The sequence below is a fragment of the Streptopelia decaocto genome (genome assembly GCF_964273445.1).
Source record: "Streptopelia decaocto genome assembly, chromosome: 5".
Lineage (NCBI taxonomy): Eukaryota > Metazoa > Chordata > Aves > Columbiformes > Columbidae > Streptopelia > Streptopelia decaocto.
In genome coordinates, this window is record NC_138659.1 from 25,491,337 (window position 1) to 25,635,515 (window position 144,179).

General features: G+C 44.6%; 3 protein-coding genes and 1 long non-coding RNA gene across 8 annotated transcripts in view; all 4 read right to left on the bottom strand.

Annotated features, from left to right (window-relative positions):
• Positions 1 to 11,795: 11,795 nt before the first annotated feature.
• On the bottom strand, positions 11,796 to 65,767 carry LRRC8D (leucine rich repeat containing 8 VRAC subunit D). Of its 3 annotated transcripts, XM_082053314.1 has the most exons (3): positions 65,523 to 65,767; positions 54,003 to 54,142; positions 11,796 to 15,180 (listed from the first exon to the last, which is right to left on the bottom strand). In XM_082053314.1, the coding sequence occupies exon 3, from the start codon at positions 15,176 to 15,178 to the stop codon at positions 12,608 to 12,610; it is 2,571 nt and encodes an 856-aa protein (XP_081909440.1). In that variant the 5' UTR covers positions 15,179 to 15,180; positions 54,003 to 54,142; positions 65,523 to 65,767; the 3' UTR covers positions 11,796 to 12,607. The 3 variants fall into 3 exon arrangements, with proteins under 3 accessions (XP_081909440.1, XP_081909441.1, XP_081909442.1); XM_082053315.1 differs by lacking the exons at positions 54,003 to 54,142; positions 65,523 to 65,767 and adding an exon at positions 32,029 to 32,160; XM_082053316.1 differs by lacking the exons at positions 54,003 to 54,142; positions 65,523 to 65,767 and adding an exon at positions 31,140 to 31,159.
• A 1,618-nt stretch (positions 65,768 to 67,385) lies between these two features.
• On the bottom strand, positions 67,386 to 76,187 carry LOC309439895. Its single transcript, XR_014184080.1, has 4 exons — positions 75,846 to 76,187; positions 70,914 to 70,973; positions 69,326 to 69,510; positions 67,386 to 67,622 (listed from the first exon to the last, which is right to left on the bottom strand). It is a non-coding gene; the product is annotated as an uncharacterized lncRNA (long non-coding RNA).
• A 24,253-nt stretch (positions 76,188 to 100,440) lies between these two features.
• On the bottom strand, positions 100,441 to 123,577 carry LRRC8C (leucine rich repeat containing 8 VRAC subunit C). The gene is made up of 3 exons (XM_082052639.1): positions 123,483 to 123,577; positions 108,734 to 108,875; positions 100,441 to 106,542 (listed from the first exon to the last, which is right to left on the bottom strand). Exons 2-3 carry the CDS (start codon positions 108,869 to 108,871, stop codon positions 104,272 to 104,274), a joined length of 2,409 nt encoding a protein of 802 aa, XP_081908765.1. The 5' UTR covers positions 108,872 to 108,875; positions 123,483 to 123,577; the 3' UTR covers positions 100,441 to 104,271.
• A 16,426-nt stretch (positions 123,578 to 140,003) lies between these two features.
• The window catches only part of LRRC8B (leucine rich repeat containing 8 VRAC subunit B), a 24,627-nt gene continuing 20,451 nt past the window's right edge, over positions 140,004 to 144,179 (bottom strand). For 2 of the 3 annotated variants that reach the window (XM_082053277.1, XM_082053278.1), the window contains exons 4-5: positions 144,079 to 144,179; positions 140,004 to 143,027 (exon numbers count right to left, since the gene is read on the bottom strand). The exon at positions 144,079 to 144,179 is cut by the window's right edge and continues 2,061 nt beyond it. In XM_082053277.1, the coding sequence (XP_081909403.1) occupies positions 142,755 to 143,027; positions 144,079 to 144,179 (374 nt within the window). In that variant the 3' untranslated portion in view covers positions 140,004 to 142,754. The remainder of the gene's footprint in view (positions 143,028 to 144,078) is intronic. The other variant, XR_014184102.1, reaches the window with a different exon arrangement.

The following is a 144,179-nucleotide window of genomic DNA, read 5'->3' on the forward strand; positions in this document are numbered from 1 at the left end:
GCATTAAGTCTCAAGTAAAACAGAGCTATATATCAGCATGGATATGGCTTTGTCAATTCTAGCTCTCAGATTAAATCGATACTCCCACCATCTAACTGATGCATAGGAAATGAAAATTAATCAGTGGTCTTGGATCTTTTCCCAGGAGGCCAGTGTCCACTTGTCAACATGACCAGGACAAATAGCACTGGCTGGCTCCCTTCTTGAGGCTTCAGCAGAACACAGAGAGCAGATACAAGGAGTGACTTCTCAGCCTAATGCCCGCGTCCTGGCGAGTTCTGGATCCAGGCATCAGGGCAGGGCTGACCGGCCCAGCACTTGCTGCTGTTTCCCTGGCTGAACCAGATCGGCAAAGACAGTGACAACAAAGTTTGGAAATGTTTCAGCTACAAGCACATTTCTTTGCTTGTTACTCGTGTCCATGTGAACATTTGTCCCCCAATGGCATTTGAAGATCTGCATTCTATACCATATCTGCTCTTGGCATGCCTCAGACAGTGAAAATCAATAGAGGCAGTTTCGCTTGCAGGAGTTTAAAGCTGTGGTATTTGCCCTATAAGCATCCCATACACACAGTCCTTCATCGCCAAAGAGAACTGCACTGAAGTAAAAATATCACAAGTACTTCTGATCTTAGGGCTTGTAAAAGGATATTCTTACAGAAGCTGAAGGGCTGGATTGTGCAGCCCTTACAGCACTGAGCGCTTACCTGCACAACCAGCCCATTGAGAAAGTCTGGCACAGAAATGTTCCCCGCAAGTCTGTGGTTTCAGTAAACCAGCAAATTAGTTAATGAAGGACAGCAGCATCTCCAAAATGGCTGAGGTCTCAGACCTGAATTTTAGAGGGTGCCTTTTTCTGACAAATTTAACATAAATGTCCAGTAAAATCCTTTCGGGAAGAAAAGGTCCCATTACTGTTTAGTGCTGGGCCGGTGGCTAAAAAGCAAAGAGCCACTCTTTCCTGCCCTTCCTTCTCCAAGGGGAAGGAAGGGAAAAGGAGGAAAGACTAACAGGTTGAAATGGAAACAGATTTAATTGAATAATAATCTTAAAAGAGTGATACAAAGCAATACTTAGCTACTGGAACACATGCTCCCAGCAATGAAGGCCAGAGGGTGGACACTGTGAGCACAGCGACTCCAGCAAAACAGAGATCACAGTGGGCACAGCGGTCACGGATCAGGCACTGGGAGCAGCAGCAGGACCCCTCATGGATGGCGGCCATCAGAGAAAAGCAGTCCCCAGCAGCTTCCTGCTCATATATGGACCGTGAACGTCATGGTATGGAATAGTTCACTGATCAACCTGCATGACAGTCTAAGGTGCTCTCTTGTTATGGTCCCTCCCAGAGGTTGTCTCGCACCTGCAAAGACAGTTGAAAAGTCCTTCATCCCCTGGCAACAGTGCAGATATCAGTGAGCTCTTACATTCTTTTTGTACCAAATGTCAAACACTAGAAAGTTACTGGAAGAAAACATTAACTTTACCCCCAGGTTCTATCTTATTATTCTCAAACTAAATCCAAATAAAAAACTAGCTACTAAGAGCAAAAGTTTCTAAATGCATGAAGAAAATTAATTTCAGCCAAACCGGCACATCCCCAGATACTGATAGGGTGCTGTGGTAGAACGATTCCTCCAAACCAGTAGAAGTTTTGCATCAGATTTTACTAGGGAGGAAGAATTTAACCAGACTTTTTACTCTTTCAAATTGGCAGCAAAAAAAAGAAGAAAAAAAAGTTCACCTGAGTGATTCATTTCAGCAGCTCCGGGACAGCCTCTGGTTTCTTATAGGGAAATAATTGTGATTCAGAAACATATAAAAGACCACTCCAAATGCCATATGTCCTTTAGTCCAATAATGCTGTTATAGGCCCCTGTCAACCTGACTATGAAAAAAAAATCTACCAGGAAAAAAAAGCTCAAAACCCAAACAAAAGCCAAGCCACAGGGAAGAGAAAATAAAGACTGCAGAGATTGTTGTCAGACTTTTAGCTGGAATCTGAGCTGCCATGCACAATGGCTCAAGTGTGCAGTTTTCAAAAGAGGCATCTGGAAGAAACAAGCTTAGAATTGTTTTGGATGTGAAGCCAAAGGAATTGAGAATACACATTTTGGGAACAGAAAGAAGTCCTTTAAGAGGGGGCAGGGCAGAAAGAGTTCACCTCTGTCCCAGCTAATGTTCAAGCTCTGAGAAGCATCCCAGGTTTCTTGGAGGATGGTTTCATTGGAGCTCACTTAACCCTACCCTTTATATGACAGAGCTTGGGATGCTGAGCAGCGCAGAGGCAGAACAGCCCTGCGAACAGTCAACATGCTGAACTCCAGGATTTCTTTGCTTCTTGTCATGTGTTAGGAACAGTTCCAAACTTCTTGTAATCGTCATATTAATCACACAAGCTGTGCCTGACTTCAACCCTGCAACGTTAGAAACAGGAGATTTTCCCCAGCCTGGCCTTTGACAGCCATTTAGCCACTGCCTTTGTCTGAGAACTTGTAGAGGTAACCAAGAGCTGTGTCTCCAAACACCACAACTGCTCCAGGAGAGCAGTCTCAGGCTGGAAGCACATTTGCATCTAAATGTCAGCTCCAAAGAGCTCGGTTTTCTCTGCCCGAAAATGCAGCACACCCCCAGCAACCCCCAGCATGCAGGCCAGGTGGAGGAGCCCCTTGTGGGTCCTTTTGTCCACAGTGCCCTGGAGAGACACAAAACCAGCAAAAACCAAGCACCATCCATTTGTCCCTTCCTGTCCTCTGTGTGTCGGAGCAGGGCGTGCCCCTGTCCTTGGCACAGATAAGGGAGGACGGGGGATACCTGGCAGTCCCTCGTCCTGCTGCGTGAGCACGTGTGGGACTCAAGTATCCTCTGCCAGCAGTGCCTGATACTCCTTCCCTGCCTCTGGCCCAGGACCCCATGCTGCGGGCCAGCTTCTGGGGGGCTGTACAAGCTCAGACTGCTCAGGAACTAGCAACAACGGGGCATCTTGCACAGGGCAGGAGGGAGAGGGGCTGCTGCCGGCAAAGAGTCCCCCAGGCAGCTGGGGCACGTACCGCGGTCTGGGCCTGTCAGTGTGACACAACCAAGAAAGTATCTATCAAAGGCTGTAGCTTACACCAAGGAGTAATGCGTCTTCCTTCAAGAAAGTGGTGTCTTTGCACCCAGACACCACCACAGCCTGGTCTGGAAAAAGCAAAAAGGGTATTTGCTGTGGATGATGGACAAAAGCGAGGCAGAGAAGGACAGATAAATTAGTTTTTTCTATTAGAGAAAGTTATCCCAAGCAGCCTGTAATAAAGTTGTCACGATGGAGGAATCGAAGCTGTGCCCATGGCTAGCAGCCGCACTGCTGTGCTCCAGGGCATGAGCAGATGCTGTAGCCATGGTGCGCTGGGAGGGGAGGAAGTGGGCTCACACAGCACACAGTGGCTGTTTGCTCTCCACCAGGGCGTTTTCTCAGAGAGCCTCCCCTTCTGACAGCAGCCAAAGGAGGTGTTGCAGATAAAAGGAAAATCGGGGCAAAAGCCAGGGCTGTGCCACAACAGAGGTGGCTTCCATGTATTCACTAATTCTCCCTGGGGTTCTCTCCCATGAACTTCCTTTGCATCCTCTTGAGACTACAAAAAATTATAGCACATCCCAGCACAGGGAGTCCCTCCCGGCTGCCCCAGCCCACTCCAGTCTCATACACCAAGGAGCACCAGCTGGCGCTGAGGCCAGATAGCCACTAAGCACTGGAAGTGCTGTGGGCAGCAGGATAACAAGTGGAGAAACAGCACCTACACACCTTTTTCCACATCCCATAGCACTGCCATAGTTTTATAATGCACAGTCCCTAGGTCCAGTCTGCATCTGTCTGTTCATCCTTTAAGCTTCTTTGAACTTAAGTCTTGCACAGAGCTTAACACACTGCCAACATTTTGCTAAGAATAGCAGCAGCCCCTCAGGCTTTCAGGAGCACTGATTGCAGCCTAACAAAACTGCAGCAATGCTGGATCTCTGAGGTCTCCTCCAAGCCCCTTCTTAGCTGGTGAGGTGAAAGCAGCAGACTGCAAGGCCAAAACGCTCATTTTGGGACCCACTGAGCGGTCCCACCCAGGCTGTTCACTGGTGTTTCACACTCCACACTTCACACTCCACACTGCTGCTGAGCTCCTCTGGAGGGAGTAAGTAATTAGCAGCACCATAATGAACGGTTAAAGCATGTAATTAAACGAATATATTCAGAGTTAAACATGTTGCTAAGGCTGATCAACACAAGCATAAAGATAAACAAAGCCCCACGGGCACAAGAACCTTGTCTATATGGGATGGTAACCTGGAATGCCTTCCTCTGAAGATGCACTTACCTTTTGTTATGGATGAACTTCTGTGGGGTGACCCCTGCAGAGACACCCCAGCTGGCAGTGTACCTGCTCTGCTGGGGAAGAGGTGGCCAAGCTTAGCTTGGCCGCCTGGTAGGGAGGAGAAAGGCAAGTTTCAAACCATGATGCAGCACTGCTGTCTGCATGATCGTTTTGCAGTCTTTTAATTAATTCAGAAAAATGGTTTAATTAAGGCCTCTTCTGTACATTTCTAGTTCAAAACTACAGCCTGTCAGCTTTACTGGTCCTAAACTGAATGGCCTTTGAGAGAGGATGCACTAAAGGGTTCTTACAGGATGCCTGTGTGGCCTCCTGGAGCTCACCTCTGTCCTGCAGCAATGGCCGGGGAACACTGTGGTTTCAGACCACCAGCACCTGGGGAAAACACCCATGCTCTGTGTGAAGGCTGAAATTTGCGGTGAGAGGGGCACACAGATTCAGCCATCACATCAGCAAAAATAGCTTTGAAGGTGTGAAGAACTTTCCCAAGTACTAAGTGTGTGAATTACTCATCCATACTAGTGCTGGCTTGTAGGGATTGTGCCACCTCACACCCATTTAACACGCTCATTTTTAAAGCAAATTTACTTAACTGAATTTTAGCCCAAAGATGGCCTAGAAACATATCTGATTTTCCTGTGTGAGATCATGTTGGCATTTTGTTAGGTCTCAAATACATGTAAATATCGATACTGACAGGGATCAGTTTACAACCGAGCTGGATTTTGATTTGTGCTAAGCACATTTCCCAGTTTTAATTGGTCCTGTGTGGCATCTGTTTTCCAGCTGTTGTGCATTATAGCCACACAGACCTGGGTCTGTACCCAGAGTCTCCACTTGCATTTTGCATCCATAGCACTATCCTTGCAGCTACAGCATGGGAAGAAGTCTACAATAAAACTCTCATGAAAGAGAAGAGTCTGGAGGGCTTTGAGGCCAACCACCACCTTCAGATATATCCCCTGGACCTCAGAGAAGTCAAACAGCAAACAAGAGCAGCAGTCACTTGCCCCTGAGCAGAGGCGCTCTGAGGCCGCTCTCCCCTGCTCGGCCGTCAGACCAAGTCACCTTGCAGAACTGCACATGAACCCCTTTCCCGTGGAGGACATGGGGACGGCCAGGCTTTCTGCAGGGCCACCTGGCTGGGGGAAAGCAGGCGAGGCAACCCAGGCTCAGTGAGAAGAGTTGCTCCTGGGGAGTTTCTGGCTGGATGTCCCCAGGGCCAAAAGGCCTGTGCTGGGAGGCCTCAGCCCATTACAGGCATCACTAATCTTACCAACTTGACACATGGAGAGAACTGAGGAGAGAGCAACAGGAGATGCAAAACAAACACACTCAAACACCACATGAGGAGAGGATGAAGGAAGAGATTTAACCTAATTCAGAGAAAAGTATGGAAGGGGTGATGAAGCAGCACAGACTGCAGAGGAAGCTGTGACAATCATCAGGTGCTCTCTGCATCCTTTACAAATGGGATAAGAAACACACAACCCTATTTCCAACAAAGACCTGTTAGGACACACAACAGCCAGAGCCATGGGGATGCCTATGGAAATCACAACTTGAAGATGTTAGGAAGCCCTTTCCTTGGAGGGCTGCAGGAAAAGTGCAGTTGCCCAGGGCGGCATGAGAGTTGGCGGTGGAGAGGGTCCCACCAGCCCCAGTGTCAGCCCCTGCAGCGCTGCCACGCAGCAGCCCCGGGGCGGGAGGGAGCATCAGCCTCCCCATGCTGGCAGGGCACTGCTCGCCAGCCTGAGGAGGGAGAATCCTTTCACAGGGTAAGCTGCAGCCCCAAGATTAAGCTCTGTCCCCCAACAGCACTCGGGGTGTCCCCACAGAGTGCAGCCGAACACACAGCAGGGCAGGGGGGTAGCCTGGGTACAGCTGTGCTGGCTGGGATAAGCACTAACCATTCTGCAGGGACGAGCTTATCACAGATGTGTGCACAGGAGTAGGAGTGGGAGCACAGCACCAGCAATTGTGCAGGCACCCTGAGGCCCTGTCTGAGACACACGGTGGACAGAAGCAAAAACAGGGGGGGGAAAAAAAAAGTCCTAGGGTGCCTCAAGGGTTTGAGCTCGGTTCCAGGCAGGAGCAGCTCTTAAGTTGCACTCCAGGTTTTATACCATCTTTCTAAAACTTCTGAAATCTCAGTCTGGGGGTGGAGGCTCTACACCCTCTCAAGACTGTTTATTGCTTTATTTTTTTTCCTTATTCTGCATTTCCTCCTATTATCATGATCCCCATCTTTCAGACATATCGCTTGGCAACAGGTCGCATTCAACAGTGTGCCCTTTATTTTGTAGCTAAGGACACAATCTCATGTGGCATCTTCTATACATGACGCCTCAGAGGAGCAATGTAAATCTGGCTGCCTCGGCAGAGGGAGCCTCTGCAGGGTGCTGGCAGTGGCTACGGCACCCAGACCTTTGCCCACCCCAGCTCTGCTGGGCAGCTCCGGCAGCACCCTCTGGGACCAGCCAGCCCACCCCACCCCAGGCCAGCAACATCGGCTACAGAGACACTGCAGGATGGTGTTAGGGAAAAGATCTTAAAATCTACTTTTACAAACCACCTGAAGCAGCAAAACTACCCAGAACTGGTTAGCAGAACAGCAACATGTTCATGCATTTATTCCTAATGGTCTACACAACCCAATCCCAATTCAAGATTTTGTTGTTTATGGGCACATGGTGTTCATTTTATGGGAACAGACCTGCTCTGGGCTGGAAGACTTCCTGCAAGCGACTGTGGTGGTAATTTAGAAGATGGCATTCTTCCCAAACAGTCATTATTAAACCAATAACCCTACATTACCTCCAGCATCAAGGGGGCAACGTGCTGTTGGAGGCAAGACAGAACAAAGGTCCTTGCTGTAGTAATTGCAAAAGGGCTTCAGGGCTGTTCTCTTCAGGGAAGGGACAGAGATGCAGCCTGGCCAAACTCCAGTGCGTGTGGTTTTAAAGATCCTCACTTGAGCCGTATTGTGTTGATGTGCAGCGTTAAAGAGCTGCCACTTCTGCACCCCTGCCTGGCTGAGTTACAGGCACTATTTTCAGCATCTCCCTGCCAAAAATGACATCTCTCATGACTTTTATCGTGGAATGGGCGTGTGTTTGTAATCAGCTTGAAAAAATCTGTTTCTGAGCTTAATTCTAAAGCCTCATCAGGAACAACTGTACTCAGTCACACAGCTTTCCCTCCCCTCGGCAACATGGGGAATGATTTGCTGTCCTGGGAAACTGGTCACAGCATAAGCCCGCAGCATTTTGCAACATCAATGTTTGATGCCTTTGGTTTAAGTGCTGAACACACTGTACAAGCACAAGTGGACAGCGTGAACTGGGAACTCAGCTGTAGTGCTAAAAGTGCCAGTTATTCAGTTATTGAGGGAGCCCTGTAAGCTAGTCAGTAGTTCATGCAACAATTTTGTCAATTCATAGTGGGAGACAAGGGGTTAATGCCAAGGTTAGACACACTAGAGGGTTCGTCTCAGTTCTTTCAGTTGTAGTAATCTTAAAGATCAGTTTGTGTGTTCCTACAGCAATCATGCTTGAGAAACATTTTATTTAAATGCCTTCACATTTCTGTTCTGTCTTTCTGAACAAACAGGCCACCCAGACTCTGCTCAGCTTTACAAGGGCAAGAATGTCAACCACCAGCCCAAGATGAGGCGGATCAGCCATCAAGGCATTGCACCGTGGTTGCGGATGGCCTTGCTGACATTGGAGAATGCGACTTTTCGCACCACATCTATAACCAAACTGATGCTGGCTGTCCCTCAGGGCTTATTTTCAAGGGAATCCCAAACTTAAGTCATCCCAAGCTGCTTCGGATGCAATGCATCCCCACAGAAGCCTGTCTCTGTCTGTATGTCTGCAAGCAAATATAGAACACACTTCTAATCATTTGGTTTGGTCTAGATGTACCATCAACATCTGCTGTCTGGCTGTCTGTGTTTCTTCAAGGTGGAAAACAATTAAGGGAACAGCTTGCCTAGGGAGGCTGGAATCTCCATCACTGTCTGACCCATTCCTACACCTTGCCAAACATCAGTCAGGAACAAGTTAGGGAACCTTATTTCTGCATGAGGCAGGGTGGCAGGCTTAAAAGCATCTTGAGATACCTTTGAGTCCTGTCTATGACAGTTTGCTGTCTAAATCAAATTGTTCTGGGATCACACATTAAAAACGCATTGCTAGGACTCTGCCAAGGAGCTAATGAGGAGACTGCCTGTGTCTCCTGAATCTCCCTAAACGACCTCATTTCTACAGGATTTGTGTTCTTCACAATCATTCATGTATTTTACCTTCGTTAAAGAACCCTCAATTTATCGACAGGAAATGTAAATTTTTGTTAATCTCCTCTTTCCCGATTGAAGAGAAGGTTGTGCCAAAACCAATAGTAGGTCTCAAGTCATGGGTCTGGCACTCTTTAGGGTTCAGCCTGCCTCCTTGCTTTGGAGCAAAGAGCAGTGCTGTGCTCCGTGTTAGGAGCCAGTTGTTGCACAGGCAATAATCCCACCACAGTGGGGACAGTGGCCCAGAGAAGCTGCCGCTGTGCCCTGTGGCTCTGCCATCAGCACTGGATGCCTCAGCAAATTCAAGGCTTTGGTTCTCATCTTTAGCACCCTCATGGGTTCACATCCCACAGACCCAACAGAAGCCTCATTTTTTCTGTTCACAAGCTGCAGAAGAGCTACATTCGGGGCTGTCAGGTTCCTGCACAGCTCCCTGTCTTGAGAACCAAGAAGTCTGAAAGCAAAAATCTGCTCCTGAAAGAAATCAGGATGATGATCAACACCTCAGCTGCAGCAACACCTTATTTGTTTGATCCGACTTCAAGGGATCACAGTCTAGCCCATTGCCTTCACATAACCACACACCACTAATTTCTGTGCACATCCACGGAAACACAGTATACAGAAAAGCTATTTCTGTAAGATTTTTATTAAAAATATAGGACACAAAATGGATCCACCATAACCAGACATAACTTACAGTGTCCGGGCTTCCCCCTTTGCTACCGGAGAGGGCAGCTCAGGACTGCAAAGCCATTTATTTAGCAGCAAAGAGCCTTTCCCAAGTGTCAGCATCCTCCCTTATGGCTGCTCAGGACAGCCACAGCTCTGGTGGCACCACAAGAAAGCATCTTCCAAAAGGACAACTTATTGGAAAACTAAAGGGTCTTCACAGAAATGTGCTACAGTGGCAGGCACAAACAGAATGGGCAATTTCCTACTTCCTCTCATTTGAATGAACACAGTAATTTTTCTTTGGGGCTATACATATATTCTGCAAAACTCCATTTCATTAGCCAAATAAAACCAGTGGTAGGTCATTTAGATTATGTAAACTGAAAACGAACAACAAAAACACCACCCCCAAACCAAAACAAAACACCACACACAAAACCAAAAGCAACACAGAAACACACAACCAGAATAAAGCTATCATGGAGTCCTGTGTTCTAGTTAGAAGACATACCTACAGGATTTACTGGGACCAGCAACTTATACCTCTTCCTTCTTAGAGTGAAGGCACCACAGGACAAGTTCAGCATAAGGTACGTGGAATCAGATTTTACTATGCAAACACACATTTTTTCCCCATTAAAAAAAAAATAGATTAGAGGAAGATATAAACATCTTATTTATTAAATCAAATAGAAATGCAAAATATATTTCACATGCCTTACATGGAAAAAAGATGAACTTTCAAGACTTTAAAGCAAGACTCTGTCAGCTGACACGCAAGAAATAGGAACATTATACAGAGTCATGAAGAGGAGGGACTGGGGGGAGGTGACATGGGGATGATGAGCAGTTCCTCCCCACTTGGAGAAAGCTCTCCTGAAATCAAGAGTGGAGTCTATGCTGAGCATGTATCACAAGCCTGAAATTAACTTTAACAATACCTACTTCAGAGGAAGTTGTCTAAAGAAGTACAATTGGCTAATAACTAGTCAAAACAGTGGTCTAATTTATGTATACCACACTCATATGAAGTGCACAGGGGTTTATTTTTTTTGAACATCAATAGGGACAGTAGGAGAATCGGGAGCACTAAAAAAAAGCTTTTAAAAGCTGGATCTATCCACGGCCGCATTCTGTACAACTCCACTACTAAAATAAGGAAAAAAAAGAACTAATTTTCTAAATCTTTTAATCACTTTTTCATTCTCCAACTCTTCCTCCTCCTACACACAATTTCTTGGAAGATGAAGTGACACTCAAGAGCAAATATGAAGCATACGCCAATAGTATTTTCCACTGTTTTTCTGAAGAGTCAATAGTCCAGCAATTTTAAAGTGATCTATGTGCTAAAAATAAACACATGAAAGAGTTCCTTAAAAAAAAAAAGAATCCACTGCAACCTTAACTTCTACTTAAAAAAAATACTCTGAGGATTAGTACTAAACTTCCCAGTGGAGGACAGGTCAGTAACTGCAAGTATTCTGCCAAACCTGTGACTTGGTGTTGCAGAACTGTCAACATCCCAAGTCTACTACCTGCTACCAAGGGGAAAACAGACTGTATCCCCAAAAGAAGCGGGAAAACCACAGTTCATAAACTGGTCTTCTGACATACATAAACATACGGTGCAGGTATGTATTCAGAGACTACTACCCACAACTGCGAACAGTCCTCCCAGCATGACTAACAGTAAAAGATTAACAATAAAATGTGCAAGATTTGTAAGAGCAGTATTTGAAATGTTCCCGACTGCTCAATGCCCCCTGGCCCAAACTATCCCCTCATTAATAGTGGTGTAAGTGAGGGCAGCTCTGGTGAAGTTACAGTAGAAATCGCTGTGCATGAGGATTTCTGTGTGAGAACAGTCCCCTGAACTACAGACTAGTTCAGTCCTGACCACACTACAATAGGGAATTGTGTTTAAACCATGAGTAATCGTGTAATCATCTCCCAGCATAGTACTTCTTTTCTGCACACATGGAATGTAAATGGCCAAGATTTACAACTGATGATTTTACAGATTTAATGGATTATATTTCTTTAATAGTTCTGGCAATGCAAACTTGGTTAAAAAACATCACTGAAAAAAAAAAAAAAACACCAAAAAAAAAAATCCCACGCTCACTGCTGTCTGCTTTTTCCTTTATTTGATGACTTATCTGGCACACAGTTTTCTAACAGTGCAGAAGTGTTCAAAAACATCCAGTTACTTGGGTTGGGGTGAGCGAGAAGGTGGTCCTGTGGTTAAAGCCCAGGTGTAGAAGACACACCACAACAGGTAATAAAGCTAAACCACATTTGGGTAAATCGTAACTCTCACGTCTCTGTCATTAGTCTAGAAAACTGAGCAGACACCCCAGTTCCTAAGTAAGGGCTGTGAAACAAAACAATCACCAACTCATAAAACGCCTTGAGTTTCCCAGATGAGAACACCAAAGAGGAACAAAACATGAGCAGTAAAGTCACTTGGTGTTTAATGGCTTTCGAAGTCACCTTGCAAAACAGCTCAAATATCAAAACTATCCCCAACTAGAAAGCCAAGTGGCAGTATTCTCCCTTTTACCACCCACTGCTGCGTGGGACAGAGGAGTGTTGCGGAAGCTGGGCAGGAGACAAGCTGGGGGAACGGGACCAGTCTTTGCTGGTGAGGAGGAGCAGCACACTGGACCACAGAAGAAACCTCACCCAACAGCATGGGGCCTTGAGGATGAAGAATGAAGGCAAACACACTCGGCCGGATGGAAACCACATACCGTGATGCAGGAAAATGGTGGTTCTGGTGCAGTTCAAAGCACAGCCAAACTGGTTTCATTCGCTGAGGATGGCTGAACACTAACAACACACCAACACGTGTGTTAGAACCATACCGCATACAACAGTCATCCTTGTTTTTTTTCCCCCTGTAATGCACTAAAGTAAATCCAGACCTTAAAGAATAACTTGCATAGTAAGAAAAGGTCATCAATTTAATCATTTACTTTAAGCAGGCAAGCAAATTTGTAAACATTCAAAAGCGGCAGCATCCAAGTTACAAACAATTTAAGGAAAAAAGAATTGAGATTATTAAGGGTTTTTTTTATCGTCTCGAATTTTGGAAATAATCTTTTAAAACACTGCAAACATTGAACACTCGGTTACACCTCTTCTAATCCTGCTAATAGTCCTGCTTTCCAAGGAATTCTGCTTTCTAAAAACACATGGTTTCACAGTTGCCATACTTTTGAGCATTTGCCGTTCGGAAGTCAGCTACCGGAGCATTTCACCTCAGCCTAAATCCCGTTAGCAAAGGGAATGCTGGTGTCTTGATTCAACACCTCTTTAACTTCCGAGGGCAAAGCATCAAAGAGGTGATCTTCCACCACGAGCCCGCTTTTCCTGAGAAGCTGGCACTGCCCCAGCGTGGCTGGCAGACGGTCCAAGCAGTTTCCCTTCAGTTCCAGATGAGTCAGCTGCACCAGTTGACTAACTTGATCTGGGATTGAGGTAATGCAATTTTGTCCCAGACTCAAAGTCCTCAATTTAACACATTTAAACAACTGTTTTGGCAAAACATCGACTTTGTTTCCCGTGATGTGAAAATGCTGCAGATTTTGAAGCAAACCTATTTCTACTGGAATCAATGCGATGGAGTTGTAGCTTACGTCTAAACACCTAAGTTTCTGTAAACTGAACACCGCGGCTGGTAAGGATTCGAGTTTGTTATTGGAAAGATAAAGAGACTCCAAATTCTTTATGTGGGTAATGGAGGAAGGAATGTTGACTATTTTATTGTGCCACAGCTTTAAACAAGTCAATCTTTTTAAGTGCTGGAAACTGATGATTTCTTCAATTGTGCGTATGCTATTTGACTTTAAATCCAGTTCCTGTAAGTTAGAGAGGCTGAAGATGGCGTGGGGAATTCTCTCCAGTTCACAGTTCTGCAGTTCCAACTCCGCAACATTAGTCATTTTCTTAAGGCTATTGAGTACCACAAGCTTAGTGCCGTCATTATGAATGACTAGTTTTGTCAGATGTGGTGCCACATCTGTGATATTGGGGGGAATTTTGGTCAAATTGCTCTTCACATGGAGAATTTTAAGGTGTCTCAATTCTCTGAGAGATTCAAGCCCTATCATTTTATTGTTTTCAGAGTTCAAGTTGCCTATCAAGTACAATTCACGGAGGTTTTTGAGCAAATACACCCACGCAGGAATTTCTGCAACATCTGTGAATTTCACATGAAGGCATCTCAAGTGGTCCCGGAGGAAGCTGAAGGCGGTCTGCTCCACCTTCGCAGGGCAGTGGTACAGATGAAGCTCCTGAAGATTGGTCATCTGGGAAATTTTCGGTGGGATTTTCGCTTCAGGAATTAGCTCCAGTTTCAACACATCCAGATCCGTCAGATCGAACACCGCATCGGGGACCCCCGACAGCATGAAGAGATGCAACTCTTGCTTGTCCTGGGCATTGCGGGAAACGTGTTGCCGCAGCTTTTCAAAAGTCCATTCATGGTTTAAACTAATTTCCCGTAGTTTGTTCTCACTTACCTCTGACAAAAAGACACCAAATCGCTTAGAATACAGCTGGTCGTACTGATCTACCATATGCAAGAGAAACGCAAAATCATTTTTGACATCAGGTATATCACTGAAGCTACTCTCTTCTCTGACCTTTTCGAAGGAATACTCTTTCAAAGGTATTCGGAACAGCCAGAAGAGTGTGTAGAGACAGATAAAACCATAGACACAGATGAGGGAAATATAGCTGATAAGCAGCTTCTTCAACATGTAAGCCATGTTGTGTGTACATTCAAACTGTGTGTAGCCGATCAGGTGTTCCACTTTTGGGTTGCAAATGTGTTCGAAACTAATGGTGTTGACAAAGTTTGCAGTATAGCAGAGAATAAATATGAACTTGACAGTCTTGATGACAGTCTGGCCAACATAGAGCTTGTATATCAGATCACTGTCCTCCACATGAGCCCGGAACTTACGGACTTTCTCAAACAGCGCTTTGGCTTGTTCACCATCTTTCTTATCTAAAATAGTGACGCTGGGAACCTCGATCATCGGTTTGTCAGCTGAAAATTTGAAGCCAGACTTTGTTATCATGGGAGTGCTGGCACTCGGGCTTCCTTCGTCACTGCTAGTGGAAACATACTTGGACAGGGACTGGGCGCCAGTTAACCGCTGTTTGTTCTCCTCAGAGTCCTCACATGCCGTTTCAGACAATGCTTTTGTAGTCCAAGGGGACTCAAAGCACTTCCCTAATATAGACACAAAATGCTCAATTTTTGAGCAAGTCTTGGGATACTTGAACCAAAAATTGCTACTGACTATTAAAATGATAGTATGGATGAGAACGAGATAGGGAAAATACTTTGAATACCAAGGAAGAGCCAAATGATAGCACATCTGGTTAATAAACACGTATTGCTGAAAATCCAAATTTGTTTTACGGCCCAAAGAATCTTTCTGCTCCTTCTTCAGCTCCTGGCCCGATTCAGTGGGCTGGTACTGAGAAGAGGTAGCTCCGCTCAGAGGTACGTCAGGTGTTACAGTAGGGGCGCTTCTGAAGGAAACCGTTCTCACTGACGTTTCTTCTCCTTGACCAGTGGTTGTTTCAACAGTGGTGAAGTCAGCCTTCCCTGATGTCCCGGGTTGTGCTTTTGAATTTACAGTAGACTGCAAAACTGGCAAGCAGACCACCTGGTCTTTGGTCAGCTGCATGGTTCCAGCAAAAATAGCAACCATTAGCATGACAACGGCTAGATAATCCATAAATACATCCCACCATGGTTTCAAGATCCGATAAGTTGGCTGGATGTCATTAAGCGATGCAACTTCTGCAAGGGTAAACATTCCTACAAGAGAACAAAGACAAAATCAGTATTGTTGACTCATGAGCAGGTTAACAATCACACCATGATATACAGAACCTCAGAAGGTTCCAGTTTTCACTGTTTTGTTGCCTCTCACACACTGTCCATCACTTCACTCAACACGGTTTTCTCAAAGGATATGTGCTGAAATGGTACATTAGTAACAAACCAGAAGTCTTCTCACTTCAGGCCAAATGGCATTTATGTATAAGCACCAAGGCCTGCTCTGTGCAACTGAAATATCTGAAAGGCAAAGTGCTGTAGCTTGTATGTATTAATAACACGACTAGCAACAACTGATTACACTGCATAAAATCAGATTTTATAAAAATGACTGCTTGAGTCTGAACACCTGAAATCCAGCACTAACATTATTTTGCAGTACCTTGCATTTTTAAATAAAATAGCATCTGTTAAATTCTTTGCACCTTGCTCATGACTTGCATAGCACATTTTATGCCTCTTTTTACATTATGAGCAATGTCTCTTATTTCTTTTCATTTAACACAGTAACAGTCAATGTCTCCCACTCCTTGCTATTGAGCATCCACATTGCTTACCAGATTGATTGGCTTCTTTCCCTTAAGTACCACTGCACATGGGAAAGTCTTGCAGTTACTATGTGAATATTTGGCACAATTGTTTTAATGTGTTCAGATGTTTTACTGTGAAGAAATAGTTCCACCTATTAATTGGACGAAATGGTACTGTATAATTTTTTTTCCCCAATTAATGAAAAAATAATCCTTCCTCAGAAAAATCCAACCCAGCTAACCAAGAAAAAAAACCCATAGCTCTTTCTTAACATAATGGTGAAAGTATTTTTCAGATTGTCATCACAGGAAGCTGGGTGGTCCAGGTAGCACAGGAGCAGCCTGCAAGGCTTAAACTTTAAATTAAATACGTTGCACTGTGAGACAAAGTGGCAAACTGATAGTGCGAGAGTCCAAACCTCTTTGCAGCTTTAAATAGCTTGCTTTGTTTTTTGTTTTGACAAAATCTAGAGGACTCAACTTACCAGTTTTTTAAAAAATAAGCTTCCTGTGCAAGCAGGATGTGGTAAAATCATCATTTTAACTGCTGAACTTCTGACACAAATTTGCCATTTCTGAAGTAAAATACGCAGCTGGTGTGCACACATGGAGCAGGGAACGAGACAGGATGTACACGATCACACAGAGTCCGGCTCCCTTTGGCTGAGAGAAGAACAGCTCAGCAGAGCACAAGTAGATCAAAACGTACAGTATAGAGATGCATCTGATTCATTACCTTTAACTTGTAGCATACCAATTCATACACACCTGCACCTTACAAACCCTAAGGGACAGTGTCACAGGCAATGAATATACAACACAATAATTTGATTATTTCTAGTCCACATTCCCCTGAAGAAAATATCAGACATTTCTATATATGGAACTCAAATATCAGCTACTGCCTATATGGTCAGAGGCCCACATTAGCCCCTCTTCTTCCCTGCACCAGCACGAGCAGCCCCCACGATCTCAGGCTGATGGGAAGGTCAGCAGTCGCAATACAGAGCGTGGAGCTCACGATGAAAGCATCTCCTGCATCACAGGGAGGGATCCGGCCCCTGGCCGCCCACGCTCTCTCCCAGGAGATGGTACCAGTTGTGTGTTCTGAGCCTGGGACGGGGTGCAGACAGCCAGAGAGGACAGGGTTTTATCTCACTGCAGCACTCATCTCCCTCGGTGCTCTTTGCACAGTCAGCAAAATGTAAAAGTTAAGACTCAGTTCCTCAGGGAATAGGAGACGGAACTTCCAGCCTGCTCGCTCTTTATTTTCCTGCGTGCAAATGAATGTCAAATACTCCTCCCTCACCAGTAACACCAGTCGTTGGGTTCTTGCACAAGAGCCTCCTCCCAGCAGCCTGGTCCCTCAGCCCTTGGCCAGGGCTGCAGCTGCCATAGGAAGTGCTGGGGGACACAGACCAGCAACACACCCCACAGCTATCAAACCTGCCAGTGCTGTGCTTGCAGTTAGCCAACAACTCCCATCTGCTTTAACGTCTTCCAGTGCTTACCTAGCCTGAGTCACAGTGCGACTGCTCGCCCTAGAATTGCTACCTTTGACATTTCAACAACAACCGTGCGCAAAAGAAGAGCATTAGTCATTTGTGCAAATGTGAACAGACAGATATAAAAGGACACTCCTAACTCCTAAGGCACAACTGCCACCTGCCCAGGACAGGAGATCCACAAAACAGCAGCAGAGGTTTGTTTTTGTTTTCCCTGCGTGGATTGTTTTTTCCCCTCTTTCTTAGCAGCTGTTTGGAAGGGATGCTCTCATGAATCTCCAGGCTGTTTTCACTGTGAGACACCCACTTTGGCAGCCACAAGAAATTCTCCTCCACTGGGTTACTAGCGCAACAGTTCAAGAGGAGAGCGCGGAGCTGAACGCGTAGCAAGGACCAGCCACGCGTGCTTATTCCAGGGCTGTGCCATATACAGGGCAAAGCGTCAGGCAGGGCGGGAAGGAGGAATGAGATATCAGCTGTAACACACAGGTCACTGCTACTCTTGTTCCCCTGGGGCTGGCCTTTCCCTCAGCTCTGACCTGCCTAATTACGTGGGAAGTTACTTCATCGCAGTTTGCGGCACAACCTGTGGAACTCCCTTCACAAAATGAAGGTGATTTTTTTGCATCTGCCATGAAAACACATGGATTAAGCACTGAAACCCAAGTGCTGCAGACATGGCTGCTCTAAGCAACTGAAACAATGGAAAAGAAAGAGCACAAAGTGGTTCCAGCTAGGGACTTAGAAGAAACAATAAAAAAAAGCTAAAGCTAAAAATCACCTCTCTCAGACACACAAAATGGTTTCAAAAAAGGTTAGGAGACACAACAGAGCCTGTGTAATCCTCTTTGTGAGGCTGTAGACAGCCTGGTGTAACAGGAGCTTTACACCAAGAAGCACTACATTCACTGCTCTGAACATGTCTTTTCTTTCAAGTTACTGATACTCACAGAAGAGCTACTATTTTGGCAGAGATTAGCAGTTATAAAACACAAAAAACCCCTCTGTGGCATTACTGTCTAACACTGTGTCTCCTAAAAGAGAGGCAGACCTTTTCTAGATAGCAAAAGTCAATTCCAGGAGCTGAAAAGAAGTTTCTGTCCTTCCATGTCTAAAATATTTAAATGCTCCGAGTTCTAAAAAACAAAAACTATAAACCTACACACAGTACATGGCACCTTCTGACAAGCTGCAAATAAATTTGATATTTTCTCTCTTAAATCTATCATTATATGCCTTGGTGTTTGAGTTTACTAAACTAATAATCATACAAGTTAAGTTTTACTTTCCTTTTGCAGATGCTAATCAGATGCTAGCCAAACTATTAAGAGGTCTGCTACTGTGCGAAAACATTTTGGGGTCTCCTTCATTCTAAGATCAAACTCCTTAAAGCTTACTCTCCAGAATATTCCTCGGAGCAGACAGTATTTTCATCTCCTTTTCAGGCTGCCAGACTGGATTTCACAACAAACTGCTGTGATGACATGGTAGCAAAAACCCAACAAGAAGAAGAAGTGCGTGCCACAGTCTATGCCCAGCAGGCAGAGCCCGCAGCCCCCACCACACGTCTTCTCCCCTCAAAGCCAGTGCAAGCTCTGTTCACAACCCCATGCAAAACAAGGCTGTAAGTAGGTAGAGCTCAAACTACAGAACAAAGTACTACGCAGCTGAAAGGCCAAAATATCAAATTTCTTATGGTGAAAATGTGCATTTCTTTCAGCCCTTCTCAGGGTTTGCAAGGCATCGAATGGACCTTGAGCGTCAGCAGAACACGGGGTTTTGACACACCACGATCTAGACCCTAACTAGAAAACTGTGGTTCTTGAAGAGAAATAATCTTTAATTTCCAATACGGAATTTCAGGGCACAGTCTCCTTTTTAAAACAGCATATTACAGTCCAGTTTTAATAAGCCTAGATTTTAATTAGAGCTTGCTTACTACAGCCTATTTAGGGCTGCGCAGCTACACAAAATAACAAAGACCTTTAAAGTTCATGAAATAATCCCTTTTTCTCCCAAACCCTTTGTCTCCAGTTATGTAATTCAGATGAGTCTCCAGGATAACATTAACCTCTCCCAGCTCTATCCATTATCTCCAGATACCTACTGGCTGCATTCTCTCTCCTGGAAAAAAAAAAAAAAAAAAAAGGAAATTTTATCCTGCACAAACGCAACAGTTCTAAGCACAACTGTTTCTTGCTATTTCCTAACATTTTAGGTGAAAAACGTAAGAGTTCTGAAAGCAGCATAGTGCTACCTCCCTTTTCATTGCTAATGCGATATGGAGCTCTAGAACTAAAGCCACTTTTCTTTTAAATTTTGCAGTTATATAAGTTGCAGTGAATAAAACCAGAATATAAAAAGAAAAACCCCCTGACAATGACAATACAATTGTTCTAAGCTATAGGCCCACATTAACTCAGCAAGGGTAACGACTGGTTTCATAGATCATACTTCCTACCCAATGATAATCCTTTCATTAGTCTTAAAGGAAAGCTATAATGGAAAGAGATCAGAATGTAATTAACCTGGTGAATTTTTCTGATGTTTCTCAGACTAAATGCTGAAAAACAAAGTGGACATATTTGAGTTATTTCTTAAGAAACTGTTCTAGTTTAAATACAGAAGTTAGAGGAAAAGGAAGCAGCAGATTGGTATGTCACTAATGTTTATTTACATCCTACTTCTTCCTGTACTTACTGATAAAAACTTCATCTGTCTGCCCCTGTAATTCACTGGCCCTCCTGTTTCAAAAGCATATTTAGAGCAAATTCAAAATTAGAACAAACAAATAAAACCAGAACTGTAGCACATGAACCTCTCATTTTACTTTCACGTTCTCAAGACTTTGAACAAGGCCACTTTGTTTCAGAAAACAAAAAGATTCTTGAGTTAGCCTTGTCACTACAACTGGTCAAGAATTAAACAGCAACAACAACAACAAACCCCCACACACAACAAACCAAACAATATTTCTAGTTTGAAAAGAAAAAAGTGCTACCGTGAACAAAATTGTTTTCTCCCTTCCCACAGGAAATTAAGGAGGAGAAGAAAAGATTTCCCATAACGAAAAGGCTTTTCTAGCTTGCTTTTGATCAAGAGATCATAGGTTTACATTTATTTCCACTGTATATTTTACACTCTACCACTTCTACTTCCTTTGTCTTTCTACTTCTGCAATGTCCTATTAAGGCAGGCAATTAGAACTTAATGTGATAAGAAAGGATTGAGATTCCTCTTAGCCAGGAGGCTGTGACTATGGGTTGTTCCACAGATAATTTGCAAAGATCAAAATATGGTAGCATCCTTTTTTTCTTTTTTTTTCCTCCCTGCAGAACCAAGTGTAGGAGCCCCAGAGCCCTTGTAAAATAATGCATAAAGACATCCAGAAAAGAGCCTATGAACGCATTGATGCATTCTGAGTATACAGACACAGTCATCACCTGCATTGGTTATGCAGTTTCTGAGATTAAGAGAAATTTAAAACAAACTGAAGGAGGTTTAAGCAAAACCCCAGTAGGCTTTGCGATCTGCTAACAAAGTGTCCCTGCTACTGGAGCTTGGAATAGTGCAACTGTTCCTAGTGTGGTTTGCAGCTCCTGGTGTGGTGGCCGAGGTGCTGCCCCTGGGCAGCTGCACCAGCCTGTTGGAAAGAGAGGAATTAACTCTCTGCTGCTTCATTCCATAGGGGTTTATTGTGCTTTGCTTTACCTGACCTGACTCAGGTTACAAAACCAGTTTTAGGTACAACTGTGACTACAGCTTCTCCTCTCAAGCATCTCGCAAATCAAACCCCCAAATTCAGCTAAACGTGGATTTGTGCACTGAGTGCCCCTATGGCTTGAAAAGCCCAGGAAACATTCCACAACAAAATATAACATAGGCATTTTTAAATACCTGTTTTTATAGTGCTCCTCTACTACATGAAATGATTTGCTACTTCTTCAGCAATGGAAGGTATTGTAGAACTTAGACCAGAACACAAGGACTACCTTGTGGCTTATGGTATCGAATACACCCTGATTAGTTCTTATGTCTCAGGAAGATCAGAAACAGATTTAACATAAGAACCTGCATGGAAAAGTATTTACATTAATTTTCCACCAAATTAAAATTACAAGCATTCCCACGCACTATTTCTTCTCTAAACATCTGACGGTGACCAAACCTACCAGTTTTAGATCAATCTGCAAGATCTGAGTTGCTTTATTTTTGTTTGCCTACCCCTTGACTGAGCAAATTGTTACTGGGTTGGCCTACTTGATATTCCAGGCTAAGCAAATTTCTATAGGATGCAATATTTACCTGTATGATTTGCCTTTCTTAAAATTAGTTGCATGCCACCCTGAAGATAGTATTTGAGAGATTGTGTACACACAAGATTTCTGTGGCTATAATGGGTGATAACTGACTAAGAGAAAGCAACGAACACAAAGCTAAAGGAGATTTCCTACAGAGAAAAAGCATTCCAACTAAAGAACAAGAGTTCCACAGTAGCTTTTAATTATAACTAAATCTCATAATATAAATATAGATGGAAAAATATGTTGTTATTTGATAACATACTTACGTGACTAAGGAGTATTAATTAGAACGACTCATACATTCATTATTTGGAGGGGGGGGAACAAACACCACAAAAAAACCCCATCAACCAAAAGACCCCACAAGTAACCCATCTCAACTCCCTTGCTTCACTGCCCAAACTGCACAGCTATAATTTTGGACTTTCCCTTAAAGGGAATATATAATCTCTGATACAGACTGTAAATAAATTCCCCAACCAGGGAATCATCATTTTTATGAAGAACATTAACCTGAATGACAGTAATTCAGTAAACAAAGTATCAAAATCTAATTTCTCTCAGACTGCATACAGAATCATTAGGCTTCAGTAAGCTGGAGACAAAGATAAGATTCTTGCTTTCTATAATCAATGTCAAATTAGTATCCATTTACAAAAATTAAATCTATAACAAACTTTTATCTTTTTTTTTTTAAATCTTAAAAATTTATGCCCTTCAAAACTGGTCTTTTCCAGATTGTATAAACACTTTAACCTACTTCTGGATCCTGTTATTTAAGTTTTTACACTGACTCTTCCTTGTTTACCAATTCTTTGAAGGTCTAGTGCTATACACCACTGCTACACAGATGGTTTTGTAATCATCGTGATATTTTAAAAGCATACTAGTGGCCATAACTTCCCTAACAATAAACTCTGGAATCATACCTTATTCTTGCCTTGCTGTAAGTGACCAGAGAGGTCTGGGTAAGGACGATACTCAAGACAGGAGCCCAATGTTGTATTTCTATCGGCTCCCCAAAGCACCCAAAGATTATGAACACAATTAGGTCTGTGTTTGCCATATATGAGTTCTGTGTCCACAGAGCACAGAAAATAAACAACTTGTCCCTTTGGTTCCTGCAGTACTCCCGAGCCAGGCCCTTGGGAGAGGGAGGGCTGCTTTGCCCAAGAGTACATGCTGCAGGTTTTGTTCACATTTATCCCCAGGCTTCAGGGTGCTCAGTATCTCTTAGAAAATGACCTGCAGGTTTTTGACCATGAAAAACTCAGCGAGATCCTGAGCTGAATGTTCAGCATCACTGTGCTCCATCCTCACTTCACACAGATTGGTGGCATCAGAGACCACAAAGGGCTTGACAGAAGAGACAGGAAAAGGAAGCAAGAGTGAAGAGGCGAGTGGTCCTTGAGCATCCCTCTTCGCATGTCTCTGTAGCTGGCAGGGTTTGGTATTACAACTGAGTGTGTTACAGTTCAAGTCTGCTAGCCACAGGTGATTTTACCATTATAACACAAACCATCTAGCAAGGCAGGAGGCAAGAAACCAAGAGTGATGACTAATGAGGCTAGACCCCAGCAGCAGTAAACACTGAACATAGGCTTTTCATATCTGTAAGTAACAGTCTGTGAATGCACAGGCATGTGACAGGCAATTTCTCTTAGGAAGAGCATCAATATTGCAAAGCACAACTGCCCCAGCAGAAATCCTGCAGCAGAGTAACAAAGCCCTTGCAGATGAAGGCAAAGGCCATGCCCCGGTGTACCCCAGCACATGCACTTCAAACCTCCCATCACTGTTACACCTCCTTCTAGCCGAGGCAGCACATTACCAGTCACCGAAGTAGTGGCACCAAGGCTGAGTGACCACACTTCCAACGGCATTTTCTGTTTTACTTAGCCAGACTAGCAAAAATAGCGAGCAAACACTTCGTTATCTCGTTTCACAAAACTCCTAAAACATACCCAAACTGGTAACCCTGAAAAGTCAGCCTAACTTGGTGTGCAAGACCCCCAGTTTAACACTAAGCACTTCTACTCAAGTATAGACGTAGCTGAAAGTTACTGCAGTTGATTTAACCTGTGCTGACATGGACATAAGAATTAAAACACCATCCAAAAAACTCTAAACAGCTGTTTACACTCAGGTGTTAAAACATTTAATCCTTTCGCCATTTCAAAATCTGCTGCTCCCCTGTCCGTTAGCCAGTGATGTTTCTGCAGTGTTTTCACGGCTGCTATCAAAAGTACAGAGCACACAGTAAACATTTGGCCTTTCTACTGACCAGAGCACTTTGGGAATTTATCAAGATACAAAAGCAAACTAGACCAAAATAGAAGCACATCTGGTAACTCTATTCCCTAGAGGCTGCTTTTTATCACTAAAAAACCCCAGTGATACTTTTTTTTAAAAAAAAAGTAATTAAAAGCATGGGAAGATAAAAAGACAAAAAATAACAAAAGTAAATTTCTTTTCCAGTTTAGGAATCTGAAAACAGAACAATGGTTTAGACTCTGAGATGTTATTGAAATTTGCTTTTACACAAATGAGTCCACATGGCTACAAAGCCTGTTATTTGAAATAGCTTGATCTCAGGTAGAGGTGGCACTCAGCAACTCGTGTGATTCCTCAGAAAAACACGCCTTTCTGATCCACAGCCACACACGCCGCCAGTCTCTGTCTCATCTCGTTCTGGATTCACTTGGAACTGGGGCAGCTTCAAAAGCGGTAAGAAATTGAACTTGGCACAGAGCCGCTGGCTTGGTGATTTTAAGCCACAGAATGTAAAGATACAAATCTTATTACAGGATATATTAGTACTTTTAGCTACACGCCCTAAACACACCTAAAGAGTAGAAAGCAGTGCTTTCTAAAGCAAAAGAAGTGTCGCTGAAGTTCACGTTGCTGTAGGTTTAATAGCCCCTCCTAAGGACAAAATGACCTCTCCACCCTAACTCGTGGTACCAAAGTCTAGGTTTACTTAATTTCTAAACTGTATTCCCATCAGAATGGAAGCAGGTTTACTGAGTAACTCAAGTAAGTTATTTTCAGTGAATACTTCTTTTTATTTTTAATGGACAAGCCAGTGACCTTACACTGGAACATTTACAGCATCCTCATGGAGATCTAGAGCCAAGAGCAGACAAAAAGTTCCTTTAACTACAGAACAAGCTCCATTGTTCCCTACCTGAGCTGGCTCATCTCTTCAGACAGAACAGCAAACACAGTGACTCTCACTGGGTTACACATTAAACAGAAATTTCATGTGTAAGATTTGCGCACATATGAGCTACTGTATTTTCAAGTACCTGCAGCAACACTTCCATTATATCCATTAGCTAAAAGCAATCTAGGAAAGGTCATACTTAAATTAAAAACTTAAACCAACAAAAGCAAATTAGACACACACACACAAACCCACCAAAAAGCACCCAGCGATACAAGAATCTACACGTAAACACCAGCCTCCTACTCACAGATCAGAGCTCCCCTATCTGTGCCAAGATCTCTTCCATGGCAAGAGCGGCAGGAAGGTGCATCAAGTACAGCAGAGAATCAGGATATGAAAAAGCACCCTTTAATTCCACCTTCCCTTTTACGCACTGTGCCAACTATCTCCAACTCTTTATGGGACAACAGTCAAACTACGTTCCTACTGAAATGTCATGCAGCTTCTCCTCCCTGGGGAGAAAGGGAGACTGCCTCACTCAAGCCGAGAACCAGCTACAAAGCTGTATCGCAGAAGCTACTCGAGATAACTGTGAAGCAGCCTCCAATACCCCTCCAGCCCCCACGCTGGGGAGACAGACGCCCCACAAGAGCCAACCCCACCTGCTCCTCAGCAAGCAAAGAGATCCCCTGTGCTTCAGACATCCTGCCAGATGGGTAACAATGATGACTTCTCATACGAACTCCAATCGGCAGATAAAGGATGACTTATTAATGTTACCACATTCCTGCCAAGCTTCCAATAGCTGAATCTCCAGCGGTTTCATGCCAGGAAAAATGCCTGCAGCTGAAGCATTTATCCTCAAAGAGATTTAAGTTTACTGTATTAAGTTTACTGTAGTTCTTTTTCCTCTTCCACACTTAAGCTGCTTTCTGTAAGAGGTAAGCTATTTACTTAGCCCATCTAGTCCCATAATTGTTTGGTTCAGGGTGTGTACTTCAATCTCAGTCCTTAAGCACAAAAAGGAATTACGCTACAACATGTATTTCAGAGGCTGTTGTTTTGAAATTTTGCTGATGAGTTCAGATCACCTCCTTCCTTTTTATGCTTTATTTTCTCAACACCCCATTCAAAACGCTGCCTTAAGAACAGAAAGAATGTTCCAAAAGCCTTGCTGTGTTCCCTGAGACTGCAGCATTCCTGCTCTAACCAAGCGAGCTTTCAGCTCTGCAAAAAGGCTCAGTAAGGTTCAATTGTACTGCTTGCTGCCATCCACCAGCACCAAGAGATCCATACTGCCTCCAATTTAAATATTTACTATTGCTAAATTTATATTATTATTTGACCCAAACGCTCCAGCTGGAATTGTAACCTCTGCACTGAGGGCTCTCCAGCAGCGAGCAGGCAGACAACCCTTGCCCCTGAAGGCTTGCAATTTAAAAGTGATTATTTGTTAGGCAATGACAAGCATGTTTGTGGCTGTAAAATTCAAAGCAAGAAAACAAAAACCATCAGGCTTCCAGAAACGACAGAAAAAGTAGGATAGCAGCATGATTAAAAGTATAATCAAACTTAACGCTTTAATGCACTACTATCTTTGAAAAAGCTTAACATTATGGCCAGATAAATCAGTTTACAGTTAAGGCATTCCTATATAGTTAGCTGTACTCTTTCCCACTGGTTTCAGGATGATTCTATCTCAAAAATAATGCACTAAACATAACAGCTCTTGAAACCTACCTTTCCAGTAAAACAGACAATTAGGCTTTTCTTTCCAGTCAAATCTGTTTTAAAACAAACAATGAAGCTTTCTAAGTATGTGCTTCACTTCAACTCAAACAAAAATATAGAAGGATGTTTTATTCAATCTCATCTATGGGCAGATGTCACCCCCACTCCAGCACTTACCACCTTGCCATAATTACTACAGCCTTCCCCACGCACTCACAATAACGTTTTTGGCAGCCACGTCGCAGACATGCAGTCATGTACCATGTCACTGTCTGACTTTTACAGCCAACGTGCCATCTGCCCAGATGGGGAGGTCGGTCCAGAGGCAGCTTTTCTTATTCTGCAGGCAACACTCACCATTTGAACTTGTTTCGGCAAGTTACTCATCGCTTAAAGCGGCACAATAGCCGCTCCCTGGCTGCTATGGAAGTAAAAGGAGAGCTGCCCTCTAAGTGGAGGAAAACAGGTTTTGTTGTTGCCATTGTTTCCACAGAGAGCCAAAGCAGGTGATTTTCACATCCTCTGGCAGGCCCCGGGCAGGTCCCCAGGAGGGTCTGGGCAAAGGTGGGAAAACAGCAAGTTCAGAACGCAGCACTAGCATCATACTGACCAGGGAGAGGGCTCCCTTCCCTCTAAATCTTCTTCTAGCCCAGCATGCCAAGACTTAAAAAAATAAACAGGGGAAATAGAAAGTCTGAGCTTGTGCAAGTACCTCACCACTGATCTCACAGTCCTGGTTCTCATTGCACCTTCCATCAAGCAGAACACAAAGCCTTTAGAAAGAGGTGCAATCCAGCCCTCCTTGCTGCCCTCGTGTCCTGTGTAGAACAAGGCGGAGACAAGGCCTAAGGCAAATTGTTCTTTAAATGCCATTTTCAGCAGTATTTCTATAAGCATGTGTGATGGACACGGCATCACCTATTTACATACACCAAGTAGAACAACGGAGCAAATGTTGCTTTTATCTTGTAACGGCACCAGAAAACACTAAGTCCAGTGCAGTGGTGGTGGTGGGAGGCTGGACAACCAGTGTTCCTTTCCCCAGGCATGCAGAGACATGTTCACTCTCCCGAGGAATCAGGTGGAACAGCCCATGGGCCTGCAGACCCCCCTGTCTGGAACAGCAAAGCCCTGAGCAACCTGCAGCTATCAGGGGACAGCAGGGGTTGGACTCGATGATCTCTGAGGTCTTTTCCAACCCAGTCGATTCTGTGATTCTGTGTGATTCTGTGATTACTCCAGCTCTCAGTTTACATTTCAAGTTGTTGACTCAACACAAAACAAAAACACAAAATGGCCACAAATTGCCCACACGGTGACCCATATCCTGTCACAGCTGAATACGAGTAATCTTCGATACGCCAGATCTATTCATAAGTTTGACTGGCACTATTTTAACAAGGATCTAGGCAAGAACATTAGGACAACCGGCCAACTGCTTTATTTATATGTTCCTGTTATCTCATCTGCACACTTGGACTACTGCCTCTGCCTGTGGGTGTACAGCAATAATATACATATGACTACATTCCCATAAACCATCAGTTAAGAGTTTAGGATTTGTCACAGCTGGACCAAAACATGAATGAAACCATCCATTTCATTTATTGCAAAGCTTTGTAACAGCCTGTCTTTGACCAGGAATTTTGTATGCCAAGTTATGCCTCAAGTACATTTAAGATAAGTGTTATCAAGGTCCAGAACTCTGATAGTTTTTGTTCCCTTTTAAGCTAAACCGCAATTCTAATCTCCATTTCAAGTTTCTCAAAGGCTAAGAATAAAAACCCTTTCTCTTACATACAAAACCACTGAGTGCCTTTGGATTAACAAAATTTAATTAAATTATTCCTTTAAGCCTTCACTGGTTTCAGTTTCCCAAAAATAGACTTGCTTTAGGAAGCCAAAGTGAAGGACCGTTCTCCATCTCCGTCACAAAGCCTGGGATATCCACTTACAGCATCAGTGGACCTTGCGGGACGGACCCAAAATGTCGACCTGAAGAAGGCAGGTGATGTGCTACTACTGTCACCTTCAAGTTCTGGCACATGGACACAGCCACCTCCATGTTGACAGTGAAGCAGCCCTGGATCACAAGGCGTTTGCAGAAATATCAAAGTTGGATCCTTGCTCACCACACGCAAGCAGGCACGATATGGCTGTTATTTTTGGGTTTGAAGCTGAGAAGAGGAAGAGCCAATACAACAGCAGACAGTGTTCTTTAGACTTGATGGGAAGTTGCAGCCTTGTCCCAAAATGGGGCTAAAGGCTTATTGTGCTGCTTGCTCTGTTACGAGTGGCAGAGCTACTGTTGGGTTAAAACAGCCTTTGTGAGACAGACCACAATGGCAATCCTGCTCCTGACTCATTATGGCCATCCTGTCTCTGTCTCATCATGCCATGCATCAGATGCCACTACCTTTCACAATAGTTGCATTGTATGCTCTATATGCTCCTTGTGTAGCACTCAGCTCTTGGGTCTTAGAGTTCCTTCGTATTCAAACAACAAAGTGATTTTTGGACAAAGAGCTAGACTCTGCTAGCACTTTATATTTATATTGCATAAAAGGTTCAATTTCCTACTCTATATCAAAGCCTTACTGCATTATGCATTGTGTAACCCTGTCTCAAAAAGACTACCGCCGAAAAATTCAGTTGAATTGCATCAGATTTCATATTGTACAACACAGCAGAGTGTTTGAGGGAGGCAAAGTTTCAAGCCTGACCAGTTATAAATGGAAGAACTTTTAGGTCTATGCCGTGGGCTAGAAACGGGAATAAATCTCCTTTTATCTTTTACATTAGCAACGCTTCAACCACAGGAAAAGTCACAAAGTAAAGACATCCTAAAAAGTCTGCAAGTATTAGCAGTGTGTTGGAATTATTCCTTAACGTGCCTCTATCCTGAAATGTGATTTAACAAAGATACAATGGAAAGATATAAGTTAGCAGGAACTTTTGTTGTTTCCACGTGGGTGTACAATTCACAAACAAAATTATTTCTCTCCAGTTATCGGAGCTCTTCCTCAGGGAGTGTAGCTGAGGTTTCCACATACACTTACTCTGGGGATAATGCTACTTACTGCTCTGCATAGACTTAAATGCTGAAGCTGGCCATATTCACTGATACTTGCTTTGTCAAGGGAAGTGAGTTTTAGTGAAGCTTTACTTCCACCCCTAAAAGGAGAAGATACAACTGGCTGTATATGTAAAGAAAACAAACCCAAACAAGATGAGTAATCATGAATCGGCTTTAAAACAGAAACAAAACCACCATAAAAAAAAACTAAAGCACTGATGGAGGTAAAGGCCAACAGACTCAGAATGCAATATCTCAAGTTATATAAATAAGAGCATCTCAAGTTACATAAATAAGAGCAATAGTGCCATTATGACTCATTTATTAGGGAATCTTTACTGCCTCCAGTTAGAAAAAAAAATAAAATAAATTGTGTGATGATGGCACACTTGAAATTATCCAGTTACATAAAATGATTTCTTGCTTCTGAGCTGCTGTTTGTGAATAGCAGCAATTTGAACAGACATCTGAACACAGATCCTTCTACCCCCTCACTATAACACAGGCTTAAAATGAAAGTTTATTAACAATGAGCAAAAGCATAAGCAGATTAACACAAAATGTTAAAACTTTCCAAGTTAGACTTGCATTCGTGCTTTTTCATTAGGAGTTCTACACCTCTATAGTCCAAGGCAAAGGTCAGCAAGCAACAGCTGACCAGGTTATATCACCAAAGCCGGCTACTATAGTCTTCTCCAGTCCTCCTTGGAGACAGCTGTCACTGTCAAAGCCACAACAGACCACAGGTCAGATCCTCCACCTCCTAGACAAGGTCCCCCTGCCAACTATAACACCATCTCTCCAATCACAACAGGACAAACTATTTCTTCTTAGTAATTTAAGCCACTGAAAACCCACAGGATATAAAACTATAAATTACCACAGCCATGCCAAAACCCAATATGGCCAAAACATAGCAGCAAAGTGCAGTTATTTATCTAAAGATGAAACCCAAGTGATTTCTCGTGTTTTCTTTCCTCTAACGCACAAAACCAAAATGCCAGCAGCATGGTCCTTGGTAGAAGTCCGAAGACCACTTAAAAGTCTCAATTTTCAAGATGTCTTAGACTACATAACTTATTCCATTACTTTCCCCAATCCCCAAAGTACAAAAGCAGCTTCAGTTTCCTCTATGATCCCCTTTGACTCTTGGAACTCCTGCAGGCAGACAAGGACACCAAGAGCTGTGAATACAGCTCATATTTGGCATTAATGGAACATCTTTAATTTATGATTTACAATTACAAAATGCACATGTACACAAACGTGTCTTACAGATCAAGCCGTCTTTCTACAGTTAGCAAACGATGCAATTTATTCGGTCATCACAGTCCAGATCAGACCAGTGACACTGTAAGACAACACAGAAGCAACACAATGGCATGTGCTGAAGAACTACTGAAAACTAATTTAACAAATAAAATCCATCTCATAAAAAAAACCAAAACAAACCAACCAACCAAACAAACATGGGACTCTTTTGCCTCAGTATATCATCTGTATTTCAGACTCAAGATTCTGAAACATTTAGCTTTTTCTACAAAGACTTCAACTTGTGTTGGAATGACTGCATGCAGGGAAAAACATGGCATTCATACAAAAGCCACAAAATATCATACTTACAAACTGTACTTCTCGATGCAGCTCTTAAGAGCTAATTCACAGCACCTGACTAACATAACTTTTCCTCCGTTCAAAGTTGCAGTATCTGTACCTGATGCTCTGCCAGATCAGTGCTGTATGAAGCTAGACGGATAGCAGAGGGAGGTAGGACAGAGCTGTTACTTTTACCCTTGCACAGAGCTTCAAAGGAAGCCCACTCACTGGTCCCATTTCTGGACCATGAATGGCATGACCCCAACATAACCATTCCCACCTACAGAGACAGTAAAATGTTTGATCTTTTGCATTTGCTGAAGTTGTTTTTAAACTTCCATTGAATTACTACTCCTCTGATATTCTTGTTTTAAGACTTCCCTCCCTCTCTCTGCACTTGAGGATTCTTTTCCACGAAGGCTCTTGGACGTTGCAAAGATGTGGGTCACGAGATACATCCAGGAGCTGACTGGTTGTCTTTGACCATGTATGTGTGCTTCTGTGTGGACACAGAAACAGAAGAGCTCTCTGCTGTCCAAGTAACATCTTGGGAACATACTTAAGTAGACAACAACAAAGCTGAGCAGCTACTCCCAGTACTTGGAGACCATGAAAGGGAAGCAGCAGTGAAACAGCCCTCACACTCATCAAGCCTGTACCTCTACCTCCTCATCAACAATTTCTGGCCATTAGTATCTACTAGATGCAATTGTCACAATAAATAAAGTTGTGGGTGTGCCCCTGTGTGCCTGCGTGTAACCTTGGGAGGGAAAAAAAGGGAAAGAAAAAAAAAAATAAAAAGAAAAAATATGAAGATTGAAACATTTTTAACTCTCAATTTAAGAACAGAGAGAAACTTTCTCCAAAACAAGTATCAGGAGGTAGTTAATAAAGGACATTGGAGACCTTTGCTTACCAAAAAACACACAGCTAGGCCTTCTTCCTTCCACATCTTAAATCTCCTTGCTCTACTCCATTCCTCTCTTCACTTACGAAGACATCAATCCTCAAGTAAAGACTGCATTTTCTCTGCAGATCAATTACATTAAGTACAATGGAGGAACACTGTACAAGTATGATCCCTGAAAAGCTGAATGCTGAAAACCAGTTTGTTACTCTGACCCATGTATATTCTGTTTGTGTATCAGCACGTATGCCCTGCAATCAGAAGCACATTGTAGAGTGCAGGGTGCGTTCTGCCTTTATCAAAACCTCCCCTGCGTACACACACCCTCAGTGTTCCTTCAGCCAGCACCACACTCCTTCTCATATTAAATTTAGAAACAGACCTCTGAATCACCAGTTCCTGTTGTTGAAAGTAGCTAGAAACAGATGTTACAGCAAAAGTTTGCTAGTAAATGATTATAAGATAATCTGCCCACTATATTAGACCCCATTGTCGCAAAATGTTTTCGAACCCTAGAACGAGAGATTTATATGAAACCACACAATTTCATTGCCTGAGGTGACTAACCCTTCCTAAAATCATGTTAATTCTTACCCATAACAGTATCATGCAGCAGCAAGTTCCAGAGGTTAACTGTCCACTATAAAAAGAAAAAAACAACACAACACACATTAAAAAAAAAAACCAAAAAACTACACAAAAAACGTTGCTTATAAACTCATTGCTTGTGAGCCTTCCATTGCACTTATTCCATTCTTGTCATTTCTTCAGATGTGCCTTCAAGAAGAGGAACAGAAAGACCTCAGCTACTACTCTGCAACGTAAGAGCAGCACAGAGTCCAAAACTAGTTATATGCAGGAATATATCCAGAGAGAGGAAAGAGTTCAGACAGCGCTACACACAAGCTAATCCACCCTGCAGAGAAGGATTACTTCCTAGCATAAGAGTGGCAATGTACCCATGTTTCCCAGTTTGAGTCCATGGGGAACTCTACTGCAAGGTTAAGAAACTTCGCAACCACTTGTGGTCTCCAATTCCTTCTGTTGCTCTCAAAATATATAACAGAGGAACTACATATCTCATGCCAAGAGGCACCATCCACATATATGCCTCACGTGTACATATGTACGTATATGTGTATACATATCTAATACATACTTTCGGACAGAAAGTCCAGCTGCTGCTTACTTATTCAGCATATGAAGAATGTTTCGCAGGTTTATAAAGTTCCATTTATGAATTAATGAAGCCAGAGAGACACCACAGACCACTATACTCAATTATTCCTGTATTTAGCCCAGAGGACTATATGTCATTGTAAGCCAAACCTTTGTTTGCCTAATATAATGCTTCCAGAAAATCTTTCAGCCCTGGGAACATTTTGGGTGGAAGCCACCACTTTCCTTTGTCATTTATTTGTTCCAGCACTTATGCTTTCTCACTATTACAAATGCATGCCTTATTTCTAATTATCTGATTTCAGCTCCCAGCCATCAGTTCTGTTACACCTGTTTCTATTGGCCTTTTAGCCTCCACCGTGCTCTCCCCTCAGAAGGTGCTTCCCACCAATTCTCAAATCACCCCATTTATCTATCAAGAAATAACAGATCCAGCAACAGAACGAGCTTTTTCAGGCTCTCCTTGTGGTACCTGAACACCACTCAGTCTTCAAATCTCTCCTCTGACTCTTGTTTGCACTCAAATTTTCAGCCAGCTGCTTGGGACCCCAGAACCACACACAATTCACCTTCTTTTGCCCACCGCCCCTCCTACTTACACCCTCAAACTTATCCAGCTTTGCTGCCCCGCGAAAGCTGTCGTGTCCAGTTGGTTACTCACTGTACCCCCAAGCAGTCTTCTCCTCAAGCTCCTGTTCTGTTGCTATGTTGAAATACAACACCTGCAGGCCCCGTGATCTTGTATCAGACTACATGAAATGCAGTTGTGATTGATGCAGCTCCCCAGGATACCCAGATTTCTCCATAGAAGCTGCCTTGTCCTTGCCTACCGCACTGTCTAGCATGACATGGCCTGCCAGCTCTACCAATACAGATCCTGCCCCTGTCTCCAGGTACTTGATGAAAACGTTCAATGGAATCTGGCCTCACCTCAATCCTTAAAACACATTTCTAGAAGCATTCTCATTTGATAATGATTCACCATCAATGACTAACTTCTAAACATCAGTTAGTCAGTCCTTAATTGGTTTACTTTTGCAATACCACATATCACTAACATGTCAGGACAGGAGTCCCACAGGGGTATTCCAAGTCCTGACCAGCTACCTCTGCTGTTGCCAAGAAAGGGAGCTACAGGTGGCACCTGGAAGGAGCCCAGGAGCAGCAGAGGACCACACGGCTGGGCTGCCTCCCTGCCCTTGCATCAGGTGCCTTCTGAAGACAATTTTACTACATCTCATGCAGGTCCCCTCTCAAGTAAAGCTTCAGTATCCAGCACATCACCATGTTTGCTAAGACACGTTTCCCTTGAAGCCAACAGATATTAGTCTGTCTAATGTTCTATCAATTGAATGTTGCATTAGCTTTTCCAACATTTTGATGAGGATTAATGTCAAGATAGCTGGAATGTGGTTAAATCGGTCACCTACCCTTTCCTTGTCTACTCCATCAAACTCCATTTTAAGACAACTGTTTAACCAACAGTTAGAAAAAATTGTCTGCAGACCTTTCAGCAAACTCTTTACAACAATTGGGTCATAGTGCCGCTAATTCACATATGTCTATCCCTAGAAGGTAATAAGTCCTGTTCATTAAGATGGATTTAATTCTCTGTTGGAACGGCATTCATGGTATCACATTCTGCACCTTCCCAAATACGGAACAGTATTAAAAAATATTTCTACTTTTCTTGCATAAGCTATTTTATTATCTCCATTAAGTAACTGGAATTATTTGTTTCCTAACACACTTCAGCAGTAGGAAATATGCAGAGTCAATTCTCTAACTTACTTTCTAACTTCTAGTGTGTGCTAATTCTCACGTATCCATTGTCCCCTTAAATACTGTATTTTGCTTTGAAATTTCTATATGTGTCCTGAAGCCAGAGAGCTATTAGTGTCTTTTTTGTTTAAAAGCAGAATTTCAGATTTTGGGCTATTTAGCATCTTCTTACAGAGATCTGTTTTCCATTCACATTTTTCTTCCTACAATAACATAAAGTTCTCTGTGATGTCAAATACAGTCTTTTGAAGCATTAAATATGATTTATTTGGGGCTGCTCTGTTTGTCCATCCTTATGTAACTGGATCACACTTGATGGTCCCATGGCAACCACCATCTTCCAGTTGTGTGATGTCAAAGTCCACAGTAGCTGTCTCAGCCGAAGAGCTGAAACACAAGCTGACCTGCAATGGGCTGAACACATTCCCACGATCCCAACAGGATGTCCAGCACCTCAGGAGCAACAAAACAAAAGAGACAAGGGTGCATAAAGGGAAAAAAAATCGGTATGTTTGCCAATTAACCACTTCAGACATGTACAAAAAGCATTAAAAAAAGAATCTGTATTAATTTCTCCTGTTCCTTGACTGTAAAGATAAGGCTTTTACCAAGTCACCAATTTGGTGAATCAAGCAGAAGGGACAAGGAGCACATTCAGGCTCCTCCTCATCTGCCTGACCCTCACTCAGGTTCACAGCTTCTGCACAGCACCAGCTGTCTGCTGCTTGCTTGTTTGTAGAACACGGCTAAATGAACCAACCTCCATCCTGCCCCAGTGGGGCATAAGCACAGAAACTGCAGCGCTGCTCAGCAGCCTCGACAGAGGAGAAATGCAGCACAAAGCACAGGCACTCTCAGTGTAGATACAACATTCCTTATCTGTAGGTATGACATTCCTTATCTGGAAGCATCTACCTTGATTTGCAAATGCAGTCAATTAAACTTTATTACAGAATCACTCCTTAGCCTCTAGCACCAACTCTTTCACAAGGCAATAAAACTTAATGTGTTCAGCAAGAAAACCACAACATTTGGTTTTGTAACTGCCACAATTGTAGGAAAAACATTCAGAACCTTCCAGTTTCACAAGCTTATTTCAATAAATATGCTAACTATTCATAAACAGTGGTCTTTTAAGTATCCTAGAAGCATGGGGTAGCAGCCTGCAGATGTAATTCTGCAGTTCAACATCATAGACTTTTGCACATAATCAGGAGTCCAGCATGGCTTCTGAAGCACATATTTGCATGCATTTAGTTGGAGTAGAAATTCCTTAAGATGTTTAACAAGAGTTTAAATTCAGTAGCCAAAAAGGAAGTAACCTGAGTTCCTGCTGCACATCAGCCACTGCAACTTATTTTGCACAACTGAAAATGACTAAGGAAAAATACGTACAGTAGTTCAGTCTTTCTTCCTCTTATCAAAACAGCAAAACGGCAAGGAAGGTGAAAGAGCAGGGCAAAAAAAGACTGTAGCAGTACATTAAAAAGCAAAATTGAGAGCCCTACCCATACCTTCCACAACAAATTTCCCCTGAATTAGGCAGCAGATATTCCAAACCACTAGTCTGCACAGACAGTTCTGTCTCCAGCGTACACTCCCTGTGCTGGATTCCTGTCCCCTCCCCTCAGGTCTGTGGTAAACAGAACTATGCAGGTTGCCCAAAGCCTCAAATACTGAAACATTCATCCTTTTCCTACTACCCAGATTTTGCCAAAGTTCTCTGCTTCACACACATACCTAATAAAAAGCTTTGTTTGGGATTAGGGGGAGGGGGGGGGAATAAAAATCTTATTTTGGGTTGGAAGCCCGGGATTTGCTGAGAGGGCTCATACTCCTTTTCAGCTTCCTTCATCCTCCTCCCCACCAGCTTAGAAAATCTCACAAGAAATCAGCAGCTTTACCGACCTTAGAAGTCCGTTCCGTTCATTCATTATAGAAGATTAAATATGTGAACTAGAAGTTTCTACTGAAACACTCAGTCATCACACAGTTAATCACAACTTGGAGACACCATAACAGCGTTTCAAAGATCTATCCCAAAGAATAAAGTCAGTTCAGATTCCTCTCATAATTTCTGCTTAAGGTTCGCAGAGTCTGAAGGAGTTGCTTGAGTATTAAATTCATGTAAAAGTACAGAGTGACTTTAAAATACAAGTGCTATTCCTGGCTAGTAATATATCTGCGTCCACATAAACCCTCCCAAATCCTTAAGAACAGCCTGCCTAAATAACATAATCCAGTTTGAGGCTTTGTCTGCATAAGGCTCTTTGGATTACTTAAGAGACAAAAATCATACAAATTAAAAAATTGATTAAACTGCTGGACACCTTCTTCAGATGCTCTTTTCCAGCATCAGAGTGACTATTATTCTGCATCAGAGATGTAGAGCAGTTGAAGCAATTAACTTCAAAGTCACACCTTCAGCTGACTCAAATAATTTCTCAATGGCATGTGAAGACAAGACCTTAACTCCAGAACCACACACACAGGATTTATTCGGGAATAACTGTGCAAAATGCCTCCCTTGGGAGACAGGCCCAGACAACACAACACATCGGGATGCTGGTTCAGCACCAAACCATTCCAAGAAGAATGCAAGAAACCACTCAATCAGAACAGCTTGAATTCTGGTAAATAAACTGTTTGTGTATTTCTATGGTTTGTTTTATAGCAGCATTTCCAAGGGGCACCTAGCCTTAGTTTGAAAAGCCTCTTATTCTGACACAATTTTCCAAGAATCCCCTCCACCCCCATCCCTTCCCTTTCTCTGCAAGCTGCATCCCCCAGCTGCTCTTCCCACATCCCAGCCTGCTGCCCCGGCGGCTGTCACACAGGGCACAATGCAACACAACGTGACAGCCCCATGCTGTAAGATTCCAACCATCACCTGAGCATAAGTGACTTCAAATGCTCCCCCCACCCCCAGCTAGGTTGTCATAATTTTTTCCTGGGGATACATTTTCAGATCAGAGCTATGGCCTGTTGCAGATACAGATCAGCTTTGCTCATCCCACAGTTCTCTGTCACTGCCAAAAAATAGCTCTGGAGGGAGAAGAGGAGGTTTTCAGCTGTGTTCTTCACCAGTCCTCTCTGGCTGTTTCCTCTTCGTCCTCTCCTTTTATACCTTCCTATAAGAGAGAAGCCATTTTCTCATGTTCATGGCTTGATGTCAGAGTAACTATTTTTTTAAATTTTATTTTATGCTATGGAGCCAGTAAATCCCCAGATCTGCCTTTAAAACAAATTTAATAGCAGTCACAATGTTCTAGCAGCACCCTCAACAACACGATCGCTGGGGTTTTCCTGGAAGAGCTGAAAGAAGCTGGCATCTCACTTGTTTCCTTACAGAAGGCAGCCCAGAGAAACAGCTGGAGCCAAACAGGAGTGGTCCAGATAGATGCTTCTAACTAAGCACCACTGATACTCTACAGGCTTCAAAAGAACCACAGGAGAAGGACATTTTCCTAGACAGGATCAAAAATAGATGGCTTTAAGATGGCTGGAAAGCATGTAATATATTATTCTTCGATTTTCTCATAAACAGTAACTTTATTCTTCCTGAAACATTGATTGTCATTTGATCCTGTTATGAACAATTCTGAGGCCTCCCCCACAGAGCATCTAAGCTGCATCACATTAAAGCTGTTCCTTTCTCCTTGCCTCGAGCATATTCCTGACATGTAAACAACTCCGCTGTGCACACAAGCAGAGGCACAGCTAGCTGGTGAAAGCTGCAGTACTAAGCGCACCATAGGAACCCATGCAATCCTAATAACCCATTATTTTCACAGGGCACTGTATTTATTAACTAGTAGCCAACTGCTATTACTGCAAAGTACAGGTGAAAAATTATCCCATTAGAAGAGCCGAAAGAACATTACAGAGCGTTACTTTTCATGGATAGTCATGTTACACAGGCTTTGCTCCCCGCGTAACCCGAACATACAAGAGAAGTCAATCTGAATGACGGAAGAACTGTCACAAGACTAGGATAAAGGCAAGTGTCAGAAAATCCAAGCAGGCTTTTTGTCTGAGGATTTCTCAGTTGATGTGACTACAGGGACTACTTCCAGTTCAGTTTAAAAACAAAACAAAAACCTCACAAACAAACCAATCTCACCTACTCAACAGTGAAGTAATTAGCAGGAGATACACTGTTACAAAGGTTACTAAAGTTTAATGCACCAGCAGTGTGTATGTTAACTCTTTGTTTTACAGGCTCTGGACCAAGAGCAGGAGGCTAGCGGCCCTGGGGAGCCCAGCTCCTTGGGGCAATTTTCAACAGCTAGATCCACCCATTCTGCCACGGAATCCCCTTACGGCACCATTGCTCAACCCACAGATCTCCCTCTGCAGGCATGTCTGCAAGCTGGAAGAATGAAGGTCTGGAGGAAACACGGGTCATCTCTGACCGCTATCTCATCCGTGCAGAGGTTCTGCAGTGATCCCACAGGAAAAGCAAATGTAGCTTCAGCTACTTCTGTCTAGGGTCTTCTCTGCATTAGGAGGTTTCCAATGGCAGGAGTCCAGAGCGCAGCAGCACTGGGGTTGTGAACTGAATACAACTGCGCTGCCAGGCTTGAAATACCAGGACCTAGAGCAGGCCAGGGTGCTTTGAGACATTTCCTTCTGACCCAGGCAGTTGCACAATTTTTTGCCTCTTAGGTTAAAACAGAGCCCAGCAATTTCTTGCCGTCCTTCTGTCCACACCTACTCTACAAACTGGAGCAAATCAGTCATGTCCCAACACCCACCAGCTTCCTTTGGCTTGCTTCACACATTCAAAAATGTCAGACCACGAATTCCAGACCCTGCTGCTTCCTTCCATGATGCAAAGTATCACCCCAGTCACATGTATCCTTCTCCCCCACCACTTCTTGTCAAATTCCCCTGCCCGTACTGCCACCAAACCAGTTTTATCTCCTTGAAGCCATGACCTCATCCACTTCTCCCCTGCACCCCTCAAGAGCAAACTGTTTCCCCATCCTCCGCTCCCTGCAACCCAGCAGGTGAACACCCACTCAATCCTGCACATGGTTTTACCAAGGAGGTTTTACAGAAGCAAAACAAGCATTCAAGGGGGTCTGGTTCTATAAATAAAATTTCATATCCTTCCCTGCAGCTAAAATTTCCTCATCAACCCCACATTTCCTATTTTCAATCTTTTTAACACCAACTAAAGGGAAAAAAAACCTCCCCCTTCAACATTTTATGCCAAAGCAAATAGTTTTTTTATTACAAAGGTCAAACAACCCCTTTTTACAAAACTATCTGGAGCCTAACTCCAGTGCTATCCTTGCAAAGCCGTCCTGCACGCTCTCATTTTCCACTCTAAAACCACTACCCACAGTAACTCTGCACCACACGATAAACGTTATAAAGAATTTATGCAGCAGTGCAACTAAATCTTAACTTCTGAAAGTTCATGGTTAAAGTAGGCCAAAGTGTATCATCATCTGCAAGCTGGAAAACTTAGACAACTCCTCACAGACTCAGGCCTTGAGAAGCACAAGGTTCAGCTGCAGCACCCTACACATCTGACAAAACGCAATGTCACAAACACAAACACCACAACGCTGTAGCTACATCTCAGTAAGAAATATCTGACAACCATCTCCTTTTAGGAGGAGCCTGAACAGAATACTACAAACTAGCCATTATTCAGGATTTAATGACTATGGGGACCATTGAACTAAAAATCTGAAGTATTTCAGGTTTAAATTATGAACGAAAGCAACAGCCCAGGCTAAAAATATTACTAATATTCATTCACCCTTCATGCTTATAAATAAATAAAAACAAAAGTACGGTTGGAGAGTGGCTTTTTGTACACAGTCAGCAAACAAATGCCTTGACCTATATTCACCATGCAATAAACATTCAAGATTCAGTACCAAAAATGCACAGGACTGCACATCACATGGTTTTAATCAATAAAAAGCCAAAGCCCAATTTATTACTTCTTATAGGATCAGAACCACAAGACCTACCTTGTATCAAAGATCTGCCTTGGACAGGAGCACTCGGAGGGTATGAATTGACATCTTAGACGATTTCAAAAGGTTGCTGAAGCTTACATGCCTTTCATGAATTGGTTTTGATTGACCCCTGTCTCTGGCCTTCTACAGTTGAAAAACTCCTCAAATGGAGATTATTTATGCTAACTTAACTGAATTCAAGGGCCAGTTTTGAGTTATCCCTTCAGGGTCACACTACAGTCTGCAGCGTTCTCCACTTTTACTGCTGCACCAGCAAAAAGGCACAACAGCCCTAGAGTTGCCTATTAGACATCCAGTTCAAACACAAACTTGTAGAAATATATGGATTGACTGACAAACGTCTATTGAGGAAAAGCAAAAGCACCTGTATGCAAGAGCATACAAACACTAGAAAACTGGCATACATTTACCCATGAAGCACCTGGTGTACCAGTGCAACTCAAAAAGGTTATGAGGCAAGTATAATTAACCCTACCACACCAAAATAATGGGAACATTTGGCTCTTTCAAAGTGCTATAACCTCCTCAAAAGACTCCAACCAAATTTGACATTTATGTCTCTATAAATAATGTGTAAACAAAAGCAAAGAAAAAGCAATATTTGCAATTCAGGGAAAGACATCAAAACAAACATGTTCATAGTACCCAAACGCTAAACTACACATGGGAATCTGATGATCTTTCGAACGGCTGAAAGCTGGGACCAAAAGGAAAAAGCTTATTGTTTTAAACTTAATTATAAATCAATCTTTTCAGCCATCAAATCCTTGCAATGACTCATCCACTTTCTTTACCAAAGTCTAAATTGTTATGAGAAGGCTGCAATGCCCCTGGAACACGACCCTCCTGAGTGGAACGTGTAACCCTGCACAGGAGAAAGGATTTCAGTAGGTTCACTCTTCTCTCCCACAAAAAGGTTATGTTCTCATTGAATCTGAGAAAAACCACCAAAAAACCCACCCCCCCCCCCCCAAAAAAAAAACCCCCAACCAAATAAAAAACATAAGGCAAAACAATATTTAGAATTTTTACACTACGAGAAATGAGAGAATATAAAGTCCACCTCAGTTATCCATAGCAAAGCCAACATTCTTCTGGTGATGGTATGCGCTGCAAGCCAACAGGAGAATTCACATCATAAGAAATCGTCACTAATCATGCCATTAAACAATCCAATTCTCTTGCACTCAGACAGTTTCTACTGTCCATAAAGGAATTTAGTTTTATGGAAGCATAGCTTGATAGGAGCTGTTTTTTAAGCTCACAAAATTAAGAACTTGATCCTATACCTCACAGCCATGTACACCTCTTTTCAGAGTTAACGGGTCTTTTAAATAAACTAAGCTGCAAGACTGGAGCTTAGTTGGCGATACCTACGTATAGAGCTTGCTCTTTTCCTGCACTAAAATTATAGCAGAACATTACAACACATTTGCATATCTCCCACACATGAGACTTCTTGCCAGCAGTAACAAGGCGATCACATCAAGGCTTGGAAAACATACCAGACAGAGATAGAAGGGGAGGGGAGAGTTTCCTGCAGGAACACCCAGGCTGAAGTCCAGCAGCTCCCAGGAAAGGTGCTGCTCTCCACCAGCCCCATACCTGTGCCTTCTATCGCGTGCCCACTTATCAGCATCAAATGTGAAACTCCATCCAGGAAACAAAAAGCTTCCTATTGTTCCTCCCCTCTCCACAGCCTCCTGGCTGCTCTCATGAAAAGTGGTATCACTCCACCCTTCCATGAGAATGGTTCCCATTTTTCCCTTTTACTACATTCAGCCTTGGACCTACAGTGGAACAGAAAGAAAATCTCTGCTGGGTTCTCTCTCCCCTATGGTTTTCCTGGGAATATTTCTAGTGGCAGCCCACACTGCTGTCCTTGATTTTAATCACACCGAAGTAACACGAAATTCACATGACTCTTGTCAGTTTTCCAGCCATACAAGTTTTGCAAAAACATCAGTTATAACAACCAGACCTTCCAACTTTAACCTAACAAAGTTATAGAAGAATTACAGGTAGCAGACCCACTGGAAGAGTTTGATTTACACATTGGTGCACAGTTATTATCAAAAATTACAACAGTGCTGAAGATTCCTGGCATCTTACCTCCTCCTAAACTGCCAGAAAAGAAAAAGCAAACAAACAAGGAACAACAAAAAAACACACACAAACCACAAACCTAAATGAATTCATCCAAATAAAGCAATAAAAAATTACTATCACAGGGCAATACCTGACCTGCCATCAATAAAGTGCTACTAAGGTGCGAGAGTAAGTTTAAGTGATTTTGAAAGTCAATAGTGGAATCCAGTGCCATAATTCCGTAATTCAAGGTGTGCTACATACTAGAACATGCACCTTGAATGCTCTAGTTCTACCGAGCCATGGCCTTTCCTCTGATTCCAGCAGCCCACTTTCCCCAGTCCCACCCTGCCACAGCATCCCAATAGCAAAGCTGTTAAAATACAAGTAGAACAAGTTAATTAATCTGAAGCTCACGGAAGTCTGAAATATTGTGTGGGAAAAAATGAAAATGAGCACATACAAGTGAGACAGTGTAACAGACTAAATACAGCACCCCACCAAATGATAAATAATTGTTTATTAATGATCATATTAAACAGCTGCATGGAAAGTGCCTCTGTACCATAAGTTGATGAAGACCCTACTAGAAAGAAAGGAAACAGTCAAACCTTACATTTGCTACTAGCAAATCAGGCCGAGCACCCACCAAGCACATGGGGATAAGATACCACTCCCGGAAGCAGCCTTTCTGACACCAGCAGACTCAAGATTAAATTGCCATGGACTAGAGAACGGAACAATGCAGAACCACATGAAAGGAAGGCAAACCCTGCTTACAAAATAGCAGTGAGTCAGCTCCTGAGAACTGGTCTGTGACTGCTCTGAAAACAAGACGCACATTCCTTATGTGCCCTCCGGTTGTACAGAATGAAAACAAGTCCATCCCATAAATATACTCTTAATATGGTAGATGATATTCCAAAAAAGGTGTCAAGAAACATCAGTGAGACTGCTTAACCCATTCATACTTCAGAAAACATTTTCAACCAGTGCTGATCCACATAGCCTTTTAACCCTATACACATCTATCCATGTTTGGTGCGTTTAATAAGCTAGAAACAGTCATGTATCTGGCCTCAGATCAATCAGAAACAGCTTATCTTGGGGATACCTCAAACTCTGAAAGGTCACAGAGTTATTTTTAAGATAATCTCTTTCTAAAATGCCATGACCCTTTAACCTGCCTAGTTCTATCATCTGTGATCAGACTATCCAGAAAACCATGAATAAGCTCCAAGGCCTTGTGTGACAAGCTGTGAAACAGCCATTTAATATTACAAGGAACACTAAGTAACATGGACTCCAAGCATTTATTTGGAGAACACAACTACATTTGTCCTCGTTCAAAAATCAAAGAGAGCTGTTGGGTTTTGATAACCTGTCTCCTGCTTAGCAAATGCCCTTGGCTGCAAGCAGCTCTCTCCTTGACCACACTACAGCTCATTTTGTTGTTGTTTAGGACTATCTGGGGGCTTCCTGGTCTTCTCTTTTTGGTTGTTTTCAGGTCTTATTGGTGACTAGGGATTTTCCTGGTATATTGACTATTTCTGAAAGAAAAAATAGATATACTCAAAGAACTACTATAGCACACATGCAAGGTAAAAAAGTAGGTCAAATAAATCAGTTCTATCAACATTACTTTGCTGACATGTATTAAAACAAGGTGGTGGCCACTGAATATCATGCCAGCATACACTGAATGGAAGGACCCTGTCCAACCCCTCCCAAAACAACATAAACCTTGAAACAGGCTCATTTCAGGGAATGGATTAAAGGTTGTTTTTTCAGGTGTTGTTCTTGCACACCGAATCCCTCTGCCAGACACTGCAGTTTATCGTTGCTAAACACACACACTGCAGAAGTACCTAGAGGTCTCAAGAAGGTCAGGGCCTCAGCACACAAGGTACAGAATATATACATAATACTCAACATCCCTTGCCTCATCATATTTTTCTATTTCAAGTGCTTGTCTTCCCACTAATACAGCTACATGAGCAACCCACACAAGCAAAAGAAACTCAATGACACTGCAAAAAAACAACCCTAGTTCTACCAACAATATTTTCAAGTGCTATCCAACATACAAGGAAAATAGAAGTAACTCTATCCCTCATTAGGAGATTATGTATAAGGATCTAGCTAAATGTCAAAGCAAAACAGGTTTTGGGCTTTTTAGGTTGGCATAGCCCCAGCTATTATAACAAAGACAGAAGTGGCTGTTGAAATAAGCTTTGGTAAACGTTTACGGATGAGAGCTCCAATTTTCATCTTCCCACCACCCTCTACAACCTAAACATACCTTTTTAGTGAAAGAAAGTTTCTCAGTTGTTGTCTTCAGACTGAACCCTGGTGGAGACAGAGCAAGGGTGCAAAATCAAATCAAACAAAAAAGTTTGCATGAGCTGTAGGGAGGGAAACTACAGAGTGCTAAAAAACACATTTGCATATCTTAAATTAATTGCATTAAAGATGGATAAATATGCCATAAACCTGAAATTACACTTAAGAAGATGATGGAGTTCTTGGCAACCTGATTGTTTTACTGAGCTGACAGCCAGTTATCCCAGATTGTCTCAGTCTAAATACACATACCAGGATCGCACAATCCAGAGGAGGAGTGGACTGATACATTCCCATACCATTACCCATACTTTTTTCTCTGTGCTGCTGTCCCTCCTGATACTTCCCTGCTCCACCACCCCCCACTTCTGCCTTACCAAACACTCATCCACATCCTGCAGAGCTTCCCCACAGCTTTCCATCCTATTCCCTCAGCTGAAAAGGAAATACTGGCATTGCTGTGGATCTTGACAGCAGGTTACCACCAATCTGCTGCTGTCCAGGAACTAGGGAGTTCACAGACTTGGGGAAAAAACAAGCATTACTCATCAACCAAAAGGTGGGAACTTGACATGGGGCTGTCTAGCTCTATCATAGCCCATTGCCTCTTGCATCTGAAGAAAAATCACAGAATGGTTGGGGTTGGAAGGGACCTCTGGATATCATGCAGTCCAACCCACCTGCTGAAGCAGGTGCACCTAGAGTAAATTGCACAGGAATGTGTCCAGGTAGGTACTGAATGTCTCCAAAGAAGGAAATTCCACAACCTCTCTGGGCACCCTGTTCCAGTGCTCTGGCACCCCCAAAGTAAAGAAGTTTCTCCTCATGTTTAGACAGAATCTCCTATGTTTCAGTCTATGACCATTGCCCCTCATCCTACCGTGCACCACTGAAAAGAATCTGGTCCCATCCTCTTGACACCCACCCTTGAGATATTTATAAACATTGATGAGATCACCTCTCAGCCTTTCTCCTCTCCAGGCTGAACAGACCCAGCTCTCTCAATCTCTCCTCACAAGAAAGGTGCTCTAGGCCCCTAATCATTTTCGTAGCCCACCACTGGACTCTCTCCAGTAATTCCTTATCCTTTTTAAACTGGGGAGCCCAGAACTGGATGCAGTACTCCAGATGCAGCCTCAGCAGGGCAGAAGGGGAGGATAACCTCCCTCAACCTGCTGGTTGCACTCTTCTTAATGCACACCAGGATACCGCTGGCCTTTTTGGCTAAAAGGGCACATTGTTGATTCATGGTCAACCTGTTGTTGACCAGAACTCCCAGGTCTTTCTCTGCAACGCTACTTTCCAGCAGGTCCACCCCTAACATGTACTGGTGCCTGGGGTTATTCCTCCTCAGGTGCAGGACCCTACACTTGCCCTTGTTGAACTTCATCAGGTTCTCTGCCCAGTCATGCAGCCTGTCCAGGTCTCACTGAATGGCAGCACAGCCTTCTGGTGTGTCAGCTCTTCCGCCCAGTTTGGTATCATGCAACACCCCTATTTCCGCTGCCCTCCCCATACCACAGAAATGTCCACTGCCCCAGCAGCACCACCAACATCCCACCTCAGTGTCATGGGAGGCAGCGAGCCAGGGTCACCACACAGCACAACCTGCCCAAAAGGCAAGGCCTAGGGACGGCCACATCCAGCTGCAAACTGCAGACAGATCCCAGACTATAGTTCTGGTGCAAGCAACAATCTGGGTTTTTTTCTGGGGGGGAGGGGAAGAGGTGGTGGCAATGGTTGGGCTTTGCCTCTAAAGCTCCAAACCACAGTGCTTCCTCCATAGAAAAGATTGAAAATAAAAACCAAAAAAAAACCAAACCTGGGCAGTGTTCTCCTTAACTACTGCATGACTTTAAAGCAAAACAAGGGTGTGGAGGGGGGACTGTCTGGGTTTTTCCTTTTTAACACAATTTCTTTTCATGGAACTTTATTTTTCCCCTAATGCTTCAAACAACAGTAATGTTAATAACCATTAAGTTCCTTACATAATTCTTTGAACTGCCTATAAAAATGGTTTTGCAGACTGCTTGGAAAAACATTTTATTTCAAAAGGTAGCAGACTAAGTCTATGAGCAAAAAAAAAAAAATCACATTTTTTCCCCCAGTTCCTGCAGAACACAAGAGCTAAGGGAATGGGAAAGAGATTGATGCTTTATTCATTCAATCAACTCTAATTATGCATAGAAGACTTTTCCACAGCTTCCAATACACTGAGCAAGAGCTATTTCGTTAAATGCAAAGCCAGATAAGTGAAAAAATTGGGAGTTTATTGCTCAGCAACAAAATCCAGGATTTTATATACTCAGTCACCAGAGGCAGTGGAATGTTATAATTGCAAGCAATCTCTAGCACTTGAAATAATAAAAGCTAGAGTACTGCATTATTTATTTATTTTTTTTTTTAGTAAAAGAGGCCTGTAAAAATCTGTGGACAGAGTAACACAATATTACAGCTAAACCACAGCAGCACTAAAATAATTGAACAACAAAGAACTGTTTGTTCAGTCTTCCCTTGCAAATCTCTCTCTACCCCCCATCTTTACTGTCAGAGGCACCAGGAAATAATGCCGTCAGCTTCTTAGGGTATGTCCTTTTTCACCATCAAGAGACGCAAATATAGCATTACTAGACAACATGTTAGGCCCATCTACGCAAGGTAAACCTGGTCTTGGAAAGGCCAACTTTTTCCCAGCCCAATCCCTTCTGTAGTTTCTCAGTTGTCAGAAGCATTTTAGCTCCCTGTGAAACTAAATCAGGTACGGACACAAGGACAGGCATACCTTACCCTTTGATGCTGAACGTCACCATTCTGATTTCCTACTCCAGTGTTCACAGCCAGGCTCCGAGGGAACAAGCACACTGTGATGGTGTCACAAGGGCACAGTGCTGGCTCATGGTCATCCTGTTGTCCACCAGGACCCCCAGGTCCCTTTCCCCTACACTGCTCTCTAATATGTAATCTCCCAACCTATACTGGAACCTGGGGTTGTTCCTGCCCAGATGCAGGACTCTACACTTGTCCTTGTTAAATTTCATCAGGTTATTCCCTGCCCAGCTCTCCAGCCTGTCCAGGTCCCGCTGGATGGCAGCACAGCCCTCCGGCGTGTCAGCCACTCCTCCTAGCTTGGTGTCATCAGCAAACTTGCTGATAGTACACTCAATTCCCTCGTCCAAGTCGTTAATGAATATATTGAATAATATTGGCCCCAGCACTGACCCTTGGGGCACTCCACTAGATACTGGCCTCCAACTAGACTCCGCACCATTGACTACCACTCTCTGGCTTCTCTCCCTAAGCCAGTTTGCAACCCACCTCACTACTCTATTGTCTAGACCACACCTCCTCAACTTAGCTGTGAGGATGCTGTGGGAGACTGTGTCAAAGGCTTTACTGAAGTCAAGGTAGACAACATCCACCGCTCTGCCACCATCCATCCACCTTGTTACATTCTCATAAAAGGCTATGAGGTTGGTCAAGCATGACCTACCCTTGGTAAAGCCATGCTGACTGCCCCTAATAACCCTCTTATCCTTGATATGCCTTGAGATGGCACCAAGGACAAGCTGTTCCATTACTTTCCCAGGGACAGAGGTGAGGCTGACCGGTCTATAATTACCCGGGTCCTCCTTCTTGCCCTTTTTGAAGACTGGAGTGACATTTGCTTTCCTCCAATCCTCGGGCACCTCTCTTCTGGGCCCCTCAGTTCAAGAAGGACAGGGAACTGCTGGAGAGGGTCCAGCGTAGGGCAACGAAGATGATTAAGGGAGTGGAGCACCTCCCTTATGAAGAAAGGCTGAGGGAGCTGGGTCTCTTTAGTTTGGAGAAGAGGAGACTAAGGGGGGACCTTATTAATGTTTATAAATATATAAAGGGTGAGTGCCATGAGGATGGAGCCAGACTCTTCTCAGTGGCAAACAATGATAAGACAAGGGGTAATGGGATCAAGCTGGAACACAAGAGGTTCCACTTAAATTTGAGAAGAAACTTCTTCTCAGTGAGGGTGACAGAGCACTGGAACAGGCTGCCCAGGGAGGTTGTGGAGTCTCCTTCTCTGGAGACGTTCAAAACCCGCCTGGACATGTTCCTGTGCGACCTCACCTAGGTGTTCCTGCTCCAGCAGGGGGATTGGACTAGATGATCTTTTGAGGTCCCTTCCAATCCCAAACATACTGTGATACTGTGATACTGTGATACTGTGTTCCCTTACTCAAGAGAGCATCACTTACTGAAGACAGGGATGAACCTTGAGGGAGTGACTACCTGTTGAGAATCTCTTCTGATCTATCCAAAACACACCTCCTGAGATTCCAGTCAAGAATGGAGAAGAGGTAAATATTTCAAAACACCACCACGCTGTGTTAAAACACATCCCTAAGATTACTGCAGCCTACTGAGTTTGGTACACAACCAGTAGGAAACAGGTCTACACACATGAAAACAACACGCAACATGACATTACTTCACCGAAGACAGCAGTGCGGTGTTTTGAGCCAGCTCAGGTTTTTCTCTGTTACAGCGGGTTTGCTGACAAACACCTGAGCCCTGTCTCCTACCCGGTGCTGCAGTTGGTATCACCAGCCGCCAGGCTCTGAGCAGCTCCACTCACAGACATGGCTGCGGGGACCAGCTTCTGCTCCCACAGACAGACACAGCTCCCACCCAGGCAAAGAAATATGGGAGAAAAAATAGTGTGTGGGGGGGAAAAAAAGTAGGGCTATTTTCCAGTTTCTGTATCTAACGTTAACACTGAAAATTCTGCTGGGAGGACAGGAAGAAGGAAAAGATAACCTGACACGAAAACTGTAACATGGGAGTCAGTCATACAGGAGTCCCTTTCATTGCAAAGACATCATCAAAATGACACCTATAGCTAAGAAAACATCTACTTCTGCCTTGAGGCAGCCTTGGCAATAATATTGTTGCAAGCAAAATCCAGTTGATTGGTTTGGGGAGGAATTTAAATCAATTTACTTCATTTGTCAATTAATAAACTTGTCATTACTGTTTCTGGTATTGAAACACACACACAGGTGGGGGAAACAGCCCTTGTCCTCCAGTCCCCTGGCCGTACCTGGTCCTGGCTCGCAGTGCTGCCTGGGCAGTCAGTGTCCCTGCAGGGTGTCCCCAGTGCCACTGGGCACACGGCCAGTCCCTCAAGTTGGCTGGAGCCAGCTAGAACCGGCCATGACCTGCACAGGGCAGCCCTGTCCTCCCCCAGGCCCTCGCTGCCAGCACCACAGCAGGCAGGGCCGCTACCAGCGTCCATATAACTCCATGTGTGAGAGGGCAGACCCACGGGAAGCCCCTACAACATGGCGGGAGCGTAACTCAGTATTTAGTTAGAAGTTGATCTGCAGGAAAACATGCAGGATAATCTGCCATTTGCAATATGTGTGGAACCAGCACACACTGCCCGCGAGGCTGAGGGACACTTCGAAAGACACAGCTCCTCAGGACATCCATCTTTGTCTGCCCTTTGGTAACTGTTGCCAAAAAGTGATTCTGATTTTGTCTAAAATTGATTTTAGTTTCATAAGCAAGCTACTCACGCTCTCACCCTCTGCAACAAGCTCACACAGCTCAAAAACACAAAATACAAGTGACCATGGTTGCGAGCTACACCCGGCACTCACTCCATGAGCAGACCTGAGCAAGGTGACTCAGGTTACCTCCAAACATTAAGTCTGGTATCAATACATTTTTATAATTTACTCATGGAGGGAGCTGATGCATAGCAAATAGATTTGTTCAGATTTGCCTAGCTCTGGAGCATGAATGCTGTCTCACACCTCACAGAGGAGTTACATGCCAAAATGCTGGGAAAGAAATTATCCAAGCAAAACACCCTTCCTTGGGTCCCTTCATTCCTACTTCAAGAAGAAGGTGAGCATTGACGCTTATTATGTGCATATAGTAAACAAATAGGTTATACAAACAAGTTGTTCTTAAAACAAATCAAGAGCAAATCAGTGAAATGTGATCCAAAATAAACCAGCTATGATTGAGGATTTCACTGTTTCCCCTGCAGCTACAGAAATTCCTCTGAAAAAAAATTCAAAATAGCTTAAAGCTTCCACAAAAGGGCTTTCCAGACACAAACGTATTTATATATATATATATATATACACACACACACACACACACATACACACTCCATCACAGTAACCAGGCCAGAACACTGGCACAGAAAAGCCCCTAGCCACACTTTAATGTTTTGCTGATTTAGCTGTATCAGCTGAGATACTTTTTTTCCTTGCTTCCCAGCTATGCCAGCAAAAACCTTATTGCAGAAGCCCTTCTGGTGGCTGCAAAATTTTTCTCCCTGCATAAACTGTTCCTTTCATAGGACCTGGTTTAAGCAGCACCAGCAGAAAAATTCCTTTGGCAGCCATAGGGGCAGGTCAGGAGGACACGGCGAGGTTGGGTAATGGAAGTGTGCAGGCAGGAGGAGTGAGGCGAAGGAGAGCACTGCATCAGTCTAGCTTACGTCTGCAGAAAAACAGAGGAAGCAGTAACTGCCATCACACCGGGTTTGTGCCAGCAGAAACTAAACTGCAAAGTCACAATCCTACTACAAGAAGTAACAGCAGTACTTCTGCACACAGGTCAGACTGACCAGCTTTGCTTTGACAGACGTGGCATTTTGTTTTCTATTTGGACTTTCGTGTCATGTTTTCTGGATAAGGTATAATCTTCACAAACAGGCTGCCTGAAAATATAAGTGCAAGCAATTCAATTTATGTCAGGTAGATACTAACCCTATTTCTCCCCCAAGAGACAATTAAGTGTCAGTTGGGTTTAACTGCTGTACAACTAAAATACAGATCACCATTTCTTTGCCAAAACCTACCTCACAACTACAAACCAAGTGTAAAAGCCTCTTATGGGTAAAATCATCCAGATAGTTCCCCATCCAGGAGTAAACAACCTCTTCACTCTTCCTAACGAGCATCCTTATAATGCAGACTTATCCTGACTACATGAAAAGTCCTGAATATTAAGAGTAGAGAAGTGTGGGTTAGAAAAACAACAAAAAAAGTTTAAGACAGATTCAGTACAAAGACTGCTTTGTCTGTTTCTACTCAAATATAAACCTTCTCTGTCCCCCTTTTTTTAAACCCAGATCTGCTGTAGGTTATCCAGCCTGCCACATCACATCAACGCAGAAACCAGTAAGGCCTGGCTGCAGAATTTAGGTCAGCTTGTCTGTGGAGTACATAAGGTCTTGCACACAGCCATGAATTTCCTAGTAATGCTTCAATAATCCCTCTTCATCCTGCTATGCAGCTATTTTACTAGTAGCTGCTAGCTCTCCTCTAACCCCCAAGAATGAATCTCCACAGGAGGGATGTTTGCTGGCCATTGAGCCACTATCTCTTCCTTGGGAAGCAGGAAGCTGGTTATTGAATCAAATAAATGCTGATTTTTATTTCCCAAGACAAAAAAAAAAGTGAAAAATTCCAAATGTGTGCTAGAAAAGGACTTCCTTTTTTTCTAACCACACAAGGGAAGATATAATCAGACGGAGCTGGAAATTACCCCTAGAACATTAGGAATAGTTTTCTTAATAGACCATCTAAACAAAACCCCACTGTTTCCATATGGGTCAATAAATTAAAAATAACATCAAAATGTAACTAATAAATTGAGACAGTCTAAGGGACAGATGCTGGTATTTCTGAAGAGAAAGCATCCCTTGAGGTAAACAAACATTGTGCCTCTTCAAAGAACACTTCCCTCTGAAAGTGAATTGCAAGCCACTGCCATCCCAAGCATTGCATGAGTACACATCAAGTATTAGCCTGGCTCTTACGGAATCTCTAAGGTGCATAAAAATATGCAAAGTCTTTTCAGAACATAGTCCTTGAAGCAGGAGTTCCACATAAGCTGAAAATTAGTTACGTAAGAAAAAAATTGAATGCAATAAAGCAAAAGCTTGAACTTCTGACTCTATACAACAAGACAAACTAAGTCTTCTTAAATATGACTGTTTGAAAGATGTGAATGCAAGACTAAATACTAGTTACCAGGAACAGTTATGGGAATCTCAGCAAATAAAAACATAGCTAGCAAGCTGACGGTTTTATCTTAAAACCCATCAGTCTGCTACCTTTCCGTGCTCTATGCTGCTGCATAACATTCTGGTCCTCGAAAGCTGGCAGTTATATCCCTATTAGAACAAAGAACAAAAGTGAGGAAAAACTGTCCTTCAAGACATCAAATTACTCTTCAACGTTCAAACATTCATTAAGAGTATTTCTCGTCCACTCTTTCCAACTCACGTGGAGCCTGGATACAGGTATCGGCAAACACATACTGAGCTGTACTGCAAATTAGATGTGTACATCAAATACACAGAAAACACAAAGTCGCACTTGTTTGTGTTTACCTCAGATGTACTACAGAACTCAAGCATATAACATGCCAGGCACACAGATGATGTGGTTGTCATTAGTGGGCCATCATCATATCACACATGTTAGCAAGACTTTTTAATGAACAGAATTCTATTTTTATAACTAACGATCATTCACAGCTTCACTTCAACTTGGCATCAGACAACTTTTTGCATTCCCAGCTCGGTACCTGATCAGGCTGTGCTTCTCCTCCCTCCTCCTCCGGCTGCAGCTGGGCTGAGCGCTGGCTCCAGGAGGCTCCGGTGACAATGACACCAAGACAGGCGCTGATGGTCACTTTCTCATTTTGACAAGCACGACAGACACTTCCTGTGTAAAAACAAACTGCTGTGAATCAAAGTGGCCAAATAAAGTGTTGACGTTAGCGCAGTGTCAGAGAAATGCCACTCTGCGACATGGAAGCGGAACGTTAGTCATCGTTTTGCCACCAGCGCCTGATCTCTGAGGAAGGTTGAGCACACCCTTATTTTAATAATTTTTTAAATACTCCAAATGAGTATCCTACTCCTGAAACGCAGACGTCCCTCAAACTAGTGATGTTCCTTTTCCCCCATTTTCTGAAATATATTGGCCCACTCAAACTTCACCAAGCATGCTGCTGTTCCTGCGCTGCTGCTTTCCCACACCACAGCAAAAGTCAGGCAAGAGCCCAACAACAAGGCAGCTGAAAGCACCACCTGTGCTCCACACAGCCACCTCGATCACACCTAACTGCTGTGTTACAGAAGTACACTGGGCAAGCAGCCCACCTTGAGTCAGTGACATGCCTGGAAAACAGCTCTATCCACAGGATCAACAAAATGGAGAACAAACAGGATTTCCCCTTCTCTTTCTTTAGCCCCACACTTCCACCAGCCAACACCCCAGCACAGCTGCCTTTGCCTGCAGCGACTCAGAGGCTTCAGCGCAAAGCAGAGCCCACGGATGGAAAGCAATAATTCAGCAAAATGAGCAGGCAGACTCAGCAGGTAATTCACAAGTATTTATTTTAGTTTGGTGCTTATTAAGTACGCCTCGTTATAAATCAAGTATTTTACAGTAATTGGCTCCAATCAACAAACACTGAGAAAGCCGCTATGTAAGACCAATGCCGCTTCCTAACCAGAGTGAGTCCCCTAGCAACAGGCACAACTCCACAGGCTGTGTGTGCAGCAGCCGGGCCGTGCTGCCCTTCTCCTGCCCCCAGGCAGCCCTGCTGCATGCCCAAGCCCTTCCGACCACCGCACAGTGCTGCCGGGGTGCAAACCACACACACACACCCCTCTATTAATGTATTTTGTGAAGTCTTTTCGGGTTTGGCACCTGCTGGCACTCAGAAGGCCACAGGAACACACCCCGTGTCATGCTTCCCGCTGACAGCATTTTAAAGGTCAGCATGAACCTGCTGTTCCAGGTTTCTTCTTAGCGGTAGAGACCCAGAATAAGGAGATGGGGAACACACTGCCAAATATGCAAAAATAAAGTACACATCTTAAAGAATTTCCTCCTCCAAAGGGTTTGGGGTGGTCAAGTGGTCTCGGGAGAACTAAATCCCTTTGCAGCATACATCACCAGAACTGGAGATTGCAGGGACGGATGTTTTTTTAAATACATGGAGGAAAAATGCTCTGACAAAGGTCTGTTGCAAGCAGGTTTCAGAACAGACCTTTGGATTGCATGTGAGCTCTGACAGAAAACACTCTCAACAGCCACAGGGCTGATCACCTTGGCTGTTTTTGTAACCTTTTTTCATGAGGTCAGAGACCTACGTAAGAAGGACCTAAGCAGAGCTCGCCATGCCCTCCAACCCCTCCTCAGCAGCCACCCCAAAGGCAAACAGTTTTTGAAAACAGAAGGCAAAGGCAGTTCCCACCTCAAAAGTAGGAGGGCTGCATTTTTTGAAAATGCATCAGCCTTTAAGGAAAGGTGCCAAGAAGCCAAACACCACCACACTTGGTAAGGCACGGAAGAACACGACAGCTTGTTTTCAAGAGCTCCACCACAATCTGGAAGACTACTGAGGTTCATCACCACCACCCTTCCTCTTCCCAATACAGACTGAGCAAAGGACTTGGAACATACCTACGGGAGAGGCAGAAGGAAACAAATGAAAAAACACACTCATAAGATTTTGTTGTTGAGAAGATACTAAAGCAAAAATTCTCATATAAATCATACCAGGACATAAGTAGACACCTGGGCAGAGCCAAGACCAGTGAAGGAATCTTCCCTGCAGTTTTTGCCACAGAAATTCTCCTGGATTTTGTTCCAAATCCCATTTGAAGAATTCTGTCTTTATACTTCTTGCCTCAGCTCTCCCTCCCATTTCTAAATGACAACCTCAATTTATTAAAACAAAGCAACGCCTTACTTACAGAAACATCTGTTCTGATACAAGATTACATACCCACTCTGTTATAGAGTCAATACGTGGGACAGTGGGTATGAAGGAGATTAAATAAGGAGCACATGTACCACTTCTCTTATAACCTAGACCCGTCTGGCACTCATTCCCTTTAATCCTTTCTCTTTTCTTTCAGGCTCCTTCAGCATAGGGAAAGATTTACACCCCATTTATACTGGGGTGTTGGCATCACCCACTGCCAATTTTATCTGAATCACAACCAGGCCCTTGGCACTTCAGGCATAACACATGCAACCTCCAAATGCCACGTCCTGTATATTGTAGCTTACATGTGGCTGCCTTCATTTGTACAGTCACTAAATCGAACATGTTTTCCACTAAGGGAAACACTATTTCTGTTGCATTTAACAGGGAAATAATCATTATTAACAGAGTGACAAAAATCAGATGATGCACTTACAGAGCAAGTTATTATGAATTCTGTAAAGAAAGGAGAAGGAGGGAAATGACAACGTTTTGGGGAAGAAGTAGAGATCTTGAGGAAAAAAAAAGCAGCTAGTAAAGTAAATGAAGCAGTTCCAGTCATTAGACGTTTAATTTTGGCACAACTGAATAATTCCCAGTTCTACATGTATCTCCAAGTACCCAGACACCAGCAGACATTTGGCAATCACTTTGGTTAAAATGCCATGTTTCTCCCTTGTTGCTGTATAAGAAAAACAACAAATCACCACACAGGAAAAATGTCATGCCATCAAGAAAAGAAAAACCTCAAACGATCACGGTAACCTACTGTAGAAGTATTGTCAAAAGCAGCATGTAACCCAGCCAGATAAATACCAGATTTTGTTGCTATCTCCGAGTGAGGTTTCGCAATCAGCCTAAGCCGATTTGTGGCCACCCTGCAGCTGAGGAGAGCAGCTTCCCCCCAGTCCCTGGTGTGTGCCCAGCCAGGCAGAGGCGGGGGCGCAGGCAGGGCTTCCCCTTTCAACAGCAGAGTGAGCCCAAATTTGCTCCAGCTGCTCTTGAAACCACAGACCCTTTGGAAAGCACCTTAGGCATTGCTCCTACTCTGTGGGAGCCCATGGGATCCCACTGCTGCTCGCTGCAGAAATCATTGTCCCAGCACGGCCTCCCAGCAGCTTTTCACGGGCCACCCAACACCCCCTTTATTTCAGGAGCTCCCTGTAATTCCCTCTTTCTCCTTGTGACCACCCCTTCTTCCCTTCTCCATGAGCCAGAGGCTGCGTGAAAACTTCTCCCTGCTTCCTCTTCTCTGTCACAGAAGGCAGGAACATAACCAAGACATTAACAAATCAAACCTTGCTGAGCAAGCAGCCAACATTTCCCAGTGCTGTGGGTAACCTGTTGTTTGATCCACAGGCAATAAGAGAGGGGGCTGCTGCTAGTAGCTCTGATATTACATTCTTTAGCAGCTAGCAAGCCAGATCTAAGATCTTACAAGTTCAGACAGCAAGCAGGTCAACGACCAGATGCTGAAGAAGCCTTAACATGGCTATCAGAGCACAGGGGGCCGTCATCCTCTCTTCATTCGCAAGCCAGCGAGCGGAGGAGCAGCACTCTGCGCTTCCCGCACGGACCAGCCGCACCGGTTGTGACCGGCTGCTCTGTGCCGCTGCACACGTGGACACACTGTGATTTTACAACGCAAATCACGCAGCTGCGGAGCTATTCACCCAAAGCCAGGCTTGCACCAATTCAACCCGTAAGTTTATAGGTGCCCATTAAATTTGCTGTAATGAATACAGATGTCCTCACAGGGGTCCACGTTACTTTGCAGCACGCTTCCAAGCTGATGATAAAGTGGAAGAACTTGCCCATTCAGCTGGGAGCGTGGAAGTCCTGCTTCCGGAGACGACACTCCCTCAGGCAAACAAACAGAATTCATACACTTTCCACATGCAGAACAGCACATACAACTTCATGCTTTAAGATTCTTTCCTATTTACTCACACTTACCTCAATAATTTTGTTATCTCCTTTCCTTTGCCACACTGTTAATATTTTCTTTTGTATTTTTGCATGCCTCTCATGGTTTTATTTCCTGGCTTTACTATGTTTTACTATTTTTGTTCTCCTGCTACTCTGGCTCCAGCAGTTTCTATCTTTAAAATCTGATTCAGCTAAGCTGATTGATGCTAATAAAGACACTCTTAAATTCACCTTTCTATCTAGGTACATCCTAAATCAAATTACACTAAAAATAAGCAACGCATAACCACAAGTTTTAACCACTGGAAATAGAGTCTTGTCCAAACCACTGCATTTTTCATTTTCCTGATTTATTAGTAGTACAATTCTGTCTCATTCTCAGTCCACTCTTCCTTCCAAGAACCACTCTTCTCTCATTACTCTCCTGTTAGACACTTTCCTACCCACCTTCCATCAGGGCACCAGCACTGATCAAAATCACAATTTCTGCAGCACCAACAAGCATTTGTGTATCTGCATTCCTCCACTCCCTTGCTTACAAGAGCCAACAGATCTGCTGTCAAAGGGATAGGAAAGGAGAGGAGCAAAACTATAAAGCCAGTCTTCTCTTACTCTCTGCTAACAATGCCAACCAGGTAAAATGGTGAAGAAATTTAGTATTAGCTATAAAATAGCAAATGCTACTTTAAAAAACTAAGTGCATGAAGTTTCATTTCCCTTTTGTCAGTTCCTCTTCTAAGCTAGGTAGTTTAGGCTTTATTTCTTAATTTAATTAGACAGAAAGCAAGTGCATGAAAGTCTCTGGATGCCAGCCACTGAGAGGAACCCTGTATGCAGACTTCTCAGTTTGTATTGTTAAACACCAGTTGGATTAAGCGTGAAGTCTGGTTCCTCTGTGCATCCTTGATGAAGGCAATTGCTAATGCATGTGGAAAGTGTTTGTAACCATAGTGGTGCTTGAAAACAAAGCAAGTTAGAGCACTACCTTTCACACTTCTCTCTCAAGTTTTAATGCAGAGACTGTCAGGCCAAAATAATTCCTATCCTCTCTTCTCTTCCCACAATCTGTACACAAAGCACTATGTACCAACATGCAACATGGACTTTTTTTTAAATCATTCATTGACGTTTGCATTGGTTTAGTGGACAAATTTGTCCTGAACAATCCAAATGACATCAGCTTAACAATGTGTTCCTCTGTGCAGGACTGCAAAGGCGACAAAATGTCTATTACATAATGCTTCTGTATGAAATATTACTATTCGCGGAGGAAGCTCTTGAAGTGAAAGGTTATTTTCAATTATTAGCAAACCAGTGTTGTATAAGCTTGGCTTTTTAACCAGTATATTTGAGACAGACAACAAACAATACTTTTTGTTGACAAAATATGACTAAAATCAACTTTGCATGTGCACACATGCAGGTATATGAAAGATTCCCCTGGGGTTACCAGCTTTTCTTTTGATCTCGAGGTACTACAAGATTGTAGAACTGCCTCCATCTCTAGCACACACAGCTTCAGCAAGCCTGCACTAGGGTTACTCCAGGCATGGCTGTTCTTTATACAAGTTCTCACACCAGATGAAGGTGTGAGAAAGAAAAGTTTCCTTTTCTTCCTACCCTGTGATGGCTGAAGAACAGAGAGATAGTCAAGACGTCATATTCAGATACCGGTCCTATGCACTCATTTTCTCCTTAGAGCTATAATCCCAAATTGGAAAAATAAATAAATAAATAAAATCACTGCAGCAAGAATAGAGTGCTTCAAAATCCACTCCAAAAAACTGCTTTTAACAGGCATGTTGGTATCTGTGGCATTGGCCAGACTTGAAAAAAAAACAGAGGTGCGGCAGCCCTGGCTTCTGTAGAACCCAAGGGCAATCAGGAACAACTTTTATAGAGAAACTTATCTTGGTGCTGACTTGCAAAGAATGAAGTCCAAGGAAGGAAAAAAAAAAAAAAAAAAAAAAGAAACTGCATCTTGGCTGTGGCTTTGTAGCCATTAGTCTGTGTGAGGCGGGTACGAGCCTGCCGAGCAGCTGCACTGCAAGGGCTACAAAGAACCTTCATGTTTGGTTTTTCCCTTTCTGTGTGTATCTTTACCCAGTGAATCTAGGGAAGGGGTCCATCTAGAGCATCACTGGTCTCCAGCACATGCTCCAGGACACTGTTTGCTGTAGGTCTCATCATATTTACCAGCTCCATGTGAGTGCCACAGATAAGACATCTAAGACAGCAAGAAACACCTGTATTTAGGTGGCCCCACCCATGGTCTTGACATACAGAGGAAATCATCAGGAGACATGACTCAGACAGAAACTTCCTGAGCAAGAGAATAAAGAGGGATTTTAAAACTTCAGTTTGGGAATTGTGCAACTTTTTCAAATTTAAATGCACATCAAGCAGTCTGAAGAGATGTTTGACAGGAAAAGGTAGCAACAGCATTTAATTATCAGTTATGCCCACCCCTTGGGTCTGAGAAATCTTCCACTGCATTTCCCTGGTCTTTAAAGGAGATCTTCATAAGACAGAATACCTGAGACTCTTGACTTTTAACATCAACAACAACAACAACAACAACAAACATATATATATATATATATACACACAGAGAGTGTTCTTTGTTTACCACTAGCAGGGAACAATGCAGGTCACAAAACCCAGACCATTTCCTTTTCTATTGATCACACAACATAAAATGTAGGACCATGGTGAATAAAGGCTCCTGCTACCCTCATCCGTTGCTGGCTGCCACATGCTTTCAGCCTAGTTACGTTTTCTGCTTCTTCATCAGTTACCTTCATCAAAGAAAAGGGTCTCTGAAAAGAAAAAAACTGAGCAACAAATAACTTTCCTCCTCCCCTGTGACTGTATTTTACACCATGATTGCTTCTCAAGTCTTGAATATCACAACTACTTAAGTCTTAGAACAAATCACTTCAGATGAAAGAGCTCAAGTGGAAAGAAGGAAAATTATAGGTAGCAGCAGCTTTGAGGCTACACGAACAACGTGTTTTCATATCCTGATTTATACGTGGAGAAAGAAGAAACGAGAAGGTATTTCTTTTAAAACAATACCAATAAACAGGGCCTTGGTGCAGCCATACTCTCTTCCCATGCTACTACTTGCCTCCAAGTGTTGGGCAAAAGTGGCATTTTGCTGGTTTGATTCCAACAAAAAAAGCTTCCTCCTTCCAAGGATATCTCCTTGAACACTGTGGCAGCTGCTACATGAAGGTCTTTAAGCTGCTCTTCCTATCTTTTTCCTCACAGGGGACAGGAACCTGTTCTTGCAGGACTGGAAGAACACAGCTGAAGAGAATGAAGAAATAAATGAAAAGAGCTTCAATTCTTTTAATTAAAGAAATCTGTGGTGAGAGAAAGATTGAAGTAGTGTCAATTACAGTTAATGACATGGAAATCAGTATTACTGATGGTATTAGAAAGCGCCAACTTGACTTGTGACGCACTTTCCTTTTTAACATGCCAAAAACCAAGATGATTCTCAAGAAGTTAAACACGAGAAATACTGGCTTTGTTCTTTCCTAAATTTGTTTGGAATCTCTGAAGGGAAAAATTGTTTGGCAAGCAATCACTACCTATTCTTCATTACGTGGTTAAAAGAAAATCGCACTCAGTTTGCGTAGAACAAAAGATCTTGAGCCAAACCCATCCCCAACGCAAGTAAGACAAACTTTGAAAAAACATAGCTGAAAGTGTTCTCAAGGAAAGAGGGACAGAACAGCTTTGAAACACTAATTACAATTGCTTTTACAAATATTATGCTAGTAGCTGCTAGAAAACTGTATTTCACAAACATCCTTCTGCATATTTCAGCCCTTGTCTGGCACATACTTACAAGTGTAGGCCCACAGCACCTCAGCTTCACAGCCCAGAATAAACACCAGGACCCCAGAGGGCCTTACGCACGCGTGCATGCTCACGAGACTATACGTGTGTGCAAAATCAGTCATGTGCACAAGCCTTTGCATGGTGAAGTCCACAGACTTTTCACTGCTTCTATAAAAAAAACGTTTAAAATGTCAGTTATGCAAAAGCACAGATAGATCTTTACCTAAATATAAGGTTTCCACCAAAAATTATCTCAATTTTTCTTAATACATCGATAGGTTGTTTTTTGCTAGGATATAATCTTCCCACTGCCAAGAGACAATAAATAAATAAATAAGAAAGGAAAGAAAGAAGGAAGGAAAACTCTGTAGTCTAGTTTCAATGCTAGCAAAAAATGGAGAAATTTAAACAGGAGAAACTGAAATAACATTATGTTCTTTCCACTTTATACAGTAACATTTGAGTGTAAGTTAAATACTACTAATTGTGTTTTACAAGTATTTAGGGTTCTACAGCAACTGTATAAATTAACTGGAATATACAGATTGTTCTTTCAAAAGGAAATTTTTACCAAATAATGAACTCTGAAGGGTTTTACACTAACTCTGGAACTCTCTTTTGTTTTCAACGAGTTGAGAAACCAATTTATTGGGTTCCCTCATGGCATCCTTTGTGACTCAAACAGCCACCAGCAGCCCCACACTGACTAAAAATGCTTTAAGCCTCAGGACATAAATTTAGGACACGACAGTGTCTCTGTAGCTGTATCAAATCTCCCCTCTGGCTCTCAGAGGTGCAGGAGATGGCAAAGGGAGACCCTGCGCTGAGGCGCTGAGTCAGCACTCTGCCGGCAAGCCAGCCCACGCCAGCCCACCCGAATCCAGCAAAAGAAGAAACCAGCACAGCAGCCGGTGTCATCAGAGAACACCGGGGGGGAAAGAAACTCAGGCAGCGGTGCAGGACCCGCTTCAAAACCCACCTACTCCCACTGGCTTCAACAGACTTTCAATGGGACCTCAATACACAGAATAAACGGGAAGACACGGAGAAATTAAAAGAACTGACTTCAAGGCAGGAAATTTTAGTACGGTCACTTCTTCTAAAACCGCACCAAGCCACAACACACATGGTCACAAGCATTTTGACCACATGGATACAGGCACCCTTTTCTCCACTAGCCTTTATTTTCTTATCCTCCTGTCACTGGCAGGACCTACCAGAAGCATATCACCAACAGCATTAGCTTTTTTCTCACTCTCCAGGCATGCAGTGAAGAAAGCAGTCCATGCATAGGATGCACAGATGCTGCATCCCCATACCACCACCTGCCTATTGCCACAGAGAGAAAAAGGCTTGTCTGAGGTGACAGGAACACAGGGGTAAGAAAGAACTGGAATACAAGAACTATATTTCATACATGCAGCTATGTGTTAGTGCAAAGTACACCAGTTAATCTTTCCACAGCAAGCACCTAAGTGCTTTCACTCTCTTTGCATTGTTATTATACAGGTTTGTTCCTATTAATAATTACATTGCTATGAGGGCAGCATGCAGATTTTCTCCATTGCTGGTGCTGGTGCTTTAGAATCCCTCCTCCAGGTCTGAGCACGCTGGAGAGATTACTGTTCTCCCAAGGATGCCAGGACTGATACGGATATCTATTGTGCATATCTGGATCCTCCAGATAAATTAGTGCTTAATGCTGCTCCCTTCCCCACGTTACCTCATGTAGCCTTTGTAAACTTCGGGTCTTTATTAGAGCAATCTCAATTGCAAATAACAGTATATATTTAAATATTCCTTGCTCATTATGTTCATGAAAACAGATATAGCAGACATAACAGAGAAGTGTTTTTCACACTAAGCAAGATATATGCAAAGCACCAAATGAGTTTACTATAAAGGCAACGCTCGCTCAGAAACATAGGAGAAAATGGTGTAAGGCACAGAAAATAAAGCCACAGTAGCATATTCCTAGGTCAGCACCTCATAAATCAGTTTCAGCTAACAATAAAACGTTTATAGGGGATTTGTAAATCACAAAGAACAAATAGGATCCTGGCCTCCTAGCAAGGTTTGGTGAATTGATTTAAGATGCAATCAAGAGCAAATAACCTAACACTAACCTTCTATACTACCATTCCTTACTCTAAGTTTGAAGAAAGAGGGTTTCCTCTGTCACCAGGAAGAGGGAGGTGGAAAATAAGGGGGGGCAGGGGGAAAACACAGAGAAAGAGACTTAGGTACCCCATCTGGAATGAGAGTGCTTCTTTGATAGCTCAGAGCTTTGGGATCAAAATCTCAGTGCTGTCCCTGCAAATTTCTCACATCCTAAAGCACTCTCTCCCAAACAAGGGGGATAACTATTCCTCACCTTCTGTTTTAGAGACAAAAAACATAATCCTTTCCTATCACAGCTGACAGACATAATACTGAAGACAAATCCAAAATACTTCTCTACACTTAAAAAAACAAAAAGCTTCAACTGACAATGCTTATGAGTAGCAGGTACCCCAAAGCCAGTACTGAAGATGTTTCACACTGCACCAGCAGCTAAGTCAAGTAAAACACCACTTTCAGCACCACCATTACAGGAAGTACTGCTGAGACTTATTCCACCAAACAACAGGCTGGTTACCACTACCGTCCTCCATTTTCAAGTCTGAGTAACCTACCTCATGGCTCTTCCACACTGGGAGCATCCAGAGGAGAAACCGCCACAGGCTGCTGGTGTGCTGTAAATGCACAGCCTGCATCCCCCCGCTGGCCGCAGACCAGCTGCCCTAAAGGATGCTGGGCAAGTCACAAGCTTTCTGTGCCTAGATTCGTGGTTTTTTAACAGCAGTGGCAGCACTTGTAACGGGGATGGGGGGGAAATGGAGGTTGCAAGACAGAGGAGCTGCTGTGCCAGGCTCAGGGATCCTCAAGGAGCATGAATCGGTATTACGACGTACTGGGGAACAGGGGAAAGGGAGGAGACAGACCTAGAAAACCCACAGATTATTCTCTGACAAGGGTTATTTTTGTCCTGAAGATGCGTTTTATAGACCGGTTTAGGCCTCTTTAACCTGCATGTGGTGCAACACCGACATCAGTTGACCCCATACAAAAGAGACGCGGCTGGCGGTCCCCGCACGGATTTAACACCAACCACCATTCTCGGAATGGGGCTCGCTTTTCCCAGCCCCGCCGCCGGTGCCGGCCCCGCTATCGCCGCCGCTGCAGCGCACGGGGCGCCGCTCGCCCCCCGCACCGGCGGGCGCGTCCCGCGTGGGTGCGCACCCCCGGCCAAAACACCGCGGCGGGGCCCGGCTGCTCCTCGGGGTCCCATCAGCGGCTGTGGCGCCCCCGCGGCACACCGGCGCTGGCAGCAATAAAGCAAACCGATCCGGGCCGGTTTGAAGGCAGAAAAAAGGAAAAAAAAAGGAAATAAGTGCGACGGAAAGCGCAGGGAAGGAGAGGCGGGGGTGCCGGTGCCGATGCCGCCCCTTCCCCCGCGGCCCCTCCACCGCCCGCCCGCCAGCCCCGCGCTCGCCTCACCTCAGGGACGGCCCCGCGGGCTGGGGGACCCCGAGAGCCGCCCGGCCGCTCCGTGCGTGCCGCGGGGACGCAGACCTTCTGCGGGGCGGTCACTCCCGCGACGCTGCCATGCGGGCGGCGACGGGCGGGGAGGGGGAGGCCGGGCCGGGCGGGCTCGGCTCCTAGCAGCGCCCTGCAGCGCGCTCTCCGCATGCGGCGCGCACCCGCATGGCTCGGCACACGGACAGCACCGGCGGCGAGGGCCGGCCCCGCGGCCAGAGCACCGCCCGCGGCCCCGCAGCGGCCAATGGCTCCCGCGGCGCCGCGCATGTGAGGGCCGGGTCGGCCCCGCCCGCTCGCCCCCCGCGCAGCCGCCGCGCTCAGGTGCCCGCGGCCGCCAGTGGCCCCGAGATCGGCTGTGGGGGAAGCGGTGCGGCCGGGGCGGTTGTTAAGCGTAAGGCGAACAAAGCCAGAAGGGCTGCCCGTGCGGTGCCCGCAGGGCGCTCGTTTGGGCGGCAGGAGTAGAAGTGAAGCGTCCGGTAGCAAAGCCCTTGGCTTGTTCCCATTGTGCAGATAAATGAAATGTGGTACGTGAGGTCAATAAAATAGTGACGAGATCAAATTATGTGTTTTAATCATTAAAATATCTGGGGAAAAAAATCAGTTGCCTTGCATCCATCTTGAGCCCTGGAGGGAACCAGAAAGCCCAAGGCAGCAGCAGCCGGGCGGGGGCAGCTCCGCTCCCAGCAACCCCGGGCTGAACACAGCGCGGTGAGGAACGAGCTGAACTGAACCTGGTCCTCCGTTAGAACATTTTTTTCCTCCTTAAACTGAAAGGGCATCAATATCCTGAAGTCTTTGTTTGACACTGACCTGACAAGTGACTAGACTTGTATTTTTCTAACTATAACTGGGTGTGACCTGTTACTTTTGAAACTCCATTGAACTTGATCAAGAATGGAATTAAAAAAAAAAAATACTGGCTCATTTTCCAGATTTTTCTTCATCCTTATGATTTCTAGGAACTGAAGGAAATGGGAAATGATCCTTAGGTGCTTGTTCCAAATAGCTTTATGGCCCTTTAAAGATTGAGAATCTCCCCTTTGTATTTTTAGATGCGTATTTAATCAGACCTTCTCATCTAAATGACTGTAAGATGTATCTCAGGTTACAAATGAAAGCAGTTCTTAGCAGCAACGCAGCTTCTGAGATCAGAAAAAATCAGGCCAGCTTGTCCTGCTCTCAGCTGTTCAGCACTATTTTCATACCAGCGTTTTCATCTGGTGGAGAATTTTAGCAGAGTTCAGATATAGTCAATGAGCTGTCATTTATTTTAAGCTTTGATTTTGAATACCTTCATTTGGCCTTTTAGTTATTTTCTTCCCTGAGATCATCAACACTTGTGTTATTTTTGGCCAGCATTTTATACCTCACTGTTTCCTCAATAAGGTGAATTTATTATCTATTTCTTTATTTTTGCTCTGACCCAGTGCCCAAGCAACACAGGCTGTGTAATACTGGGGCTCCACAGCAATTGAGGGTTAATATAGATAAAAGCAGTCCAATCTGGTAAACATCAAGGCAAGTGAAAACAGATAATAACAAGAGCTGCTGGCTGGGAAATCGTGACTCGCAGGCAGCTGGCAGAGAAATTCGAGCGGAAGAAAAAGGATTTTTTTCAAATGCCAGAGCTGGTCAGATCTAGCTGAATCCACATTCACTTGGCAATCAAGACACCCTGCCAAGCTGAGGCACAAAAAAACCCCAAATAGCTCTGGGGACCAGAGGCAGAAGACACCTGGAAATGGGTATTTCCAGATCCAGTCAGATCCCTTTCTGACGGGGCAAACGCGAGTGTGAAAGACTTACCTCCTACGGAACATATGCTGCATTGCTTGGTTTCATCCCCCCCATGCACCCCCCTGCCCCACATTGTGGTATGTGTTTAAAGGTAACGCAAATTGTCTTTAACTGTAAACTCTTTATGTTCCTTCCTTTCAAGCTTTTCTAGCAGAGACCTCTCCCACTGTCCCAGGTTTGGTCTTCTCCGGGCTCAAGTCTCAGTGCTTTTGGGCAGCTCTCTCTAGATCGCTCTTTCTGGCTCTTCCCACCTGGGACATGCTGTGGTGGCACAGAAGAGAAAGACGGGGAGTTAAAAACCTGAGAAAGCTTAGTTTGGGAAATAAACATCCCAGCTGTCCTGTTATCCTGCTACAGTCCACAGGGTTGTTTCAGCAGAAGTACAAGTCAGCCAGACCCAAGTTACTCCATGTGATAAAAGAGATGCCAGAAAAACAGAGACAGTGGGGGGGAAATGGCTTCTTTCCACTTGCACAGTTTTGACATTGACTCTTTACAATTAAAATGATATTGTTGTTTTGATCTGTGGCTCAGAGGACTGAATTAGTGATTACACTAACAAGCAATAGAGATGCAGCCATATGCCTCACAGGATAAATCAATCCTGTTTGATTTTATAACTGCATTTTAGTTTATTTTTTTCAAGTTCCCTATACTTGACTAGCCAAAAGATGTCTGATTTTTCTACCTTAGTGTTATCCCCATACTCCCATCATTAAAAATTTTAAGAAAATCTCAGTCGTCCAATAGAGTTACAGTTTTGGCCAGGCTGAAAGTTGACTATTTATTCCAAGATCTTTTCCAGTTCTTTCCCTGTTTCGCTCAAATGGCCATCCTGTGTGTGTCAGATATTCCGCTTGCCATTGTCCAGTGGGTGTCCAAGCTCAGTCCAAGGGAGCCAGGTGCAGGAGGGACACCAGCAGAAGGTGAACATAAGGAAGAGAAGTTGCCAAAAATAGCAAGTGCAAGTGGTTCCTCAGAAAACAGTGAGGAAAATCTATACTGCAAAATATTTCAGTCCTGACTTTGAGTGGGCTGACAAATTCTTCTCTCAAGGAAATTTAAGATGAAGGGGAATATTAAGAGGTAGATGAGGTAGTTACTTGGGAAGAAGTGCAGATGGCAACATAGAAGAGTGATATGGGCAGGGAACCAGCTTTCCTTTCTCCAGAAACACACCGGTTTGGCATCATGGAACAGGCAAAGCTTGAAGACGAAGACTCCAGTTTAAATTAAGAGGAGAACGCGTATGAGTCACTTCACTTGGACACTGGCCACCCATTCCTGAGAAAAAGGGTTTCTAAGTGTTGAAGAGCTTGGCCCGTGGTGCTCATCCAGGACACATGGGCAGGAAGATGGGGTTGGGATGCAGCCACACTCACCAGCCCGGATCTGGCACTTGCCACCCACCCAGCCATCAGAGCCACGTCTGCGCCCCGCACCTCCCGCAGCGGCGCTGAGGCCGACTTTCCAGGCAAAGTCAGGCCATGTCTTGGCAGCTGTTTTGTTGCCCTGCAGTCAGAGGATGCTGGCGAGGCCCTGCTGTGCTGGCTCCCCAGCTGGCTGCAGAGAGGCTGCTGCAGGGACCGTCAGCCCGGGCGAGGGGCGCAGGGGCTCCCCTCTTCCAGAGGGGAGAGCAAACCCCTGTGCTCTGCCCCGCATGGCTGCTGCAGCAAACTGTGTCCCCGACCAGGACACAGTGGCAAGGCTTTTGGAAAGTCTAACTAAATTATGTCAGACAATTCTCCTTTAGCTCCAGTTTTACCAACCATCCCAAAGATACCATGGAAAACCAAAGCAGCATGTTTTTCCATTATAAAAAGCATTGCAAAACATTGTCCCTGCCATGCTAGGTTCATTTATAATTACATCTTTTTTTTTTTTTTTTTCCTGTTAATTCCTGCCAACCAACTTTCTTTGCTACTTTATAACTCCATCTTAAAAATTATCCAGAGCCATCTTACCACTTTTTCTGAAGTCACTTCACTATTACACGTCTTCAAACAGCTGGCACAGCAGTCTCTATGTTAAAAGCCCGGTGACCTTTGGAGGCCTTGCAAGCCAGCCTGTTCTGCTTCAGAGCCACAACTCTTTCACAGCTTCTGAATTTCCTGGTTAGAAAACATCACTCTCTCCTTACGTTGTTCTTCTGCTGAAAAAAAAGGATGCTCTGTCTTACAATATGAGAATTACTGTTTGTAGATAAAAAAGCAGTTTCTTCCCCTTCTAATTACATCCAGAACTCCACAATGTGCTTACCAGTTCTCCTATTTTGTTTGCAATAACACAAAGTCAGTCACTCAACGTGCAATATGGCCATCTAAAAATGGAATGGAGATTTGAGGGATAAGACCTCATTCTTAGCAAGTACCTCTGTATTTTGAAACAAGAGGAGCAGCCATGATGCTGTGCATGGTAAGCAGCGCATGTTGTCACCTTGCAGCTCAGCAAAGTTTTCCAAGTGATGACAGGAACGATGGAACTTACGCTGGCTATACCCAATATACACAGACAATCTAGTTTTCATGAGTGTTCACTTTTCAACTAGTGGCTACACCGACAGGTGGTCAATAAGGAATAAGGTGGTGTGTTGCTTGGTCAACCCAAGATAGAGCCTGAATCCGTCAAATGTGGTGCCCGGTAACATGGTGTCTTTGTACTCAGATCCCAACTCAGCAGCTCGCCAGGTGCCACCACTGAGGTGTTGAGTGCCTTCAGAGCTTTAGAGCCAGAGGGCTGGGGGGCGATTAGTCTGTGACTGAATTAGTCCATTTCATCTACTTGGGTCTTCCTACTTTCTTAATTTTGCACTTTACTACTTCTATGATCTCTACCTGTTCTGCTCACCCTTGTTTCCACAAAGACTAAATGCTAAGCATGGAGGCTGAATGGGAAATAAAAATCAAAAACCTGTCATAACCAGAATTAGCCAGGTAACAGCAAAAGCAGCTTTCAGCTGCTATGGCTTGTCCAGCCCAGCTCACTGGAATTATTTCCCATCCCTTACATTTCAGTCTGTTATTTCTTTCTTCAAATCATGCCTGAAAACTCCTCTTCTCTCTTCAGATCTTGATTGGCTTTCCCAGTGAAATGACCATGGCTCTGTGTGCAAATGGCATGACACAAAACCTCAAGTGTCCTACCTGCATCTAGGAAAATTGTGGTCTTTGAAGAAATGGAAGCCAGTTATCTTCAGAGTGCTTAGCCGTACCTGTACTAGCACTTAACCTTCACTTCCCCAGCCCCACAGTTACAACAGTTAGAGCTTACTGATTTTGTTATTCCTTCAGAAGTTTTCTTAAAATAGCCTAGCCACAAGGGCATAATGAGGTGCACAGCTGGGCAGAGCTTTCTGAGCAGCAGGAGAAAAAGAAAAAAACATATGCAAGACCAAAATGCTCGGAGCCTGCAAATGACTGATCTCCAGTCATTCAAATGGCTGAAGATTAAGGACTCGTCCAGCTGGACCATTAAAAAAATTGAAGAAGACCGGGAAAAAAACAGCAGAAAAAAAAAGGAGGGTAAGAGAATAATATATAATTTGTTTCTTACATGCTGCATCTTCTCTCTGTCTTCCTATTTTCCCATGGAGCAAAGAAAACACCAGTCACTCTGTAGGAGAGTAGAGAAGGATTATTTAAAAAGGCAGATCCTTAATCAGAGACCTAGAGGTACTTGGAGCTCTTTTCCCACCTCAACAACTGCACCAGGGCTGCTGTGTTTGTGCCTGGGGAACCCAAGCTTGCCAACACAGCCCTAAGAAAAAGTTGATTTTGCTTGAAATGGCTAGATTAATCTTTTCACTTTGACTGCAGCAGCTTCTGCTAGTTACATGTACATATTACAGATCAAACAAAATCAATTGCTCCGTTCTAGAGACTCTACCCAAGGGAAAACACAGTGACAACATGATGTAACTCCACCTCTGAAATCCTCCTGCCAACACTTTTTCAAACACAATGACAATAAACCAAAGTATTTCAGTTCCTAAAGCTTCTACAATTAGATACCCACTGTCAGTTTAGCCTCACACTATCCACTCCAATTTAACATGACACACCAGAAGGATTACAAGTATTCCCGTGAATCTTATCCACAGCTGCCGTGGCAGTCACTGTATTCATTTAAAACCCGCTTCATTTCCTACTGCAAAGACATATATGAGGGAGGAGTATTGCACATATGTACACTGACAGGGAAGCAGGTTATTGTAATCTCCAAATCTTTCTCTCTTCTCTGTGTAATGTAAATGTAAATTAATTGGAGAAAGCACTGGCAATATTTTTATGTATTACACGGAAGTGAGTTCACTGCCACCACAAAACAACTGAACATATACCTCCCCCAGCCCCAAACGCCAACTTATATTTTATCACCATACAGAAAAAGGTAGCAGGAGAAGGAAGGTCTGATCACACCTTAACCCAAAATAACCTTTTGCTTTGTGGGTTAGTTATATACTCTGACACCAGAAACTTAAATTAGCAGGTAGTTTTCCATTGGGTTGCCCAGAGACCATAGAATAAATCTTGCCTACTCTTCTGCTGCACCCAGGACCACATGGAATGTGGGGTGGAAAGACAAGGATATTGATTTTCCTCCTCAGATCTCTGTGGCTAGAGAGTCATATCCATGCTCTTGGCTTTGTAGGTTGCTCTGATGTGGCTGGTTGGTATTGCTGTCATCCCTCGTGTGGCAGAAATGGTCATCATCTTTCCATGGATGCATTTACACATCCAGAAAGCATATTTACCACTTTGCTCTGATCCTGGTATGAATTCATGACACTAGAGTTTCTCATAATGTCACTGAAACTTTCTGGAATGAATTTGACTTGAGAACAGTGCTCAACACAGAGCATTCTCCTCAGGAAAAAAAAAATGCAGCTAGACCTTTTTAACATTTACATATACAGAAAACACTCCCCAAGTAACTAAGATACACTCTTCCCCCTTAGAGCTATTTAGCACCAGACATCCTGACGTTAGCCTAAGTCTTAAATCTTACAAGAGAAAGAGCACTCAGACACTACGTTTGCTTGCCTCTTTCATGCCTTTTTATACCTAAAGTTTTTCTGGCATTTCGTTTCCATGGTGGTTGCTTTTCAACCACTTCTCCCCCTCTCAGGCCCCTTTTTCCCTGATCCCTTTATGCTATTTAGAAGCTCCCTACCTGATGCAGCAGAGCTGCCTGCAGTTACCTTTTCCAACCCGCTGCCTGCCTTCCTCCTTCCGCAGGGCTGCTCCAGCCAGGCTTCTTCAGCTCCTCTTCCTCTCCCAGAGCTCCCTCTGCTGTTGGATGCAGCTGCACAATACGGCTGGGAACCCCAAACGTGGCTTTGGGAAGGGCTGATGCAGCCCAGGCAGTAGCAAGGCTGCTCCGGGGTGCTGGGGAGCAGCCTGGACACCATGGCCTGGCTGGGTTGGCCTCCTCCTGCCAGCTCTTCTCTGCCAGGGCTCCTCTCAAAGGCGAAAGGAGCAGCATCCTTGCTCAGCACCCAGCAGGGAGGCCCTTTCTGTGGGAGTCAGTGTGTTGGGAAACGCCTGTTTTGGACAGAAAAATTGGCCTTTGTGCTCTGTCTCCAGCTGTTTAGTGCAGGACATTAGCATAACACTGCGGAGTAGCTGCACACACACAAGGCGCTGGTTAATTACAGGACATACAATAGGAAAGGAAAGGGAAATTCTGCTGAAAATTACTGAGCGAAGAATAAGGCCTCAGACCGTGAAAAACACATGCTGTTTCGGTCTGCTGTAAGCAGACTGGCCTCACGCTATGGCAGCCTCAGTGGAAGACACTGTAGGTGCTTGGAGGAACATGCCAGCTGCAGCAGGCCATGCTGAGCCAGAGCTCTGCAGATTTAAACCCCCAGCCCTGTGGAGCACAGGCATGAGGGACCAGATGGAGAGGTGCTCAGCCTCCCATCACCCCCTCCAGAGGCCATACGCTGCAGAGCTGCCTCCCTGCTGAGCAGCACACATGCATCTTGCTGCTGACAGGGTGTTCAGCAGCTCTCATTCTGCCGGGTTTTGGAATGCCTTGGATTGAGGAGAAAGAGCACAAGAAGTACTAATCTCAGCAGTGAGTAGGCTCAGCCTCACAAAGTGTTGGTAATCTGTGCCAGTTTCCACAGGAACAGTACCCTGCAGCCCTGGTACCCAGGGACAGTGCACGGCTCTGCTCCCATGCTGAGAAGTGTGGCATGGAAACACACCAAGCTGTCCCCTGCTAACGCCACCACGTTTGCACACTTGTGGCATGCTCCTGCATATGTTGCCATAGGAACTGCAGCCCCAGCATCTGCTGCCTGCGGCTTCCACTGCTGCCTCTGCACCCGGGCAGGCTCAGCCACCTCTGCTCCTCTGCCCGCCTGCTCTGCCAGCCCCATCATGCCTCTCCCCCACTCACCACCTCCCTGCCTCAGCCTCTTTTTTTGGGTGATAATCAGATTACTACTATAGCAGCTAATTATTGCATTAGTTATAACTTGCCTATTCATTTCTCTCTCCCGCTCCCTCCCACCGGGGGACATTCCCATCTCTCCATCCTTTCCACCTTTACACTAGCTCTGCTCTCTGACTCCCACCCTCTTTTCTGTTGCATTCCTCAGCCACACAAAGCCTTGTTGCACTGCTGTACCCTTTCCTTCCTCTTTGCCTCCCTACTGCTCACATCTTCTGTGCTTTTCCCTAGCGCCTCTCACTCCACCCTCTCTCCCAGCCCTTCTTCTGTTTCTCTCCCCTTAGATCCCCTGCCCGCCACCTCACACTGCTCCTCCACACAGTCCTCCTCTTCCTTCCACCCCCATGCAGGGCATTACCAGCTTCTCCTGGGATGGAGTCCGGCTTGCCCCTCTCCTGCGCTCTCTGTGGCTCTTATACAGTCAACAGCATTTCTCATTCCCTGCTCTTGTCTATTCAAACATCGCAGAAAACTGCATCTCTTCCCACATCCTAATAGTTTGTACCTCTAGCCTTATTCCATCCTTCACCTTGCCAAATCTTCACTTTCCTCCATGCTTCTTCATCAAGCCCTCCAAGGTAAGCACATTATAATCTCTCACTGTCCCCAAATCCCACCCTAACCTTTCTTCTTCCTTGTCCTCTGAATGGGAAATTCCAGCCAGCGCTACAGCCAACTCCACCCTCAGCCTAACAGCCCTGGTCCACACCTTTATTCCGTCATCTTTCACAGCCCCTCCACCCCCCAGGCTATCTTGCTGCTTTTGGTGCCCCTTACTGCAAATTCCCTCTGAAGTCATATTCCCTTCTGACTTTTTGAGTGTTTTTTCCTCTCTGCCACCTTCTCCCCTTCCACATAGCCCATTGGACTAGATCCCCAGTGTCCTCCCTCCACCCCCACCTCAGGCACACTGTTCATCATTTCTTGCTACCACCTGTGCCCTGCCCTCTTCACCTGGGAGTCTCTGGCACCCCTGCCCTTCCTTCCTCCCATGTGAAGGACACATATGTCTCCCAGGGCATCTTCTGGAGACCATCTCATCTGCCTAGAGGGCTCCAGCTAGCATTTCTCCAGTCTCTTCTCACCATCCCCATCCTGCCAGTGGTCCTGAAATCCTTACATCTAGACTGTTGCTGCAAGACATGCAGAAGGTCTGCACATGTGCATGTGAGAGAGCACATAAGGACGCTGTAAAGTTAGACAACGAATTTTCCACTTTTATTATATTTTCATACATACTTCAGACCATCTGTGGAAAGCTGTCAAATGACTAGTTGGAAACATATTATAAAATCCTGTTATTTTACTTAAAATATTAATTTAGCAGGCTCAGATCTGAGAACTCAGCAAAACGCTAACAGTTGTCTTGTGCTTCCCAATTTTTCTCATCTTTTTACAGCAAGAAGGTCTCATAGCTTTTAATATGCTCCAGAGTCTTTCCCCACCTCCTGCAGCTCTTGTGCCCACATTTGGCTGCTAGTTTAGCATGTGTTATTCATTGCTGTAGTCTCAGGTTCACACGTGCTTGTTGATGCAGCCTAGAGTAATCTGCGTGTGTGTTCTTAAGTCAGCGAAAGTGTGACAGCACTTCATTATTTCATAGTGACACCTCAGGACCCCAAGATCAGTACATTACCAAGCCTTTTTCAAGCCTTTTTGCAGTGTTCTTTTAGGTGCTTTTTGCAGATATCCATGTATTTGGACTCCGGACTTCCAGCTCTTTATCCTCACCGACTACTTGAACACCGTTCTGAATACATTTGAAATTAGCTTTCTGACCATCTCTTTCCTGATTCAAAGTATAAGAGAAACCTTCTGGTAGCTGTCTAGTCTTTAAATGCTGTTTTATGGTGATGCTGGCCTGGATGAGACTGACAGCTCTATATTCCTGGTTTTTCCTATATAAAATTTCTCTCCATTAGTTCCAAATCTCTGGAAAAAAACAAACTGTCTCTTTCTGTGCTGTTATTCTCAACTCCCATTTTTATTTAGATTTTTCTTATATAGAACAGCTTGTCTTACCTGAGCTTACTGCAGAATTTCTTCTCTACACGTCAATATGTGTTGTTGAACTCATCTTTCAGCTCTCCTTGCACACCCTTTCTAGCATGTTTGTGCCTCTATTCTTGCGCTTCAACAAATGCTTCTGTCTTTTCTCTTCAAAAACAGCCATGCAGAACCTTACTGTATGTGTTCCTCTGCAAAACAAATTCAAGTTAGTGCAACACGAGGTGAGAGACAGGTGCCCACACTTCCAAATTGTGTAACCCTATGCTTCGTGCTGCGGTAACGTGAGCTCTGTGGGTACTCACATACATTTTCCTCCTGATGATCTGCAGTTGCTTCCATTGCAAACACTTTTGCTTGGATGACTAATCAGTAAATCTGAATATATATATAAAATACCAATCTAATGTTACAAACTCTACAGTAAATCCACTGAAGACAGTCTGACTTTTCCAATTTATGCCTGCTGACCACGCAATGTTTTGTAGGTTTCCTGCCCTGACACTGGTACATCACAATATGTCCCAGAGACGCAACCTTCACATACACAGAGTGTCAGAGGGTTAGTTGCACCGGGAGGAGCTGGCTCCAGCAGGCAACATTTCCCACTCAGACCTTGTTTGCAGAATCAGAAATTAACCTCCCAGGGTTTAAATAGTCCCACAGCCTCCTCCTCACCCCAGGGAACTCACATTTTTCTCTTCTTTTATAATTAGGTTTCATTTCATACATAGACAGGATCTCTTCTGGTACAAAAGGATCTGACACGATAACCGGCAGCAGCTGCACAGAACAGTCATGGCTTGTGTGTAAATGAGGGTGTTTCTGGTGCAAGAGGTGAGAGCCAAAATGCACCAAAGGATGAACTCCCGAAAGGGCTGGGATGGATAGTCAGTGTCTAGGGTTTAAATTGTGCTCCTCATCAGGACTAGTTGGATGGGAACCACTGTCCCGTTTCAGAAATCTGGATGACACGATAGGACAAGGAATAGAAAACAGGGACTGACTCGGGGAGCTGCTGTGACAGGTACCCTGCCCTACCTGAGCCCAAGAGCCTTTCAGCTTTATGGGTGGGAGTTTGCTGAGAAAGGCGTGTTCTAGCCAAAATTGGAACATGCACCATGGGGCTGATAGATCCTTAGAATTGCAGGTTTTATCCCTGCAATTTTCCCATGAAATTTTATACAATAAGTCAAATATTTTTATGTGCACTGGCCAGCCCTTTGTGGTAACATCAGACATGAGGCAAATGTTTTCTTCTATTGTCTTTATATCTCCCAAAGGACCTTTGGCTTGAGCGTCTTTGCTAACAAATCAGATGCAGCAAAAGCAGTTGACAGTTCAAGATCAGTGATGATGGTAGAAACAAGCTGACCATGATGCTAGTTGCCGTTTATTCTTCTGAACAAAGTACAACCAGTTTGCCTAGGACTGCATGAACAGGAAGGAAGAGCTGATCTTTGCCATGCCTGCCTAAGCATGTAATCATCCGGGGTGAAGTTCCAACTTGAGAAACTCGGGGGAGAGGAGCTGAAGATCTGTTAAATTCAGCCCCATTGCACTTGTTTTGTGGTTTCTGTTCCCATGTGGAGTTCCTAAATCTCAGTGAGCAGAATGTGTCTCAGAAATATTGGCTGGTTTGATGGGTTTGACGAGAAGGGAGGACAAGGTGAGTTTCACACTGCTGGTGCCAGGGCCCTGGGAAACACAAGCAGGACAGAATGCTCTTCTCCCCTTTTCACTTGCCCTCACACAGGAGGTGGGCTGTGCCCTCACCTCCTCCTTTTGCGCTTGGAGGAGCAGCAGCAGAGGGGAGATCATCTTTCCACACAACTCAATTAGTGGAGCCATAAAGTACAGCAAAATCCCCAAATCACCAAGCTCACATCTGCGTGAGACCCTTACTTTTTCCTTTCCCAGAGCTGCATAATTTCATTTGGAAAAGAGCTACAAGTCACCACACCCATAGACAAGTTCCTTGTGTTATCAGGAGCAAGTCCATGGCTGGATTGTTTTCAGTTTGTTTCATGGACCTCTGGGGTGCCACATCTCACATGGTCTGAATGCCACAGCTGTGTCCTTGCTCAATGTGGGGCAAACATTTTTTACAACTACTCCACCACAGTGTCAGTAGTGCATGGAAAAGCCAGAATGGATCAGGTGCATGCATTTGCTGGATCTCCACTTTGCTCTGTCAAGATATTTTTCCCTAGTCCATTCATTTCAGTTTCTTCCTGTTCTGATTCAAGTGTGTACAGGCTTGAAAAATGCTGCTGCAGGACTTTGAAAACCCTGAATGCAGCTGAGGGAGAGAACTGAGCTCTCCCAACAGGACACACAGGTTTGTGTGTTGACAGGGGCAGACCAAAGCTTATGAAGCTGTTTTCTGTCTTTAGGAATTTAAAGGTAAGATGCAGCATTTTACTGTGCCTCTGATAAATCAGTGCCTGGCACAGCTTCACAAAGGACATGGGACAACAGCCAGAAGGGCCTGTAGATGTGACACAGGACCACAAGAGACCTCTCTTCTGCTGGAATAACAACTGGAAGTGTGGCAGGATATTGTCAACAGTAAGATATAAGTCAACAGCTAGAATTTCACAATCTCTGTGGAAGCAGAGCAGACCTTGAGTTGCTCTGAAAACATTCCATGACACTGTTGTTTATGAACTGAACTTGCAGAAGATCTGCCTTTAAGAAACACAACAAGACTTTTATTACTAACCTGGAAACCTTATGTTTTGAAAGAAGAGCTCCTTTTCTGTCAAGAAAACAGGGAGACTTGTACTCAGTGGGTAGCTGTATGCAAAAGAACCACAGAATGGTTGGGTACATGATCCATATAGATCACATGGGGAGCTCTGAAGGGAAGTGCAGGCCTCCCTTTCTTCCCATCATTGTGTTTAGAATGTGTTTCTAATTACACTAGTCACAAAGCAATCAAAGAAACTTGTTTACAGTGACAAACTGAAGATGTCCTATCAGTCCACATGGCAGGGAGCTACACACTATTGAATCCTTAGTTACATCAGAAAAACCAACATCCACATGGCTTCACGACACAATGCAGGCAATTTCCATATGCTCTAACAGAAAAGAGAGAACACATCTTCAAGGCAAATGAAATCTGTCTTTGGAAGGTGCCCATTAACATGTTCTTTCCCCTCTCTTATATCCCTATCCAGCATCCCACCTTCCCTCACGGGAGTTTAGGAAGGAGGGAGGCCACCCTGCACCCCCAGCGGCAGTGAGCTCACCCAGCCAGGGGTCCTTCCCAGGCTCCCCAGCAAGCTCCTGGCCCTGCACGCCCCCTCCTCTCACCCATCACCTCTGCTACTGGGCTGTTCCCAGGGTGTGAGAAGAAGCGTCTTACTGCTTTGCTCATTTACTTCTGAGTGCGCCACGCTTAGCATTTGCAGCCTTGTTCTGGTCTTGACAGCGTCTGCTGGTTTTAACAGCCCTGTGAAGGAACACAAAAGGAAAACTATCAAACAACTCAGCCGTGGCCACATGGCTGTACAACAGCTGGGGCTGGGCACTGTCAGAGGGAGCTGGGACCCTACACAGGCTCAGGACCTGCTGTGCATGGTGGGAATCTCAGTTATTTGTAACTTACTGGTTCCCTTTGTTCTTCCAGATAACAGCCTTTCTGTAGCATTCTGAAATGAATCAGAGATGGCTGCAGCCTTTGACTGGTATCTCCAATAATTGTTATAAAATGACTGCTTTATTCCAGCATTCTTTTTTCATGAGGCCGTTCTTGTAGCACTACTGGAATAACTACAAGTTGAAAAGGAGGAATGTTTTTTTTATCTATTACTGTAAATATATTTTAAAGATGATTAGGCTTTGGAAGTAAACTCTTCTCAAGCTACAACTGTTCTCTGATCTGGGTCAGGGCTCCACGCAAATCATCCCGATGAGTTGTTGTGTAGCCATCCACTGAGCGTGTGTGGGAAGGTATTTTTGCAGTCATTTGACCTTTCAATTAATGGGTCAGGTTCTCAGGCAGCAAAAACTCGCACTGAAACGAAGGATTTTGGTTCGCAATCCAGCCTAAATCCTACCAACATTTGCTGGGTCGAGTGAAATAAACTGTCCCTGGCAGCTGGCAAACAGAGTTCAAAAAACATCAAACGCGGAGTGCAGCGAGCGGCGGCGCTGCCCGGCCCCGACAGCAGGTGCCACTGCGGACCGCGGCCGGAGGGCGGTGTCGCCCCCGCGGCTGCAGCCCCGGCCTGAGCGGGGCCGGGGCCGGCCCGGCAGGCGGACGGGGCTCGGCGCCCGGCGGGCTGTGCTGGCCGGGGCACGCGTGGGCAGGGACCCCACGGAAACGGCCACTGAAGGGGGCCCGGAGCCCAGTCCCAGGCAGAGTGGGGTAGCGAGCGCCTTCCATCAGCGGCTGGCAAGGCTTTGGATATTTAAAGGTCACCCCAGCACTGTACTTCAGGACCATCATAGATACTCCAAGGATTCACCATAATGCTCTGGAAAAAGGCAACATTTTCTTGTTTCCATTACCGATAAGAGAGGCAGCCTCGGGAGAAAATGTTCTTTGTTGTTAAAGCTTTGTCTGGTTTATACTCGCACCATGAACAAACTTCAGAGTGACATCAGGTTTCTAACTTCTGTTTTCTTTCTGATTGACTTTTGTGGTCAGGAAAGCATTACACACCTAAATATTTAAAGAGACTAGCAGGGAGAAAAAGGAGAAGGTACAGAAAAATAAGCAAACCTGCATACAGTTAATGCATTTACCCTAAAATTAGGAATGAAGTTAAAAGAATCTCTCAGCTCATGCAAATCCTTCCCTTACAGGAGATCCTTCCCTGGACCCATCCCATTTAGACCCCTGCCCTCACTCACCTGGGGGGGCTGGGTAACCAGTGGAAGCAAAGAGACACTGTGTCATGCCCTTACTTGCCAGTGCTAATGAATATTGCTTGTGCTGGGCAGCTGAATCCACAACCAAACAAAATTCATCCTTCTGTGAACACACTTTTCTAGTTGATCGTTCTCCTTCCAGCTCTTTCCTTTTGAGGAGAGGGCAGAGATGCTCTCTCAGTGTCACAGCAAGCTGTGCAGTGCGCAGACCCAGCATCACCAGCCCTCTCCACCTGCTTCACTGCTGAGGTAGCCATGGCTTTAACGTGGATGCTGCCAGCAGCCACAACTCTACAAAAACGGTTGAGAGTTTGGAGAGCATTCGCAACTTGTTGGTGTGCCACCGAGGCCTGGGTGGAAGCCAAAGAAGATGACAGGAAGGGCCCAGAGGAAATGGAGGAGGGGCTGGCAGGATGGCTGTAGATCAGCAGGGCACAATTTGCCTACTCACCACTTCAGACACGCCAAGGTTTCTGAGACTACAAAGGGCTGTCAGGAGGCCAGTCTGTGCAGAAGCAACAGCTGGAGAGCAGAGAGACCATCTAAGGATGTACTGGAGATCTGCAGTTCTAGATATGGGAGTAGAGAATGAGGCAGTTAATTCAGAGGGCCAGCAAGGAGGAGAGGAAAAAAAAGCGCAAGCAAGTGCTGGGATTCACTTTGAGACTGCTACAGCTCAGAGCTCCTCTGTTTTCTCTCTTTAGGATCTCTCCATACTGATGCCTTCCAAAGTGACAAGTGAAAACTGGGTGCTACTCCATGCTATCAAAGGCAGGTTTGCTGTGACTGAACAGAGCAGAATCAACCCCTCTGGTGCTGCGGGAGGGATCTGAGACAGCACTCACCTGCTTAGCAAGAACATTACATGATGAAGTGCTCCCAGCCTGTGTCTTTTGACTGTAGTGGTTTATTAACGGCACTCTCCCCTGCTGGCCAGGTTTCCCCAAGTGCGTTACTCTGTGCCTGTCACCCAGCTCAGCTATGTCCAAGTGTTCCAATTATCAAGGCATTGAAACAGGCTGCCCAGGGCAGTGGTGGAGTCGCTATCTCTGGAGGTGTTCGAAAGGTACATATATGAGGGTCTTAGGGTCATGGTTTATTACTACAGTTAGGTTATGGTTGGACTCAATGTTTCCAAGGGTCTCTTCCAACTGAAATGATTCTATGATCTGTTTCTTGATACCAGCTGGTGGATCGCTCAGTACTTCTGGACATCTTCCTTGGGGTTGCACTAGGCTCCCGCTTCAGTCTCTCCAGGTGATTTCTGGAAAGGGAACAGCACAAACAGCCTCCACTGGACCAATACCCCCACTTCCACCTCCCCGCAGCACTGCTGCCTGCTGCTCAGGCACCCAGCCTGGGGAAAATAACCCCACATCCCCCCGAATTCCTGCCAGCTTGTTAACTGTGCCTAAACAAGTGTGCAAGGGACCATGCTGAGTGGGGATGGAGCAGGAAGGTGCCCACCACACACAGCAGGTGCTGGGCAGCATTTGCAGAAGCACAGCACAGCCTGGGCACAGGGTGAGGTAACAGGAGTTACCTCCATGCAGAAAACACAGGCAGGGCCAAGAGAGGCAGCTTGCAGGTTACCCTGCCGAGGGCTGGTGGCAGCACAGCTACATCAAAGGCCTTTGCTCTGAGCAGTGCATCCTGCTAGCAGGAGTTGCAATAAGTCTGCCCTCAAGGTACTGCTGTAAACCAGCTGACTGTACCTGAAACATCTTGAATCCAGACAGTATTAACTGGGTTTAGCTTGCTCTTTACATCCATGAAAACAAGCTAAATAGATAGAAATGTCTCTAGCTGACACAAGTGCATCCATGAGTGGGTTTGCACCAGTAAACTGTAGAGCTCTGAAGGTGTGCTACAGCATGAGCATCTCCTGTGGACCTTCTAGTCATTCAGACATCTTGTCTCAACACCTTTGCAGGCATCATGAACATTCAGACATCTTGCCTCAACAGCTTTCCAGGCATCATGAACATACACATCCTCCAGAACAGGAAGGTTTTCCTTTGTAGAGCTCTATTCAGATTTGCATGTTTCTGCTAGAAATCCATGTATCTCCCAGTATTAATGGCTTCATCTCACACTACTTCCTTTTCAGCAGCGATGAAAATCAATGAGATTCCCATATGATATGATTACATGTAATAATGATATATAATTACTGAATGACCCAGTTCCTACTTGCTGAGGCTGCACAGCCTTCGTAATGTAGGAGGAGTGTCCACAAGAGTTGGTGGACAATCATTTTGTCCCCTGCATTGCCAGGGCAGTGCAACTGTCTCCACCTGCCTTGACCATGTGTCAAGGTTTGCCTCCTGGATCTGTTCCTGTATATTGTTCAGCTGAGAAACTTTCTGCTGATTTAACCAGATCCATTTCCCAGTGCTTTGGAAAGCCTCTGCTGTTGTCCAGCTTGACTTCAAAGCTGTTTCCTCAGACAGTGCCATCCTTTCTTGCTTCCAGAAAGCTTTGCTGCTGGGTGGAGGGCTTCCAGTTTCTCATCAGGCTCCAATTTGTGGTTTTACTTTTTTTTCCCCTCCCCTGGACATTCACTCAGACTCCAAGTCTTCCTGCAATTCACCGATCTGAGAATCCAGGTCATGTTTTCCGTCACAGCTGCTTCCTACTCCACCTTCACTGAGCTGCTGTGGCTCTTCTTCCTTCCTGGGCAGACCTCCGTGCTCCTTGGGCTGTGCCTGCAGATGTGGTACCTCTCTCCTGTTCTGTACACCCTGACTCCAGCTCCCATCACAGTTTTCCTCCCCGAATTACAGACAACAGTCATGACGTGAGGTTCGGTTGTACAATACGTGCCAAAAATTTTTCTTTGCTGACTGCAGTTCATGAGATGCTCTTGCCCATGGTTCCCTGGCCCTCCAGGTCAACAGGGGCCAGGGGCTAACTGGGAGCCATGGGGGCTCTCTGGGGTGACAAGGCAGGATCCAGCAAGCAGGACCCATCCCACCACCCCAGCCAGGGAGAAGGGCAGACCAGAAGGCACTGAGCATCAGACACCTTCTTGGGATGGGGCTGGGCCAGGACATCAGCCTGCAGGTGGGCTATCATTGTAACCATGAGGGTAGGCTTTGGAGACTGGTGGGACCACCCCCCATCCTGCATCCTCCACCATGTCAGGAGGTCTTCAGCAGCCTCGACACCTTTCCTGGGTCCCTCAAGTAACAACAGCCACCAACAAGCTCTGTGCACAGGTGGGAAAAGCTATCCAATATCTTAGTTTGCACACATTGCATACAATGAACTGAGACTTTACAACCTCCCTTCTGATGCCTGTGGGTGCACCCAGAGGCCTCACTGCCCTGTCACCTTCCCCAGGACCTGCACCTCTACCCATGGCCCAGCAGCTCCATTTTGGGGGGTGGCCCAGGCCTGGCCTGCTCCTTCTGGAAGTGGGTCTGTGTCCAAGTTTGTCCCCTCCTAGTCCAGGTTCACTGACCTGCAGTGAGGACCAACTGCCCAAGAAGGACAGAGCCTGCTCCTGCCACCAGTGCTGCCAGCACCACGGCACCCTCAGCTCTGCTTGCCCTCGTGCCTGGGGCTCCATGCCTGCTCGCCAACCCCACATCTTCCAGCCCCACAGACCTCTCTGGTTCCACACGGGACCCCTCACAGCTGTGACAGCCCATTCCAGCACATGGCATGGAGGAAGCACTGGAAGGGCTGCCTGCTCCCAAGCCCACAGCTTTTGGATCCTTTGCTGGTCCACAACATGTCATTCCTCAGGGTCAAGCTGCCCCCACCCCACGACAGCTTCAAGTATTTCCAGTGGCCCTCCTCTTGGCGGTGCCCATAGGAGAGCCTTGTGAGCTGCTGCTTCTGCCAATGCCACAGCGGTGTCCCATCACAGCAGCTGTGCTGCACCTGGCAGCTGACGGCCATTATACAGGAGCCTTTACATTTTTAATCTCCACACATTTCCAGGGGAAGGAAGGACCTACAGGAGTCTGCTCCACATGCCTATCTGTGCTAAGATTCCCATTAATAATTAGTCTGTCAGTCAGGTTTGTGGGGTTTTTTTAGACACAGAAATATCCTGTAGGTTTCTTGCGTCTCTCTGGTTTTAATGTGATAGCACACACAGGCTGTGCTGTGAACAAGCAAAATTGCATGTTCAATCTTCGATAGAAACCACTGACAGGCTCTATATTTTATGATGCAAAGGTATTTATAATTCAGCAGGAGGCTTTCAAAGTGCATACATATGTACATACATTCTCCTTTTTCTTTGATTTAATGTTTTACCTGCTTTTCAGAGGAAGTAGCTGCTCATCACACATCCAAACCATCATCATTTTTAAAGAACTGGAAACCTGAAAATATTAGCATTTCTGTTTCATTTTTTCTACTTGCCTGTTTTTCAAGCTACATTCCAAGGAGTCTGTTTTAAATTTTTTTTTTTTCCTATTCTTTAAAAACTCCTAGGCATCTCTGTTCTGCTCCTGTTGTGTTATCTGTATCCCCTTACTGATGCCTAGAATCCAACTCAGCCTGTCTGTCTCTCTTGATAGTCCAAAGTCACTATAAAACAAGTCTAACCTGTGTTCTTTAATCACATTAAAGGCATTTGACTTTTTTTTTTTTACAGATGTAGATAACTGCACAGCGCTGGCAAGTCCTAGCAACCCCTTTTTCCTATGCTTTGTCTACTAAGGATTTGCAGCAGCACACCTGAAAAAAAACAAACAAAAAAACCAACAAACACAACACTCCCCACTAGACCTTATTCCCTGGCATTTATGGACAATTCCTATTAGCCTCTCCTTTGCTCTTACATACAAGTATGTTTCTGCTTGCTCATATTCTGCAAGCAAAAGTCGATTTATCTTTTAGTATCCTGGAAAATTTCATTATAAAGAATTTTCTGTGCTTGCTCTCCTTACAGCTGGGCATCTCAACAGGTTTGAACAAAGTAATTCTCAGGGGCGATGTCCAACAGCAACAAAGCAAAGGAAAAAAAACCAAACAAACCAAAAACCAACACAAACCCACATTTGACATTCACAAAGCAAAACAAACCTGTAAATGGAGCGACTCATTGAAGTAACTTGATCTGGCTCCTGTCACAAAATCTATTTCACTCCTGCCTGCAGGAGTGTCCAGCCCCTTGAGACAGGCCACTCCTGGCCATCTTTGCTTCCCCAATGGATGCCCAAGTCCCTTAAGCTCCTTCCCAGAGCCCAGGGGCAACCTATTGCTCTGGAGTTGCACATTGTCCCTACACAGCCCTAAGCCACCGTGGTGCTGTGGCACCAAGCCACTGCAGGGCTGTGGCCAGGGGGTTCCTGGGCAGCCTTCGCTGTTCCATGAGCAAATCCAGCACATGTGGTAAGGGGAAGGGTGAGAATGGCAACAGAAGTCTAAAAATCTCTGCAGCTCCCTAGATGATGGTTCCCAGAATGAGAGCAGCTGGTGTAGTTTGGGGTTGCCCTGGACACTCATGTCAATAAAACATCCCCTGGCTGAGCCCTGGCTGCCTCCATGCTTCCCATGGTCCCAAGGCACTCACCAGGAATCACAGGGAGAGGCGGGAACTGCAGGGCTGTCCTTGACCACACGTACACCACACAGGTACCATGGGGGCTGGTGGCTTTACACCCGGCTCTGGAGGCCAGCTGGTTTCCAGAAGATGTAATCCTCATGCCATGGCAGTTTCTGTGACAGGACTCCTGTTTCATTTCGTCAGTCCAGAAGAGTTACTCAGGAAAGAAGTTTCCCCATGCTGAGCCCTCACAGCCTCACCTCCTGGCACATCTGACACGAGGTACTGGAGCTCATCACGCTGAGCCTCGCTGGCTGAACTGGGCAAGTGCCTCGGGAAAAGGGACCAGAAAGAAAACAGAAGAGATTTCATTTTGTGACCAAAGTCATCTACTTGTCTCCACAGCGCCTGCAGAGCAGTAGTCCATATATTTTTTTTCTTGTAGTTAAAAAAGACAAACACAACACACCAAGAAAAATTTTGCTGTTGCTTTTATAAGCAGCACGAAAAAAAGAACAATCTGTAATGGTATTACAGTGCAGGGCTACTGTAAGAATTGCTCATCTAGGGCTACCTTTCAGACAGATTATTTAAAGAGTCTCTTTACCTCACACTGACAGTACTTTGTATGGTGTTTCTGGGCAGTGTAGCCGTATCCCAACAGCCTGCAGGTACCTGGTTTTTCCATTTTGGCCAAACACAGACCTCAGTGGAAGATAGCAGCATCTCTCCTGCCTGAAGCACTCTCCCCATTTTGTGCAGAGCTGCAGCACAGAAGCTGTAACCTCAAGCAGCTTGATATAAAGCCACAAGCTTTCCATGTGCTGGCTGTTGTCACTTGTGCTGTGCCTGGCATCCCCCTCCCTGGCACCCCTCCATGGGATGTCCCCACGTTGTCCCCTGGTTTGAGGGCAGCCTGGGAGTCTCAGCTGGCAGCACCAGCCACCAGCAAGAGGTCTGTGCAAGCATAGCTCTCTTAGGTAACTGCTCTCAGCAGCCAGGTAGGAGATGTCTGGTCTTAACAAACAGATGTAGCTCCATAGTGCTATGGAATATTTATGTCACTTGTCTCAAAACAAAACAAGCAAACACCAAACCAACCAAAAAAACCCCACAAAATGAGAAAAGAAGAAAGGCGGGGGAACACTCAGCTACAATACATGTACCCCAGGGCTGGGCTGGACTCTTGCAGAGTGTGGGAGGCATCACAGCCACCTCACAGATCTTCCAGGGGAAGTGGCTGTGGTTTTAACCCTGACATCAACCACCCAAATCTGCAATTAGGCAGAGTGCACTTTTGGGGCTGTCTATATCTGTAGTAAGGCTGCCTAGAGTGTGTAATTACTTGGACTCAACAGTCCCACAGGAGCTAAGTGGAGGATGTCCATGGTGAGCTCCTCGCGGCTCTATCTCTGCTTCATGGCACAGGCAGGTGGTCCTGGGGAGCGCAGGCACCCAGGACACAGTCCTGGGTGCTCCCAGGGATTGAGGACATTGCTGGCACCATGTCCAGGGTCCTGGTGGCAGCTCCTATGCCAGTGTGAGTCTGACATGCTTTGCCATCACATTACTAAGTATTGCAACCGCTATGTCTTCCTGCTGGTGTCTGCTCTGCAAGATATGATGCTTGACAGTCATATATTTTTCTCTCGATTTCTTTCCAGTTTCTTGGACCATTTCTCTGTTTTCAGACTCACATGTGCTGAAGTAATTTGCAGTCATGTCTAGGTTTTACATTGCCACTAAGTCCACTAGTTCATGGATTTCTTCTCCCATGGAGTTCCTGCAGCTGCTGATGTCTTGCCAGTTAATTTCCCATATATTTCCTTTCAAATCTGAATTGAATTAGCGAGCATACCTAATGAGGCACAGTAGGAAGGAAAAAAGGCAGATAAAAGCTGACACAGACCAGATGCCTCTTTCAGCTGCTGCAACACCAATAGAGAGTGTGGGTAAATGTCAGGTAAATGAGAGAAACCAGGACATAGACAAACCCCTTGCCAGCTACTTACATAGGGGTTTTAAAAATTCCCTGCCCTCAGGGCACCAACATTTCTCTGAGCTTCCCCAGCATTGTGCAATTCAAGGAAGACATTGAGAAGGAGCTCATTTGCATTAGAAAAATTTTGAATAGTGTGGGAACCAAGGGTTGAAGGAAGACCAGCAGAAAAGACCATCCTAAGGGAGCACAGCACATTAAAAACCACCACCAACAAAAAACCCCAACCAACTCCCCCTACACACATCAGTCTCTCCCTTCACTTCCCTAGTAGGAGACTTTGCCTATGTTTGAGACAGCTCATTCTCAGTTATAGGCACCTCCATTAATTAGTGCCTATCAGCACTGCAGTGCACACACACACAAAACATTCAGTGGCCAGGAGGCATTAACTCTCCCCATCAACAGCACCACAAGCTTATAACTGTATCCTCCATTTTCTGCTCTGGCTTCCTACAGAAAAACAAGTGAAAGCCAAAGCCCTTACGTTCTGGGCAGCCAGTGGCAGGGACCCAGGAGCTGCGGGGAGCAATGCAGGGCGGTGGGAAGGAGCCTGTGAATGGGAGGGGGCTCCATGCACGGGGAAGAGGGTGGCTAGCAGCAGGGGTGCCCTGCTCCGGAGCAGGATGGAGACCCAGAACTCCTCCTGAGAGCACAGCTACCTCTTCCACAAGGACACTCACCAGGCACAAAGGGTCCCAAGCTCTCTTCCCTGCACAGCACAGTGTGGTCCATACAAATGGGACCCAGCTGCAGTGAAGGCATTTGAGGCCAGTACTCACCCTGGGCCAATGCCCTACACCTGCCACTGTGGCTATCTGATTAACCCACACCAACACAGCTGGTCCTACAGCTTGCTCCAAAGCAGTAAGCAACACCATGGCCTCAAGCACCTTTGGAGCAAAGTTCCTCATTATTTATAAGCCTTTTTTTATCGTATGTAGGAAGGAAAAGGTGTACACAACACACACACCTGGTAGAAAAACAGCTCTTCAAATCCTTCTCATCCTCCTTCTTGATTCTAAGGCTCAAAGCCATGTATGCATTTCAAGTATGTATATATGCAAATAAATAAATGCATGTCTTGTTCTCCCGGGTCCCATTTTCCCTGAGCTGTGCTCTGCAGCAAGCACTCGGCTGGGCACAGCTCCCCCTGTGCTGCCCTCATTCTGCCTGGGGGACCCTGGGGGGACAAGTGAACAGTGGCAACTGTCCCACCACTCACCTACTGCCTGCAAAGGGGGGGACCCTGTCCTTTGGGTCTTGCACTGCCGGGCCACCAGCCCGGCTGGACTTCTCAGAAACCTCAGCTGCATTTTAAAAATATAACAGAAGGCCTTGGAGATTAAACGTCAACAGGAATGTACACCGCCCCCCATCCCGTCCCCCTCCCCGCACCATTCTCTGCATCCTCCTCTTCCCAGCCTTTTTCAAAAACACTGGGAAATGGTTCATAGGCTTCTGTGAATGTCAACGTTAACTGAAAATATCTCCTTCCCCAAGCAGAGTTTCAGCTAATTTCAGGGCTTCCTTGTAGAAACCCCCCCAGTGAATGGTTCTGCTGGCACCAGCTCAGCTGACTGAAGAAGAACAGGATTTGCAGTTTTTAAAGACCTCTCCTTTTCTTTCTCTGAATCTTTAATAAAGTGATGTGACATTATCTTGGAATAACTGGGGGTGTTGCTTTTTAATGACAAGAAATAAGACACGGAAGATTTGTTCATGGAGTTTTTGTTTGTGTGTTTATTTTTCAACTCTCCACATTTCCAGTCTGTATTGATGGTTTCCCCAGGTGAGCAAAGCTTACAGTTAAAGGCCTGTTGAGGAAGTGAAAACAGAATTTTTTAACATAAGTGGTTTTCTCACTTATGTTTGCCAGATATTTTATTATGTGTTAGGAAAATAGGCAAATTAAACATCCCATTGGTTTTACTATAAAAAGATCAGGCACTTGAAGCTCTCCAGTTATTTGACATTTGTTTCCCAAAAAATAAGCTGGCTTTCAATTGTGGTGTTCTTTCTGCATAGTAAAGGAGGAGGAAGGTACAACACTTTAGTCCTGGTCTGTAGTTTGCTTTTTAGGTCCACCTTTTTCCTTCTACGTGAGTCACTTCTGGCAGCTGATAGAGATTTCTTCCTCTCTGTGCACAAAGTGGGAGAGTTACATGGGGTGTATCCAGCATCTTTTGGAGGAGAAGCTGTTCCCCTGGCCAGCCCCTCCTCTGGCAGACACCTGTGTCCCTGGCCCCTCTGTGCATCATTTCATTCCTGTGCTATCCCCAGCACCATCTGAGCCAAGTTTCCTATGAGCACTGTGTCCCACGGGTTTTGCAGGAGGCTTTTCTTTCCAGCTCAGCGGCAGAGGAAAGATGATGCTTTCAATCCCCTTTGCCCACAGGCTCTTTCATAGTCCCACAGGGAGGTAAAAGGAAGTGACTGTTTATTAACAGAGGATCCAAATATGAAAGAGCTACAGAAAACAAATCGGAGCAAAGCATTCACTGAATGAGCCATGAAACCCTGCCTAAAAAACTGGTTTTGCAAGAAAAAGAAGCCAGAAACAAGAAAAAGAACCATGTAGGCAGCACTGAGAAACACTCGGAGAAATACAGTATTTCCTCATCTGACTTGATAGTTGCTTATTTTTATGCACACCTGTTACGTTGATGTGAAACAGGGCGGCTTTTATGGCATAGCTTTTTGGGTACTCTGATCTGGTGAGCATTTGAGCTACTGCTTATGTACCTTGCTCGTAGGAGAAATTCCTGGCTAGCTAAGGTACTTCCATTGCTTTTTAACAGCAGCAAAAATCTCCCTTTCCCCACTCCCTGGGGGAAGAACCTTGGCCAGTTGAGGAGGTAACAAGACCAGTGTGTCCTGGGAGAGCCCCAGGGATGTCCCCACTCTGCACCCCTCCAGCTTTGCCTGTGAATGTGCCCAAGCCCAGAGGTGGGTGGCAGAAGACACTGGGCATTGCAGGAGCCAGAAATACAGTTAGGAGAGGAAGTTCAAAAATAACCAAGCTTTTCCTGTAAGTCTGGGTTACTTATTTAATTTGCTGTTGTTGTTTTGGGTTTAGGAACTTTTTTTAATTTTTTTTTCCTCCTTAATGATAGGGGAATAAGCAAAGGAAGCTTTAGGAAACAGGCAAGAGAATAAAAAAACGAAACAACTTTCACAGCAAATGGAGGGGAAAAAGAGAAGGATTTAAGAGGAATGATATCAAGGATGAGAGCTTCCCCTAGATACCCACCAGAATTTAATTATGAAGAAAGAACAGAAACTGTGAATAGCAGGAAGACGTCCTTCCTCTTCCCCCTAGGCTTCCAGCACTGCCATTTGGAGCTGGGTCCCTGTAGCCCTGGCACATACCCAGGGCTGGGGTCGCTATGCTCCCTACAGCAGACAGGGACACCCCAAGGGCTGGGACCCTGGGCTCTCTGCCCCCAGGAAACCACCCAGCCCTGCCACCATGGACCCCATTCAATGCCCTGCTCTGGTTTCTGTGACCCTCTCAGCTGCTGCCCTCCCACCCCATGGACCCAAGCACAATCTCACAGCTCAGTGGGGCAGGGTACAATGAGCCTGTGGCATGGGCACAGCCAGGGTTTCAACAGAAGCTGAGGGAAGAGGAGGTGATCCTGAAAGTGGGCAAACTGAAGTGCGTGTTGCTGATGCAGGGAGCAGCTACACTGCCAAGGGCTCCTGTGGTGCTGTGTCACCTGTCATTGGCTTTACTCAGCCTCTGCCAGCTCCTTTTGCAGCCCAGCTGCTCAGGAACTTTGCTCAGCTGGAGACCCTCCTGGAGGGACTTGGCAGGTGAACCCAGCCCCTGCCCAGGGCTGGAACTACATTTCCTACCATGGCATATCAGCTTAATTACTGTCTGGTGTATATGCAACTGTCCTCTGGATCTGTTACACAAGGAAAGTGGAAAGATCTCCTTACCAACACTGCTGGCTGCATACACCCCTCCATTACTGCACATGGAGTTTTGAAAGAGATTTTCAGGGAAGTCTGCTGAGATGCAGAGCTGTAAAAGGTTATTTCATCAGTGAATTTCACCTGACAACCTAAGATTATTTTACATCACCTCTTGTCAGCTTGACAAACTCCTTTAAATGCTCCTCCATGTCAATTGTGGGGATAGACATGGCAGAATCACAGAGCAGCTGTTTGCAGGGCAGCGAGTGAGATGCTGGGTACCAGGCTCTAACTTGCACGTGTAGCTGGGACTGTTCCAGGGAACCCTCCTGGCATGGGTGACCAGACACAACCCCCTTTCTGGGGCAACGGCCAGCATCATGCTCAGTGTGTGCCCAGGGAGCTAATTAGCAAGGGAAGGAGAAAGGCTTCTCTAAGCCCACCCCCAGCAGCATATTTACTGAATTCTATCTTTTTCACCTGAGAAAGGGTTATAATCCAAGAGGGACCATCACCCATTCCCTGCCACACAAGCCAGGGCTGTGCAAGGGCTGAGGTGTCTCAGCTCCTCCTGTCTCTGACAGCAGCACTACTCAGCCTGCTCCTCATCTCAGCCCTTTACCCGTGTCAGATGTTGCCTGGTGTGTCCTCGGTTTCCCCCAGCATCTGTAATATCTGCTGCCCGTCAGTGACACAGTGGAAGAGTCCCACACCCTGAGGTCTCACCTCTCTTTTCTACAGCCATAAAAGGCAAAGCAAAATGTTTAAATTCAAATGCTTTGAAGTTTTGCAGAATAAACAAACTTATTCATGTGGACTGCAATAGGGAAAAAAATCCACAGAATGCTCCATAAGGCGTAATAAATCTGGCATCCATTGCATTATCTGTGCACCCGTGGCAAATAAGACATTAAAGACCTGAAAATAAAGTGCTCGGGGACACCGTGTTATTAAAAAACAGGGAATCAGTCTTGCTATCTTGGAAAGCAACCAAAGCATCCAAGGCACACATAAAGATGGGATCAAAACCCGATGAAAGAGCTTCAGGACTAGCAGAAGCACAACATTAATGGAATTCAATTTAAGGGCTCCTAAAACTGGAAACGTTTCTTATATAATGAGAGATGGTTTAATGTGAGATACCCTTGGAGGCCTGAAGCAGCTGTAAACATGTACTTATGGAGTGCTCTGAGCCTTCTACGCTGTAGAGAAGAAGGATGTGAAAAATGGAAATATGCTTGAGGTGGAGGCAGCTTTGGGCCATTTGTTTGTACTCTGTCTGAATTCCTTGCTGGCCTTGTCTCTAAATCATCATTATCACAGATCCCCAACAGCTGAGCAATCTCTGATAGAATAATGTCAAGGCAGGCAATGTGTAAGGAAAACACACTCATACATTAAGCAGATCTGTTGGGCATAACTTCTTCTAAACAAGTACTGGATGAAATTCCAGCTTAAATGGATGGATTTCAATGCAGTTTCCAGTCACTTTTTAAAACTGTCTTGGAAAATTGGTTAAGTGAGATTTAGATAAGGCTGAGACTCAATTATGCTGTTGTCAAGGGAAAACATCCACACACATATTATTAATGATTGACTTGGGGGGACATTGCTCACTTTTGTTTGGACAGTGTCTCAGCCCCTACCGAAACCCTGGCTAAAGTTTTTCAGCTGGCCTGTGCTATACAGAGCATACCACCCAGCTGCTGGGATCAAGCACCCTTAAACACCCAGGAGCAGCGGTATCCGACTGTAAATCATTTGGGCAGGGCTCTCCTCCTTTTGGCTGCCTGAGATAAAGCATCACGTTGTAGTTACTGCTCACCTTCCACCTCCAGCTAAAGGATCGAGAAAGGAGCTGAAGGAGGAGGAAGCAGCCTGTGCCACCCGAGGGGTCCGAGGCAGCAGGACCTAATTCACAGAATCACAGAATGTCAGGGACTGGAAGGGACCTCGAAAGCTCATCCAGTGCAATCTCCCCGCTGGAGCAGGAACACCCAGATGAGATTACAGAGGAAGGTGTCCAGGTGGGTTTGAATGTCTCCAGAGTAGGAGACTCCACAACCTCCCTGGGCAGCCTGTTCCAGTGTCTGTCACCCTTACTGTGAAGAAGCTCCTTCTCAAATTTAAGTGGAACCTCCTGTGTTCTAGTTTATACCCATTACCCCTTGTCCTATCATTGGCTGTCACCGAGAAGAGCCTGGCTCCATCCTCATGACACTCATCCTTTATATATTTGTAAACATTCATGAGGTCACCCCTCAGTCTCCTCCAAGCTAAAGAGACCCAGCTCCCCCATCCTGATCTGGTGGCCTGTAACGAACACCCACAACAGTATCACCCCTGCCAGCCTGCCCCTTAATTCTCACCCACAGACTCTCAACTCGCTCCTCATCCGCCCCTGGACAGCACTCAATACATTGTAGTTGCTCTCTCACGTAAAGAGCAACTCCACCACCTCGCCTGGCTGACCTGTCTTTCCTGAGAAGGACATAGCCATCCATGACCAGTTGTACCACTGAACATCCTACCTCTGGAGCCTGCTGATAAGTTCAGTCAGGAATTATTCCTCATCCTCTAATCCCTGTTTAAAATATCCTGTGCTGAAGACCAAGACAGACAGGACCGGTTCCTGGCAGGAGTGAGCACACCTGCAGCAGTGGAGCAGAGAGCCACCAGTGACACCTGGGGCACCTCAGCTGGCCTCACCTGCCCTCTGCCACACAGCCCTTGTACCTCGTGTTTTGGGGTTTGTTGCCCTTTCTGGTGGGATGATGCACAGACACTCTCAGTGCCCTGTGCTCCTGCCTTGGGGGGCTGGGGGCACAAGGGGAAGACCTGCTTTGGGAAATCTGCCACTTTGGTCATCTGCTGGCCCAATAAAGGAACCTGGTTTTTTTGGCTTCATGGGGAATTTTTTGTTTGTTTGTTTTAGTTTATGTTTGTTTTGTTTATCTGATTGTTTTATTTTTGTTTTGTTTCCTGAAAAAGAATCAATAAATATTTTGCAAGACCTGGGACACAGAAATCATTAGGTCTGAAATCTGCAAGTTTTGGGCAGTTTTTCATATTTAGGTGTAACTTCTCTCAGCATGACTTGGCTTCCTGCACCCTTATGAATGAGGACTCTTGAAGCCTACCTAATCGGAATCCGAGCTATGGAGCTTGGAAAAAAAAGCAGCTTAAGTAAACACAGGCTTTTTTTTTTTTTTAAATGAAAGCCCCAAGTGTCCTAGTGGCAAACCTGGTGCTGGGGAGTGGCAGCAGGAGCCCTGTGCCACAGTCTAGCTGTGGGAGCTGCAGTCCTCCTGTCCCACTGCCTCGCTTGGGGTGAGCGGTGCCACCAGGCTGTGGGTGGCCGTGGGGCACCCAAGACAGCCAGTCCCTGCCGCGGGCTCCCAGTGCGGGCTGAAAAGCGGAAGGAAAGGAGGCCTGTGCCGATGGTGGCTGCTCCCTGCATTGCCATGGCAACACATCTGCTTCCTCCATTTCCCCGCTCCCTGCCAAGGGAGAGCTCCAGCCCTGCTGGCGTCAGCACGATCCCAGGAGAAAACCAAGTCCCAACAAAACACCTTTTCACTGGTCCATCACTCCCCAGGCCACAGCCCTCTCTTCAATAACTGCAAAAACCTTTACTCCCACAAGAAGTTTGCGCTGCTGCTGCCCTGTTCACAAACAAGCCACACAACCCCTGAGGGCTCAGGTGTCCTTGCAGCATGGGGGCCAGCAGCACCCTTGCTGCCATGGGCATTGATCATCACACCCCTTGGGATGCAGAAACCCCCTGCCTCATCATCTCACTTTTTTCCAGGCCTGCAAGCTTGTATTTGCACCTCTCAGAGACTTGGTGAGCCCTGAATTTTCCTTTCAGGACATTTTCACAGATTTCTCATGAAAGATCTTTTGCTTTGGGAGATGATGAGTAGGTGCAAGCTCGAGCTCCTGTTGATGCCCACTCATCAAGTGTCAGCCTTGCTTCCCTGAAGAAAACACCCACAAGTGTTTGGGTGCTCATGGGACAGTGTGGGTTATGGTGCTAAGAAAGGGGTCCCACAGCTCTGGAGAAGTTGTGAATGACATGGCTCCTGTGACAGAGCTGGACCATTGATCCTCAAGGTGCCCGGATGCTGGTGCCGGCCAGAACGAGCCACTTGTGTGGCTGGTTTATGACATCAGGCGCACTCAGCAGTTTGGAAGCAGTTCCTCTCTGCTTTCACAACTTCTGCAGAAATAACTGCAAAGGCAAAGCGTGTGCTCAGCGGTTCCTCCAGCAGCTTATCAGGGTGTCCATGCTGAGCTTCCGGGAAGGGCTGCTTGGACAGGAGGAGCCGGCACCACCCTCTCTACTGATCCAGTCCTGAACTGGCAGGATCACTTGGTTGGTCTTCCACTGGGCAAGTGCCAGGTCTTGCAAAGCTATTTCCACCAGATCAGAAAGTTACTTTTCTATTCAACTAATTCATGCCCTTGATAAGCTGCCTGGTTTTAAACAAATACCTGGGTCCTTGGCTTCATAGAAGCTTTTCAGCTCATTGAAACAACAGGGCTTGGAGGAAATCCCCCAGAGGTTAGGCTGTGGTTTCAAGGGGCTTTGTAGCCACCAGCTGAGAGCACAGCTGGAGTAGTATTTATTTACCATGTCTCACCCTGTTCAGAGCCCATGTATGGGGACTGACACTGGTGGTGACAGTGAGAAGGGCCAGTGTTCCCAAAATGCCACAGGTTGCACACTGAGACCTTGTAGAGAGGATGCAGCCATGGATTCCTTATATTTAAATAAAATAATAAATTCTGTCCCTTTGAGCCTGGTAGTCTCCTGCTCAGCCCACCCAGCACTGAGACGCTGCAGCCAAGTATGCAAAGAAACTGCCTCATGGGTGGCATCCCCTTCAAAAGGCAGGAGAGAGGTGCAGCTCTGCTCCTTCCAGCTGTCCCGCACCCACCCCGGCGAGCCCGTCCCACTCACCCTCCAGCTCTGCACCGCAGCATTGTATGCACTGGGAGAGGGATCAACTGGGGTAAATGGGGTTGCAGATCTCACCAGCACTCGTCCTGCCTGCATTCGTGCCTGGCACTTCAGCTTCCTAGAGTTACTCTTTGCCAAAGGGATTACTTTGTTCTGTGGTTCTGTTTGCAACTTGTTTTGGACTCGTAAAAATCTCATGTAGCTTCTAGCTGCCACCAGCAACTTGTTCCTAAGGCTAAATTGTGACTGTACTGAAGTTCTGCGCTTCTTTAACTACTTCTATCTGCTCAGAGCAGGGAAACAGGATGTTACAGCTTTGCCAAAATATTTTACTAAATAAACAGAACTGCAGGCAGTCTCCACAAACCAGTCTCAGAGTGCCACATGACCTCAACTGGCAAGAGACAAGGGTTACACTTAAATTCAATTTTAATTCAGCAAAACATCAACACTTATTTACCACAGTCCATAAAATTCATGTGACAAAATACCTCCGACAGATGGATTAGCAGCCTTCTTACTCCAGCAATGTAAAAGCACAACAAATCAAGTCAGCGCATGTTCTGCAGTATCACACAAGGCTGGCAGCAACATATGCACTTGCTGCAATCGCTGTGTGCTTGGGGTCTCTCAGTGTGTCTGGCAGTCCTAAATTCCCTTGCCACCTCTGTCTTGCTCCTGAGGGACCTTCCAGTTGTCCAGAGTAGCTAAGGGTCAGCCTTTGTGGTATCCATTCCATTCCATCCCGTCTACCCAGTGTGACACTGTAAAGGGACACAGACACTCATAACCCATTCAGCCTGTTGATATCTGAATGGTTTTGAAGGAAGCACCATCTTGCCATTACCCTTCCCAACGCCCATGTCACTGCCACCTTGCCACATCAAGGATGCTGCTGGATATGCTACTCAGACTCCCAGCTTAGCTGCAGCTTCAAAAGCCTTGGCAGCGGAGGAGAGGATGGGCTGATAAAATCATACTTGAGAGAAGAATGGTTCAAGCTTGTCTGCAATGTAGGTGTTTTACTCCACACCTTGGGATTGCACATCTTGCTGGTGCTGCCCAAGGTAGTTCCTGGGAATTTGGCCCTCGCCAAGAGCCAGCAAACCTGTCTGGCCATGACGGTTGCACCCCTTGAGGTTATTGCATTTGTTTTCTCATTGGAAGCACAACCTCTCGGGACACTTATGTCCTCCCTGGTCCAGAAGAGGTGGAAGAAGACCCAGTCTGGAAACCAACTCTATTTCAGGCCTGTCTACTTGCAGACAGCCCATGTGTGAGGACCCAGCATGGTCCTGCCAACCACCGTAAGCAGCCTCACAGTTTACTTGGCAGAGCCAAAGCTGTCAAACACAGCCCAGCCACAACACAACCTACTTAGTACGGAGACAGCAATCAAAAACGTAACCTCTCTGCCAGCACAAGCTCCATGAAACATGCACCTGGAGCCAGAGAGCTGGAGCAAGGTCCTCGTGCTGGTTTGGGCTTCCTTATGTGCAAGCTCTGGGGCCATTGCCATGTATTGCACCTCTGCCAAATGTCACAGCCCCTGCACCGCACCAGCCCTCTCTGATCCCAGTGGGGACAGAACAGGTCCAGCCTGGATTTGTCGTCTGCACCCACAGCTACAGACAAGAGCATGACTAAGGGCAGGACATGCGATGGGAAACCATGAGCTGAGCCTGGGGTGCTCACGAGTGGAGGTGGACCCGCAGAGACCTGCTGTGCCAAGCCGTCCCACCAGCAGGACATTGCCTGCCTGGCCCTGCCATGGCGCTGGCCCAAGGGGGAGGAGGCCGAGGGGCTCATCCTTGCCCTCCTGGCAGAGCCGCTCCGGCCTCCATGCTCCCATGGCAGTCCTGGCCTTCGCCTGTGGGCTGTTGCTCCCACGCATGCTGCTCATGGGGACAGAGGTGGCAGTGGGGAAGACCTGCACCCTTGGCACGAGGGTATCTCTGAGGCAATCAAAATTGAAATAAAAAGGAGAAATGGAAACCTCCTCTTCTTCATCTGAATCTTCAGGGCTTCGTGCATGCTGCAAAGAAAAGAGGACAGACATGCATATTTTTTGCCATGGCCCATGCTACCGCATACAATATATAAGGGCATATAAGCAAACGGCCACAGGTTTTGGGAGTTCCCCATAGCCACTTGGCATGAAGTGAAGGACAAGCTGGCCCTAGTGTTGCTGCTTGCTGGTGAGGAGATGATGTAGCTGCTGGTGGGGCTGTGACCCTGTGAGCCCCTCAGGCTGCACGGTAGGGGTTTCTCAGGGCACAATATCTTTTCTGGTTAACTCCTGCTCCACAGCACCTGTATTCAGGAAATCGAAAGAAGAGGTTTGTTGGGGCTCAGCTAACTCAGACTGTGAACTTCTCCTGCCACCAGAACACTTAATAAACAAGGCAACGTCTGCTCCAGCAATGTGATGTCATCACCCTAGGGATCCCTGCAGCAGTTTCACCTGTGCCATCATCCCCATCGCACCGGGTGTGGCCCCGAGATGGTATCTCCTGTGGGGCCAGTGGGAAGGAGCAGGGCTGCGAGGAGCAGAGCAGCTTTCCCAGCCTTCTGCACCTTCCCAGGGAGCAGCCCGGAGGTGAAGAGCAGGTCCTGTCAGCAAGGCCTCCTCCTGCTCTTCCATGAGACCTACCGTGCGCCAGGGACAGCACGTCCTCCGTGCCAGCTCCCTGCTGGGGCTCATCCAGAGGTAAAGCTGACTTGGGGTGCTGTGCTTGTCACTCACTTCATCCCCTGGGACCACAAGGACCAGAGGAGAGCATTTCATGCTCCATTTCAGCTGCACAGCCTTGTCTTGATATAAAAAAAAACAAACTGAAACACATTATTCCTTCCAACTTAAAGATCCAGAGAAACAAGGATAATGTACCATGCCAAACGCAGGCAGCATGAGCCCATTGCCTTTGGCCAGGAGATTTACAGGGGGTTACGTCAGACGGCAAGGCTGGCAGCATAATGTCCCTCAGCGGCACAGGCAGGTGGCGGGGGGGCCTCCTGCCATCCCGCACCCCAGCAGAGCACCAGGACCGGGGTGCGGGAGCTGCTCCTGCAGGGATGGCATCTTCACCAGCCATTGAGCTGGCTGCCGGAGCAAGGGGATGGAAGGAGCGCACAGGAAGCGAGACCTTCTGGCTATAAATCCTGTCAAGTCTAGCAATGTTTTTTCCAAGCATATTTTTCTGACTTCCCTCCCAAGGGATCACACCCAAAAGATGGTTATGTCTGATCTTTAGGTAACCCAGAAACAAAATGTTTCCCAAACAAATAATCACATTGCAGTCTGACAATGTTCATTATTACAAAACAGCATTTTATTTCTGTTTTTTCTGGGTGTACTATATTGCAACGTAACACTATGCAGGTCTATTATCATATTAAGATTCTTGCTACAGAATTAAGAAGTTTGTCCATTTGGTCAAATTTCAAAGTTTTTCCTTGGCATTCTTACAGAAGTGATCACCACTTAAGCAGACAAATTACTGGTAGTGCCAGAAATGTGATATAAGACTTGGACCGGGTGCTTTCCAATCAGAATTTGCAAGAGTTGTTGGGCTGGCTTGATGCAGGAGATCAACACAAATATCCATCCTAATTTTGACACAGGAGGAGATGCAGATCTCCAGATTTTGATCACAAAGTAGATTTGCTTTTCAGATTTAACATACTGTTAGGGTTGTCTTCTTATTTCTCATATACTCTTTGTCATCTCTGCTTCTGTTACCAAGGAAGATTTGCATTATATAATGTAAAATGCCTTGCTTATATTCTGGAATTATCTTACTTGTTAGGCACCTGATTAATGTAAGTAGTTATACAAACTCATAGAAACCATGCCTAAAGTATTATCCACAAAACGTCCATCCATTCCAAGTCAAATACTATAGGTCACAGAAAAGTCTAGTATGCATTGCATGTGAATATACATATGAGCAGTACATGAATCACTGAGTAAATATGGCACTTTTACATATTTTCCTGGATGTCGTACAGAATTAGGAAACAATCTTCTCTTAGCTGACGCATTTCTAAAATATGGTTTTGGAAAATACACCCCACAGACTAGACAGTAAGTTTAGAAAAGTCAACAGTGCAGCTACCTGAGTTTCAGTAAGTTTCAGCAATTAACAGTAAAGTGATATTTTATCATTCACTGCGAGCCTGAGGGTTTTCTGCTCACAAAGCCATGCCGCCTAACCCTGCTGCAGATAAACCAGCACGGCTCTCCAAGCACGCGGCTCAGCAAGATGATGATCTGACCCAGCAGCTCAGCACCTCCAGAGTGACCTGTCCCACCTTCTCCTTGCCCAGACCCTGGCTGCGGAGTCCTGTCCCACCCTGCTGTCCATCCGATCCTTTGGAGAGCTGGTCCAGCAGAAAATCAGCCTTTTATTTTTTTTTTTTTTAACCAGCTTACTTTTCTGCTGGATGGGAAAGTTGATTTGTCCTATGGAGGGATCAGACCAGCACCAGACCAGTAAACGTACAGGAGAAGCAGCTGGAACCCATTGCAGGAATGTGCGCAGAGGAGGGGGAGGGAACTGCCCCTTTTTGGTGGCAGTGAGCTGTTAGATTGACTAAGCTGTCTCGGCAGACCAAACCCTTGGAGAAGATACAGTTATTAGTGTGAAAGTGCTTAGACCGGTATAGTTTATTCCTATCTAGAAGGTGAATAAAGATATACCAGCACAAGGCACTTTATACTCATGTAACTGTGTCCACATGAGGGGTTGCACTGGTATAAGTATAATCAATAACAAATAAAAAAACCACATCCCCTAAGTGATGTATTTAAAAAATGGCATAGAACAAGCCTTCAACCTTCAGGTATGAGGTGTGCACAACTTCTGCTCAGAAAACAGACCACAAACTACACATGAAAAAAACATTAGACACAAAATAAATTAGGGATTTAAAATGCTACATCTAGGAATATAAAGATTTTTTAAAAAAACTTTAAATGTAATCCCGTATTTCAAATCTAAGTAAAATAACTATACAGCTCCACTGATTACATGGACATTTTAAACAGTTTACATTCATCAGGGACAACAGCACTTTGGTTTACATAATTAGGTTAATATGAGCAATGAAACATTTGTCTCCCTCACATTACATCAAAGTGAAATACATTTAGAATATATATACTGCCAAGCTGTCCAATAAGTGCATTCCATACACGAGTAGGAGTAGCTCTTGCGAAAGCTACAACGGTTAGAGGTCTTTAACAGAACTAAATCAAACCCCTTCTAAAAAGCTTGCTTTGATTCCTTCATCCCTGACCCATTTTTGATTAATCACACGGATCTTCTCCAGAACATAGCCAAGCACAAAAAATAACTGACTTGGTACTATGGCAAGCCCACATACCAGACTGCATAGCACACTCTGGATTCAGGAGGAAATTCTCATTTTAGTTTGCCTCCCCACCTTTGTAAGTCAGACTTTTAAAACACCAGTGGGCTTTTGTACCAAGCTCAAGAACTCAGATTGACTGTAGCTCAACACACACAACAGCAGTTAGAAAACTTTTAAGAGCAACCAGCTTGACAATCATCAATTATTTTACATAGCTTTGAACAATCAGCAGCTCAACCTCTGCAATTTATAAACAGCATTGCCTCCTAAAGAAAGAAGTACTTATTCCTAGATATCCTTGCAAAGCATTTATCCAGTGCCTGCATCTGATTCAAACATGTTGTTGGATAGGATGAAGATATCTCCCAGCAAAATATTCTACTATCATATAGTTATTTTTTATTAGCTTAAATAAGCTTGTGAGCAGCACATGAGTTATCATAGACCTGCCGAACTTGCCTAAAAGAAAGCAAATGGCTGGATTAAATAAACTGAACATGGCTTCAGAGAATAAAGTTCCCAACCTGATGCATAATCATTACAGATTATTACATTGTTTTACAAAGCAGACTTCCAACTGTATGATTTCCGATTTAATTACTAGCTGGGGAATGAAAACATAGCCTTCATCCCCATCCTCTGGTAAGCTGAGACTTTTGAGAAGTTAATGTATTCATTTAATCTCATTTTTGCAAATCTGCAAATGTTCCTGTGGTGGGCTCTGTTATATGATAGCCAAGCTCAATTAAGGAGCATTTCAGCTGCTATTTCCTTGTCAGAAGCTTTACAAACTAGACATGATTGCACTTTTTCTGATCCCACTCCTGCGAGGTGCTGAGCATCCCGCTGGGGACTGACCTGAGGGGGCAGAGGGCACCTGCTCCCTGGCAGGACTGGGGGTTAGTGGAGGACGTGTGGGGGATTTTTCCAGGTAGTGTTTCACCTCGCTGGGTCGATGTTCCCACCACAGTGAGTTCATTGCACCCTTTCCATTCAAGTTTGCAGGAAATGGGCAGCCCCATCCCTTTGCACTGCTTGGAAAATCTTCAACGTGAGTCACTTTGGTCCCAACTCACCTGTGAACCGGGACCTTCCTGCCCCAGAGAGGGACTCGCAGCCAGTGCCTCCTGCCATGTGCGAACAGAGAGCTGGACTGAACTTGCCAAAAGTTTCTGAAGGAGTTCTGCATGCTCCCTCAGACCCATTAAAATACACAAAAAACCTTTTCTACTTGCTCTGACCAGCTGAGGACACCACGTCATAAATAAAAAAGGATGGTCAACCCAGATTTGATCTTGTTAGATCTTGAACACCTTCTGCCACTGAAGAAAAGAGGAAACAAGGCATTCAACACATGCAGCACCACCCGTTGAAGACCACGTCCCAAGGAATTAACAATAACCAGGAAGACGATATAATAACCTATTACAAATTATGTAACCCAAAGCATACAGCTTAAACATAGTTCCCCTGTCGGGATTAGTCAAAGGAAAAAAAAATCAGCAGATAAAACCATTTACTTTTACCAGTAAAATTTAAGTTACAGACACCCTTGTTCTCAGGGCAAAACAAACTTAAAAAATACCTTAAAACAGTTAAAAAATACAAGAAAATTTTATTTAAAAATATATGAACTCCTTACTCCAAATTTGTTTGTACAGAAAGGATTTGTTTGAAAAAGAAAAAAAATAATGACAAACTAAATGCATATTTGGAGTATGCACTTCCTACAGTATATTTGGTAGAAGCGTTATTTCTGTAAAACTGAGTGAGAAGACGTTAGTTATTCAGCTTTCATCTGTTCCCTGACGTCAGAAGGCAAAGTTTCAAACAAGGTGTCCTCTACAGTGAAACCAGTCCGCTTCAGAGCTCGGCATTCACCGAGCTCAGGTGGGAGGATTTCAAAGTGATTGCCTTTAATATCCAAGTGGGAGAGGAATACCAAATTACCAATTTTAGGTGAAAGGACTGACAAGTTATTTTTCCCGATTTTCAGAGTCTTAAGTTTTTTGCAAAAGTAGAGTTCATCTGGCACGCTCTCCACTTTGTTGCAAGTAATGGAAAAGTACTGTAAACTCTGCAGAACTCCTATTTCGGGTGGGATAAAGCGAATGTCATTGTAAGACAAATCCAAATATCTGATTTTGTTGCATAGGAATAGGTGGGATGGAAGAACCTCTATTTTGTTATGGCTGAAGGAAAGCCGCTCGAGACTAGTGAGCTTCTTTATATGCTCTGGGATGTACGTTATGCTGTTGTACCACAGCTTTAGGATTGTCAGTTTTCGCAGATGTTGAAAACTTACTATTTCTTCAATGGATTTGAGGTTGTTTTCCTTTAGATCCAATTCCTGAAGGCTGAGAAGGCTGAAGACTGCATGAGGTATGCGCTCTAAATCACAATGAACCAATTCCAACTGTGTCAGGTTGACCATCTTCTTCAGGTTGTTGAGCATCACTAATTTAGTGCCATCATTATAGATGCACAATTTTTGCAGGTGACTTGAAACGTCGACGGCAGATTGTGGGATTTTGGACAAATTACTTTTTATGTAAAGAACTTTAAGGCTTTTAAGTTCCCGAAAGGACTCCAGTGTAATGTTTTTGGAAATATCGTGACTTAGGGAGCCAATTAAATAGAGCTCTTCCAAATTTCTGAGGCCATACATCCAGTGTGGAAGTTCTCTCATGTCATCAAACTTCACGCTCAAGATCTTGAGATTCTCCTTCAGAAACGCCAAGGCAGCACTGTGGATCTTCACAGAGCACTGGTGCAACGAGAGCTCTTGGAGATTGTCCAACTGTGCAATGGTTGCTGGTATCATTACGTTATTAATTATTTCAAGTTTTAACGACTGCAGCTCAGTAATTTCAAAAACTGTGTCTGGTAGTCCGGAGAGCATGAAAAGCTGTAGCTCCAAATGGCTGTGGGAGTTTGTCTGTAGCCTCTGTCGCAGTTTATCTGCAGTCCACTCGTTGTTTAGGTTCAGCTGTTTCAGCTTGTTTTCACTGACCTCAGACAGGAAGACAGCAAACCTCTTGGAATAGAGAGGATCATACTGATCGATCAAATGAAGCATAAAAGCAAAGTCATTCTTGACATCTGGGATATCATCAATTCCTGTCTCTTGTCGAACATATTCAAAAGAATATTCTTTCAGTGAGCGGTAGAACAACCAGTACAGCGTGTAAAGACATGTGAGGCCATAGATGCTTACAAAGCACAGGTAGCAGTAAGAAAGTTTAGAGAACAGATGTGCCATCGTGTGATTGCAGCAGAAATTCTTATATCCTGTCATGTCTTCAATATCAACATTACAGACTACTGTAAAATTGACTTCTGACACAAGTGCTGTGTTGTAAGAAATAATAATGAGGAATTTAATTACCTTAAGTACAGTCTGGCGAACGTACATGACATAGAGTATATCGCCCTCCTCAACATGCAGTCTGAATTTCTTCACCTTTTCAAAAAGTGCTTTGGCCTGCTCACCTTCTTTCTTATCTAGTGCCCCAGGTGTTCCCTTATCCACAACTAACTTCTCAGGGATTGATTTTAAAGACTGTGTCTTGACCAAAGTGCCCTCAGCGTTTGGCTGGATAGTATTAGACTTGTTTATGTTGTTCTTCCTGTTGTCTTTCTCTTCAGAGTCTTCCCCTGACACTTCCGATAAGGCTCTTGTTGTCCAGGGAGAATCGAAACATTTCCCGAGTATTGAAATGAAGTGTTCAATTTTGGAGCTCGATCCAGGGAATTTGAACCAGAAGTTACTACACAGCATGAAGACCAGTGTGTGTATAAGGACGAGGTAAGGGAAGTACTTGGCATACCAGTGCAGGGCACGTTCGTAGCACACCTGATTTATAAAGCTGTATTGCTGAAGGTCCAAATCAGTCTTCAGCCCTTTCATCTCAACTGTAGCTGGAGGGGTGGATGGCTTGAGTGGAGGAAGGGGCGTTGTATCTGGGATTGTGTTAAACACATTGGAGCTATTAGATTGGTTCTGGCAAGGCTGTACGCGCTTTGGAAGGCATATTATCTTGTCTTGCATGACCTGAAATACACAAAAAGATATCTTTAAACTGAGGTACAAACAATGGTGGCAGTACCAATGGTAGCTGTCCTTGGAGTTCCTCCAGCTGCCAGGGATTCCTCCCCACGGCCTGGTTCTTGGCCCCACAGGCTATCATTATTATTATTATTATTCCTAACAAGATGCTTGTTCTCCATGCCAAGAACTAGGTCACCTCTCTTCATCTATCGCTAGCTTTCCAGAATTTGAATAACGGGGCATTGAGATAATCCACAAAAATGAAAAAGTGTGGGTAAATGCTTCCAGAAAAGGCCAGGGACCTCCTGCATTGCTCTCCCCAGAGTCAGACTGTTCTTGCCAGGTGTATTCACCCTGGCTACGTGATGTTCGGAGATAGCATAGGCTTGAAAGCAGCGTAACTGCATTCATGTGGCTGTACACTCACACTGTGATGTCTTATCACACCAAAAATGGCTGACAAAAGGCTAACATTGGCATATCTATGCTGGGACATTATTAATCCTCAGTCTTAATAAAGACAGATGGAGATAATAGATAATTGATGGCATTTGTGTGCATGTGTGCATGGATATAATTTTTATTCAGTTTCTCATACAAATACATAGAGTCCTCACACCATGCACTTGGGAGAAAAAATGTAGTTCTGTCCTTCTGTCTGTCTACAATGCAAAACAAAGCAACTTTCTTAATTTGGGCTGGCCAGCCATGTTGACAAACTGAGGTCAGAGAGCCTTTAGGGACCAACCACCTTTGGTTTAACTTGGGATAACAGTTTGTGTTCAGTGCAAGGCTCCCTACAGGTCTGAATTTAAAATGCTAATCCATTGTGATAAACTGAGGAGATCTGTTATTTGTCCTGAATGACTAACTGGGATTAGCCCAAACTAAGAATATGTGTTTAGTATAGACATATTCTTTGACATCATGGTTGTTCAAAGCACTAAATATAGGGTATGCAATGAGAACTACCAAAATCAGATCTTCCTCAATGATCCACCCTGGTGCAGGGAGATGCTGAGATGAGACAACATGTGTTTTGAAAAATATCAGTGTCATAACTGTTGACACATCAAAAACTCCTGCAGTTAATCTTTGTCTGTAAATGCTGTTCCGATATACACGCTTACTTACACCCTGGATTTGTGCCTCTGGTAATAAGCGGGAATTTAAAAAATTGCCTGCTATTTGCCGTGTTTCTAAACACTATTTTCAAGAGTGCTTTATCCAATCAAGCACGTAAACTCAAAAATAACCCATGTTCTACTTTGTTGGCTTAAGCAAACACTTAGCTACTAATGCAAAATTCAGCCATATATAAAGAGATTTTTTAAAACATGGACATAATATCTTTTCAACTGAAAAAACTTGGAGAATACAGGCAAAACTACAGTTGATTTAATGTGAAATTTGGGACATAGTATGTGAAAATCTTGGGCCATGTAAGTGAGCAAATTGCCCTGAAATAAGAGCTCTACCAATGTGTCCCTTTAGCTCCGCTTCTAAGTCATGCCAAGAAATGTGAGATCCATGTTTGAACTAGTACTATGACTTTCTATTTTTGTGAAGTCCTTCCCAAACAGTACTTTCCATTTCTTTTCAGGTCTTGGCTCTTTAGCAAAATGTAACTAACAGTGATTGACAGTAATGTCAATTGTTTACATGGAAGCATCCTCAGACATGCTTTGGAATGGAAGAGGCATAATATTAGTTGTGAGTGGTGTTAATAAAATAATCATTCATTTCAAATATCTTTGAAGCATAACAACAGAAAGAATATTAACATTTGCCAAATCAAGAAAAACAGAATTTACAAAATCACATTTTTCAAACTTTTAAACAGAAAAATGGCAACAAATAAGAACTTACAGGGATCATCTGTTTTGTTATGCCAAATTGTGGTGAAAACAGGCATCCAGGCACAAGTCAAACCAACAGGTCTTATCTTAGCTGGCACCGCTCCACTGACTCTAGCACAACTCTGCTAATTTACAGCTGCTAAGTCTGGTCTGTGTTATTTGATGTTGCTACCTAAACAGATATAATCCTGGGACCAGCAAATTTTTGCTTTGTTCATGATGAAACCAAGAGATAAAACAAGACGTGACACCATCCTCCTAAGGACCTTCCTCGTTCGTGGTTTTCTTTCAGCACGCCCGAGAGCACCCGCTCGCTTCCCTCCCATTTGATTTACCTGTAACGTGCACCCGAACACACCGATCATCAGCATGGCGACGGAGAGATAGTCTGTGAACACATCCCACCAGGGCTTCAGCACCCTGAACGCCGGCTGCTGCTCCGAGAACTGGCGAAACTCGGTCACGGGAATCATTGTCCTGCAAAAGAGCAAGGCCAGCGCTCAGCCTCCTGCAGCCCATACCCCTCAGTCTGGGTGAGCAAGTACTTCTGTGAGGCTTGAAAAAAACCTGCTCTGGAAATGAAACTCCCAGGATGTGGCATGAAAGTTCCCGGCTGCCACCCACGCGCTGTGTCGGACACGCTGCCGCAGAGGAGGGATGCTCCTGCTGCCCCCCCGCAGCTCCTGTGAGGGTGGGAGAGCAGAGCCAGGGTCCTGAACATGCAGGCAGGCAAATCGCCCTCTGCATTGACTCCAGCCATATCTGATGGGTCAATGTGGCCTTCTGAACCCCTGAAACCAGCCTGTTCTGTAGACAGAGACATTCAGCTTTATACACACTAGCCTTGATCTCAAAGGTCTGTCTGAAATGCTTGTCCTGCACTCAAATTTCACAGGCCTGTTTAGCTGTCGTGTTTCATTCACTTCCATTTTAATCATAAAGGCTTCAGGGATGCTTTAGAATATTTGTGTGCACACTCACTGCAGTCTTAAATCTACTGTGTTTTGAGTGCAAGTTGCTAAAGTGCTTTCGCTAACCAAAACTACAAGCAGATCAAGGGCTTTATCTTCACCCCAGATGTCGAGGCTTACATCATCACCTCCTCTGAAAAATCAGCTAACACATGAGCATGTACAGGCAAAGCAACTCATTTCAAAGCTTACAGCATATTGTGTAATTGAATCCCTGAGATCAAACCGGTACTGAAACTCCCCAGTAAGTTACAATGTAAAGATCAATTTGCATTGAAACATAACAAAAATACTCCCAAAGGCAATTTACACAATTTGTCCTTAACATCGTAAATGCTCACCACAATCACTTCATATCACAGTAATATTGGAAGAGTCCATAATCCTGATCCAGCTGCGCACTGGGACCCATTAGTGTGGGTTTGGTGCCATCCAGCTGTGCGCAGGCTTAGGGATAAGCACACCCATGCTGATACGCTGCCCTGGGACTTACGGGATTCAGTTCACTCAGAGCCGGGGATTCGGCAGGGAGGATTCAGGCTCCAGCAGCTGCAATTCATCGCAAGCATACAGGCATCCTGAGAATTTATCGCTGACTCCCACTGCACTGGCCATACTCGCATGGAAAGATGCTCAGTTTGACACCTTCTCAGGGACAGCTGTGCCTCTGCTTGCCCAGCTGATCCTCAGGAGGAAACACAGTCCCCAAAGGCACAAGGTGATGCCTGTAAATGAATCTGCGTGAGTAGTTAGGCTGGAGCTTTGCAGCTTTCTGAGTGGGTAGCATTAAACCTTCTTAACCCCTGTCCCCTGCTCCCTTTCTTCTTGCAAGCCCCTGGTGTTGCTTTAAGCACTACTTGGCCAGGCAGCAGAAGCTCCTCTCAGCCTCTTGTCCTTCTAAAAGCTGTCCCCAGGATGCACGCTGCAATGCCAGATGAAATGGCACAAACCTCTCACATAGCTGGTGATCCCCAAGAGGACGGCAGGCTGTCCTCTGCAGCACTGGCAAATTAATAGACCATCAGTGAAAATGATGGCAATGCAAGCCTGACTTCACACAGCCAGCTCAGAGCTCGACAGTGTCCATGCCAACAGGCCTGAATTGCTGCAGTGGTGGCGAAGGAATGCAGCATTCATTATCAAATTGCACACAACCAGGAGCCGCAATTCTGATTTTTGTGTGCCTGTCTTGCAAATGCTCAGCGGTCATATCACGGAAGATAGACCTGCACAGCAGAGAACAGCTCAGGTAGCTGCTGGAACAAACCTTTGTTGCTTTTCCCTTTTATTTTAGAAATACTGGTGGAAAAAACGTATCTCATAAATTAGAGGTGCCCCATGCAGCTTTAAGCTCATGCCCAGCATTCCTTCAGTTGAACCTGGGGAGAGGAGACCCTGCGCTGGCAGCAACCAGCGGCGCCTGAGCTGAAGAGCAACACGCGCTGGTCTCTCTCCCACACCTGCTTGTGTTCCACTGCCATCAGTAAGGCATTGCCTCCTCTTTTTCATTTCCACATGAAATGTAGGTGACTGGCAATAGCTGATGGTAAGCTTTAAAAAATAATTTTTCTATGAAGCATTGAAAAATATAGAAAATGCTTAAAGAAATACACTAATACAAATGTTAGCTAATCAGTTGCCATGCAACAGTCCTGCTCAAAGCCTTGTAACACATATACCGCTGCCAGCTCAGCTTTTGAGGCTGGTTACCTGACTGGAATGACATCAGTACCCCCAAGAATACATATTGACAGATTGCTTTAAAATCACAACATTTCCTTTCCGCTGCCCCACCCTTAAATAAGGGCTTATAAGTGCTTTTTCGTATGCTGATGTCACAGCCTCTAGAGGTCCTATTTGTAAGGTTTTTCCAAAAGTATAGACAAATTGAGTGTCAGGCAAGACAGAACCGTGTTTCCTGCAGTGGAAACTCTTGAGAAAACACAAGAGCTGACACACACCAAAACACGCAGTGACCCAGGTCCTCCCTGGTTAGATGTCTGAGCAGCTCTGTGGATCTGAGCCACAGCATTATGGAAGTTCGCAGTACAGAAACAGGGGCAGTGCCCAACAGCAGACGGGACTGGAAACTATCTTGTAAATTACTGTGCAGGGGCAGCTTTCAAGACCAAAAATTAATTTGGTTGTTGCATTTGACAGGTTTAACTCTGTATTTTTAGGAGTCTTTTTTGTATTATATATTTGCTTTATCTCTTCTAAGTGACATGTGGGGAATTTAGATGTGGCACCACAAATACAGGCTGCTCTGATCCCCTGTTCCCTTCAGAGGCTGCTGTTCGCATAGTCTGACTCCTCATTAGCAGAGTACGCATCCTGCCACCCTGGTCAATTGCCCAGGCAGAGGGAGACCTACATACAGAGAGCCTCTGCGAGCCATGCTAGAAAACCCATCTGCGAGAGCGGAAGGCTTGCAGTCCAACACCAGACATCAAAATCTGTCTGCCACTTACGTTTATCTTTATTGCTAAAAAAAAGAAAACAAATGTTACCGAATGATGGCAATGGTACTGTGCATAGTAATGGTAAACAAACCAACAATGTCCAATGACAGACAACATGTTTTAACTTCAGGAAAAAAGACATTCACAAGAAGCTTTAAATGGATTGGACATGAAGTGGGATAATAATTTTCCAGCATCCTCTTGAGAAACCCCATTGCTTCTCCCTTTGCTGCACCAGCAAGAAAGAGAAAGTGCCAGAAAGAAACGTAGAGAAGCCCAGGTGGACCAGTGCTGCTGGTATCTGCACGCAGAAAAGAATGACATTAAATTGCTTTGTATTTCTCTCCCTCTTGCTTCTTCCTTCTTTTCCGTTCTGGCCTGTCCAGTGAGTGAAAGGATATTTCTTAGCAGTGGCTTTGAGACCTCAGAAAAGACACAGCAGGCCCGTGTGGCTCAGAGCAATCCTGAAAAGTCCCTCCTGGCCATGGCTGGAGCCCAACTCTTCCCCACTGCTGCACCCAAAGCCACAGCACTGCCAGACACATTTATGACCACACACAAACCAAAATGAAGTCATTCAGCCAATCATTAATTTAAACAAATCAAAACAGGGATGTTAAAAAGTCACACTGCAGCCCAAATCACAGCAGCCCCTGGGACAGCACACCATCCACTCTAGATTCTTGTGTCTTCTTATAACATGGAGATGGAAAAAAAGGAGTTCAACATTCCAGCTGTTCAAAACTAAGACAGCATTACTAATTGCACATTCAAAATGCTATTTAATGGAACAATACATCGTAGCTGAAATGTTGAATCTAACTTATGTTAAACACTATTCTAACTTAATTTAAGAAATACTGAATTCTAGATATTGGATAATTTTTCCAGCTAAAATCAGAACTCATTCTCTCTCTTCTCTCTTGTATTTCTAATAATCCTCAGTCTCCAGAGAAAATAAAACTGTACATGAGATAAATCATCTGGTATTCAACTAAAAAGGACTTGGATTAAAAAGAGTTGTACTGGCTGTTAAGCACTGCTGCTGAAAAGAGCTGAAGGTTGGCCAATTAAATAAAACAAACAAACAAAAACTAACAAACCAAGCCCACAAAAAACAGGAAATAGAGAAAACTTGATAAGGGAAAACGAATATATGATAATAAGGAGAAATCCAGGTACAAGGAAGGTGTGTCCAGCAGAAAAACTAACTGCAGGAATCAGCTAATACATGGGCAACTAGGAGAGAGATATGATGATTTAATGTGACCTAAAAGAGCTAAGGAGAATAAATAGATCCAAGTCAGAGAGAACTGGAAACAAATTAGACTTAATAAATCAAGAGACTGAATCAAAGGATGATGGTGAAATGGCCGCACTGTGGAGCAAACCGGCTTCTTAGCAATTTGCCTTCATCAGAGGGAATAAAGGAAAGTGGTGGGGACAGTTTGGAAGCGATGACGGCTCTTGCCAGTGCAGCTAAAGAGAAGAACAAGTAGGTTTTAGAAATTGGGCAGTTCATGTGACATGCACTGCCGAATATAAAGGAAATTATTTCATTAACTTCCTGCCCACTGGCAGCTCGGAGGATGCTCGGAGATCAGCCGGGGGGTTCTGGGCAGAGACCACCTTTGCAGTGCTGGTGCCCGCGGGGCACAGCTGGGGCTCTGGGCAGCGGCCAAACCTCTGCCCCAGCGCTGCGTCAGCAAGGCCTCTGTGTGAATGGGCACAGAGGTGCTGACGAGCAGTTTCCAGCAGTAGCTCTAGCCTCCCCACCTCCACCAGCGACAGCAGCCCAACGTACCAGCCCTCCCCAGCCCCGGCATCGCATACCCAGGCTGGCACCGCTTGCTGCCGGGACTGCACGGCCATGCCAGCTGTCACCATACAGCCAGCAAAGCCCTGGGGACAAGCCCCAGCCCCAGCTTAACACTTTGCAAGTAGGTGCTGTGAGCTGCTCCCCATAGCTTCATGTCCACTAAGCTTCTGTGACCTGCCTTGCAGCAGCACTCGAAGGATCCCAGCCAGATGGGCAAACGCTTGGCCACATAAAAGTTTACGCATTTGACCTGTCCAAGATGTGTGTGATACACCCTCTCATCAAGCTGTATTCATCTTGCATCTTGCAAGACGCTGTACAAAAAAAACCCATATTAATACTCAGAGAAGTGCCCCTCTGGTGCAATCCCAAACAAAATCAATTCTGGCTTCTAGCAGCTTCCCAGCCCCACACTCCAGCTATTGCTAGGTGATGGCTGGTATTTTTAAGCAGATTCTCATGGAGTAACTTCATTCATTTCATGGAGTGTAACTGTGTGGGTTGACACCAGCCCACAGCAGAAGCAGAGGGTCCATACGGCGCTGAAGAGCACTGCTCCCACTCTGCCCCACTTCAGCTGTCAAGGCACAGTCTTGTGGAGACACTGCGATTAAGAGAAGCACAGTGAGTGAAACTGAAAGAAATAACGGGGCAGCCCTGCTTTACCTAACCTGCGGCAGGTCCGCTAGCACCCATTCCTCACCCAGGCAGATGCCAGCAGCTCCTGCCACCGCTCCCCGCCATGGTGAGATGGGCCAGCCTGCCTGTCCCATGCTGCCAGGAAAGCTGCCGACTGGTCTGTGCCCTTCCCCAGGCAACGCTCGATATCAGCCCTCGACAGCAGCCAGCTTCTGTCCCAGCTACTGCCTCTGTGCCCAGCAAAGCCCAAAGGCCCGTCCCCACACTTTGCTGACCCTCACGTGACAGACAAGCACGGTCACAACTGCTTCATGTGCTGTATGTGGGAGACCAGGACTTGCAAGAGCTACATTTGCCAAGCTACAGGTGTTATTCACCAGAAGTCAAGCCCTTTGCTATTTTGTTCTTCCAGCAGCAGTTACTCAATCATGTTGCCATGCGTTGAAGCAATCACTGTCATCCAGTAGTTTTAGGGGAACGACCACAGACCAGAACTAGGGCCCCTGGGTGCTGGATAGGCAACTACCATCCAGAATTTATTGGTTCAGTAGGGGTAAGGTATGAATAATGCATCAGAGAGAAAAAGGAGGAACTTGGCAGGAGGAGAAAGACAACATGTTTACAACTGGGAAGGATAAACAGTTGGTGCGATTTCTTAAGGTGACTAGAAAAGATGTTTGAATGATTAGCCAGCTGATATTTAACCATATTTCCTTGACATCGCATCAACTTTCCTCAGATGCAGGATCAGCACCACCATCTCCTGAGTGTGGCACCAACCCCAGGCAGGTCCCAGATGCTATGGAGATGGCCCTCACCCCTCCGTAGGGAAGGAGCTTTCCCCCTGGCGTGAGGGGCCTGGTGGCCACGGGGCCAAGACCGCAGCCCAGCTGAGTACACTGGGAAGGGTCAAGGCTGTCCTCAAGAGACAACTCAGACTGGGACTGCTTGGTCTTTCACATCAGAGATGTACTGAAAGGAGAAAGTGCTGGGTTAGGCAAAGCCTGCCCTACTGGCTGTTTTAAGCATACGGTATGTGTTAGGATAAATTATGAAATGCCTTTTGGGAATAGTGCTGCAAGTAGGTCTCTGGGTTGGTTCCCATACATGATTTATTGCATATTCATCTTCATTAAAGGCACAGAGCACAGCACATATTTAACACACAGGGAGCTTGTGAGCTGGGAGCGGGGACCCTGCAGAGCCCAAGTGCTGCAGGCTCTGGGGGCTGCACTCCGGTGGGTTTTGTGTTATGCAGGACATGGCACTGCACACCCTGAACTCCTCAACCCGCTGCCCTGGGCTGTAAACATTTGCTACTCTGCACAAACACCATAAAGTTGCTTTCCAGGTGGTTCTGTGCTGTCTGGCCTTGGCCACCTTGGGCCAGGAGCTGAAGTTAAGCTAAAGTGCTTCTCAGCACAGGGTCTGAGGCTGCACTGAAATGCAGAATTTTGCATCCTTACTTTGCCTGAATGGAACCTACACACTGAGACAGTTAAGGGAGTTTCTCAGCCAGGTTCACAGTGATGTATTCTTAAATACTCTTAAATACTGGCCTATGCAGAGCCCCAAGGCTTGAGGCCGCAGTCTCTGCTAGCCAGGGACAGCAGGCACAGCCTGGCACTAAAATGGCTCAGTACTAACATCATCTGTAATGGTTTCTGTTGATTATAGCTTTGCCAAATTTGCATTTGAGGCTGGGGGCCCTGGCATGACCATAAGGAAAAACCTGCCTGTTTTAAAACAAAATTTAAATGAGGATATAGCCAGCAACTGTTCAAATCATTTCTAGAAACAAGCTTCAGGGAACAACATTGGACTGTGAGTACTACAAAACTTGTGGTCTTTTTATTTTAAACTTTCCAGAACCCCATGCCCCAAAATTCGTCCTGTGTACCAGGGACACACTTCCTACTGCAGCGTGAGCAGCCGCCCAGAGCTGGCTGGTTTATAAACCTCTGGGAACTGTGGTTTTGCATGTGTCCTTTGATCTCAGCAGTCAAACACTTCATCTTCAGCATGTGTCCAGGATCCCCTCACAGCTCCTGGCACTGCCCGTGCTGGCACTACAGAGCACAGATAATGAACCTGCTTCACTTCATCACCTCACCAGGAGAGGACTAAAAGCGGACACAGGCACAAGGCATCAAGTCTGGAAAACTGAGATTAGACTAAGGGGGAAATAAAATGATAAGAGCTGGAATTAGTAACTTCTAATTCCCAAGAGGCTGATGTTCCAACCTTATCTGTGTATTCTCACACACATTGTACATGCCATGAATAATGTCTGAACTATCCTGACATTCTGTTTCGGTAATTATCTTGCTGTATGTTTGCATTGACCAAAATGTTGAGCACTTTGGTAAGTGCAGATGCTTGGTCAGTTCCCATGTAACACACAATAATAACTCCGCTACTAATTTCTCCCTGTATTTGAGGCATTTCAGGAGACCAGTTTCCCTGCTAGGCTTTACAGTCACTGATGTTTCCTGTAACATAAAGTTAAAAACAAAACAGAAATGCCAAAAGTTTTTGGTTGCAAAAACTACTTTGAATGCTGGTTATTTGGGAGTATGGCAAAAAAGTATCATGTGTGGCCACTTTTTCAAACATGACTGGTTACTTTGTTCTCTTGCTCTTAACACAGATTTTATAAGAAGAAATACCACCATTCTGAAATAAGAAATACAAACAAATGATATTGTTGCTTAAACATCCCGCTTTTAGAAACTGGAAAGCTATTAAAAACAAACCATTTGCATCCAAACAAATATTTTTAAAAGTCCCTGTGTTTACTGTATTTTCAAACAAACTGCTTGAAATTCATCTTCTTGGGGCTGAGGTTGGTGAGGAAACGTGGCCCAAAGGAAGAGCAGAGGGTGAGTCAGGAGTGCCCGTGGGGTCCGGCCGTGGGCTCCCTGTGCTCCTGCTCTGGGCAGACACATGGCCCCGCCACACTGCTGCTCCTACAGCTGCCAAACAGAAAGGTATCTACTTTCTTCACTACCTTTAGTGTGAAACATGAACAAAAAGTACTACAAAATCATAACGTACTAATTTGTCCCGTTTTCTGCAACGGTTGAGTCTAAACTCATAGCATGCCAAAACCTCCCTGCAAAGCCACTGGAGTTATTTTGATTTCATATCACCATTAACAAAATTATGTGTCATGGCACTAGTTTGCAATCTAGGGAGCAGATAAAATACAATCAGCCTATAGAAGACATTATTCCAGCAAGCCTAGTTTGGTAGCCCTACAAAACCTGCGCAACCCACGCAGTTTTCACAGGGGCTGCACCTGCGCTGATGCAGATGAAAGCAGGCTGGCCATGACCGGGCTGTCCCTGCGTCACAGCCCTGCAGTGTACAAATAGGGTTTCGCTTCCAGATGGGCTGACTGGGGACGGCCAGGCTGTGCCGCCTGAGCTCCAGCACGGGCACCGGAGGGAAAGCCGCCCTCCGTTACGCCAGCTGCCACAACCGAGCTTCCCCAGTGCCCCAGCTCTGCAAGTCCACAACTGTGGGCAAGACTCCAAGAAACCATTGGGGATTTAATTGCTTGAGAAAACTGAGAAGGGCATAGCTTCCAGAAACCTGCTGAACACTGAGACCTTTTCCGTTCTTTTCCCTCTGAGTTACCGAAGCCCACGCTGCACGCACCCAGCATACACTTAGGCTCCCACTGTCTCTCTGCCCAGCACCCAGGAGCGAGCGCGGCAGATTCAGCGGTGAATCCCCTGCTCTGCTGCCGGTACCACCTGCTGCAGCACTGGAAGCTCAACACCTGAATCCAGAACTAAGAGGAGACATAAAGAGGAAGCAACTTTAATAAACTGCAATTCAAAACATACGTTGCAATTTCCACCTACGCGTACAATGAGTGCCGCTTTGGCGACAGATCCCAGACAATAACGTTGTTGTTTGTTTTAATTGAGTCATAGTACTTTTTCATGTGTTACACACCAAAAAAGACTTCCTATTGTCAGCAGCTCTTTGACTTCAACTTGGTTGGACTGCAGGGAAAAAAATGTTCAGGGCCAGATTCTTCCAGATAAAGTCTCAGTGAAATCAATAGGAGTTCTCTCTGTACCAAGCACATAAGCCTGTGTGGAGATTTGGCTTTCCTGAGCTATTTGTCCAAATCTAAAGAAAAGTACACTCTACACATTTCCATGTCAAAGACGACTTCAAAGGCAAGACTCACCATTTTTCAGCTCTGGGAGTAACATTCTTACTTTATCAGGGCTATCACTCAAGATGCTGGTCCTCTTTCCAGAGCTGCAAAATGATTTAATGCGACTGAAAACCTTTAACAGCACACTAAAGCACTGAGCAAGAAACTATGCAGTAAGTGGTATTTTAGTACTCCTGAAGTATGTCTAAGTGATTAAGAAAAGTAAACTCACATCAAGTTTTAATGAAAGTTTCAGAAGGTTTTCCACAAACACTTACTCAACATACCCATAGATAATGGAGACAGAGACAATGCCTCAGAATGTCAGAGGACAGACAATATTACACAAACCAGTGCCATTCATTGTGAAAGGAACAGGCAGGGGCCTTGGGCTAATACAAGCGCTCATGACAAAAAATGTTCAGCTGCTATAATTAAAAATTAATTCCTAATTGGGACAGGAAGCACAAAGGGTCCATTCTGAGCCTTAAGCAGCTCAGCCATCTGAAAAGTTAGTTAAAAACTTTTTATGCAGTGATTGAGCCAAAAAACGTTAAAGAAATGCCTGTTTTCATGAGTTGTGAGACTTTTTCATATAAAGGATCTTTTCTGCTTGTGCTTGCGGGCTGCACAAGGGAGCTTTCTAAACTTTGTGATAGTCTCATAAAACATGGATCCCCAAGTACCTGGATAAACATACAGGTATTCTCAGACTGAAATGCAGCTCACGTATTTTCCTCCCCGCAAAACATCCTTTGTGACAAAAACCCCTAATGAGAACGATAAAGTTCATGGTCCCATCCACGCTCCTGAAAGAATAATAAAGGCTGACATAAGTAAATTCAAGCACATAAAATGGAAGTGATTTACACATACTTGAAGATAAACATGAACAGCTACAGAACCAGAATCTCTATTTTCATAAGATGACTTTTAAAGATCATAAACTTCAGAGATGTGGAAAACCAGAGCTATCTGCCTAAACTCTCTATTGGAATCCTTCGGTATGGTGTCCAGCCATGGCTCACCGAAAAGGGATCAGCTCTAAACTTGTTCCACCAAAAGTCTGTTGCTGCATCAAAAAACAGAAAGAAAGGCTGTGCCCATCAAGCCTAAACTTTGTGAGATCCAAGCAGTTGATGGAGGGTGGGGAGGGCTGTTCTGACCATACTGTAGCAGGTGTGCAGGTCTTTGAAATTATTTTGTCATAGGTAAATGATAGCAAAGAGCAAATAAATACTCTTTTTAATCTCATTGCAGCTACCAAAAGGCCTTTCCAACAATATTGTCTGCGAACACCCATCCTGCTCTATAAGCTTGCATGAAAACTATCTACCCCTGCAATAGCTCATCAAGCATTCACATCAACTGGAAAATTATATCTCTAAGGGTGCTCGCCCACAACACCAAACCTGCTTTCTGACAGCAACCTGCACTTCTTAGCTGTTGCATTCTGTGCTAAATCACACGTGTATCAGGATGTCACACCGCTGCATGCCCAGGGCAGGGCTTGACCCGTGCTCTGCTTCACCACATTCTCCAGAGCAAGCAATTCATCCAAGCTGCCACCTCTCTTTCTGTGATGAATAAATAAAACTGGAAATGTTCTCAGTGCTTCAGCAGCCTTATTGCTGGCTTCTTGAATTTTGGATCCTCATCAGTACAAAAATCTCTATGTGCTATTGCCGCTGAAGGGAGACATGAGCCAGCATCTCCGTTTTTAGCAGATCATCGTTTAGCCCAGGATTTGAAATTGGTATAAAAGGCTGGATGCTGGTCACCTGAAAGTTAATGGAAAAGTTAAATTTTACTTTGGCAGAGAGAAAAATGGATTTTTAATGCTATTATACAGGACCAAATATTTTCACATATGCTGGTTCAAATTCAGTGGCACTTTGTACACTCACTGTGACAGCAGCATTAGCAGCTTCCCATGCAGAACAGTGCCATTCTGTGCCTCACGGGAGGCCCTTGTTTTACTTCAAAAACCAAGAAAGCACATGCACTCTATCTTAATGCAGGATTCTCCCAAACGAATGGAAAATGTGCAAAGCACATACACAACACTGTCCTACCTTTTAAAAACCTGACCTGATCAAACACTAGATTGTAAATCAGTCCTTCATGAGGTGGAAACAGAGTGGACACAACATCTGTACTGGAAAAAAATGCCAAGAAAATCATCCTGTTCCAAGCTTACGACTTTCTAGATGATACAGTTGTAAAGTTTATGCTGTGTCTGATTAGCTGCTTTTGTCAGGCACTAAAATGCAGAATGAATACAGTGCAGGAAAGCTGATCCAGGGTCTGCCAGGCTTGAAGAGAGCTCTACGGCACTGCCTGGGATGGGAAGGCAGCGATGCCTGTCCTGTGTTATGAGTGAAAGCAGTGGAGCAAATGGCATATTCACACATGCCCAAGAAGGTGAATCAAACCTAATATAGTGTCTTCTTAGTGGGAAAGAGATCTTAGAAACATGAACCCCAACAAAAGCTATTGCACTGTAGCTTGAATGTGCAGAGTTTTATCACACAGAATCCCCGGGCAGACAGCTAAAGGATGAAGAAGCGAGTAAAGTTTCCATTATGTTGAGTGTGTGAAATCCAACACTTGTTAACATTCTTCTGACAAATCATTCTGGAAGGAGAATGGTTTCTTTGCTTTACTAAGTAAGGTTTTAAGGGAATTATTTTGGGGTCTTTTTTTTTTTTTTTCCCCTGAGATAAGTTGTTTCATTTTCAGGGTTTTCTTTAATACAAAGGCCCTGCCCTTCACAACTCTATAATAATAAGGACAATATCTTTTCACTAAGTTTTCCTCAAAGAGGAAAAAAAATCCTGTAAAATTAAACTCTAGCTCCTATTATTGTGAATTGTTTGGACGGTAATTGATATTTAGGTTTTTTTTTTTTCCTTCCTGCAGCATTCAAAAAGGCTTGTGCTGGGAAGTGCCTTCTGGTGCTGAATAGGGGCCACTTCAACCAGTTGCAACTGAGGTCAACAGACAATCAGGGGAACTGCTCCTCCCTGCACTCTCTGACCCAATGCATTATTTTGGGTTTACTGTGTTGTTACTCCGGCACTAAGATCACCTGAATATTGTTTAACCCTCTCTATCACCCAATCCAGATGCTGCCCCCATCCCGGTCAGAGACCCTTATCATGGGCCTCAAAAACCAGATACCAAAGTGGGATGCGGCTGCCTCAGAAAATCACCTTAAACCAGTACAGAAGCTGATTGCAAGATAGCACCGGGGCAAGGAGCTTCTGTGAAGAATTCAGCTGTCTCTGATTTTGTGCTTCACTGACAACCAGCACTGGCCTTTCCCAATACTGGGCACACAAAGTAACTAGATAAGTAGGCTTTCCATCATTAACTTTCTTTCTAAAACTGCTCACAAGAGTAAATAGTAACAAAAACCCCACGGAAAGTCATATTACAGTAAAACCTTCAGCAGTGCCCGTTATTATTCAGACTGGAAGAAAACAGCATCACGGCTGCCACACATTTAGCAAACTCAGAATACGACTGGAAAAGGAAATGATTCAGAAACCACAGGTGCTCAGCACTGGGCTGCTGTGCCTCGCTGGCAGCCCCTGGGCACGGGCACTTGCGAGATAGCAGGAATCCAAGGCCAGGTCGAAATTAGGGATCAACTCAGAACAGGGCTCAGCCCAGCGCTGGATGCTGATCTACACCACAGTCACAAAAAGGCATTTCCCAGAGAAGATGAGCCCAGGGGAGTGAGTGCTGCCCTCCCGATTGCTGTGATCTTGCCAAAAAGAAAAGCAAAAGCAGGTCGGATATACTGGGGGGAGGGGAAACATGCATACTTGGTTGAATTGGGAAAGGAGATTTTTATTGAAAAAATTATTTCCAATATTGCCATCTTTTTCTCCACTATCTTGCAAAGCACCTTTCTGCCTGTCCAGTTTTTTTAGAGCATCATTCAAGCCTACAGTGTTCTTTGGCAGCAAACATGTACATGTGTGTCTACAAACAGTGCTGCCCATAATACCGAGTCTTTTCTCACAGAAAGTACTTATTCAAGAAAAAAAAAGGTAAGCCAAAACTCACATACTTATCTGTGCAAACAAAAATTATTCACTTTTAAACGTTTTCATCCTAATGAAATTATAGTAGGAGGCATTCGGCAGTCTTTCATAAGCCTCTCATTTTGCTTGGTCAACTCTTTCTAGTGAACTGGACAAACTGCATTTCGCGAATAATGAACAAAACCACCCATCACACTGCGACAAGGCAGAGTTGGTTTTAAATCGACTTCAAATCAAGATTGCATATTTCTTTTCTAAATCTCCTCGAAAACAAAGCCACTGACGCCGGGCTCTGGCAGTGCCGCCAGGGGCTGCGCTCCCTCCCGACCCGGCGGCAGGGACCCCCGGGGCAAGGAGCCGCCGCGCAGCCCCCGCGGAGGCACCGCGGTCCTTCTGCCCGCCGGCCGGCGCAGCGGGAGCGCGGCCGAACCGCCACCTCCCCGTCCTGCTCGCAGCTCCCCGTAATGCGGGTCGTCTTGGGGTTCTTCTTCGGGAAAATACCTTCAAGGGCTTCCCCCGAGCCGCCCGTCTCCACGGCGACTGTTTCGCCTCCCCCACCCCGCGCAGACCCCGCTCCCGGGAAGCCCCGCTTGCCTCCGGGCCGCTTCCCCGCCGGGCACGCCCGGGGCCGCCCGAGCGCCGCGGCCCGGCAGCGGGGTGCGCCGCCTGGCCGGGGATGGGAGGGATGGGGCGGGGGGGGCTGCCGCGGCCGCTTCCCGGCGCCCGTCCGCGGGGGAGGAAACGGCGGCGATCCCGGATAAAGTTTGGCTCCCCCGGCGCTGCCCAGGGCGGGGGGCGGCACGGCAGATGCCGCCGGTAAGCAGAGCGCTGCCCCCACCGGGCCGCTTCTCCTCGCGGCGGCTCAGTCCGCGCAGCCACCCGAGTCCCCTCCCCGCAGCGATGCCCCAGCGCGGGCAGCGGCCGCCCCGGGGAGCGGCGGGCGGGGCGCGGCAGTGCCTACCTGGTGCGGGGCCGGGCGGGGGGCGCGGGGTCACGGGCGGCCGGGCGGCAGCGCGATCATGCCGCGGTGCGGGGCTGAGCGCAGCGGGCAGGGCCGGGCCGGGCGGGGCGGGGCGGGGCGGGGCGGGGAGGGGAGGCCGCCCGCCCGACAGCTGCGCTCCGCCCGCCGCCGCCCCGCCCCCCGCCGCCGCGGGGCCACGTCTCCGGTCTGACGCACGCGGCGGCGGCCGGGGGGCGCCGGTCGGGCCGGGCCGGGCAGCCCCAGCTGGCGGCGGCGCTCCGGCGGGCCCGCCCCGCAGGCCCAGCCGCGACAGGCGGGACAGCCGCGCTCCGCCCGCTCCCCGGGAGGGCGGGCAGCAGGGGGCCGCTAGCGGTAACCGGCAGCCGAGGCCTCCGGGAGGGCCCGCGGCTGGAGCGGCCGTCGGCCGCGCCCGGACGGAGCTGCGAGTCGGGGGCTGGCTGAACAAACGCCGCATAAACAGGCTGTTTTGGGGCTTGTGTCTCCACAACGTGCAGTCGGTGCCGCGGGCAGCGATGCCGGGTGGAGGGGACCACGGGGGGCCGTCCCCACGCCGCGGGCGGCTTCGGTCCGTGTCTGGAGGATGGCAGCAGAAACTGTTACGAAAAGACCTTGACTTCAACGCACAGAGCTGTGGAAAGACTATAAAGAGACCAGGCTATAAAGCGCCTGGGATTCCATTAACAATAGACAAGTGTCCCAAAGAGTGACAATTGGAAACACAAACTTCTGGCCCAGGCTTCAAAAAGCGCAGACTGAAAACTGCTGCTGAAGAAACCACATATTTGAAGGGACTTTTGTTCAGCATTTCCAAGAAAGATTTACATCTCTGGCAGAACGAAGAGACAGGATAAATTCTGCATCAGAGGGAGGTACTTGCCCTCTAATGACTTGCCCCTAACCTTAGGGTAGCATGTATATCCCCTTAGGGGCCTTACAAATATGTAAACATAAAGAAATACAAATATATAAGCTCACTAGGGGGGAGTTAATGGAAACAAATACAACATGAAGCACCACAGCTGTTTTGCCGCAAAAAAAAATGAACTGTGTTGGGATGTGGACCAAAGGTCTGCTGTGGATAGCTGTGGGTAATTCTGACTTCACGTACTCTCTGACCCATCTGCTTCAGGGACTGCCGAGGGCAGACACAGGTCTTTCGTTTGGGAATTGCTGATGTGATTTATAGCTGTGGGAGTCCAGCTCATCGTTTGACTGAAGTGTTTGCTTAAGTGCTTTGCCGTGCAGAGCTGCTTTCCTCAGCTAAAGCCTTGAGGCTTTCTGAGGCACCTCAAGAAACAAGGGTCTTAATCTGGCAGGAGCTGGAAGAGGTTTTTGGCATAGCTCCTTCCCCGTCCTTCAGAGCCGCCAGCCTAAAAGTTGTCAGCAATACTGCACCATTACGTAATTGTAAGCGTTAGCCCCATGCTTTGGGGGTATGGCTGAGGAATAAAACGGGACGAATGAGCAAGGTTTCCATATGGACAAAAGCGCCAGGTTTCTTTTTTGAGCTAAAGGAATGGTTATGGCAACCACTGTGTTCATTTTCTTTTTATTGGTTTCTTTCCATTACTCTTCACTCCTGGCAGCAGCTTACAGAATCCCTCCCTGTCCTGGATGGTTTCTTCTTTCAGATGTTTGCAGACAGTTGTTCCACTCACCCTTTCGTCATCACTTAGCTCATTTAATCTTTTCTCATAAGTCAGTCCCTCCCATTACCTAATCACGGTGCTGCTTTTCCCCGAACTCCTTCTCAGTTGCTCATTTATTTTACGGTGACATGGCGGCCAGTAATCCTGCCATTGTTAACGTTTCCTGTTGTGGACTTTTGGGCTATTTTTGTTCAGAGTTGCTGCAGGACTTAGAGGACTGAGCTAAGCTTCCCCTGCAAGGAATAATTACAGGCAAGGTCACCAATACTGCAATAGAAAACAGGGTCCATGGATAATTATAGCTGATGGGTTGGGGATGGGGGCTTAGTACAGTTCTGGTATGTGAACTTCCAGTGGAAGAAGGCCCAAAATTCATGTCTGATATTAAACACACACAATTGGGGCTCTAGGTGCCTTTGCTCCGCTGGAAAGATTTTGCTGCCTGCAGAAAACTGTAATTTTTTTGTGAATTCCTGCATTATTTTTTTTAAGACCATCTAGGCAGTTGAAGCCTGAAGTAATTTTGGGGTATTTATTTTACTGAAGGTATTGTTTCCACCAAAATGATAGGCAACAGAAACAAGATTCAGCCATGTGTTTGACTGCAGGTTTTTGACATCCTTTGGTTTCAGGTTGCCTCTTTGGTTTTCGTTGACTCCAGAGGACTGTGGGACAGTTCGTACAAGAAGTGCCATTGCTACAAACCTGGTGCATGTGCCTTCGCTGTTGATTGTTCTATTCTGTCATTCAGAATTTACAAACTCCAGCAGTGTTACTGCTGCTACTAAGTGCTACCTTGCAGTATTTAAAGAACCAAATGCAGTGCTGGTTTGCACCTGAGTTGAAACTATCACAGACCAGCCTCCAGAATCAGCTGGACACAGGGACAGATTGCACCGGCAGTGCTAACATGGCAGTTATCCCTGGTCACGGACCCGTGAGCTGATTCCCGAGTGCAATCCAGGCTCAGGATGCCCAGTTGTGAAGTCTTGGCTCAGCACCAACATAGCATCTGCCAGCATACAGCTCCCACCTTCTGCTGATTCCTGCTCAGTTGGTTGGTTTGTTTTTGTTTTGTTGGCTTGTTTGTTTTTTTCTCTCTCCAATCCCTTGTTAATTTGAGGATAAACCCTGAAAAAACTGAAAGCCATTCCATACCCAAAGGTCTGGGGTCCCAAGAGCAGCCCTGAAGCTGGGGCTGAGGGGATGGTGTTGTGCAGAGCCTGACAGACCACATCCCCTGGCAGCTTCGGGACAGGCTGGGGCTAGAACACAGTTTGAGTGCAAGAGCTTTGTCTCTACCCACAATGCAAATGCTTTTCATCAGTCATCTCTCCAACAACTGTTGAAAACAGCATAATCTGCTAACACAGAAAAGCTAAATTGCTTTCAGACAAAGTAGTGAAAAACTGCTTCTGTGATTCAACTTGAATCCAAAATTTGACAGCTGTAGTGCTTCTTAGCTGCTTGAAGTTTCTGTCAAAGTTTCTTTTCCCCTAGTTTGCCTTTCTCTAGTTTTACATTTTAACTCTTCTCCCTCCAGGTTCACGTTTTTGAAATTTGAATTTAAATGCACCAGATGTTTAAATAGTAGCAGCATACTGGAAATAGGCTTTAAAATAAAATGCATGGATGCTATGGGCTGAGTCTGGGGAGGAGAAGCACAGCTTCACAGCAAGGTGAAGAATATGCTGTAATTTCTTAAGCCTGCAGCATTTTCTACATACTATACCTTTACAGCATCACAAGGAAAACCCTGAAAGGGTGTTTAATCTCATGAGCTCTTTTGTTGTTCCTAAGTAAAGAGGAGCCACATTCATCACTGGTATGATTACAATTAAAGCAGTGCAATTACATCAGGGAAGAATTTGGCCTGACTAGTTATTTGTAGAGAAGCTATCGACAGTGGTCCCCATGTACCTCCTACTGTTGAGAAAACAGAGAGCTAAAGACATGCCAAAAGAAACAGGGATAACTCCAGTTTTCTGACCTTTGGCTGAACCAGAGCTCCTGGATCTGAATGATGCTTCACCTTTGTTACGCTTGTGATCATCATTAGGTTTTCTTCAGTGATCCATCTGAAAACATCTTTCTAACTGGGGACCTCCAGCGCTACGCTGGCTACAGCTATTGCAGCTCCGAGCCACTGAGCCATGCGCTTCATGGGAGCAGCATCTTAGCTAATTTTAGATGTGACGTGATGCAGTGAGTGGGGGGAGCTCACATGAGGCTGGAGGGATGGAGCCCAGCAGCCATGAAATTCTGACGTTAAATTACCCACCTTTTTGTCCACTGTCTTTAAACACTTACTTGTAGAACTTCTGCTGCTAGCAAATCTGTGTCAATAAATCATAATTTATAAACACAAATAGCACATTCTTAATGAAAATATCCTTTTACGTATCTAAATGGTAAAGTAAATGTTTGAAAAAAACAGGTCTCTAAATTTTTAAGGTATTTTAAAACAGTAATCTCAAAATAAACAAAAAGAAATGTTTGTTAATCATCTGGAATTTCAGATTTCCTATTTTGCATGGGAACCTGAGTAACCAGACATGTGGTATGCTTGTTAGCTGGGAAAGGGTCAGGATTAGAATAGATTCTGAAAGTTAGAAAGCACTAAGATAAAGCAGCAGTCTTGGCTGCCTAAACTTGAAATAAACAATGTTTTCTGTTAATTGCTGGAACAGATCAACACTGAAAAACCCTACATGTCTAAATGATTTTCTGAAATACAGTGCCTGTCAGGAGAGAGGACGTCTCAGGGGACTGGGCATGAGCTGGCCAATAATTTACCTGAAAATGGGATTATCTGATACAGACATAACTGATGAGGAACAAAATGTGAAGTGTGGTTTAGTGGCTTCTGTGTGAGCTCAGTAGCTTTAAGTCATGGGATTCCTAACACAGAAGAGTGCAGTCAGCTGAAAGTAATAATTGTTTTGGATTTATAGTGCTAAGCATCACTGAGCCATAGGCAGAAGTAGTGTGTTCTGCTGTAAGCTTTCACGCCAAACGTGGAAGCACAGCTCATGGGCCTTATGTACTGCTGCCGTCCATGCAAGTACGACAGAATGAGCAACTCTACATCATCATTTAGTCTGGCACCAGTATGATTCTTTAAATCACTAGCATAATGGCAGAAGGCAGCTCTCAACATTTTCCTGCGGCATTAGACTAGGCCCACGCAGAGGGTGAACAGAGACACGTTTTGCTGCTCTTACATGACATGGGTCTGTGCCAACACCACTCCTCACCACAGAAGTGGGCACACACCCCGCGCTGTGCTTCACACTTATTCGTCAGCTGACAGTTGCCTACGTGGAATGCATCTGACCTCGCCGCAATTAAGCCTGATATGTTCAGACTTGCCCCCATTTCAACGCATGTCGTTAAAAGTTTTTTTTTCCTCTGTTGTTTCTCAATCATATATTTGAACCTTGCACTTCGCCAGGAATCAACTTGAATCCAGCTACTGGAAAAAAAACACACACAAAAACCAGCTAACCAACAACAACAATCCAACACACACTAAAGCCACACCACCAATCACCAAAAAAAAACCCACCACCAAAAAAACTTAGGGATAGTTTACAAGTTTACAGTTTCAATTCTGGCTATTTCACGCTACTTCAGTAGGGGAACAACCCAAAAGACAATGTGCTTCAGTGCTCCAGGACTCCTTTGGTACAAAGGCCATGGTGGACACAGGCTTGGAAGCAGGTAACCTCACAGGAGCTGTGGTCAGGAAGACTGTTTGAAACAGTCTGTTGTGGTAAGAAGGCATAAATAACAGCGATCTGTGGCCTACACTAGTTGTCAGTCCAACTATTCAGGCATCACACACACACAGTATGCACCTGCTTCATTTTTACTTTCCCCTTTCCTAGGTTGTCAAAGGTTGGCTTTCCATTGGGACTACAACCAATTCAGCTACAGCAGTGACTCCACATTTAAAAGCCTCTTCGTTGTTACTTCTAGAAGTGCTCTTATATCCTCAAGCTGTGGCTGTGAGACATTCGCATGGTTGAAAGATCATAGTTTGAGGGCTTCCTTCATCCCTTCCCACAGCTGTAGGTGTTTCTGGTGGACGTGATTTACAGAGCTGTCCAAGCAGTCCAGGCTGCACTGCCAGAAGTTTCTGTCTATATGAACGGCTGTCACGCTGAAGTATTTAGAATTAAGTCTATGTGTTTTTACATATGCATACACATATGCTTACATACTAAAACAAGCCTGCATGCAACTGAGAGGTAAGATTGTTTACTATAGCACAAACATAAGGGGATGTAACACGCATGGAAACTGTTTTGGTCTAGCTGGTGGTTGTATGGTGCAACAACTTTTTGTTCAGCAAGAGGGAAAATATATTTACACTTGAGACCTTTAAAACTCAGATTATGCAGCAGACAACTTCCCCTTTAGACTAGCTAATAATGATTTCAGAGTCTGAACTATGTATTTTTCTATGCCTGACTTCATCTGTTGTATTGCATTTTTAGAGCATTGTATATGACAAACCTTTCAGGAATCCCAAAACCAAATGGAAGTTCCACTGAATCACTTGAAGCCGCTGAAGAACACCATCAGTGAGGCCACACAATTGCATGGAATGCAATGAATTTCCAGGAATAGGACTGCTTCCCGGAGATTGTGTAAAATGCAAGGATAAAAAGAGAGAACAAAGGTAACGCTGACAGTCTCTGCACCACCAGGCTATTTTAGTTTGTGAAAAGAAGAATGAAGAAAACAGCCATGTTAGAAGACCTTTGCTAAGCTAACAGGAAGCCTGTATGTCAAGGGCAAGCCCTGAAACAAAGCAGTACAAAATTATCTCAGCAAAAATGTAATCTCTCCATGATTTTATCTTATTAAACCAAATCCACTTTTAGCGTGGATGCAATGCTAATGGAGATCTTAAGAGCTTTATGACCATGCTTCCATCTAGCAATAATAAAGGCATGACTAGGTAAAAGGCAATAATTATAGAAACAGGTGAACTCTGCAGTTCTGAGGGGAAAGGAGAGCAGTGCAAAAACCACAAAAGCTCAACAGCAATAGGAAGCCTGTCCATTCAAGTTCATTAAGAAATAAGTTCTGTTGACTAGAACTTACTCTGAAGCAGTGGTTAAGCACAGTGCTTTCAAAGTACCACACAGCACATGCAAAAGCTTGGCCTCTAGATATAATGAAAGCAATCCTCCCAGTAGAGCCTTCTGCTCTTTTCCTTCAGGGAACCTCCGCTCCAACACGCTGGAGGAAATCTCACTTTTAAATAAGTTGACTCTTAGAGGTGCAACATCTAGTGTGGTTTCAATCCTGGAAGTGTTTGCTTCTCAGCTTTATCAAGCACAGCTCAGGTCCTGACACCGGCTATTGGTGAGTAAAGACTGGAACTTCTAGTAAGACATCAGCTGTCAAACCCAGGCGACATCGTGGTTACTGTTCAGCATTTGCATACTTCCAACTTCAGGTTGTCCTCCCACCATATGCAAAGATGCTTGGATGGAACACAAACATTAGGTACAGCATTACACGAAACTGGTTTTCAGATTTCTATTACTCATTTATTCCTTGGTCCAACACAGAGAGGCAGGAATATAAAAACTCCTCTTACATGAGTCCAAGGATATGACACTAGACACAGTCAGCTTATCAAGGTTTAAAAAACAACGACAGGATACTGTAGTTACTTTTCATATCTACTTATTGCAAAGAACAGCCTGTGTCCATAAAGCTAAAGTCCCTTATAGCAACCAAAAGGGCTACATTCAAACTGCCAGCTGGGAAGAGCGGCTGGCCTGTGCCACCCAGAGCACTGCTGGGAAGGGTGCTGGCTGGCCCACAGCTGGGCCACAGCCTGTACCACAATTTGCAGTGTGAATAGGGAGCATGCTCATGCTTGGGTCTCTGCCCCAGGGCTGCTCAGCTTGCCCATGCCGACATTGTCTGCAGAGATATTTGCACAGAGGGAGGGGAGGAGGGAGGAGAGGGCAGCAGAGCCATCTCCCTCAGCAGTACCATTGGTTTGTGCCAGTTCACACTGTTCACGGAATTTCAGCTGTAAGCCAGATAGACAGCCCTCCTCCAGACTTACACTGGGCAAACACACAGCGGTGTCAGCCCACCAAAGGTGATAAACCAGCTCTGCATAAAAAATGGGAACAGAACTTTTTCACCCTGCACCTATAATGGTTGGACTCAGTCTTAAAGGTCTTTTCCAACCAAAATGATTCTGTATTTTGCCATTACCTCTGCAGCATCTGAGAGAGGTGACCTTTTGTCTCCTGGTATGACTCCCCACACAAGGCACCACTGTGCAGAGATCCTGAGCTAGTCCAGGTGAGCTGGGAGAGCTGCATTAGCTAGAAAGGAGACAGCAAAGCACAGCAGCCCAGCCAGAACACAGGGCAGCCTGCATCCCCTCTCCTGGCAAGTCTCTGGACAGCAAGTGAGAAGACAACAACTACAGGAGGGGAGGAAGCTGTAAAGTACCAAAAGAGATTTGGTATATATAGATGCACACTTGAAAATCTGATCCATGCTTTCCACCTAAAAACATTGCTTTCTTCACCTCTTTCAAAGTTCATTAAACGCAGAGTGGATGATTTAGCCCAGAGAATACGACATTCATAATAACAAATATGGTTTCTGCAGATTTCCTAGGATGAAGACTATTTACATCCTATTCCCACAGGAAATTAGGTAAGGAATAAACATTAAAGTAAATATGCAGTCTGTGTCACCCCTCTAATAAATACTGAAGGATTATTTCAAACAAATTTAACAAAAGAAGTCTCAGATAAACCAATTTCCTTCAAGTTGCATGAAAACAGGCATCTGGCTACCAAGGGGAACAAAATCCTGCTCGTATTCCAGCCAAGAGAAATCCTGAAAGATTAAGTTAAACACAAGAATATCTGTAAGAGGGAGGTCACTTTTAAATACTCCAACTATGAGGAAATCTTCAGGGACACTGATCTGTAGGCCAGGCTTCATTCCTTCAGCTGCTTATGAAATGATGCAGCATTAGGCTCTTCCTCCCTGTTTTCACTTTTCTTAACTTCCATTCAACTGTGGGACAGTTTGTCAGAGACTTCAGATAGACCTCAGGCAAAGGAAGGCAAAGGCCTTCAGATTTATTATTTTCTTGTTCCAGATACCTTTAAAAAGTCCACTGTGAGGAACTACTAACTCCTCTTTATACACCTTCCGTCCTCCTAACCTTGGACAGTGGCAGGGTCAGTGACATCCCATCGTGAACTGCTGAAGTGTTTAGAGAAATGAACTGCTATGAGCAAGAGACTGTTAATTATGTGGTAGTTAGTGGTGTAGGAGAAGAAGATGATGTTGACCTCTAGTGACTAGTCTGGGGATACCTGGTGGCATGATCAGAGTGAAATGTTTCTGGGAACAGCTAGCCAAAAGTTTCACTGCAGCTGGCACGTGAGAACAGTCATGCTGCTCATGGAGGCGAGTAACTACACATCTCTTTCATGGAACAGAAACCTCCAGTTGGAACAAAGACCCCAGAGAGGCTGCTGTATAGCCTAAACTACACACACAGATTTGAATAGAGGACAATTGTGCATGGATGCCTTGAGCTGTACAGTGGCTGCAACCCCAAGAGACAAAATGAACCCAGACTGAGTGAAAGGACAGGACAGACATCACCATGGAGGCAGAGATCATGGCATAATGCCAGGAGGAAACCAGAGGGTGAAGGAGTAAGCTAGGAAAGGACCTGAGCTGGAAGCACTGAACTAAATCAATTTCTCAGAACACAGAAATGAAACAAGAGGAAACAATTGTGATTCATTTTAAATAAGGAAAACAGCAGAGGATCACCCCAACCCACTGTCTATTTCTTAGCTGACATAACTCAGCAGATGCAACATTTTGCCGGATTATTAGTAATGGAAAATATTGTTAGATATTCAAATATTGGCCATCAGTGAGTTATAGATTTGATTTCTACATGTCATCCATTCTACATAATGAAACTATTTATTCAATTATGTTTTAAAATCATGTAGAGTATGCTACATTGCACATTCATAGAATATAAATGGAAGACCATACATGATGCCTTAAGAAGTTACTCAGATCTTGTCCACAGATGCAAAATAACAAGTGTTTATTTTCCCACTTATTCAAAAGAAATGAAAAAAAAAAAAACCCACAAAAAAAACCCATCAAAAAAACCTCTTCCCAGCAGAGCCACTCAAGGTAACACGAAGAAAATAACAGATATTCAGGAAAAGGTTAAAGCACAAAAATGACTCAAGGACTGAGAAGGAAATTATGTTCCAAACTAGTGACACAGCCCAAGTGATGTCATGACTATACTGCCCCATGCAGAGAGAGATACCAGCAAAAGGGAAATGAGGTGAGCAGAGCCTGCCCCCAGGTAAATGTTCTGACATGGATTTGAAGTGGGGAAAAAAATTAACCTGATTTCTAGTCCCTCCAGAACTAAGTAGTGGTAACTGTTTCTCAACAGGGAAGGATTCCCATTTTTCAAGGATTTTTTCCATTTAATATGTCTTTTTATATAAAGCTTAACATCCGTCTTACTATCACTGCTCACTTTGCAGCTTGGACTGCTTAGCATCAAAATCAGGCAAAGACAGCCTGGCTGCAAAAAAGTAAACTGAAAAAAAAAAAGCACATTTTGCCACTCAAATACATAAATTAAGTAATTAACTTGGGTTTTTCTGCCATTTGGGTAGTGCATTTGCTTTGCATGTAGTGGCTAACTGGCAGGATGAACAGGTACTACTGTCCTCCATAGAGTTCCATTCCTGGTTTCCATAGCTTTGCTCCATACTGCAGTGACTGGAATTCTAGGGTGTGTGCACAGTCAAACCTCAGAGAGCTTCAATTGTGATTTGTATTTAATTCATTAAAATACTTTTTCAACTGTCTTTTCAAAGAAAGTCCATTCTTGAAATCACATTACAGTGCCCATTTATTCTGTCAAGCAATAGCACCGACAGGGGGGGATGAAGAGCAAAATATGCCTAAAGCTACATAAAACATAGCTAGGCAAGAAATTTTACAGTAGAAATGCCTTACACAAGGGCCTTGTGACATCTAAAACCAGAAATAAACTGGCATTTAAATAGATTTTTAAAATTAAAAAAAACCACTAAGAAGCAAGAGCACAAGGTAAATATTCCCTACAAATGCTGGGTTTAGTTTCCTGGGTATAGCTGATTATTTCTGAATGCTTACCTAGTAGCTTAATTTTTGTATCTTTAATAATCATATATACATAGCTCATACATTTGTGCAACTGTTTGTAAATGACTGCAATTCTTTTGTTCGCATTCCTCAGCATATACGCTTCCTCTCAGCTGGAGATGTTCTCAGGACATGTATCATTTTGAGAGAGAAAGGCAAAGACGTTCCTTGGCATATCCAAATGTGTCAGGTCCCTAGCTGCACAGGATGCATTTCCCATGCTTCACCAGCAAACTGATTCAATATCCGTAAGTACAGCTTACACTGAAAAAGCTCTAAGACTTTTTAGCCATTACTTTGGCTAAGAAAGAATTAAGATAAATGCTACTTCCACCCCACTGACCCCTGGGCTTACAAAACTGTCAAAGCCGCCACAGGCTTAATCCTATGAAGATGGCAAAAACAGTTTTTAGCTAAATTAATGCTAAGGAGGCAAACAAATGCTGGTACTGGGAGGCACTCAGATCTACAACCAGAGCTTTCCCCTCCAAATAGTATTTTTTCCAGTACTCTGCCAGCTCAGTTCTTTCAACATGTAGCAGGGAAAGCCTCTAGAGAATTACTGAGTTTGCCCCTTAGTCTGTGTGTTTCATACTCCATGTTCTACACTTGGATATGGCCACTATTTAGGTCACATTTCTGTCTACGAACGATCAAAACTGGCACAGCCACCAAAATGATCAGCCCTATTGTGCCCCTCCCAGCTCTTTCCCTCATGCCAGCACAAGCATGAATTCTCCTGCATACCAGGCTGTAATTTTATCGACAGCTGGACTCTCAAGGGGAGGAAACAGTGATTTAGCATCTCCCTGCCCTCAGTACAGAAACCAAAGGAATGTTTACCTCGACACAAGGGAGATAACTTTCACTGTCACCTAGAAGCTGTAGGGGACCCCTTTGCTCTGTGCAATCATTACTATGAGTAAAACTCACTTAATGGTAGGCCATTCATAAGAAAAGGCAGAGTTGAATTCAACTGGCACACAGGCCTTCCTGAAAGATACTGCAACTTAAAGCAGCTCGAAGTCTTATTAACTATACCAGACTACCAAAGCATGGCTTTGCTATCTTCCTTTAAAAAACAGCAGCTTTTTTTCAGGGAAGAAAAATCCCCAAACCTCAGCTTGTCCTCTGCTCCCGTTCTGTTCACTTGAGTTTGTGAGGTCCTGTAGCTGTACTGCAAGGGAAGCAAATGACTGAGATCTGAACTGATTAAGCCTGAAGTCTTAAAAGACAGCCTGTCATGCACTATTTGCTACTTCACTGCTGACTCAAGAACATTCAGCTGGTGTGTATATTCCACTTTCCCATCTTCCCACTGCTTCAGCGTCTCACCAAGGGCTGCACATCTCCAGCACAAACATCTTCGATATATTAAGAACTAAGTGCAGGGCAGCGTAAAACATGCAGAGCTTTTAATCAGATTATCAGAAGTACTACTCTATCGACTGTTAATCTTAATTTGTGAGCTTCACTTATTAAAAGCCTCCATTTTAATATAATAATGTAACTATGTATTGCAGCCTACTGTAACTAGAAACTTTATGTACCATTTCAGATTCCTTTGCTATGGAATATGAGGCTTTGTTTATACTTTTGATGGATGTGTAAATCCACAGCAATGAAAACAAATCCCTCTCTATAAGCCGCTAGCATTGTTAAATCCAGAAAAATGAGCAGCTATAGCTAAAAGCAAGACTCAGTAAATTTAAAGCTTTGTACCTAAAGTTTATCAGAATTTTCTCTGAACCAATGCAGGAAATATGTTATCAGTTGAGGCTATTCTGTGGATTTATTTCTCAAGCTAGCAAAACCACACACACTTGGCATTAAAACAGATTTAAATCAAATAAGATTCACATGTCCTTGCCTTTGACATTGTTGCTTGTTTCTAGCCATTTTTTAAAACAAAACTGTTATCCATTTCCTTTTCATGCATATGTTATGATTTATATCCACAGAACAGAAAGAAAACAAATCATTATTTAACAGGCTCCTTTTATCAAGATGTCTTTAAGAATAAAAAGGGTTATTTGGAATAGTATGAGTACCCTGAACTCCCACTGCCTTTGGGAGGGAGTCAAGCACATTCACTAAGCAGCTGCTCCAACACTCAGCACCTTACAGAATCAGTCCTTGCACAGTTTATGAGTTTTCTACAATGAGACAGACTGCTTTGAAGAAAAATGAGCAGTGTCTCCCATCAGCCAGAGGAAGGCACTGATTCAGGAGTGACAATGGCTTGCTCTACAACAGCTGACCCAGCTCCTGCCCTGGCTTCTCTCCCCTCTTCAGTTTTCCATCTCCACTACAGGAGCAGTTCTGTTGCTTTGGCATAGCCACTCCACTTTTGTCTGCCTCACAAAAAGCAATGCCAACTTTGAGTTACCTTAATAAACCAGACTAAAATACAAGATCAGCAGCTGCTGCTGGAGCACCTGGATCATCCCTAGGCAGCAGAGAACTCTCAAAGGAGCACAGAAAACACTATCACTGCTCCATAATCAGGGCACTAATCTAGATAAAATAGGCAACCTGAGGAAAACTGACAGTGTTAGGGATTAATGTGCACACTAATAGTCACCAGTTATCACAGGTTACACATCTGGAATGTCTGATGAGTTTCCCTCCCTACTCTTAAGTTTTCAGGCAACCATTGCAGCTGAGGTAACTGAGCAGATCTGTTTATCCAGTGACATTAATTTAAGACATGCTATTTATGAACTCTTGAAGAGTTCTTTTAATCTTTTTACTCTTGGACATTCCATTTCATTAATACTTTATTTTAGATAAGAATATTTAGTATATTACTGGGTCCTAGACTTTTTTAATACTAGATCTAGATTCAATACCTGTGTATGTGCATATATGTAGCTATATACATATTATAGCCCATTTAGTTGTAATGATATACTATAAAAAGAGGCAGCAAATGTGAAGCCACACCCTAAGTAATCATCATAAACAGAAGTACTGATCTTTGTCCTGTTCTCCTGCTGACTTTGGTACCCATTAGTCAAGCTAATTCAGCTTGTTAAACCAGCAGAAAACTAGTACAACAAGTAGTGTTTTGCCAGGCTTCTATATTGAATCAGCTCACCATAAGGTCCAGCAAAAGCCAAAACAATGGTGTAGTCAGACCACAGGGCCAACATGCAGGAACCAGAGGATTGGGACCTCCCCAATGCTGGTGCAAAGGGCTTAAACACCTTTAGCTATAAAAAGCAACTCAACTCAAGAAAACCACCAAACTGTTTCATGCACAATTTCACACAGCCTTGCAACTGAGCAATGCTGAATTAAAATGATCAGTCAATTCACTATTTACTTGCAGGTTAGCTATGTTGTCAGCAAAGATTAGTGAGCCGTGTTCCTCCTTTTTCTTTTACCATCCATATACTAAGCCTTAACCCTGGTTTAAAAGATTCTTCAAGTTGCATTGCCAGACAGATTGCAGTGACTGGTATTTCTACATATCTCCCATTACAGTTTTTATCCTTGTACACTTCTCAAATACTAATCTTGTTAGTTGCTTTGCAACATCTTTTCACAGGAATATTGGTTCTGCAATACATAGATATGCAAGTATGAGAGAGAAAAGTTTTATTCTGAGTTTTATAAGTTTTTTATAGATAGTAGCAGTAATTTTATAAATAGCATTTTTATAAGAGGAGGAAAGCAACAGCAAGTCATAAATTCACCTGTTTAGCAGCATGCACACAAGCACTATAGACTAATACGTCACTGTGTTAAGTACCATACTGTTATAACTGCCTACTACCAGGTAATACTTCCCAATAGCCTTGCTGGGCTAAGTAGTAATAATGATCTCTCAGATATCTCCCCTGTTACTCTGAGCAGTTATTCCTTTCCCCTCTCTCTGCAGTTAGACCAATTTTCATCCTCTTTTCTCCACCTCTTCAAGTGGTAAATGCATATGGCTTGTATATCCATAGCACCTGAAAGTCTTTTAGCCAGCTTCTGCCAAGCAGAGAACACACTTGTACAACATAAAATGGATTAAGTTATTAGAAGTTGGACAAAGAACAGATTCACATAAACAGAGAAACATAAGGAAGCAGCAGGACAAAGATGTAATGGTTCATTTACTGAACACACTAGACCGAGTTAATGCCTAAACCCTTTCAAACACCAGTCCAGCCCCGGAGCAGGTTGCTGCTGCCCCCTCCATCACCTCCATACCCTGGCAACGGAGCACTGGGGTAAAGTTTTAAGGCCAGGATTGTGATTTCTCCAGACACAGGAGTTGCCAAGACATAGCTGTATCCTACAAGCATGTAGAACTGTAGTAGCACTGCTTGCTTCTGTCTGTCAAATTAAGTACAATTCCTCCTCTGTTGCCACATCCTACTTTAGCCATCAACTCCATCATGACAGCAAGTAAACTGCAGTCTCCGTATTCTCTCTGGGAAATGCATCACCATGCTGGATCATTTGAGGGACTCACCCACCCAACAAGGCCAAATAAAGCACATGAGCTTGATCAATTCCTGATCTCTAGAAATACCCAAAGTTCTGTAAAATCCTGGATATAAACAATCCAATAGGATGATGTGCATTGCCTCCTACTTTCAGGATTTGCAGCCATGTATTTGCTAGCAGAATTCTCCAGTTGCTCCTATATTGGTCTCTAATCCTGGCATTTATTGGGGTGGAAAGAGGGAAGGACTCATTTATTAGAAGTGATTACAGAATGAACTTCAGGTCACATTCTTGGAGATGGAAAGTCTACATACCAGGGAAGTTTGTTAGCATGATAGAAATCTACTGGTTTAAAAAAATATCATTAGAACTACAATAAGTTGCCATGAAAACAAAATACATAGATCTGTAGGAGCATGGAACAACAGCTTTCAGAAGAATCATCTACCTTATTTTACTAACAATACCATCTCAAAACAGGTAAACTGCAAGTAATTTTTTAATAGTTATTTCATTTTATCTCACCTCCAAGAAGAAAGGGACAGAGTTCTGTAAAACCTGTTAGGAATGTTCTTGTTTTGAAAGATAAGCAGCTAGCACTTGAACACATAAGATTACTTGCATGCTTGGTTCACTCTACCCCCCCATATCTTCAAACTATGGAGCCAAACCCAGGTACCCACAAAAAAGCCATCAGGTATCATCTCTCAGAGAAACAAGATCTTTGATCTGACACAATGTGCAATACTTGAAACACTATTTACTGCAAGTAGCATTATTTTTGGCAGTTTAGCCACATGGCAGCTGTATGTGCTGAGCTGGGAAGAGAATCATTGCCTTTTCACTTCTTGCAGTACAATTCCAGGCTGCATTTGATATTTACCCAGCCCACAAAAATTAAAGTGGGCAACTTGGAAACAGTTCTGTGGCAACAATTAAGATGGAACCTTAGTTCTAATCAACACAGGAGCCTCTCTCCTAGCCCAGAACCTAACTGCTTTGATATGGAGCATAGTGTTCATTTCCCACTGCTGTTCATCTTCACATTTCCCTTTGGAAGGTATACCTGCCAGCATATAGGTACAAGATAGCTGGAAACAGACTTCAAAGCCTTGTGTTAAATGTAGCATCTCATACAGAAAATAAAGAACAGTTCATAGAATTGTAATGCAAAAGATTTAATTTTTCAAAAAAAATGTTCACGATACGGACAGTCACAATACAAAGTTCTGAAACACAATACAACACTGAAACAAGTTGAAAAAGCCTTTTTTCAATCGAAAGTCAATGTTTAATACAAAAACTAGGTGTCAACAATACTTATTGTAAAAAGTTTATGACAGTGGATTCATATATTGATTCCCTAAAAAAAAACCCACCCCTCATTTTGAAGAAATATTGACTATTAAGGTAATTCTGAATTTCTTGAATTCACTTCAGCCATTATATCTGACATTTCCTCAATTCTAAGCCCTAGGGTTGTGTTTCATGGTACCAAATGGATAATAAAGGCACATTGTGGTTTGAAACCAAGGCTAGAGACTCTAGCCTTTAAACTTTCCGGCTTTTGTCTGGGTATTTTATAAAGACTCAAACATGCAGTGAAAAAAATGCAACCCTCTTGAGGGGGTGCAGAGTGAAAAAATAAAGTCTGCAAAAAAAATGTAACCCATATAACCTATAAAACAGTATTATTTTCTTATGCATTTCTTAGTGCTTCTTCAGATTCTTTGAGGTTACATATTTTAGAAATTAGTTACCTTTCTCCAAGTTATTTCACTCTTGACAGAACTAGCATAAAAAGCACACTGAAGATTATTCTCCTCCATCAGTTTTGTGGATTATGGGAAAGGATAGATGCACTGCTAAAGTTGAAGTTATCAGCCAAGACAGTTACTTGCTGCTTTAAGTTTTTCAACACAACTTTCTAATTTAGTAAAAAGCTTTAAAGAAAATGCTGGTTTAATCTTTTAAAAATTACTAGACCGCAAGTCTTGCATGCCCAATTCCAGCATGAAGTGTTCAATATCAAGTTACAAAGTCCTGTCACAGACCTACTGCAATTATTAACAAAATTCTGGCCACAGGGGTGCAAATCAATGTACTCTGGTTTAATCATGTCTACCACAACTACCTGTCTGCGAGCCATGTCAGTTCCTATGAAACCATTACACAACTCAAAATTAGTTGGAAATAGAATTTGGAAGAGCTACGTAGGGAAAGACTACTGGGAAAGACTGTTCCAGCAGTACTGGTCTGCACATAAACAACTAATCAGCTTACACTAAACATTTCTAGAACTACATAAAATGTAATAGTTATACCACATTTTGGTTCCCTGAGAAGAAAAGTGCTCTAACTACAAATGTCTTTGGAATGCCATCAGTAGAGTGAATAAACATGTACCTCTTGCCCTGCTGCTGCAGAGACATCTCCTACTTTCATGTGGGTCAGACTTAGTTTTGGCATTTTCATTCAAAATAAACCTTACTCTCCACAAAAGTGGCACTGAAGTGAGAGTAAGAGATGACTAAAAGTAGTCCAGTACTAAACCTTGTTTATCTGTGATGATTTGTTATTACAACCTGGAACCTATAGTTAGACTCGAACACAAAGTCATTAAGAGTGCAGTTAACCACATCTGTTTAACCCATAATTGAGATTGGTTTTTAAAACTTTAGTATAACACAAAAATCTTTCAAATATGTTTTGGAAAGAATTTATCCTCCCAGGGGCATAATTTTAATGTTTATCACATTCACTAAAAATATAAGAGTTAAGACTTCAAATACAATGAAACAGCACACAGAAGAAGAATGAAGTCAGGAACCATTTTATTTCCATCCAGCTTTTCAGATATTAAGGATGGCAGAAGAGCTCATTCCACTACTATAATTTATGAAATTACAACCCTAGAAGAGGCAAAGCTTATAATATCGCTTCCTGCTTCTCCTCCCCAAGTGCTTATAAGCTCAGTGATTATTTGGTTTGTTTCTACTGTGTCTTTCTGTCCCTATCTAAACACAAACCTCCTTCCTCCTCTCCCCAGCCACCAAAATACAGTAACCGGGTAGGGAGAAGCAGCACTGAGTCAGTAAAGAGAAGTTATAAAAATGTTAAACAGCTACATATACTACACTAACACCCAGGATGCTCACAACATACAGAAAACAACTTTGCAACTATATCTTGTTCTGCTTGCCATCATCTATGAAGATCGGTTCTGTAAGATTTGTTGTCCAGTACATGCACACAGTTACTCCAAATTCTTCTGATTCCTTGCAGTTTCTAGGCAATAATTCATCTTATATTTACTATTTTTAAGACAAAATACTGAAACTGGTTTCAGATATTCTTGTCCAACTGGTTTTAATAGCAAAATTCAAAAAGCATCTTCAACAATTATAGAATTAATGCTCAGTACTTCTCAAAGCTTTAAAAATTAAGGTATGTTGAAAATTACTTTCAGTATATCCCATGCAATTGAACTGCTCAAATAGATTATAATCTTAATTTAACATATTCTAGGTTAGTGAAGAGTTCATATTTAGAAACTAATTCCACAGTTCTTAGACCTCATATGGCAGGAGATGAAACTGTTTAAATTATCACTATCAACAGGAAAAAATTCCCATAGGAAAAAAGTATATACATTCTTACTATAGCCAGGCAATTAACTATTCCATTTCAGTGCTATCAAACATTTAACTGAATTACTTCAACCAGTACTTCAACACCCAACCAACAGTTAATATTTCCGATTTTCCAAACATATTACTTGTTAAAGGCTGCATTTTTTTGTTTAAATCTAAATATTTTTTCTTTTCCAATACAATCAACTCAGTTCAATGCATTTAAGTTTAAGACTGATTTGTAAACTTACAGAATGCAATGATGCAGTTTCATTTTAAACTTAGCACTTATCTGAGCATGTCTGCAAACGCTCTCTTACACGAGGTGGAAGTGTTTTTAACAATCTTTCTTCTACAATTAGAGTATGCCGCTTTAAGAACTGACATTCTTCTAGTTCAGCAGGAAGTGATTCAAAGTAGTTTCCAACGAGCTCTAATTGAACAAGATTCAGTAGCTGACCCACACAAGGGGACAAATTAATCAGACTGTTATTTCCCAGAAGAAGAAATTGCAGCTTTTTGCATTGAAATAATCCATCAGGCAGCATTTCAATCTGAAAAAAAGGAAAGAATAAAAATAATGCACATTAGAATTTGTTAGCCTACATGCAGCTGCATGTTTTGACATTACTTAGTTTTATTTTAGTGTAAAAAAAACAAAACAAAACCCTTTTAGTTTATGGAAGGATAAAGAAAGGGAAAATTGTAACGCTTCTATCATTGTGCAAGAAAGTGCTTGTGAACACTACAGTGGTTTATATACCACTTTTGTTGTGAATATGCTTAGCTACTGGCAAAGCTGAGACACAAGCATGGTGGAAAGCAACATATACATGCACACATCCACAGAAATGCATGCAAATGTGGGCACATGCAAGTGGCAGAGGAGATAAATGGGCTACTGTCCCCTAAGAATCACTTAATGAAGAACACAGATTCTGTGGAGAGACATTAAGAGCTGCTGTGTGGCAGAACCTGTACAAGCAGCTATCGGAGCAGTACAGTAGTAACTTACTACTCCTGGTCCACTCTACTAACATATAAGATCCAAACCCAACCTCACTGGTGGAAACAAATATAAACCTCAAAAGAAATCATAAGTCACAAGCCTGGATCCTACACTAATGAGCCAGACAGTTAAGCACAGCTGGTGATGTTATCAGCTATAATTATTTCCCTCTTCCCAATCAGACAGCTGAGCTGCTCATCAACTAGCTGTTGATTCACTACAGCTTTCAGTTTGACATTTTAAGGTAGAAATTTAACACTGTTCACTTCCATTATATGCTACATAGAATAGACAGCTTCAGGGAAGATACATTTCTGCAGCCATCCTTACCCTAAACTGTCTCTGGTTCAGAGCCCTTAAGCTGCTACAGACCAGGATAGTATCTAGTCAGTATTACACAAGCTTTGATGACACCAAAGTTTTAGTAATTAAACAAGCACAACCCTTTTTTTTAGCTTTACTGGGTTTACTTTAATCATGACCACCACAAAAGCATTTTGAACCAGAGGCTATTCCAGAAGAAATGGTAGGCTAAGTCAGTATTTGATGGGGTTTTTTTGTTTGTTTTGGAAGTAGTAATTCAAAGTTCTACTTACATGGTTTTTTGTCAAAGCCAAGTACTGCAGATTAGTCAGATAAGCGATTTCTTCAGGGATGGAGGTTAGCTTATTACAGCTAAGATCCAAATAGTGTAATT

What these genes read in the sequence shown, in the direction of transcription:
- LRRC8D (XM_082053314.1), bottom strand. Translation starts at nt 15,178, where the DNA reads ATGTTTACCCTTGCAGAAGTTGCATCGCTTAATGACATCCAGCCAACT.
- LRRC8C (XM_082052639.1), bottom strand. Translation starts at nt 108,871, where the DNA reads ATGATTCCCGTGACCGAGTTTCGCCAGTTCTCGGAGCAGCAGCCGGCG. An exon ending in TGTTCGGGTGCACGTTACAG is followed by an intron (nt 106,543 to 108,733) that starts GTAAATCAAATG and finishes TGTGTATTTCAG; the next exon opens with GTCATGCAAGACAAGATAAT.